Genomic DNA, 144,179 nt, shown 5'->3' on the forward strand with positions numbered 1-144,179 from the left:
CCTAGTGGCTTATGATCCAAGGTCTCTCACTCAGCCTTAGCCCTGGGGGGTTACAGCTTCTGAAACCAGGCAGGGCAGTTCCCAACAGTCAGGATCATATTGCAGGAGATTGTAGGGAGCTGTTTCATGTGGTGTGGAAATGTAGCTCAGCTCCCACGTGGAAAACCAGTGGGAAGCAAGTTGGCACACAGGACCATGCCCACAGAGAGGTTTTCCTGCGGGGAATCAGGCCTGCATTGTACCTAGGCTTCTATAAGACTTGCTTTTGCTAAAATTCCCTCACCCTGAACTGAGGCAGCAAGTGCTTACTGTAACTTCCTAAAGTCTGTGCTAAACCTCCCAAGTATGAAGTGTGACCAGTTCAACCACTTTTCCCCTTTGTCTGAAATACCCTTCTCTTTGAAGTTTTTAGCAACATTCTTTCTTTTATTATCTATAAAAGGTAAATCACCTGCAGCAAACTTGTGCATAGTAAATGAGGATCATCCTCAATGTAATGTACCCAGAAAAGCAATAAAAGTCTGTCCAGGCAGGGGCCAGGGCTATTTCTCTCTAGTGTCCATGCCGTCCCTTTTTCTCCACAGAACGTCTGTTGTCCATGTGTATTTGTTCACTAACAACCACAACACATGGACCCTGCAGGTCAGGATCTTCATCAGAAGATAATGTGGGTTACAGTTATCTTTAGATATCTCTGAAAAACACCATCTGTCACAGATAGAAAAGTCATTGTTTTGAGCAATGTTTCATTTCAAATTATTTTAACCTACTACTAAATGCAGTAAATCATCACCTGTCTTGCAAACAAGGTTATCCTATCTATACTTTCCTAAGGGAAGGGAGGAAATACCTTAGTTGAGGAAAGAACTGCCCTCGGATGGTTAGTCGGGTACTAGTTCAGGTCCAACAGGTACACCACACACCCACATCCCACATAGCACAGAAACAAGGTTTCAATATCCAGGACAAGATAATAAATTAAAACACAGTCTTCAGTGATAATTAATCTAAATGCTTATTTTAGAGTACATTATCCTTTCAGCTCTCCTTTAGTTCAACAGAAATTAATTTATTGAAATCATCTATTTGATATTGTTAAGTGTACAAAAGCTCATAATTCAGAAATGTCTTCCTAAAATTTACAACTGATGCCAAAGGGCAGAAAATATTGTCTCTTCTTCAAGATTAGCTTCAGTAGTATTTGATGATGTGTCCCCTATTATTGAGTGGGTTGATTTTTGGGCTTTTTTTCCCCCAAATGGCGACCAAAATAAATTGCTCAAAATAAGAATTAACTTTGAGTAGGCTGTCTTTTAATCTCCATTAATTCTTCTTTTATTGATTGATTTTAGAGAGAGAGAACATGGGAAAGAGAGAGAAATATCAATTTGTTGTTTCATTATTCACGCATTCATTGATTGTTTCTTGTATGTGCCCTGACTAGAGATCGAACCCACAAGTGGGCCAGGGCTAATCTGCTCTAATTCAGAAATAGGTTCATGCATCTCTTGTTTGCCCTGCCATAGAGAAGATCATTGTAAACATTTCATCATTTTCCCCTAGTGCTCCACAAAAAAGAGCATTATTAAGTAGGCTTGGAAACATCAAAATATTCCTTGATGCTTAAAACTCTCTGGTTCTCTGTATATTTTAGTCTTCTTAAAAAGACAATTTACTTAAGTGGGGTTTAGGAAATTCCAGGTGGTAAATATATAAGTTCTGGCATGTCAGGAGGAGAGAAAAGTGTATAAGAAGGGTGATTTTTTCCCAACAAGAACTTCTTCCTGCCTCACCTTTCGGTACAATGGAGAGCAGGGCTCTCTTCAGCTCACGTTGTGCATGAGCAAAGACTCAGTCCCCTTTCCCAGCTCCTACCCTCAGTGTCAGTCTGGCTAAGTTCATCAGGAGGGACAGTCCTGGTGGCTCCCAAGCTTTCTCAGTGATGAGATTAAAAAGGAAGGTACAGGAGGCAGGCTCACTGGAGGGCACTCTGAATCGATTATGAACAGAGGTCGTGTGTGTTGGTCGATAAATTCTGCAAGTAGGCTCAGGTGGCTCAAGGAAGAAGGTTACTTTCTTTGAGCAACCTTTGACCTCAATTTAAGTGATTTATTTAAAGTTGGAATAATGTAGTTTTAACATGACCTTACTGTAAATTGAACAAGCCAATTGTCAATGCCATAATCACCAGCTATGAAGCACATTTTTTACAGGAAAGAGATGCATTTAGATTTCACAAAATAATTTGATAAAGATCAAGGTGGTAGATATGTGGGAATAAATTTCAGAAACAGATAAATGATTTGTTTTTAAAAGAATAAATGGATTAGTGTTCCAAACACTTTGTTTCATTAATCAAGTTGGCAGCAGCATCAACGAGCTCAATTGTTAGCAGCTGATTATCTGATTAAAATGGAACACTATGCCCAAGTAGGTAGAGAGTGTGGACTCTCTAAATTTTGTAAATTTTATAAAATTTAAAAATACTATCAATGCATTCTTTGCTATGTCATCCTGGGTCACACTAATTTTTTTGTGAGAAAAAGGCTCAAGGATTTACTTCTTCTTTACAGACTATACATCTCTTATTCTCTTGAAACACTTCATCTCTGAAGTTTACTGAACTATAATGGTCAATTTAAAAAACCAAATGACCTTGTTCATGCTGCTAAACATGAACTCCTTAAGTTCATATGGTGTTGTGTTGTCCATGCATTTTATTGTGGCATTTCCAAATATCTCTAGGTAGCTAAAAATGTTCAGGATAAACAGTGAAATCACTGAGTGAAAATTGGAGGCAACATGGCCAAATTTCAGAGGAGAAAGGAGTGTTCTTTTCACTCCACCCACGGGATGTGAAAATGATAGAGTGTCATTGACTAACCATCCAATTCTTTCTCCAAGGACAGGCAGGTAATGTTTCAGGTGGGTGCAGATGGGTATCTAGGACATTCAAGCTCCAAGCCCTGGGTCTCCAACCCCTCTTGGCAATATACTTGCGTGACTCAAGGGTGTGGCAGTCTGGTTTATCTAGTCCCCAATCGCCTGGAGCTCTCGCTCACCTTATCTGTAATGCATATAACAAAGTGACTTCCCCAGCAACACTTCTGCCATCTCTTTCTCATGAAATAGTTTGTAAGAAATTCTCCTGCTGACACCTTACTCAGCATGGCACTGTATCCTGTGTAGATTAATATCAAGTTTGTCCCAAGATTATTCATCTGGCAAATTCAACTATCTAAAAACAGAGCCAAGAGTAAATAGTAAGATAAAAAGTCATCTGAGCCACTGAAGGAAACTTACAGAAGAATAAGTGCACAAAAACTCATGCATTTTACTAATAGGAGAATCTCTCTGGCCGTAACTCAAGGCTTACTTACTCCTATTTTTGATCAATTCTCACATGCTAATTAACCTTCTTTTTTAATTCAACCAACAACTATACAGAGGGAAGAAAGAAGACTGATAGAAGCAGGCCTGCTGGCAATAATAAAAAATAAACCTGAAAACTGCTGTGGATGCAGGAGTGAGAACTTTGAAACATACATAGAATAAAAGATGCAGCATTCTACATTAGAGTCGGGAGCAAGCGGGCTGAGGCATCTTGGCCTCTGGCTAGGCCACCACTGGTGTTCATTACAGTGAAACTGAGTCCCCAAGAATAAGGCTAAATTATATTTTGAATCCACCAAACAAAACCTCAGAGTATGTATTGGCCATTATATTAGTTTTCCAATAAAAATAGCTGAAATAAAGGATTTCATTCATTCTTTTATTAATAGACATGGAGTGTTTACCATATGCCAAGCTCTACTCCTATTCCCTGTTTTTTGTTTTTAATTTCAAGTAACTGAGGCCTGGAAGGTAAGCTATTTACTGATTCCGAATAACAGTCTCAGAGTTATTCCTAGATTAGACCTGGCCATAAAGATGGTGTGTAACCGACCAGTGTCCTGCCCTCTGCAGGTTTGCTGCAGCCCCAGATTACTCTCATGAAGTATCTGACTGAAGGGGATGATGAGTCACCGCCCTGTAAAGCCTGTTGCCTCATTAACCAGGAGAAATATGGTGGCAATAATAGACAGTAGAACCTGGGGATGTGTTTCTCTCTGTTCTTAATACAAGGAGTAATACCATCTCTTGTTTAAGTTCAGGGCCCTGTGAATCATATAGCTTATCACCATTCCTATCCTGCCTTGGTACCAGAAAGTTCAAAGCTAAGATTGTGTGATCCACTTCTCATAAGTTAGGGCATAAATAGATCACTAAACACTAAGATGCTGAGAGATTAGTTACCATGTGTTTTCCTCTCCCATCATGTGAACCCACGCTGCACCCACGCCATCACATGATCTCACAGATCTCGAGAGAGTGAGCTGGTATAGGGGGCTTTCCTCTCTCAAGGGCAGTGTTCTTCATGTGTATCTTTTAATCTACATAAAGTCTTTTTGGAAAACAAGAAAATATATAGCAATCCATAAATAATTAATAAAATTAACTAGAAAATTCACTTCTATGTATATCCTTAGTCCCTAGTAGGGTCAAATATACCAGACATAGACATAGATACAACTATAGATTAAGGTACATAAAGATAGGTATAGGTGTAAACATAGAGATATGAACTAAAATTCAAGTGATTTTTAGAGTGGTTATTGGATTCTTGAAGACATTAAGTCACTCTGTGATGCAAGGGCAGGAAATCACTGCAGCGGCTTCAAGCTTCCAGGTGACTTCCTTCCTCCTGCCTTCTGATGATGGGTCCCACGTCCTGATGGAGCAGTCTGAGGTGCCTACACATGTTGGGGCAGCAGTGATCATACAGCCTTCACCCTGTGTCACCTAATAAGAATTAACTACCATTTGGTGAATGGTCTTAGTTGTCCATTTTATTTGGTTAATAGCACAGTCAGCTGCATGAGAATAAATAATCCAAAGCTCCAAAAATCCTAAGAACTCAGGAATGGCTTTTCCACAACTGTTTCAATGAAGCATGCTGTGAATAATTTCTTGAAGTATTGAAAATCATGGGATTTCTGGCTTAACTGGCTGAATAAACTTAAATGAGTCCTATACTTGCAAAGCATGGCACTCCTCTCTTCCTGGTCTGATATTACACCCCTGAGTTTGGCTCCGAACAATTCAGAAGGTGGAGGAGGCATTATCAGCTCAGACAATACTAATCCCACTACCAGGCACAAATGGCAAAGGAAATACCTTTTAACCCCTTATTCGTTTTTAAATAAGCCCCAAAATGAGAACAGAAATAAAACAAAAAATCAGATTCTGATGATTCCAAAATAAATCTGTATTCCCTAAAACCCATGAAAATCAGACATGAGTAGGGGAATGGTCATCAGAGTGAAGAAACATGCAATGCAGGTAATGGTGAAGGGAGATATGGTGGGAAGCAAGTCAGTCTGCCCTGTGGTACTTTTGAAAGGCTCAGAAATGGGAGAATCTGGTGCCAAGAAAGGTCTGGGAAATCCTGGCAAGTGAACACAGGAAATTGTATGTGAAGCAGTAAGACCCCACATCTCCACTCAAAAACCAGGCCAAAGGGAAAACTGAAAGATACTAATGTTGGGTGAGACCAATAACAACAAAAAAAGACAACTGAACACTCTACTACTCTACAGTGAAGCTGTCTACTCAGTCAGTAAGACCCACTATGCACAGAGAGAGAAAGAAAGAGATAGCAAATGGGGACAATTCAGGAAGGATATCCTCAGATGTACATCCACCGTCAAGGAATTGGATTCCATTTTTTTAAATTGTAAGAACAAATAAGCAGCTCTGGGCAATTTTTAAAAAGCAGGATTAAAGACATCACTTGGAAAATTGGAAAATAAGTCTAGGAAATGTCCAAGAAAGTACATCAGAAAAACAATGTGACAGACAATGAAAAAGAAAAGTTTTGATGTGTTTTGAGCATCCATCCTGTATGTAAATATTGACCCTTAGGAAGTCCAGAAAACTTGAAATGAAAACAAACAAAAAACCCCCACCCATTTGGAAAAAAAGAGATTTTAAGAATGCCAAACAAATGAAACAATGAGACAATGAATTCCTTTGGGGGTAGGGTAGGAAGATTGTACAAGAGAAGTCAGTGTGCTCTACTTGGTCCAATGAAGAGAAATGCTTGAATATACTAGCGGAAATATATAAATTTAACTGTCTTGTGATCATACCATACTGGAAAAAAGAGGTGGAGGAAGGATGTAAGAGAGCACAGATCATCTGCTATTATAAAAATTTAATAAAAAATGCTTACAATTGGTGAATTAAGAGAAAGTAATAAATATATGGATGTGTAGAAGGAAATAACACAGGAACAGAAGCTAAATGTTAAAAAAAAAAAAAGCTAAATGTTTAAAGTGGGTGCTTTCCGGAGTAGGATTTGGGCATGAGAGGGTCTTGGGAACTGTGTGTGGACTTTTTTCCCCTAAACCTTTTGGTAATTAAAAAAAATTTCAACCAGGAGCAAGATTACTGTCAAAAATTAAAAATATGATTCAAACATCTGCACAAACCTCTGAGCTCACAAAAATAACTAAAATGGTTTTTGGTCACTTATAGCATATAGATATGATGGAGAACTCAAGAGTTTAAAATTTGAGCTTCAGTTATAGTAAAAGGCTTAGTGGTTAATGCATGTAGAAAGCTGCTGTTCTAGGAACTATAATGCATGACCTGACCTGACCTGACTCCAGGAGGACTGCAAGAAATCAAGATAGTATCTGAGCTATTGTACTCTATGAGAGAACATCTGGATGCACATAAAGAATAGATAGTCAGAAGATAAAGGAATGCTAGGAAGATCACCAGACTGCAACTTTTATCTGATTAACCTCTTCCTCTGAGTTCCAAACCCTCTCCCTACCCCTTCTCCTCCTTACAAAAGGTTAGCATGAGATGAGATGTTAAGGTTAGTTTTTAGGGTACATAACCCACCATTTTCTCAGATCACCAGCCATCTGAATAAAGCACCAACAAAGATTCACTCCTTGTCTCCACTTACTGGTTCTGGTAGTGACAGGGAACACAAATGCTTACATTTCCAGTTTCAAATAGTCTGATAAAACAGCCTAGGGGATTTCTGGGGTGTCAGTGAAATTTAAAGTAACACATGTCAAAATCTAGATTTGGCTACAAGTGCGTTAGTAAAACTCTTCCACCAACTTTTATGTTTTCAGGTTGTTAAAAGGTCTACTTCTCTGAAACACAGCACAAAACTTTTAAATGCTGAAGTAAATGCTTCAGGACAATGCTTTTCAAAGTGTTTTTCTCAAACACTTTGAGAAAAGTGGCTCCTGGGTGGCTCCTGACTCTGTTTGGCAATTAAAACATTCTTAAAGCTTACAACTATTTGCATATAGTTAATAAATTTGAAATCTAAGAGTAATGATAATTTTTGCTAAAATCTAATTATGGAGACTTCTGGTCAAGATGGTGGCATAGGCAGACACGACTCACCTCGTTGCACAACCACATCAGAATTGCAACTCGAATATAGAACAACCATCACTCAGAACTGTCAGAAATTGAGTTAAGTGAAAGTCTGGCAACTACAAAGTTAAAGAAACCACATCCATCCAGACTGGTAGGAGGGGTGTATATGCAAAATGGGATGGTCCCTCACCCATGTGAGGAGGATTGAAATTTGGGAGGGATATCTCATGAGCAAGGAATCTCAGCCCCACACCAGGGCCCCCAGCCCAAGTTTCCAGTGCTAGAAAGATAAGTCCCCACAAGTTCTAGCTGCAAAAAAGCAGGGACTGGGTCAGTGGAAGAAACTTCTGGAGCCCCAAGCAATTCCTCTTAAAGAACCCAAACATAGACTCACCTACTCAGACTCGCTCCCTCTGAGCTCCAGTACTGGGGTAGCAGCTTGAGAGGCACCAGTGGCATAAAGGGAAGAACTGAAGTGTCTGGCATTAAGGAGAGCAGAAGCTATTGTCCCTTTTCTAAAGCCTCCTTCCACAGAGCTGGTAAGCTGGTGCCATATCTGAGACTACATCAACATGGCTAAAACTGTTTGACCTGTCTTGCAGATCCTCAGAGACTCTGCCCCACCCAACTTATGGACCCACTCAAGATGGCTGGTCTTGGCTCATGCTTTACAACTTCCTAAATCCTCTCAAACAAGGAACAGCTGGCCTCAGTGAGCCACAGACTAGGCCCCAGCAGCAGCCAGCCTAGAGTTATAGCTTGGCTTCGCCTAAGAATCTCTAAGCCCAGCACAAGTAGCAGCCATCTCAGATTGCTTTATACCCCAGGCAGTGTGTCCCCAGGGAAAACACAGATGAGGGCTGACCTTGGCCTGTACCACCTGGGAAACCCCAGGGCCAGCTTACCCAGTGAACAGCTACAGACCATGTCGGACCACCACCACCCTGCCCTCGCACAGCTGATCCTCTATAGATATCAGAGGTTAGTGGTAAGTGCTCACAGTCAATCCTTGCAGCTGACTGGCCTGAGTAAACCCCTTCCATTGATCTGCCAGCAGCAACCAAGTCTCAACTACAAGAGGAGAGTGTACTCAGTCCACACAAAGGGTGAACCTTGAGTACCCAGCTTGGGTGACAGGGGAGGCTATGCCACTGGAACCTATAGGACACCTACTACATTAGGGCATACTACCAAGACATGGAGTCAAAGCAGCCCTATCTAATACATAGAAACAAACAGGGAGACTGCCAAAATGATAGACAATGAAATATGATCCAAATGAAAGAACAGATTAAAACTCAAAAAAAAGAGCTAAATGAAATGGAGATAAACATCTATCAGATGCAGAATTCAAAACACTGTTTATAAGGATGCTCAAGGAACTTAGTGAGGACCTCAATAGTATAAAAATGATTCAGTCAGAAATGAAGGATACACTAATTGAGATAAAAAACAATTTATAGGGAAACAATAGTAGAGTGGTGAAGCTGGGAATCCAATCAATGATTTGGAACATAAAGAAGCAAAAAAACAAAAACAAAAACAAAAACAAACCCCAACGAATCAGAACAACAAGAAGAAAAAATAATCCAAAAAAATGAGAATAGTATAAACAGCCTCTGCGACTACTTCAAGAGATCCAACATTAGTATCATAGGGCTGCCAGAAGGAGGAGAGAAAGAGCAAGAAATAGGAAATCCATTTGAAAATATAATGAAAGAAAACTTCCCTTATTTGGTGAAGGAAATAGATATGCAAGTCCAGGAAGCACAGAGAGTCCCAAACAAGATGGATGCAAAGAGGCTCAGTCCAAGATACATCATAATTAAAATTCCAAAGTTTAAAATAAAGAGTGAATATTAAAAACAGCAAGAAAAAAGAAGTTAGTTACCTACAAGGCCATTTCCATAAGACTGTCATATGATTTCTCAAAAGAAACTTTGCAGGCTAGAAGGCATTGGCAAGAAATATTCAAAGTCATGACAAGCAGGAAACTATAGCCAAGAATGCTCTACCCAGCAAAGCTATCATTTAGATCAAAGGGCAGGTAAGGAGCTCCCCAGACAAGAACAAACTAAAGGAGTTTATCATCACAAAACCATTATTATATGAAATGTTAAAGGGACTTAAGAAAAAGAAGATCAAAACTATGAATAAAATAGCAAAAAATATATATCTGTCAACAATTGAGTCTTAAAAAGAAACTAAGCCAACAAGAACAGAGACGGAATCATGGATACAAAGAGTATTTTGATGGTTGCCAAATAGGAGGTGTTTTAGGGAATGGGTGAAGCGGTGAGGTGTTTAAGATGTACAAATATGTAGTTACACAATAATACAGTATAGAAAATGGAGGAGACAAAGAACTTTTATGTATGACCTATGGAAATGAACAATGGTGGGAGGATTGCCTGAGGGAATGGGGGATGCTGAGTGGAGGGAGGCCAAGAGGGAAAATCAAGACATCTGTAATAGCATAATGAATAAAATATAATTTTCTAAAAAATCTCATTATGTTCTAAATATTTCTAAGCTTTTAGAAATTTTTGGACTCTATTGATCAGAAACTCTTGCTTAACATTAAACTCACCTCAAGCATTACCTCTTTGCTCATAGTGTTTTCATTAGTTAATATTACCATTTAATTTGGTATTTTCATTTTTCATTGTTAACATTCTAATAAAAAATCCATAGCTTATGAGTTCATTAAAGATTAAAAGAAGTGATGAAAATAATAATGGAAATATTGTGACTCAGAATAAAAGAGGAAATATAAATAGGGAGCAGGACTCCAATATGAACATAGAATGTGAATCTGCGAAAGCTGGAGCAAGGAAATCTAAACCTGCAATGATTTTGCACATACAGCCAATAAAGACAAGTGTGATTAAGTACAATGATGGAAATAAGATAAATGAACTTTATTGGAAAATTGATCCCCTGCCACAAGTCCCAGAGTATCATCTGTTAAAAGACTCATGGGTTTTATGGCAGCATAGAACCTTACACGATTTCATGCATTGTGACTGTTCTTATAAAAATCAATCAACTTTATAAAATTATGCAAAATAATGCTATTTGCTTACTTTTTCCTGCAAGCAGATAAATAACTACAGACTGATATTTATTCATATGTATATATTTGCTACCCTTTATAGATGTGAAATCTTTAAAACATAAAAGGTCAATGATATACAATATATGGGAGAAGAAGGTATCCAAATTGGAAAGGAGGAAGTAAAGCTGTCATTATTTGCAGATAACTTGATAGTGTACATAAAAAACCTTATGGACTCCACTAAAAAATTACTTAACCTAATAGGAGAATTTGGTAAAGCAGTGGGATACAAAGTCAGTATTCAGAAATCAAAGGCATTTTTGTACAGCAACAATGAAATATCAGAAAAAAAAATCAGGAAAAAAATCCCATTTGCTATAGCAACAAGAAAAATAAAGTACTTAGGAATAAACCTAACCAAGGAGGTAAAAGACCTGTACTCAGAAAACTACAGAACTCCCAAGAAAGAAATTAAGGAAGACACAAATAAATAAAAGCATATACCATGTTCATGGATTGGAAAAATTAACATCATCAAAATGTCCATACTACCCAAAGCAATTTATAAATTCAATGCAATCCCTATTAAAATAACAATGACATATTTCATAGATATAGAACAAACATTTCAAAAATTTATATGGAATCATAACCCCAAATAGCTGTAGAAATTTTGAGAAAGAAGAACAAAGTAGGAGGGATCACCATACCTGACACCAAACTATATTACAAGGCCACTGTAATCAAAACAGTCTGGTACTGGCATAAGAACAGACACATAGATCAATAGAACAGAACACAGAGTCCAGAAATAAACCCAAGACTCTATGATCAATTAATATGTGACAGAGGGGCAGAAGCATAAAATGGAGTAAAAATAGCCTCTTCAACAAGTGGTGTTGGGAGATCTGGACAGCCACATTTAAAAAAATGAAACTCAACCACCAACTTACACCATATACAAAAATAAATTCAAAATGAACAAAAGACTTAAACATAAGTCGTGATTCCATAAAAGTTCTGGAGAACATAGGCAGGGAAATCTCAGATATTCCATGCAGTAATATTTTCACCAATATGTCCCCTAGAGCAGGGGAGCATAAAAGAAAGAATAAACAAATGGAACTTCATCAAAATAAAAAGTCCAGCTTCTGCACTGCTAAAGAAATTTATTCATCAAAATTAAAAGGGAACCAACCACATGGGAAAATATATTTGCCAATAATATGTTGGACAAAGGTTTGATATCCAAAATATATAAAGAACTCACACGACTCCACTCTAGGAAGACAAACAACCCAACGGTAAAATGGGCAAAGGATCTGAACACACACCTCTCCGAGGAGGACAAACAGAGGGCCCAGAGACATATTGAAAGATGCGCAGCATCACTAGCCATCAGAGAGATGCAAATTAAAAACACAGTGAGATACCACTTCACACCACTGATTATGGCCATTATTAAGAAATCAACAAACAAGTGTTGGAGAGGTTGTGGAGAAAAGGGAAACCTACTGCACTGTTGGTGGGAATGCAGACTGGTGCAGCCACTGTGGAAAACAGTATGGAATTTCCTCAGAAAACTAAAAATTCAACTGTCTTTTGACGTGGCAATTCCACTGCTGGTACTATATCCTAAGAACACTGTAACCCCAATCAATAAGAACCCATGCATGCCAATGTTCATAGCAACACAATTAATTTACAATAGCCAAGTGCTGGAAGCAACCTAAGTGTCCATTAGTAAATGAGTGGATCAAACAACTGTGGTACATTTACAAAATGGAATACTATGCAGCAGAAAGAAAGAAGGAGCTCCTACCCTTTGTGACAGCATGGAAGGGCCTGGAGAACATGATGCTAAGTGATAACCTGGAGAGGATGTATGGAAAGGTGGTGGCTGGGGCATCAAGTGGTCCCACATTTGTGTGTGGATAACCAGGCGGAACAACTGGGGAGAGAGATAGGCCATGCAACCCAGGGTTCCATGGCAGGAAATAAAGCCTCAAAACCTCTGGAGGTAAAAACCTGTGGGGTTGTGGGACAGGAGAAACTCCCAGCCTCACAGAAGAATTTGTTAGAGAGACCCACAGGGTCCTAAAAGGTATACAAGTGCACACACCTGGGATTCAGAACCAGAAGGGTCCAATTTGCTTGTGGGTAGCAGGGGAAGTGACTAAAAGCTGGGTGAGAGATGAGCAAGTGGCATTATTCCCTCTCTGACCTCTCCCCAAAAGACAGCACTACAACACAATGATGTGGATCGCCCCGCCCTGGTGAATACCTAAGGCTCCACTCCTTACGACATAACAGCTGCGCCAGACATAAAATATGGCCCTAATGAAAGAACAGATCAAAGCTCCAAAAATAGAACTAAGTGTGAAGAGATAGCCAACCTATCAGATGCAGAGTTCAAAACACTGGTAATCAGGATGCTCACAGAAATGGCTGAGTATGGTCACATAATAGAGGAAAAAGTGAAGCTATGAAAAGTGACATAAAGGAAAATGTACAGGGAACCAACAGTGAAAGGAAGGAAACTGGGACTCAAATCAATAGTTTGGACCAGAAGAAAGAAATACACATTCAGCCAGAACAGAATGAGAAAAAAAGAATTCAAAAAAGTGAGGGGAGGCTTAAGAACCTCTGGGACAACTTTCATTGTTTCAACACTCAAATCATAGGGTTGCCAGAAGAGGAGGAAGAGCAATAAATGAAAAATTTATTTGAAAACATAATGGAGAACTTCCCCAGTCTGGCAAAGGAAATAGACTTCTAGGAAGTCCAGGAAGCACAGAGAGTCCCAAAGAAGTTGGATCCAGGGAAGCATACACTAAGGCACATCATAATTACATTAGCCAAGATTAAATAAAGATAAGGAGAGAATTTTAAAAGCAGCAAGAGAAAAAAAGACAGTTACCTACAAAGAAGTTCCCATAAGACTATCAGTTGATTTCTCAAAAGAAGCATTACAGGCAAGAAAGGGATGGACAGAAATTTTCAGTCATCCAAAGCAAGGACCTATAACCTAGATTACTCTATCCAGCCAAGCTATCATTTAGGGCAGATAAAGTGCTTCTCAGATAAGGTCATGTTAAAGGAATTCATTATCACCAAGTCCTTATTATTTATGAAGTGTTAAAGGCACTTAACTAAGAAGAAGATGATGATCAAAACTATGAACAGACCTGGCTGGCGTAGCTCAGTGGATTGAGCGCGGGCTGGGAACCAAAGTGTCCCAGGTTTGATCCCCAGCCAGGGTACATTCCTGGGTTGCAGGCCATAACCCCCAGCAACCACACATTGATGTTTCTGTTTCTCTCTCTCTCTCTCTCCCTCCTTAAAAATAAATAAATATTAAAAAAAACTATAAACAGTAAAATGACAACAAACTCACAACTATCAACAACCAACCCCTCCAAAAAAACCAAAACAAAACAAAACCCAAAACAAACAAACAAAAAAAACCCAAACTAAGCGAACAAGTAGAACAGGAACAGAATCACAGAAATGGAGATCACATGGAGGGTTGTCAGAGGGTTGGGGGAATGAGGTGAATGGGGGAAAAGGTACAGGGAGTAAGAAGCATAAATGGTAGGTACAAAATAGACAGGGGGAGGTAAAGAATAGTATGGGAAATGGAGAAGCCAAAGAACTTAAATGTATGATCCAGGGACATGAACTAAGTTGGGGGGGGGGGATGTGGGTGGGAGGGTGGGTGCAGGGCAGAGAGAAAAAAAGGGGGGAAAATGAGACAACTCTAATAGCATAATCAATAAAATACACTTTTAAAGTCTTTGTAGAACATGTCAAAAAGTAATGGCCTTTCTGTATTTTATTTAATGGATAGATTTATACTGCCCTCTGGTGGTTATAATGATTGAAACATATCCCATGCAGATTTTGACATGTGGCATCTTGGAAACACAGGAATTCCTATTTCTTTTTGTCACACCGAATAAAAAGCAACATGTTATAGAGATGACTACATCTCACATATTTTCACGAGTTTTATGAAATAATTTTGAAAATTAGGATTTTACAATGGTCCAAAAAATCAGCTTGATCAACTTTTAATAATTATTATTTGGCATTGACCAAGCAAAAAGCTTTTGTTTTTCAGAGACATCTAGACAGTACTAAAGAATCGAGAAAAATAACTGGAAGTTTTGTCAGTGGAATGCAAAGTCGGCCTGTAGCTGTTGTCAGAGCAACGGTGAAGGCGTCCCTTTGTATGTCTCACCATAGTGTCCTCTCTCCTTGCCCATCTCTGCCCACAGCGAGGCCATGCCCTGATGATGTCCATAACTAGGTGATGCAGACACCAGCCTGCAGTGTCTGCATCATTATGGATGAAATGAGACATTCACATGGATTACTGAGTCCAGTGGAGGAAAAGGGACAGCGCGGCTTTTCTCTCAAGGGAAGCAAAAGCCTTGGCCCTTGCCATGACAGGTCTTTACTGGGTTTCTCAGCACATTACATGATGGTCCTCATTTACTATGCACAGGTTCACTTTAGGTGGTTATCTTTTACAGAAAACAAAGGAGCCAACGCTGCTAATCACATCACAGAAGAGGGATATTTGCAAAAGGCAAAAGTGGTTGAACCGGTTACATTCATCCTTGGAAGGTTTAGCATGAATTTTAGGAAGTTACTTTGCAGTAATTGTCCTCGATTCAGGGCAAAGGAGTTTTTTTATCAAAAGCAAGACTCAAAGTGGCTTAGGCACACTGCAGGCCTGATTCCCCACGGGAGAACCTATCCGTGGCCATGGGTCCTATGCATCTCCGAGTGGGAGCTGAGTCCATGCCATGCAGAATGGTCTCCTACAACTAGGATGTTTATTATGTGGAAAGCATAACATAGTAGAAAGAGCAAAGGATAATGCAATTTGAAAGAACTATATCTGAATCTTATTCCTACCCATCACTAGCTGTGATCCTGGGAGAATTAACTTCTTGTGTTTAGTTTTGACAACAGTAAAATGGTGAAAATAATGGCCTCACAGGCACCATGTAAAACTGTAAAAACACATAGGCAAGGTGCTCAGTAATAGCAATCATCTGTGATTCTATTTTCTAGAGTTGAAAGCTAAGCAGGTTTGTTCACTCAGAGGATACAGAAGATAGTCACGGAACCACTTGTTGGGGTATCTTGCTCATTTTTATTTATTTAATCACAACAATGCCATCACATGTATCTTCCAAAATGTTTTTTCCATTCTCTGAAATATTTCCCTTTTTCATCTTTTTAAAACTTACCCTCTCTTCTCCCACAATCATGTGAGCCAATGACTTAAAATCTATGTGTGTGTGTATGTATATGCTATGTGCATATACACGTTATATATAATATATTCTCTACGTACAATGTTTCTCTGGAAAACCCTAATTCAATCACAAAGAACAAGCTTGGCCATAGAAGTCTATCCTGTGATGAGAGCAGGTTTAATGGAGAAGATAAGGGCAGTGGCTCAGATTTATTCTGCAGATGATTACCAGAGAACCTCCTTTCATGTAGCTGTTCACCATCAGTATGTATTCCTTGGAAAACTATTTTATTAAGGTCCTCTCCCACTTTTTTTTTGGTCAGATTTTTGTTGTTTTTGAGTTCATTTATTTTGGATATTCACCCCTTATTGAAGAATCACTTGTAAATATCTTCTCCCATTTAGTTGGTTGCCTTTTTAATTTTGTTGGTTTTCTTTTGCTGTGGAGAAGCTTTTTAGTTTGATGTAGTCCCATTCAATTATTTTCCATTTGGGATCAAGTTTACAAAAAAAAAATCCTCTGAGATCAAGGACTGTAAGTTCAGGGCCTATGGTTCCATTTATGTATTTTATTGTTTCAGGTCTTATATTCGTCTTTAAGCCTTTTAGTGTTAAATTTTGTATATGGTGTTGGACAGCAGTATAGTTTTACTCTTTGCAGAGACCCTCAAACTTACTTATAGCCAGCTGTGTATGCTGGAGTAGAGATTTGCCAACAAGTTTAAACCTTTGCTTTTATCTATTACTATTTATTATGTCATCAATTCAAATAAATACAATTAATATTATTAACTACATTAAATTAAAATACCAATCTCTTATTTTTCTATTAATATTGACATTTTATAGTTTCAGTGGCTAGAATTAGAATAGTAAAAATATTGTGCTGGCCAGTAAATCTATAAAGACACATTTTTCATTTTCATCAATAACTTTATTATTTGGATATTTTGAATATGCTGGCGATCTCCTGCATTGGTTACATTGATTGTTCTCAGTTAATATCTCCATTTGATCGCTATCAACTTCAACTGGTCTACCTGTGGAGCATCATCCAGTGAGAATCTCCAGCCTGAAACTCTACAAACCACTTTTGACACTTTTGATCATTCACTGCATTAAAACAGGTTGCTAAAAACTAAACAGTTTGAGGTGACAACCAGATGAAAATGTCCAATGAGCCTCTAAAAACAGCACTCTGGAGTTTTTGGAGTCTTTATTTTTTTTAATCTTTAGTGTTCAAGTACAGCTGTCTGCATTTACCGCCCACTTCTCTCCCCCTACCCCAGCCATCCCCACCTCCTGATAGCACCCTTCCCTTGGTTTTGTCCATGTGTTTATAGTAGTTCCTGAAAACCCTTCCCCCTTCCCCTCCGTTACCCCATCCTACCTCCCCTCTGGTTACTGTCAGATTGTTCTTAATTTCAGTGTTTCTGGTTATATTTTGCTTGCTTGTTTGTTTTGTTGATTAGGTTCCACTTAAGGGTGAGACCATATGGTGTTTGTCTCTCACTGCCTGGCTTATTTCACTTAGCACAGTGCTCTCCAGATCCATCCAAAGGGTATGAGCTCCTTCCTTCTTTCTGCTGTATAGAATTCCATTGTGGAAGTGTACCATAGTTTTTTCATCCATTCATTTACTAACGGGCACTTAGGTTACTTTCAGCACTTGGCTGTTGTAAATTGTGCTGCTATGAACATTGGGGTGCATAGGTTCTTTTGGATTGGTGTTTCAGGGCTCTTAGGATATAATCCCAGCAGTGGAATTGCCAGGTCTTGACAATGGAACCACCTCCTGAAACATAAAGCCTAAAGCTGCGAAAGTCAATGGGATTACAAAGGGAGACTATGTGAAAAGAAAAAGAACTTGATGCATTTTTTAAGGATTTCAAACAGAGAAAGAGGTCTAATATAAAGCAGGTAAAACATCCACTATGTGGCAGACACTACTGTTTGCCTTTCAGTGGCATTTTTCCTCTTCCGCTCCTGCTTTCTAAGTCCCAGTTTAGCCCACTGTGCATCACTTCACTCAGGAAACGGTGAGCTACTACTGCAGCTCTAGGGCAAACCCTCATTGACCTACCCCAGTCACTGTGCCATAAACTGGTTCAGCCACAGGCACATACACATGCATATATACAAATACACAATTCTAGCCAATGAATTATGGGGGGAAATAATACCGTGGAGGCTTTTGGGAAAGGTATCTTTGCTGCTAGAGAAACACACATGAAAAGACAAGCTCCCAGCCTTCTGCTGTTGTTCTTCACACTGCAGCAGCCACCCTGCAGTGATGAAGGGAAACTTGTTCACAGATGGCAGAGGTGGAAGCAGAAGGAATCAAGTTCTTGATTATGTCATTGAATTGTTGATTAACTACCTTAGAGACAAAGTACTTCAGGACTATGGGAGATAAGTTCTCTGAGGTGTTTAAATCAGTTGAGTAAGTTTTTCTGTTACTGTACTTGCAACCAGAAGTGCAAATCAATGCATAAAACACCATCAGGGGCTTAATGTGAAGGAGAGCGAGAATCAACAGTGCCAAATTTCCTGATAATTCAAGAAAAAGTCATTGGTCTAAAACCAAACTAAAAGTGGAAAAAAAAAAAGCTTTAATTTTGTTTAGCATGCACATGCTATATTTGATGCACGCAGCTTAAAAGAGTATTTAATCATACTGGTATAAGTGAGAAATATTGTATTGCAATATTAGTCAGGGTTAAATCATAGAACAACTAAGAGATAAATAGATGACGGATGGATGGACGGACGGATGGATGGATGGATGGATGTACGGACAGACAGATGACAGGCAAAGTAAAGGGTTTTGACCATATTGATTGTGGAAGTTGGTTAAATAGTCTCTGAAAAACTTCACATCTGCTACGAAAGCATGAAGTCCATGTGGTGGACAGTTGGGAAAGGAAAATGGATGTTATGTGAGGGAGAGCCAGAACAATCCCAAACTCACAAGAACAGACTGACAAATGTGTACATTCTTGTTACCTCTCACCTCAACGTAATGAGTGTCCTAGAGGATCTGGGACCCTTCGTCATGCCCAGGTGTCAGAGATGCTGACTCCAGGGGAAACAGGGATAGCGTGGGCTGGGCCACTGCCTCACACCAGAAGGTGAGCCAGGAAATGAGCGACAAGATGGATATTGCACAAATGGCTGCTTTTTCACTTCTGCCCTCCGAATCCCCCACAGATGTCTCCCCTGTGGCTCACCCTAACTGGCAACATAGTAGAAAATGAATTCTGCAGAATGTAATACAGCCTAGCCAAGTTGACACATTACAAAGTCACCATAGCTTTCATGTCTCTTATGAAAGAAATTAAGTCTCTATTATATATACTACTTTTTTGTAATCTAATAGGCCTTGGAGAGAACAAATATATGCATCCTTACAAAGCCTTTTAATAACATGTTTTGTAAAATACATGCACCTGCTCAGACATCCTACTATTTCAATCAGAAGTTATAAATATGAGAACTTATAAATAAGATGTTGTAAGAGTACAATGCACTGCACTGTACCCTGACATTGATGAAGACATAGACAGTGAGAAATGCACATTCTGAAAGCAGTTGCTTTTACAGGCTTATACTTCTTGTTATGATGATAAGAGACTTCTACCAAAAGGTCATCCTCTAGTCTCAATTTTGCCCAAATTTACTGAGGATTATTGTTCCCACCCAAACGATTTATGCTCATAATTGAGAGACATGAAGAAAATTATGTGAAAAGAATTAACATTTGAAAAACCTATTTTGCCAAATGTCTTCCTATGTTATAACTGAATCAAAGACTCACCAGGAAAAAAAATCACAGATACACTCAAAGCTATATATATAATAAAGCCAAAATTAAGGAACATGTGCTTACTACTGACTTCACCAAAAATTAACCTCTATCCACTTGGGCAGGTCAATTTAATTCTTTATGCCTCTATTTTCTTATCTACTAAGTGAAATAAATGAAGCAAATTCTAAGGTTAATTTCTGACCCTGATTCTATATAATAAAACCCCTAAATGTATCCATGTATTTAGCTCCAAAATACTTAAGGAATATAGAATAAACCAATTTAAAATGTAAAAATACTTCTAATTGCTTTGATGCTGGCAATAAACACACTGTAAACATCATTACAACAGAGACATTAGCTATTTTATACTGATTTGCATAAACCAAAAACTTAAATCCAGAGAAATTCTGCATCAAATATATCACACATTTTTCCTTATACATTTTTAATTTGTGCAAATTAGAAGTCTTAAGGCCCAAATAGACAGTGTACAAAGAAAAAAAAACATTCACCTAAATATACATAAATGTTCATATCAGCTTTGAGAACAGCAAAGAGGGTAGATTTGCCCTACTGCATAGTAACACTCTTATGATATAGTAATAAAGGGGTCAGACTAGTGGACAACTGAAACCAAATAGCACAAATTTAGATGCAAATACATAAGCATACACAGGAATTTGATACACGTCAAGGCTATATTCCTACCTAAAACAGTAAACAAAATAGCTTCCAAATGAATCAACAACTTAAATGTAAAATCTAAAATTGTAAAAAAAAAATGAATAGAAGATAATGTGATTAAGGTGCAGATAAAGGACTTACCCGAAATCCAAAAGTACAAAACCATAAGGCAAGGAAAAGAATCAATGTGTCATTAAGAATTTTAGTTCACCCGGCTGGTGTAGCTCAGTGGATTGAGCGCAGGCTGGGAGCCAAAGCGTCCCAGGTTCGATTCCCAGCCAGGGTTCATGCCTGGGTTGCAGGCCATGACCCCCAGCAACCGCACATTGATGTTTCTCTCTCTCTCCCTCCCTCCCTTCCCTCTCTAAAAATAAATAAATAAAATCTTAAAAAAAAAGGAATTTTTGTTCAATAAAAGATACCATAAAAGAGTTAATTATAGATAATAAATAGGAAGGGTATACTTATATTTAAAACCAAGGTAATAATTTTCCAGCATCCCAAAGAAACAATTAATAATCTACAAGAAAAAGGGAAAAGCAATAGAAAAATGGACAAACTATATGAATAGGCAGTTCACAGAAAACCAACTCAGACGAATAGGAGATACATGAAGAGATGCCTGAACTCATCACTGATACAGAGAAGTGCAAATAAAAATGAGAATTTTAAAAATAACATATGCAAAGATGCTCAATATTATGTCATTAGGGAATTGCAAGTTAAAATAACAGTGAGATACCACTGCGCACCTGCTAGAATAACCAAAATTCAAACACTGACACCGCCAAACGCTGGAGAGGATACAGAGCAACAGAAACTCTCGTTCATTGTTGGTGGGAGTGGTGCAGCTACTTTGGGAGATAGTTTGAGTTTCTTACAAAACTGTACATACTATTACCATACAATCTCTTTACCCCAATGAGTTGAAAACTTATGAAAACAAAAACCTGCACATTAATTTTGTATAAATGTTTCATTCATAACTGCCCAAACGTGGAAGCAACAAGGATGTCCTTTGTTTGGTACATGAAGAGGCAAGTAAACTGTTACATTTGATCAATGGGTTATTCTTCAGAGCTAAAAAGAAACTGGCTATCAAGTCATGAAAAGATATGGAGAAAACATAAATGCATAAAACTAAGTGAATGAAGGCTACATATTGTATGATTTCAATTGTATGACACTTTGGAAACAGCAAAACTATGGAGACACTAAAAGGATTAGTGGTTTCCAGGGGCTGGGAATTGAGAGAGGAATGAATAGGCAGAGCATAGAGATATTTTAGGGCAATGAAACTATTCTGTATGATATTATAAAGGTGGATATGTGTCATTATACATTTGTCTAAGCCCATAACATACATAATGCCAAGAGTGAACTCTAATGTAAGCTATGTACTTGGAGTGATAATGATGGGTCAATGTAGGTTCATTGATTATAATAAATGTAGCATTCTGGGGAGGAATTCTGGTAGTTTGGGAGGCTGTGGATATGTAGAGGTAGGAAGGATATCAGAAATATCTGAACCTTCTACTCAGTTTTGATTGAAACTAACAGTGCAATGCCTACACAAACTCTTTTAGAAAATAGAGGTAAGGGATGTACTTCTCAACTTATTTTATAAAGTCAGTACTATCGTTATAGTTAAACAGAAAAAGAAGTTGCAAATAAAACAACAAAACTACAGGCTAATATTACCATGAACATAGATGCAAAATCCCAAAATCTTAGCAGACAGAATCCTTAACAGTATGTGTAGAGGGTAATACACCTTGATAAAATAGAGTTTATCCAAGGAAACCAAGGTTGGTTTAGAATTTTAAAATCAATGTAATTCATATTAATTATAAACACAACATATTTCAAAAGATTTTTTACGATAAAATTCCTCCACAAGAACAGAAGGTAAATTACTAAGCGTGATAAGTCATTTATGAAAAAGTCTGTCCCGCCCTGGCTGGCACAGCTCAGTGGATTGAGTGCGGTCTGGGAACCAAAGTGTCCCAGGTTCGATTCCCAGCCAGGGTACATTCCTGGGTTGCAGGCCATAACCCCCAGCAACTGCACATTGATGTTTCTCTCTCTCTCTCTCTCTCTCCCTCCCTCCCTTCCCTCTCTAAAAATAAATAAAATCTTAAAAAAAAAAAGTCTGTCCCTAAGATCACACTTAACAGAGAAAGATGCTTTCACCCTGAGATAATTTTAAGACAAGAATGTCCAGTCACCTCCTCCTTCATATCAATATTGTGCTGATAATCCTACCTAATGAAGGCAGGAACAAAAAGTATATAGATTAAAAAGAAGGAATTTAAGCTGTTTTTATTTGCAAACATGATCATGTATACAGAAAAACTTAGAGAAATTAACCCCTGAAATCTATAATCGAGTTTAGCATGTTTGCAGGGTGCAAGGTCTACTCACAAAAAACAATAGTATATACACTAGGTTAAAATACATTAATAGACATAAACTATAATAGCATCTAAAGATATTAATTTTAACAAAATACATGGAAGGCCAACTCACTAAAAAGTTTGAAAATATTAAATACATAATTGGAGAGACAAACCATATTCATGGGTGAGAAGATTAAATACTTTTAAGATGCCAATCTGTCTCCAAATTTATCTACAGATACAAGACAATTTCAATATAAATCCTAAAAAGATTTTTTGGGGTAGAAATTTATAAGTGGACTCTAAATACACAAAGGAATACAAAGGACCTAGAGTAGGCAAAACATTTTGGAAAATATACAAAGTTGGAGCACTTTCACTATCTGACTTCAAACATTACTATAAAGCTATATAGTAATCAACACCTTTTTATTTTGGCATAAAGATAGATGTATAAAATGACATCTATCAGAAATAGATGCAAACCTGATCAACTGATATTTTATAGAGGGGTCAGATAATTCAATGAGGATATCACTCTTCTCAATAAAGTATGCTGGAGACACCAGATATCCAGAGGAAATAAACCCCAACTCACCTTATACCATAAGAAAAATTAACTTAAAACGAAACAAGGAGCTAAACATGAGCTAAAACTGTAATTCTAGGGAAAAAAAAAAAGGAAAATCTCCCATTAACTCCTCCCCCCTCCACTCTGGTTACTGTCAGTTTGCTCTTTATTTCAATGTTTCTGGTTATATTTTGCTTGCTTGTTTGTTTTGTTGATTAGGTTACACTTATAGGTGAGATAGTAAATGACACATGGACAAAGCCAAAGCGGGTAGGTTCTAGGGTGGGAGATGGGGATGGGTGGGGCAAAAATGGAGACAACTGTACTTGAACAACAATAAAAAAATAAAACATAAAATAAAAAATATATAAAAGACAAAACTATTTTATTGTTTATGCTAAAAATAAAATAGGATAATCTTTGTGACCGTACGGCAGATGAAGTTTTCTCAGATGGGGTACAAAATGTATGAAATATTAAGGGGAGAAAATAGAAAATGGACTGCATAAAAATTTAACTTCTCTTTGAAAGTTACTGTTGAAAAATATAAGCCATAGATTTGGATAAAATATTTATACACATTTGACAGAGGACTGGCATTTAGAACATATCAATGGAGGATAACAATAACGGAGGAAGCTGTGAATGTGTGGAGGCCAAGGGTTCATGGCAATCTCTGCAGCTTCTGAACCATTTTGTTGTAAAACTAAAACTGCTATAAAAAATAAATTCCATTAAGAAATACAACAGAAAAATAACACTTCCAAATCCATAACAACAAACAATCCAGTTACAAAATGGGCAAAAGATTTGATAGCTACTTCACATAATACATATAAATGGCCAAGTTTATATTAATAAAGTAAATCCATAATTAAACTGCAAATAATAGATGAAATGGAAAATAAAACCATAATGTGACTGCATTACGCAACAATATAATAAAATTGCACTGGCAAGGATGCAAAACAACTGGAACTTTCATATATTTTAAAGTGGTATGGCTATTTTGTACAAGAGTTTGGCAATTTCTTTAAAACTTCAGTAGGTACTTACCATATGACTGCAATTATTTTCCAAGGCATTTACCCAAGAAATAAAAACATATGCACAAAGAACTTGTAAAGGAAAGTTCACAGAGGTTTTATTCATATTAACTAAAAACTGGAAACCCAATGAGCAGCATATCCATACAGTGAAATAGCACACAGCAACAAAAAAAAGAATGAATGACATGAACTAATCTCAAAACACGATCTTGATCAAAATAAGTCAGACAAAAAAGTGCATATTGTATGGTTTTATTAATTTACTTATTAAACTCTAATTAGACAAGTTTAATCTATAGTAATTTAAAGCAGATCAGTAAGTGGTTTCCTGGGAAGGGGCACAATGAAAACTTCTGGGATGTTGGAAACATTCTATACTATAATTATGTTGGTATATGAATTTCTCAAATCTCACCAAACTCTACACCAACAGTGCAATTTATTATATGTATATTACACCTTATTAAAGTCGACTAAAAAAAACCCACCCATTTGAGAGTTTCCCTCTGAAGATGTAATTAACTGTAAGAGAACATCCCTCCTACCCTAACAAGAAAAAAGATGGTTAATCTAAATAATCATAATTTTTCTTGAAACTATTTAGAGAGCAAGAGGTCATGGGGCAACCAAGTGAGCTTAATTTTGAAAAATGACAAAACTCTCCAAGAGAAGCTGATATACATGAACTAAATTCCATTATTTGACATAGTATGACAGGAAGAGAGAGTGCATAAAGCAGGTAAGAATAAATCAGTTAAATTTTAATGAATTCCTAAAGCTGAGTCTGGGCTGGTGCTGTAGTTTGCAAATGCAGTGAGAACACCAGGTGCTACAAGAAATTTTACATTTTCAAGGGAAACATTTAATAATGTCCATTAGTCCAACACAACTTGACTACCAGCCTGAGATAGTTCAGTTTCATCATTAGATCCCACCATAGTCCAAACTGTCTTTTGATGGTTTCTTTGATTGAAAGAGAGAAAATCAATGTGGAACAGGTAATGAGGGTGACAGTCTCCAATCAGATTCTTTGATTTAAGAAGTTGTACAACAGGCGTGTGTATCCCATGAATAAGTACTCATGCTTATTTAAAGAATAAAAAGCAAATATGATTTTCCTTTTAGTTCTTAGAAAGCTAATACTAAAAGGGAACTCCATTGATAAGATAAAAGGTCATCTACAAGAAAACCTACAGCTAATAACCAACCCAGTGGTGAAAGGCTGAATTCTTACCTCCCCTGACCAAAGACGGGAACAAAGTCAAGACGCCCACTCTTATCAACACACTAGAGGTCACAGAAGGTACATTACAAGCAAGAAGACAAGGCGTAAAGGTTGTGAAGATATAAATAAAGCTTTTTTTTCTTAGAAGATATAATAATCTATGTAAAAAACCCCTCAAAGAATCTGGAACAAGCTATTAGTACTCTGAGTATGGCAAAGTCAAAAGAATAAAAATTAAATCTAAGTATCAGTGAACACTTAATAATTGAAATTAAAGTCATTTATAACATCAGAAAATATGAACTACTAAGGGGTAAATTTGACAGTAAATGTGCAAGATTTCTACATTGAAAAAACACAACACACTGATGAGAGAAATTAAAGACCTAAATAATGGAGATATATACTGTATACATAAGTCAGAAGTCTCAATATTGTTAAATTGTCAATATTCTCCAAAAAGGTTATAAATTCAATATAATTTCAATCAAAATCCCAGCAAACTTTTAGAAGAAATTGACAAGTTAGTCCTAAAATATATGAGGAAATGCAAAGGAATTTAGAAGACCCAAACAATTTGGGAAAAAAACAAAATTTAGCCCTGGCCAGTGTGGTTCACTTGATTGGAGCATTTATCTGATAGATGACACGTATCAACAATTCTATTTTATAAAACTGGAAAAAATTTGAACAGATACTTTACCAAAGATATAAGAATGGCAAATAAACATATTAAAAATGTTGAATATTGTTAGTAGGAAAATGCAAATCAAGTTAATAATACACACCTATGCTCATATGGATACAGAGTAATAAGAACTTCCATCTGTAGTGTCTGGGAATGTAAAATGGTATATTTACTTTGAAAAATAGTTTGGTAGTCTTTATAAAGTAAAACATACACTTTATCATACAACCCAGCAATCCTACTCCAAAGTATGCCAAAGAAAAATTTCAATGTCTACCCAGAGACCTGCACATAAATGTTTATAGCATCCTTATTCATAATAGCTCAAAGACAAAAAACTCAGTCGTTGAATGGAAAAACAAATTGTAGTAATTCAATACAAATACTACTCAGAAATAAAAAGAAGTGAACTACTGATAAACGCAAAAACATAGATGAATTTTAAAAACATTACACTAAGTAAAAAGCAGACTCAAAATCCTAAATTCTACATGATTCCATTCATATGACACTGCGAAAAAAGTAAAACAATAGGGTCAGATCAGTAGTTGCCCGGGCCTAGGCTGGAAATGTTTTACATCTTAAATAGGTTCAATATTTGCACCACAGAATGTAAAATTCATCATGCTGTATATCTAAAGATGAATTCACCGTATGTAAACATAACCTAAATTTCTTAAATGAGAAAAAATTACCAAGTACCAGTGAAAGGGGATTTTTTTGCTGTTTCATTTAAAAACATTGGACGCAACATATTTCTCGTGCATTGTAATGTCTTTATAAGTTGGGTTCTTTACTTACAACTAGAAAAAGATTGTGTATCATACTATTTAAAAATATATTCTCTTCCAAAGGATAAAAAAATAAAAGAACAAAAATGTTTCATATTTCCTATTATATAACATGCCTCTGAATTTTCAGACTCATCATAATTCCTAAGTAACCATAAATTACAGAAATCAATTTTTCATTTGTATGTAAATATAATGTATTACCTATAACAGTGGAATTGATCTATTATTCAAGTTTCAAATAAACATTAACATCTCTCAAGTCATATTATTTGGGGCCTTTCTCTGCCAATTTTAATTCCTAGAGATGAGACTTAGATGTTTCAACATTGCTCAAGTACCTCAGGTGATTCTTATTAGTCAAGTTTAAAAACTGGAAGACAGTAAACAAATTCTAGTAACAGATACTGGTAAGGCATACAAAAGTTTTCAGTACTACTAACAAAATCAGATATCAATGGCAAGAAAAAAAATCCAGTAATTAGACATAGCATTTCTGGGAAAGATACCAAAATAATGAAAAAATACAGTTGGTATGAGGCCCTCAAGTTTTAGGTGCTAGGGATACAGAAAGTGAACAAAAAAAAAGTTCTGCCCTAATGGAATTTACATTCTAGTGAGAATGCACTCAGTGACAAATGGAAAAATAATAATAAAGATGTACTGATAAGTGTGCTAGAAGAAAAAACAAAGAATATAAAATAACAGGGGTGTGAATATTTCTAACCATTTCTGGTTTGGTGCTGTCCTATTTAAATCAATTTTTACTCAAATAAACTCTTAAAGTTAGTATGCCTCAGCTTATCTTTTAACAGTTCTGGTGTCAGAAGAGGAAACCAAAGGTGACGACCTCCCACCATCACCTCATGAGCAATTAGCAACCAAGCAAATGTACCTCCTGCTGGGTCACCTTGAGCTCGCTGTCTTTGGAAGTGGTTGGCAGGTATGTCCCTCTCAAATCCAATGCTCTAGCTTTGCGCTTTTGCATTATGAGCTTTCAGACTTCATCTGAGCATTTCTTTTTCCCCCACAGGATCTGGAAACTGGCTGGGGTCAGACTGGGTCCAACTTAAGCTGAACTGCATCTTATGTGCAGCCCCCGTTGAAAAAAAAATCTGTTTTAAAGCTAAACAAGTAGGTTAATTCTGTCCAAGATAATCTTTAATTACAGTGGCCATGGTAGGAGCCTTTTAACTTAGGTCTGTTAAGTAAGTAGGCCATTAAAATGAGGTGACTCCAATGCCATGGCTGCCTACATAAGCGAACCAAAATTTGAGCCTGTAAATGCTTCAAGATTACACCTATGAACTAAGGACAAGCAGTCACAACAGCCACCTAGGCTTTAAGCTATTGGCAATCCATTTCCTTGCTTTGCTTCAGCTTTTCTCTATAGAAGTTCCTCCCGGAACTCCTGTTAGTGGAGCATGCCTCATCACTCTGATTTAGTGTTACCTAATTCAAATCGACTTTTGCCCACATAAATTAAACAAACAAAAAAAAGGGACAAAGTACTAATTTGGAGACCTGAGAAGGTATGAGCTGGAAGCATTCTTACAGAAGGAACGAAATGTAAAGATCCAGGAGCATTCTTTGGTGTATTCTAAGAGCAATGGGAGTAGCATGAAAGAGAACAGAAATTGCAAGGAGGGAAGTGCCATAGATGAGAGAGCGCTGAAACGTGAATACATTCATTTATCAAAGATTATGGGACACTGAAAAAAATTTTAAAGATCATTGGTGGGGAAGGGTTGAGTCTGGTTTTACATGTTTTAGGATTAGACACCTATTAGATATCTAAATGGAGATGAATTCAGGGGACTGGTTGAAAACACTCCACAGGCACGGAAAGAGAAAAAACTACTAAAACTGTTGAGACAGAAGAAAGCAATTAAAAGTCAGATGATAGCTATACCACAGAACTTCCAGAAATTAAAAATAGGTTAAGAGGCAAAATCTGTACAAGAAAGTAAAACCACACCTAGACTCACATAGAACTACTACAGAACACCAAAGTGAAGATTTGAAGAGGGGGAAAAAAAGAAGAGCAATGAAAGTTCAGTTCCACAGCTCATTCTACACATGTGAAACCTAATAGCAGTAGCCTAAAACAATGAAATTACAATGCAAATCACATTTCTGTCAGATAAAACATGTATATCAACAATGCAACCAATATCCTTAGCTTTTAATAGAATCATTATGAGCTGGGTTTTTTTTTTGTTTCTGAGATGCTTACACCTCTTTAATATACAGTGGGACATGGAATTAAAACAATCTCATTCATTTGGGAGTTTGAACAGCCAATCCTGTTTCAAATAAAGGTTTGGGTGTTTGTTTCTTTTTTAAACTAAAGGACAAGGTGATGGTCTTTTAGGACAGAAAGTATGCTACAAGAAGCCTCACAGGACAATTTATATAGATACTTGGGAAAGTCTGGAAAGTTATTTTTTTAATCCTACTATACCAAGTGATTATTCTTTCATTCTCTAACATAGCTATTTCGTATCCCTGCATCTTTATATAGAATCCAAAGATTTTTCTGTAATAAAATCAAGCTAATTAGATTCTAAAAAAATCACATAAAGCACTCCACAAAGCCACTATAATCATTGTCTAAAAACATAATTCCAATTGAGTTTTAAGTATTTAAAATATGATGCCTTAAGAATTTTAACATAATTTTGACATTTTCTCTCAAGATGTTTTTGTTGTTGTATTACTGCCTAGTTAGCCTCCATTTAAGCATTCAATAGCTTTGTTTGTATTTTTTAATTGAGTCTTGAATTTAAGTAACCTGTTTGATACAGGCATCTATATTAATATGCTTAAATGTATCAATTCAGAAATACTTTAAATTATATTTTGCATTATTTGCTAATTAACTACTCAAAGTTTTAACAATTAAGCCACACTGCCAGCTCATTTGTTTCAGATGAAATATAAAAAAAATCACATAAAAAATTAGTTGCCTTTCCCTCTCCTCCACAAAACTGTCAGTTATAAAGCTACAATATTTATGGACCAAAAGATCATTTCCTAGTCAGAAACAGTCATGGTGCAAAGAATAGTTATGTCATTTAACCCTAGTACACATTCTTGATAAATCTTAAGAAAATGAAATGTATAAATCAGCATACAATCTACACAGTATTTTCATTAACTACAAAAAAATTACAAAAGGAAAATTATATGTAACCTACTATATTGTACACAGCTGTAAAAGTTCTAATTTTACTAAGTCACTCACTCTGAAATTAATGAACAAAGCATTCACACTCCAATTTTCCACAGCTTTACACTCTGAATATTATTTTCTAATATAACCTGAGCAAAAATATTTTCTTTATAAGCAAACAGGCCACTGCTTTTAGTAAGAATCATTTATTGTATATTATGAAAGTGATGGGTTAATTGGTACAGTACTGTGCATAATCTCTCATCCTTGAAAAATTAAACACAAGTGGATAAAAATGCAAAGCAGTATGAGCATGTCAAAGACAAAATTTAGGCATACTTTATAATGTTCCCTGTTATATCTATGTACTAATGTTCTTCTCCATTGTGTTTTAATAAATTTATGGCTTATTCTTTTTCAATGTAATTGCTGACTTCTTACAAGTTATGAACATATTTTCCATCAATTAATGTTACATACAGTTTTAGATTTCATTCAACTCCACTAATAGTTGACTGAAATACTCAACTTAATGTAGAATTGTTAAGAAAGTTAGAGTCCATTTCACTGTCTCAAAAAATTTAATACTGTTCTTTTATGAAATCTGCACAATAGGATATAATGCAAATGTCTTAGCTACAAAGTGATAAATTAAAAATGCCAACCCTGATTTGTTTTAATAAAAAGCATTATATTTATTTTTATTCAGTGCTATCTTATGGAATAAAATCATTTATAGTAAATGTAGTAAAAAGTAAAAAGGTTAAAAAATGTGTACTGGCACTAAATTGTTTTATCACTTTTATATTTAATTATAAATAAGATATTTAAAAATGGAATTATTCCTCATGTTATCTGATATACCAAGAAAAAACTGATCATTATTCTTCAGAGTAACTATATAAAAAAGAAATCATTGCTAGAAAAAAAAAAAAGAAAGCCCTGTTTTGTATCCATAGTGTAAATTTTAGACCCAAATGAATAAAAAAATATTAAAAAATACATCTATGAACAAACTTCTATAGTTTGTTCCCACAGCTAAATCAATAGGGACACATTTAAAAATATTATTAGAATATAGCAATATATTTGTCAAAGTTAAGATTCAAATTTGTTACATCACAGCACACATCCAAGAATGAACGTATGCTACATGAGTCCCAAATTCCCACTGAATATAACAAAATAAAAATCTGCGAATAAATATAAGGCATTCTAAAATATCAGCAGAAAACCAAAGAGTCTAACAAAAATTTCAATGATCTAAACTTTACTCTATAGATTCATATAGTCTTCAAAATAGATTTAGTTGTAGTGCTACACATTAATTATATTCAACTGCTTATCAAAATATTCTTTTTTTCTGGTAGCTAAATGTTACTACTTAAAAAAAAAGTTAAGTGCTTGAGGGAATAAAAATGCAGCAGAAAATTACAGGAGCCCACATATCCTTTTTCTTAAATTTAATTTGTCATATATAAGGTTTTTATATACAATCAGTGTGCATTGTAACAGTTTATATTAAAAGTCAATCAAGTTTACCTAAAATGTTACCTGGCTGCATAGCACATTTGACATTATTGCCCACATGAAAAGGGAAAACAAATGGATTTACAATAACTTTTGGCCGTTTTGGATTCTGAAAGTGTTCATACACCTACCCTTTTAAACCAAATGCATCTGAAAATAATGTTTCCAGAGCATGCAGTTTAAATCTTACATTATTATCTCAGTATGTTCTTACTACAAATACAATATTGACCAAAAAACAAAAAGAAAAAAAATAACATGTATTTAATAAAATAGTCAATATAAAATGAGGACTAATGGAATTAAGTGGCCCCTTTCCCCATTTTTTACATTCTAAACAATGATTCCATCAAGACAAATCATTAAAAAGTGTTATTACACTGATTTTTTTTAAACAATAAGAAGGCCTGAGTTGGTAGGGAAAGGAACAGTCAAAAAAAGCCTGAGAAAGGGAAGGAAGGAAAGCTCATTTAATCTATTTACAATAATTTACAGTCAATTCTTTTTGTGTATGTAAAAAGGCATAATAATAGATCACAAACAGGAAGTTCCTGGCTATTTTACAGATATAAGTACAGAATTTAAATATTCAAGCTTGTGATGAAAAGCGGCAAGGTGGTCGCAGTGTACAATGTAAACAAGTAGCTTTGGAAAGTGAACAAAATCCTTGAGTGTTTTTTCTTTATTAAGAAAAGAACTCTCTTTCATTCCTTCCTGAAACATGATCACAGGTCAGAGTAAAGTTCATATACAAACATAATTTAAATGGAGGTCAGTCTAAAATCACTGACTTAAAAACAGTTTTATCCAGCCTATATGGAAGGGCAGTGTTGAGGTCCCTGTAATAGTAAACATTTTCAATTTCTTTAAAAAAGAAAAAAAAAGTACTACAATTATTTGTAGCACAGTGCAGCATAATCCTTAAATATAAAAATATTTTCTCTTCTGTTGGGATAATAGACCTTGCATCCTGGAAAGAAGTAACAATACTGCTACTGATAGAAGATCTGTTTATATCTTTCAAGTCATGTAAGGCAATTACTGTGTTGGTTTATGATATATGGCTAAAAGAAAAGTCCAGAAAGACAACACATCAGTTTTTGTTATGTTTTCCGATTACTCCAGGTATGCTCAGGTGTACTTTTGTGTTCAATTGAGTGTTCAAATGGAGATCTGGAGCCATAAGGAGACCTCTGATCTAGTGGTGATCTAGGCCCACTACTGGAAGGTCTGTGGTCCATTTGCCAATCTGAGTGATACCTATAATCCCTGGAAGATTTATGATGTGTATATTCAGAACTTGACCGATGATCTGAATGAGAGCGATGATCTGAATGAGAACGATGATCTGAATGAGATCTATCTTTTAAACTTCCTTCCAAATTTGACCTGTGATCTCTACTCCTGTGATCATCCAGTTTTCTGTGTTTCTCTCTATCACTGTAATATCTAACAAAAGAGAAAATAAGAATTTTAAATTAATAATGCAAATTAAATGTCTCCAAATAAATCTTATTAAAAATAAAACAAAAATACTTTAAAGCATACTTTTAATTGTATACAAGATCAGTGTTTCATTATAGAACTTTATAAGTAAGCTTAAAAATCACTGGAAATACCTCTGCATGTCTTTGATTCATAAAACAGCAGTGAACTATATAGACACCTCAGATAGCATCTAATTCTACATGCTCATTTTATATTGGTTGCTACTTTTTATGTTATGCATCATTTGTATTAATGCATCTTAATTATCTGGAAGCTGGAATTAAGATAACTTACAACTATCTAGAACAGACTTGAAATCAGAGCCTTGTTATGAGTCTCTAGCAGGACAAACTAGCTTTCTAAAAGGCAGTCTAGGATGCAGCAGTTTGCTAAAAAATAATTACAGCAGTTTAAGGAAAAGTCATCTTTAAAATGTTTCTCTTTTTCAAATAAAGTACATTGAAATATCTACTACTACAAATATGTTTTTTTCTTTTTATTTTGTGCCCTTCTCTAATTTTAAGAGCAATGCCATATTTGATGTATTTATAGTATGACAGTGCTTCTCACAGAGAAAAAATTGCAGTGAGTGCAATTAAAATACAAAGAAAATATTTCAATTTCTTTATTTCTCATCTTCAGTTTTATTCAGTTGTATTTTGCTTGTGGTGATAATCATTAACTAGTGAAAATATTCCTTTATCAATAAATGAATAAATAGTGTTATACTGTATTAGATTCAGGTTGTTTACTGTTTAAAAGCTTAAAAAACAAAACCCCAAACAATAAACAAATAAAACATCCTGATTTCAGGACCATCCCAGATGCTGTGATTAAATTTAACTGCAATAAGATGTTTTCAGATAAATTTCCACCCCACCCCCGTTTTTTTAATAGAATGGAATAAAGAATTTCCTCCATCAAATTTCATCCATATTCCATCAAGCTTTTATTTTATCCTATTTTATTTTGAAGAGTTTTTGAGTTAATCTTCTCCAAAATTAACAATGAATCCCATGGCATAGTTATAGAACTCCCTACACTTTCATCTCTTACTGTACTTTGATCTTAAATTTATAATTTAAAAAACAGTTCTTAATATTAATAAAAATGTACTAGAATTCATATTTTTCTTATTTATAAATAAACCTTATTGTCACACAAGGCTTGCTTGATTACTTTAAGTTTGAAGAGGCCAATACGGTCAAACATAGTAAATAAAATAAAAAAGAGAAAGACATGAATAAACAAAATTTAAAAACTGTCAAATTTACCTGCTGTCTTGCTTATAGTGATCCCAGTCACGATGATCTTTGCCATTACTGAAAGAGGAATAGGGTCTTTTCCTGGAGTCACTCTTTTTGTAAGAATCTCCCTGATGTCGGTCTTTATGATGATCATGATACTGAGATAAGTGTCTATCAGAAGAATAACTGTCCCTGCTGCTATCATCATGATTTGTATTCTCTTTTAATCTTTCCACCTCTGTTAGATTAAAAAAAAAAATCCAGCTTTTATGACTTCCAAAAAAATACATGGTAAAAAAAAAAGTAACTTTGCAGCTAGATTACAAGAACTCCTGTTTTAACTGCATCTAAAGAAAATCATTTCCTAAATATAGGTAGTTAAAGCATTTAGAAATAGTCTATTAAAGTAGTACCAAGACTTACAAAAGGGTTACTTTATTCTGAAATGTGAAAAATCACAACTGAAATATATGAGGTGTATTTCCTTCTCAGACAATTTCTGTCTAGTTTTTGTGATTCTTATACAGAAAAATACATTATTGCATTCTAAATTCATTTTTTAATTTATCATTTTAACAATTTATCATTTCAACAATTATTTTGTAATTTTTAGAAATCGGTAACAGGTGATTTATGGAAAGGTTAATAATAAGAAAAAAATTATTATTTAAGATAATAGACTCATTATGCGGGTATTATCTAAAACAAACACCCAAAAGGAAAACAATTTTTAAATTTACGTTCCAAAACAATAATAAGATTGACTTACCTGGATTTCTAATCATTTGAGCATTCAAGTTGCTGTTCTGGTCATTATTTTGCTAAAATAAATGCAAATATGTAAGAATCTTGTAAACGGCGTCAAAACCATTACAAAACAGGAAAAAAAAAGCCCTAAAAAAAAATCTCAAGGCTGAAAGAAGTCCTTATATAAGATATTAGAACGTATAAATGCATTTGCAGATATCTTTTTTAAAACCTAAAGTATTTGTCTTATGACTTATTAAAATAATTTTAGATTTAACAGAAAAGCTGCAAAATAGTACCAAAGACTTACCATATGCCTTTCTTCCAGTTTCTCCTAGTGTTAGTATATAACTATGGTGTAATGATCAAAACTGGTAAGTAGTTAACATTGGCACAACACTCTTAACTGAACAATACATTTCATTCAGATTTCACATTTTCCCACTAAGATTATTTTTCTGCTCTGGGATTCAATCTGGAACTCCATTTAACACTTAGTTTTCATAACTAACTTCCTTCAATGTGGGGCAGCTCCTGAGTTTTTTCTTGTCTTCCATTACCTCAACATTGCTGAGAGTACTAGACAGTTTTTGTATAGAATACCTCTCAACTGTTTTTCTGACATTTTCTTGTGATTTTCTTGAGATTATGCAACCCACACAACTGATGTACCTTTTCTTAGGATATTCTATCAGGTGGCTCAGGATGTCGATATTACACCGGTCATATTAACCAGTGTAATACTGATTGCTTATTTACAGTGGTGTAGGGGAGGTTCCTTTTCTAAGTTATGGTTTTTCTTTGTAATTAATAAACGTCTTAGAGTAGATAACTTTTAGACTGTTAATATCTTGTTTCTTATTCAGTAATTCTTTTACATTTATTCATTCAATTCTTTTCTAAGGAAAAATGTCTGTTTTAGTAACATAAATAAGAAAAAAAATGATGTGTTAATTTACCTGAGACTCCTGCCGTTTTTTAATAGCATGCTTATATAACTTATGCAATTTTCTTGCATCAAATTCAGTAAACTTAGATACGAAAATCCACAGGTTTCTAGACGAAGAAAAGGCAAATTAGTATGGTGGGAAATATCTGCTTTTTCGTAATTCCCTCTACAGAAGCAAAAATATACACATACTTTACCCTCTATAGAATAAAGTCTAAGAAGATTATTTCTAGTGTTTTTTAAAAAAACTTCATATATGGGTATAACTCTAAATGATACTAAACATTAGGTTTTACTTCTTTTCCAAGTCCCTTCATTTTTATACTTTTTTGAGTGAAAAGTAGTAATCAACCCTAATTTGAAACCAGATATGTAAATTTACACATCAGGAAGGGACTCATAATATGATTCAGATTAGTTATAAAAGGAACAAGTTACATTAGTAGTCTGAATAAATATAACATTAGTAATATAAGCTTGTGAAAAAAAGGGTCCTAAATAATACATTAAGAAACAACTGTTATTTTATAATTTTGATGTAATGGTCCTGAGAATAACATGAACAGACACTATGAACCATGGACATCATGGTATCCTTAGGCCTCTCTTCCCACCCCAAGGTAAGAATTAGTAACTGATCATAGTACTCTATCATGATAAACTCAGGTACAGCCTATGAGTGTTTCTCAACACAGCTTCATCAGTGAGATGCCACTCAGGTGCCACTCATAATCAGTGACACCTGAGTTGAAGTCTATCTGTTACTACTGAAGTAGTAATGATTTCACATATTCACAACTTTTTCTTAAATGTTTTTCAGTAGGTATTTTAAAATATGATTTTGAATCTTGCTTATATAAATAGGGTAGAGAAATTACTAATTAACCAAATGATGGAGTTTGGCATATTACCCAATATAAACATTTTTAATGAGTCCATCAATTTTAAGAAATTAAAAAAGAAAAATCCTCTTTGTATGAATAATGGCTATCCAGAAAAAGCCATCCTTCAATGACACTGATGGAAGGAACAAGGTCTGAGAAAGCAAAAACCCTTATCTGGAAAATTACATTCTATTTTATGGGAAGAGATTACATAAAAGCACTTACTTTGGAGACTTCTAAATAGCTGACACAGATTTCAAATATCAAGCACCTACTGCTTATGACTACAAAGCACACATTAAGTTATAAGTTAAAGCCTGGAATGAGATACTATTGATAATAGGTGCTTTATACAGTTTTTATATTTTCAAAGCTCTTTTCTATTTTTTAATCCACAAAAAACCTTTAGGTAGGCATAGTAAATATGGCACCCATTTTTAAAAATGAACAAGCAAATGAAGTAATGAGGCTAAATGACTTACCTAAATTCATATAGCTAAGTAAAGCTAGAACACAGGGCTTCTAATTCACTTTCCACTAAGATAAGTAATTCCCATCCTTTTGATTTTGACATCAACATGTAGGAATGGCTGCTGGCTAGTAAATTACTAAAAAATTGCTAGGTGTCAGTAAATTTTAGAATGTGTAAGCCTGTGAGTTATGTATTAACCACAAAATTATCCCAGCACATGTGCATATAGAGGTGAGTAATTATTCTAGAAGAATTCGTGTCAGTGTTCTTATGTCAGTTGTGGCTTTTTCAGTGTGTTCTCTGTTTCATTAATTATATAAATTATCATTAGTATAATAAACTTATTTTATGAAGGTTTACTTCAATGTAGCATATACTGATACTTATCCTTCATCAATATTTTTGTCTCTAATTTTATAAAAACAAGACTAAAATTGCATTGCAAATTAAAGAGCAGTCATCCATATGCTCATATTTAATGGACACATATATGCATAATACTCTCACAATTTCCTTCTATAGTAATACTTCATAGTCTGTGAAGTTGGGGTACTGATATAAATGACAGTACATTAAGGCATAGAATCTAATAATATCAGGCTTTTTAAAACTAACGGAACACTTTAACAATACATATGCAGAGATTATTTTCTTAATTTTTTTCAATATCATAAAAGTTTTCAAACATACATCAAAGATAAAAGAATTGTACAATGGTCACCCACATACCTACCACCTAGATTTTAGTATTAACATTTTAATGTTAGCTTCATGACGTATCATTTCATACATTCACCCCTCTGTCAATCCATTTGATTTTTGTTTGCATTTCAAAGAAAAATTCAGGTATTAGTATTTTTCCCTCTAAGTACTTTAGTGTATGTATCATTAGTTGATACCTGTTTACTTTCTTTTAAAGACAAAATATACATAAAATAAAATGTATAATTTTTAAGTTTACACTTGCTGAGTTTTCCTAATTAATACACTATCTAGTCCCAAAACATACCAAGAAAGTTCTGTTTTGCTTTTTCACAGTCTAGTAAGTTCTTTACTAATGGAGAGTTTTAAAAGACAATGGATAATAAATGGACCAAAAAACTGAGAAGCACTCTCTAGACTCCATTACCCCATATAATTCATTATCAATGAAGTCAGGGTAAATAAAAACTAAGGGGGGAAAAACAAAAAGACAAGTTGCCCAGCTGGATAAAAAGAGGGATCAAACCTTTGGAGGTAAAGGCGAACATGAAGAAATAAATCTCCCGGGTACTCATCTCTTTTATTTTAGAGGTTTTCTCTCCCCACTCCCCTTCTAATAAACTAAATCCAAAATAGCATTATATTTGTTATCAGTCACAATATAATTTCACCAAGATGTTTATTTCTTATCTTTCTACCTAAGTAAAATAGATTTTCTTTGTATAACTTTGAAAATATAAACTCTTAAGTTCTAAAAAAGTGGTAAATAGTATACAATGAAATAGTTCCAGATAGAAACCAAGCTCTTTAAAACTAAAAATATGAAAGACACTTAATATAATCCTTAAATTAACTAAATTTAGCTTTACAAATAATTCACTGCATTGCCTTTATTTTCCTAATTTTATCAAAGATAAGCGGCAATCAAGACATGTTTGGGAGCCACTGACAGAGAAAATTTCACTTTGGATTCTGAATATAAAAAGATTCTCATCAAAGCCTAATGCATACAAGGTCTGTCCAGAAGGTATCCAGCCATGTAATATGAAAAATAAAGACATTTATTGAAGATACAAGATACAAGAAACATAGTACACAGGACAAGGACACCTCAGCCTCCTTTAAAGTAGGCACCTTGGGACCTCACACAGTTCTCCCAATCATCATCAGCTGCTGTGTCATGTTTTTCTGAATCTCACCGATGGTCTGAAATCTCTTCCCTTTCAAAGATGATTTTACTTTTGGAAAATGCCAGAAATCACAGGGCACCAAATCTGAGCTGCAGAGGGGCTGAGATTTGATGTTTTGCCAAAAAACTGCACAACAGTGACGCACGAGCAGGTGCATTGTCATAATAAAGCTGCCAATCACCAGCTGCCCATAGCTGCAGCCCTCTGAATCATCAAAATAGTTTTTGTGGGAGACTTCCGGCAAGATGGACGCACCGTACCTCCACACACAACCAAGACTGGAACAACAACAACAATTTAGAGGCAGAATAACACCCAGAGCTGACAGAAAATTTATCTGAATGGAAGTCGAACAGCCAAGAAGTTGAAATAGACCTGTTTATCTAGACCGGTAGGAGGGGCAGAGACAAACAGCTGGGTGTGGGTTGCAGAGCGGTGCAGAGAACAGGGAGAACTGGGCGCATGAGGCAACTGGGGGCACATAAGGCAACTGGGAGCGCATAAGGCATCTGAGGCGCGCAAGATTGCAGCAGTCGGACCCTGAGTACGCAAGCAGCAGCTGGCAGACCCAGTGAGGTGGTGATTGTGGAGCAGGGCAAGATGTGCAACCAAGGAACCCAGGAAAAGGACTGAGGTCCCACAGAGAACGGAGCTACTGCCATTGTTCACTCTCGACCCCGCCCTCACATACAACACCACAATCTAGCGACTGGGGTGCCCAGCCCTGGTGAACACCTAAGGCCCCGCCCCTCACAGTAGCAGGAGAAAACAGATCAAAAAAAAAAAAAAAAAAAAAAAAAAGAGAGAGAGGGAGAGGGAGAGGGAGAGGGAGGGAGGGCTCCAACAGAAAAACCAACCAGTGCCCCAGAACTTATCCTTTTGAGCGACCAAGAGATAGCTAACCTATCAGATGCACAGTTCAAAACACTGGTGATCAGGCAGCTCACAGAATTGGTTGATTTTGGTCACAAATTAGATGAACAAATGCAGGTTACCATAAAAGAAATGAGGGAAAATGCACAGGGAACCAATAGTGATGGGAAGGAAACTGGGACTCAAAACAGTAGAGTGGACCAGAAGGATGAAACAACAAAACAGGAAAGAATGGAGAAGTAAGAATTCAAAAAAACGAGAAGCTTGGGAACCTCCAGGACATCTTTAAACGTTCCAACATCCGAATTATAAGGGTGCCAGAAGGGGAAGAGGTAGAGCAACAGATTGAAAACGTATTTGAACAAATAATAAAGGAGAACTTCCCCATTCTGGCAAAGGAAATAGACTTCCAGGAAGTCTGGGAGGCTCAGAGAGTCCCAGAGGAGTTGGACCCAGGAAGAAACACACCAAGGCACATCATAATTACATTAGCCAAGGTAAGAATGAAGGAGAGAATTCTAGAAGCAGCAAGAGATAGGGGGACAGTGACCTGCAGGGGAGTTTCCATCAGACTGTCAGCTGATTTTTCGAAACAGACCTTGCAGGCAAGAAGGGGATGGAAAGAAGTACTCCAAGTCATGAAAGACAAGGACCTATATCCCAGACTACTCTATCCAGGAAAGCTTTCATTTGGAATGGAAGGGTGGATGGAGTGCTTCTCAGATAAGGTCGGGTTAGGGGAGTTCATCATCACCAAGCCCTTATTTTGTGAAGTGTTGAAGGGACTTATCTAAGAAAAGAAGATTAAAAAAATAACATGTATAGTAAAAGGACAGCAAACTCACAATTATTAACAACTACATCTAAAGCAAAACCAAAAGAAACTAAGCAAACAATTAGAACAGGAACACAACCACAGAAATGGAGATCGCATGGAGGGTTAGCAACGGGGGAGTGGGAGGAGGAGAGAGGGGGAAAAGGTGCAGAGAATAAGTAGCATAGATTGTAGGTAGGAAATAGACAGGGGGAGGGTAAGAATAGTATGAGAAATATAGAAGCTGAAGAACTTGTAAGTATGACACATGGACATGAACTAAAGTTGGGGGGAAGTGGGTGGGAGAGGGTGTGCAGGGTGGAGGGGAGTGAAGGGGGAAAATGGGACAACTGTAATAGCATAATCAATAAAATATATATTTAAAAAATAGTTTTTGTGGAGGAATGTTCAAGCTTAACATAAAATTTGATGCAGATCTGTTGCTCTTCACTCAGTCATTCTGAATGTGACAGCCACACAGTATACATGTTCATTCAATAGCACATACCACTTCCAATGATTAGTACAGTGAAGGCATTATTGTTCATACATGCACATTAGTCTACTCTCCTTGTCTGCCAGGTTACATAGATGTCACGCAAACCATTCTCATTATAATAACAATGGCTGGACTTTTTCTTTCTGGACAGACCTCATATAACTAAACTTTACTGTATTCTTGTTCTCTGGCTTTAAGCTTTCAGAAACATCAAATGACTTGAAAGGACTTGAAAAGGATGAAATAACTGTTTTATGGTATTTAAGGAAAGTGTTAAAATCTCCAGTCAGTATATATATTCCAACCAAAAATAAAAAACTAAGCCAAAATATATGAATGTAGTACTTTAGGATTATTCTCCCCCATTCCTCATAATATATCTTATCATTATCATTTAGTAAGTAGAAAATATGTAGTGCCTTAAAATTTATAAAGGGCTTCAAATACAGATGTCATTTCACAGATGATAATACCAGGGAGCTCAGAGATACTGGTAACTGTTCAAGGCCACAAAGCCCAAAATTAGCCAAGATGAGGACTGAGCGCATCTTCTGAGGCCGATTCTTAGTTTCTTTAGACATAATAGCATAGTTTCACTTGCTTTCAAAAGCCTAGTGACCATGATCAACTTCCTGTCTCCTCTCTCTAAAAGGAGTCCTAGTTGAATTTAAGGAGAAAGGAAACAAGTGCAGAATTTTTTTAAAACTTTAGATTAATCATAATCACTCCTCTAGAAATGTTATTATAGTTTTTTGTTTTGATGTATAGCTGCACTGCATATAGCAAAGAAATCAGTAGACTAATAAACTGATATCAGGGACTGGTTTGTGTTCATTTATTTTTTTCCCAAACTTGTGTAATAGTTTGGTTTAATACTCATCTGGATCTGGTCATCACTAAGTGATTTGTATAGTATTATAGCAGTTTAGTTACAATTTTAATATCAACTGTGTTGCTACTGCTTCTACAATAAAGGGGAAAATAAAATTGTGCATTTTACATTGAGGATATTAATTTTTACAAGGCTTCATACTCATACTTCAAAGATGAATTGCTAAATATATATAACAATAAATGTGTTTGTTTGGCACACTAATCTCTAAAGATATTACTAGGAATAATTCAGTGAATTGATGATTTAAAGAAATAAAACAATATGAATTTTAATGAAACAGTTTTCATTATCTCTTATTTAAAGGCAGAGATACCAACTGTGATTATTATGATGCATAATTAAGTAATCGCTCATAAATAAAAAAGCTTTAAAGAAAAAAATAATAAAAACAATCCTCTATCTTCAAGTTACCTCTCTAAACATAACTGTTATTAAGTTTCAAAAGTAGAAAAATAAACTGAAATATATGAGACAAGTAGATGGCTACATAACCACAAATTGAACAGTTCCTAAAAAGTACATTACTTACTTTCTCCACTGTTTGATTTGTTCAGGATTTGTATACTCTTTCAGACATTCCGTGATATGGTCTCCAATTTTTATTAAACACTGTCTAGTATGCTCTAGTTGTTCTCTTTCTGAAAGGCCTTTCTCAGGCCTATCAAGTTGTTTCAAAGCTGCTTTGACAGGCCTCATTCTTTCTTTACACTGTAAAAGAGAAAAATAACATAAATACATGTATCAAAAATATAAACTCAACAAAGATCTTTCAATGATCTTTACATGAGTAAATATAGCATTGTTTGATGTTAAAATAAACATTAAATCTCACCTCACAGGTCTTAAATACCCTCTCAGATTCTCTTTGGAAAGTAGGGCTTTCATTAAAATTTAAAATCAGTCTTTGTGTTAAGTAAACACTTTGGATTTCACTTACCTTCTATAAAAATGGTACTTCTTATAGTGTAACACATCATTCTAAGCAGTCTTAAACACAAAATGTTAAAATATAATAAAATACATCAGAATATAACTTAATGTTCTATTAACAGAATAAAATATAAAAAATAAGGAGCTTTATAAAATAAACTGGCAAAGCTTAATAAAAATAGCTACAAGTATAAATTGTCTGTCTTCTAAACCTTTGGGACCAAACAAAGTAGCTAATGATGAATTTTGTTACTTCCATATTTTGATGACCATTGAGTTGGGGGTGGTTGACAAAAACCCACCTTTTCCTTGGCCTACATATCACTGGCATGCTGACAAAGGGACAATATACTAAAAACTGTATGATTCGGCTAAACTCTAATTTCTGTAATAAAAACCTATACCAAAACCAAAAAATATTACTAAGAAAAGAAGTTACAGATGTTTTATTTATATATATAAATGTAAAACAATATAATAATTATATCCACTAGTAGCAAGTTGGGTTATTTAAGGAATGTAAGGATGAATTAACTACAGACAACATATTTAGTTGATCCAACACCATTCATTTTAAAAAAGAAAGCCTCACATCGCTGCTGTTCAGGGCCATTCTTAGAAAAATTCAATGTGCATATATGTGTTAATTTGTTTCTGAGTGCTTTATTGCTTTATCGATCTATTTGTTTAAATCATGTTGGAAGTTTTCCATCTTTTCTCAAGAATAATTTAAATAACACTGGAATTTTATATTTCTTAGTTAAAATTAGAACTCAGCAAGACCTGATGCCTTTTTTAAAAAAGAAAATCTTTAATATCCTTTCTAATTTTTAGCATTATTCATACCTGTTCTATACATTTCTTGTTTCTTGCTCAATGTTTGTAGTTTATAATCTACTAAAAATTATTTATTTGATATATGTAAGTTCAGTGCACACTATGTTATAGGCATTGTTCTAGACTCAGAAGAACAATAAAAGAAGGAAATAATCAGGATCAGAGCAGAAATAAATGACACAGAAACTAAAAAAAAAAAAACAATTCAGAAGATCAATGAATGCAGGAGCTGCTTTTGTGGAAAAAAAATAAAATAAACAAAACTGACAAACCTTTAACCAGACTCATTAAGGAAAATAAAAAAAAAAGAGGACCCAAATAAATGAAATCAGAAATGAAAGGGGACCTGGCTGGTGTAGCTCAGTGGATTGAGCGCAGGCTGTGAACCAAGGCATCGCAGGTTCAATTCCCAGCCAGGGCACATCCCTGGGTTGCAGGCCACGCCCCCCCAGCAAACGCACATTGATGTCTCCGTCTCTCTCTCTCTCTCTCTCCCTCCCTCCCTCCCTCCCTCCGTCCCTCCCTCCCTTCCCTTTCTGAAAGTAAATAAATAAAATCTTAAAAAAAAAAAAGAAATGAAAGGGGAGAAGTAACAATGGATACCATAAAAATACAAAGTATTGTTAAGAAATTACTATGAACAACTATATGCCAAGAAATTGGACAACCTGGGCGAAATGGATAAATTTCTAGAAACATACCATCTTCCTTCCAAAACTGAATCAGGAAGAAGCAAAAAACTTGAATAAACCAATAACAACTAGTATAATTGAAGCAGTAATCAAAAAAATCCCAGTACACAAAAGCCCTGGAGCAGATGGCTTCATAGGCCAATTTTACCAATTATTCAAAGAAGAACTAACACCTATCCTTCTCAAACTATTCCAAAAAATTCAAGAAGAGAGAATATTCCAAACTCTTTTTACGAGGCCACTACTATCCTAATTCTAAACCTAGGTTAAAACACAACAAAGACAGGAAATTACAGGCCAGTATCTCTGATGAACACAGATGCTAAAATCCTCAACAAAATATTAGCAAATCAGATCCAGCAATACATCAAAAAGGTCATATACCATGATCATGTGGGATTTATTCCAGGGGTGCAAGAATATCTGCAAATCAATAAACGTGATAGATCACATAAACAAAATGAAAGACAAAAATCACATAATTGTCTTAATAGATGCACAAAAGCATTTGATAAAATCCAGCATCCATTTATGATAAAAACACTCAGCAAAGTGCGAATAGAGGGAGCATACCTCAACATAATAAAGTCCACATACAAGAAACCTATTGTCAACATCATACTCAATAGACAAAAACTAAAAGCATTTCCCTTAAGATCAGGAATAAGACAGGGGTGTCCACTGTTCACTATTTTTATTCAACATAGTACTGGAAGTCCTAGCCACAGTGATCAGACAAGAACAAATAAAAGGCATCCAAACTGCAAAAGGGGAAATAAAGCTATTATCATTCATAGATGGCATGCTATTATACACAGAAAACCCTATAGGCTCCACCAAAAATCTACTATATCTAACAAATGATTTTGACAAAGTAGCAGGATAAAAAGTCAGTATTTATAAATCAATGGCATTTTTATATTTCAAAAATGAACTGTCAGAAAGAGAAACTAAGAAAATAATCCCATTTACTACTGCAACAACAACAAAAACAACAACAACTAAATGTAACCAAAGAGGTGAAAGACCTGAACTCAGAAAACTAAAGGACACTGAGGTAAGAAATTGAGGAAGATACAAATAAGTGGAAGTGAATACAAATAGTGTTCATGGACTAGAAGAATTACTGTATTTGGCCATGTAAAATGTGCAATCACATTTTTGAGAGGATTATACATGGGATTATTATACCCATCGTATGTAATCATTACACCCATGTATAATGAGCATCCTTATTTTTCACTCAAAGATTTAGGCAAAAAAGTGTGTATTATACATGGCAAAATACAGTAACATCATTAAAATGCCCATGCTGCCCAAAGCAAACCACAGCTGCAATGCAATTCCTATTAAGATACCAACAGCGTATTTTACAGATCTAGAACAAATATTCCAAAAATTTATGTGGAACAAAAAAATGACACAGAATAGCCTCAGCAATCTTGGGAAAGAAGAACAAAGTTGGAGGGATCACAATATCTGATATCAAACTATACTAACAAGGCCACTGTAATCAAAACAGCCTGGTACTGGCATAATATCAGACACACAGACCAATGGAACAGAAAACAGAAACAGAGAGCCCAGAAATAAACCCATGTCTTTATTGCCAAGTAATATTTGATAAAGAAGGCAAGGACACACAATGGAGTAAAGGTAAGTCTCTTTAATAAATGGTGTTGGGAGAACTGGACTGGCACATGCAAAAAAATGAAACTAGACCACCAACTAATACCATATACCAGAATAAACTCAAAATGGATGAAAGACTTAAATATAACTCATGATATCATAAAAATCCTAGAGGAAAACACAGGCAGTATAATTCTGGATATCTCATGTAGCAATATTTTACCCATATATCTCCCAGGGCAGGGGAAATAAAGGAAAAAATAAACAAACGGGACTATATCAAATTAACAAACTTCTGCACAACTAAAGAAACCACCATTAAAATGAAAAGGGAACTGACTGTATGGGAGAACATATTTGCTTACAATTTATCCGACAAGGCTTTAATATCAAAAATGCATAAAGAACTTATATGAGTCAACACCAGGAAGACAAATAACCCAGTTAAAAAATGGGCAAAGGAACTGAATAGAAACTTCTCCAAGGAGGACATAAAGACAGCCCATAGACATATGAAAAAATGCTCAACATCACTAGCCATCAGAGATGCAAATTAAAACCACAACGAGATATCAACTCACATCTGTCAGAATGGCCATCATTAATAAATCAACAAACAACAGGTGCTGGTGAGGTTGTGGAGAAAAGTACACTACTGGTGGGAATGCAGACTGGTGCAGGCACTGTGGAAGATGTTATAGAATTTCCTCAAAAAACTAAAAATGGTACTGCCTTTTGACCCAGCGATTCCACTGCTAGGAATACACCCTAAGAATCCTGAAACACCAATTCAAAAGAAATGAGGCACCCCCATGGTCGTAGCAGTGCTATTTACATAGCCAAGATTTGGAAACAGCCTAATTGCCCATCACTACACGAGTCTATACAAAAACTGGTACATCTATACAGTGGAATACTACACAGCAGAGGGGAGGGAAAGAAGGAATTCCTACTTTTTGTAATACCATGGATGGAACTGGAGGCTAATATGCTAAGTGAAATAAACCATTCAGTAAAAGACAATATCATATAATCTCATTTATAAGAGGAATCTAATAACCAAAATAAACTAATGGCAAGAGAACTAGAGGCACAGAATCAGGCAACAGACTGACAACTAGCAGTAAGAATGTTGGGAGGAGGTGGGGATGATTGAAGGTGAAGGTAGATTAGTCAAAGAACACATATGAAGGGACTATGGACAAGGACAATGGTGAAAGGACTGATTATGAAGTGGGGGGCACTTTGGGTTGAGGGGCCAAAGGGGGGAAATGTGGGACAACTATAATAGCATAAACAATAAAAAAAAATTTTAAAGAGCAGTAAATAAAAGAGACCCTGCCTTTAAGGAACCTGCACTCTAGTAGAAAAGCACCAATAAATAAATAAGACATAATGTGTTAGATGATGATAACTATAATAAATATATGACTATATATTTAACATAATATATATTAATAACTACAATATACGAAATACATAGTAACCACAAATCAAAAATCTAGAGGAGATATACAAGACATAAAGAGAAAGGAATCCAACCACAACACTACAGAAAGTCATCAACATACAAGAAAAATCAGCAAGAGAGTAAGAAGGGAACAGAGAACTACAAAAACAATCCAAAACAATAAAATGACAGTAACTATACCTATCAATAATTACTTTAAATATAAATGAATTAAATGCTCCAATCAAAAGATGGATAAAGATGTGTTGCATATATGCAATGGAATATTACTAAACCATAAAAAAGAATGAAATTTACCACTTGAAACAACATGGATGGACCTAAGGGATGTTAAGCTAGGTGAAATAGGTTGGACAGAGAAGGACAAATGCCACATGATTTAATTTACATGTGAAATCTAAAAAACAAAATACACCAACAAGATAAACACAAATTCACTGATACAGAGAACAAACTGACGGTTGCCAGGTGGGAGTGGGGCTAGTGGACTTACTGAGAGGATCACAGTTGTTAAGTTATATAAATACTTAATCACTATGCTGTACTACGCTGTATACCTGAAACTAATATAATGTTGAATGTAAACGGTAATTTAAAAATAAAAGTTTAAAATGAATTAATAAACCCACTGGAAAAAGACAAGATACAGTCTCCCTTAGTTTGATGAAAAGCACTGTTATACAGGTTCAGAAACTGAAAGTTTGAAATTCTACAAATTCTACAGAGGGAGGAAAAAAGTTCACTCTAAGTAGTCCCTAAATGCTTCTCCTTCAAGTTTTTAATTTATTAAGAAGTTTTTCCAAATTGATTCTAAACTTAAGATACCTTTCAAATATACTGCTTTTATCAACCTGAATTGCAGTACCAGCAAATTCAAATAAATTTCTAAATTAAGAGCTCCAAAAAATAAAATTGCAATTTAAATGTTAGAATTATTGCAAATAACCAGAAAGCCTACTACTACTTACAATGCTGAACGTTTTCTGATCCAGCTCTTCTGATTCTTCAGATATGGGAACTGGTTCACCACTTGCAGTGATATGAACTAGACCATCTGACACTGAAGACTTCTTGGACTTTTCCTTGCTATCAGACTTAGATTCGCTCAACTGAAGAAAAATTGAAAATAAAACAAAAACAAAAACAAAAACAAAAACCCAACAATAACAAAGGCAAAATGATCAACACTTCCAGAAAACAATTTCTCTATTATGGTCTATAGTTGTTTATTCACATTTAATTATTCTTATCTATTTTATTTTTTCTGATTTTATTTGGAGAAATCAAAAATAAAGCTACTCTGTTATGTTACCCTACAGGTATTTTAAAAAGAATTTAAACCTATTTTTCTCTTCTACAAGATACCCACATGTTTTTAACTCAGTTACTAACACTAATTTGGGCTGACAGGGAATTTGTTCTCCTAAAATGTAAACAAGCTGAGTGCTTAACTTTCTAAAGTTTCCATTATGATTTGCATACCTTTTCTTCCTTTATGTCTTTTTCTTTCTGCATAGCTTCTATAGCTTCTTTTATTTTGTTTTCTCTTTTTTCTTTAAAATCTTTTTCTTTTATATCTTTCTTATCCTCTTTTTCTTTTATCTCCCTTTTAAGTTCTCTTTTATTTTCCTTTTCTTTTGCTTCCCTCTTTTCTTCCGGTTCCTTCTTTATACAAACATCTGGCTCAGGTTTTTCTTCACTGTCTCTTTCTGTTTTAATTTTTTTATTTGGATGTTTCACAGAAGTGATCTCATCCTGGAAAGTGCAAGTATGGCCAATGTATTACTAACCAAATCTTTAGAAAAATTATTTTTTTTGCATGACTATCAACTGCATGTATGTGGATTCTGAAATAACCAGAATCCCATTAATAATGATACATGCAATGTCTTCTTAAAACAACTAATGTAAGCCAGTCCCATTCAAAATTCAAAATAAAATTAAAGGAGACAGAACCTCATTCAAATGGCAAATGTTTGAAAAGGAAGGACCTTTGCCCTCTCTCTCTAGTTTAGTATATTATAATACAATATAATATTGTATTAGATGAGTAGAATACTGTTCTATAAATGAGACTACATAGTAAACTATTAAAAAAAAAGAAAAGAAAAAGAAAAAGAAAAAACCCTCAGAACCAAAAGTAAAATTTCAGGCTTTAGGTCAAATTTCAAATGTAAAATATATCAAAACACGCCATGTTGTTTTTTATATAATAGGTTGCTTTTCTAAAACACATTCTTACCTTATCATCTTCATCTGACTTTTCTGAGGGCAGGGGAGAAGAATCGCTCTTTATTTCCTCTTTCACTTTTATAGACTTCATTGCTTTATTCTTCTTGGCTCTAGCTTTTCTCCTCTTTGAACCTCCCTAAAAATAATTATTTTTATTCTAATCAACTCCATAAATTCCATTTATAAAAAAACTTCTTAAATTTTGAATCAAAAAAGCCTACAGAACACATATTTTTACCCAATCCTTGTATACCAAGCTCGGAGAGTCAATGAAAGTCATACAACTTAACAAAAAGGAATTAAGAGAAAAGTAGAACTAGAGAGAGATAGGAGGGTTTTTCACTCTCCTAAGTTATTATCCTCATCTAAAATTAATGCTACCAGAGACAGCATTAGAAATAATTTTCAATGGTACATGGGTAGTTATGACATTGTGGTCATAGGTAACTTGTAAAGATTGCTGTAGTTTCCAATCACCTCTCTTTTAGTGTCTTTTTCCTACTTTTGGAGCCTCCTCATACATAAATTCAGTGATCTTTAATGATGTTCCTTAAGCTTTCCAATGTCTCCAAATAACACAGTAATGGAGGCCTAACCTCTCAAAAAGCACTCTATTCTAAACAAGTTGCACTACTTCCTCTCCAAATACTAGCAACCACCCCCCGGCAAAACCTAAAGTATATGTTTTTGGTGTGCCACAGAATTTTAGTAGTTTATGTGTGCCATGAGATGAAAAAGATTGAAAATTGCTGGTCTAGGGTAATCAGTAAACTAGACTTATCTTACTGAAAAGTAAACTGCTCTTAAGTATCTGAATTTTAACTTACTGCACCAGAAAGTCTCTGAGCTTCTTTTCTTGCAAGATCTTTACTAAGTAATTTGATGAGGTAGTCTGCACGTGTCTGCAACTGTTTTGCTTGTGGTTTTTTATCAGGATCATCAGGAAGAATCTAAAAGGCAATTTTTTTCAGGTTGTTTTTAATTAATAACATGAAAAATTTAAAAGCTAAAAACTGTTCATTCATTTTTTAAAAAATATATAATTCACTGACAAATCATAAATTCTTTAAATTTATTGACTTAAAATGTGAAGTACATTTTTAAAAATTATCTAGGTCAGAAGATTTGGTTTCCCTGGAAAGAATCCTAAATAAATACATAAGAAAAAAAAAAAAAACCCCTCTATCTGAAATAAGAACACACAGTGTAAAGTTAGAAATTTCTTTCAATGTCCAATAGTATATTTAGCATCCAGTGTTATTATTAAACATTATGGTATTCTTACAAAAGTATATTTGCTATAAAGTATATAAAACTTCCGAGAATATAAAATATTATCTATCTAGAAGATAATCTACAACAGGCATTGTGGGAAAAATTTTACAGTGGGAATCTAAACTATTCAGTGTTGCTTTATAGTATCAAATGACAAAAATACTAGTATCTGAAGGTTCCCATTTGTTTGTGAAGTAAAAACATAAAATGGTAACTTAAATGATAAGAATAAGGTGATGCCTCTGTGTTTTCCATTCTAGGCAATGATTTTCACTAAAATAGTAACATCAAATCACCAAAAATCCTAAACATGGTTTGCTATTAAAAAATTATAAAATATTTCAGAATCCTTTTATTGCCCTTGAATCAATTCAGTTAATAATGGAATGATTTACTTTTAATCTAAAGAAAAACAAACCTATGTCTTAGTAACAAAAATATAATTTCAGAGGTAAAGCAAAATCTCAGAGATCATTTTTATTCAATCCCTTCATGAAAACAGGTTCTAAAGAAGCCAAGATCACACAACTAGCTAGAACCTTGGTTTCTTGACTCAGTTAATTTTAAAAGCAAAATTAAATTCAACATTAATGAGCAACAGAATCAATAAATATTTAAGTACCTTGTGCGTTAGACTGAGGTCAGGATCCATTTTAATCATTTCCCAGCTCCCATATCCGTATTCGTATATACCAATTAACAAATTGGAATCATCTTCTTTGCCCCAGTCTATATCAAAATGAGCTGCCTTTGTATGGCATGGGATAGTGTACCTAGCATTAAAGTTAATAACCAATGTCAAGTTTACAATTGCCTTATTAAAAAATAACTTTGAAAAACATAGTAAGTCATTTGAACTTAATTTTATGTTTAAAAACATTTGAGTCAAAGTAGCCAATGACATAAGAAACATTTTTAAACTGTAATCATACCCAAATTACTAAATAACGATAAATATTTTAACAATGGAAACCATCAACTCACTGCTTTCTTTCTTCTGGATCTGAAGGAATGGATTTGTGCAATGGTATTAATTCTTCTTCATGGGAGATGACTAGCTTGGCATTCACCTGCACTCCTGATATTCGGAATGTTGGACCCTTTACTTTTCCAAGTCTACCACCTTAATTTTTTTTAAAAAAGTAAAAAAAGTAAAATATATATAATTCTACAAAATAAAAAGGCAACATGTTATCAGTTATATAAATAAGTATTACTTATTTACCTATATTAGTATGATTTACATTATTGGGGGATTTGCCAGCAAACCTTAACTTTCACAACAAGATTTTTTAGTACATATTAGTGATTAAAATATAGCAGATGTGGATTCATAAAAAGTATTTTATGTATTTAAGTGTTTTATCAATTGCAGAAGATACATCGGTCTATTAATATGGCCAGCATTTAAATAAGATTTCTAGTATGATTTTATTTCAGTATATCTGATTACTAAATCTAAATATTTTTATTTAGTGGTTCTGGCCAGTGTGGCTCAGTTGGCTGGAGCAGCAACCCGTAAACTGAAAGGCTGCGGAGGATATATGCCTAGGTTGTAGGTTTGGTCCCCAGTTAGGGTGCATGCAGAAGGCAATCAACTAATGTTTTTCTCTCACATCAATGGTTCTCTCCCTCTCTCTCTCCCTTCCTTCTCCTCTCACTAAAATCAACGAACATGTCCTCAGGTGAGGATAAAAAAATAAAAATAAATTAAATAAATATTTTTATTTAGTGGATGAATTAAAAAATAAACATGATGAAGTAACTATGCCACAAACCAATATTACATGTGCATTCTTACAATATCTTTTCCCAGTCATGTATGCTAAAAATATAGTACAACTAACAGTAATCCCTAACATTACTTTCCAGTTTGAATTAAACCAGGCAGGCAGATTCTGTTGCCTTCAATAATACAATTCTATCCCCCATTTCCCATTACCCAGCAATGGCTTTGCTTTGTTTTGTAAAGCATCTTTTAAGACTAATGAATAGGTAACAAGATATAGTACCTGCGTAACTCTGTAAAAGCATATTTTAAAACTGCCCTTTACTGCTCTTTAAATCACTCTCATTTTAACATTACCTGTCCGTTCTGTTCCTGAAGAATTATCCTTTAAAGCTTTAATGCAACCATTATGTACCAATTCTCCTAGTCGTCTGAGGTCTGTTTCTGACTTATCAACTAGTTCAGCATCTCGAGCAATTGCATCTAATCTGTAATAAAATAATACAATTTTCAGGTTAATATGCAGACTAAGTTTCACTCCATCTCAAGTGTACAAATCACACTATTACATTCCCTGTCAATTCTAGTTCATAAAATTGGCATAAGATATATAAAAATCAGGAAGATCTGATGAGGAAACAATTCATCTACACATTCAAGAATAACAATAAAGTTAATCAGTTCATTACAGAGCAAATTGGTATACTCCAAGTTTGAAGAATTAATAATTAACATATAATACTTCTATATTATGAAGATTGATAAATAATACTTCTATAAGAGCTTTTCATCACTGATGAGATCTTAAATTCAAAAGGATGTGGTTAAGTGTTATAATTATAAATGAAAAAGGTATTATAAAAGTTCTATATTTTATTACTATGAACTGAATAGACAATATGCATAATTATTAATGTTTAAAATGTTTTTTGCATCAAAAAATAATTATGCAAGTCTTTCATTGTATTGTATACAAGGCATCTAAAAATAAAACAGAAAATACCTTTATTTTAAGAGGGAGTTTTGGAGAGAAAAAATAGTTTAACCAATTTGAGTTTTTGTACTCTACATCCAGACAGTGGGTTTGCCACAACAAAGGACAAAGAATATCCAAATTACCAACAAATAAACCTGTCCTGACAACTTGGATTTTAATAGTTTGTTTAAAAAGAAGCTGTATTTAGGGAAACTTAAGGAAACTTCCCCAGTAAGGGAAAATAAAACTGTCTTTAACATAGGTAGGTTATCAACTCAGTTTTTCTAAGTATAAATCCATTAGTTTATAAGTTTATGATAAAAAGTAAGTAAAGCATTTGAAAAATACCTTAGATTTATAAAAATGCGAAGTATTTTATAGAAAGCTTCATTGGCAGATAAAATTTTAGAGACTAGAAAGAATTAAGGATGGTACAAAAACATTTTTCAAAACTATACTTGAATTTTGGTTGATACAGATGAACTTTGTAAATGCCTATTAAAAGCAAATTTAACAAAGTACCTAAACTGAGTATTAATATAAACAAATAAAGCTGACAAGCACATAAAACACACTGTAATTCTATAAGAATAACAGATGCATTTACCTTTCCAGAGGACCACCAAATTTCTTGTAACTCTTGATAAACCTAACAGAAAATAATTGTTTGATTTAAATGCAGGCTTCACTACCCATTATATACATGTACAAATATATAAAAATAAGAAAAAAACTTGTTAGCATCCAAATTAATTCAAGGTATTGTTACTACCAAAAATGAATAAACTATGCTAGAAACCAAAGTGTTGAAACATTAACATATACCAAATAAAACAAGAAATATTTTAACACCCAGGATGATGTTTAGAAACCAATATAAATAAAACAATAGAAGCTAAATTTTATTTTAGAAATTACTTTATTATTTTCACAAGACAAAAAAAAAGGTTTAAGGCTACCACAGGAAGTGTCTCCAGAATTATCAATCATATTATACTTCCTAATATTCCAAGTGTTGATAAAATTTAACTAAAAATAGTTTAAATTCAGATGTGATACTAAACCAACAATGGAAAATAAAGTTTACTTAAGAACAAAGCTATCCAAGTGGTTGATGGATGAGAGAAAATATCCAGGAAAAGTAGAAGTTGAAATGCCTCTTCAACTAAAGACAGAGAGTCCAGCAAATCAGGTGGTCATAAAATAACCCTAATAAAATCTAACAACATATTTAATTTTCTGGTAGAAAAAATGAGGAAGAACTTTATTGGTCAGGTCTATGATGTAAAAGAAAAGAGTTACAATGGCTTAAAAGAAACAACATACTCTCAAAATACAATAATGAACAACCTTTTTACAAATTTTATAAGCAAAATTATTACATAAACAAAAGTAAATGGTTATTCTGTTTTCCATAAATACATCTGTATATAGAAATAAATATATTTTGAAAGAAAACAGCAATTTATTTTATATAGTCAATCTTACCTCAATTCCTACTTGGACATATCAGAAATACCCTTAACATGGTTACTTTCAAAAAAACAAATTACTTTGTAATTTAAAAACTAGAAAAATATGGAACTAAATTATTTCCATATTACCATATATTGCCATAAAAATAGTAATGTTGGGAGTCATATAAGTGCAGTGAGAATTTTTATTAAATAAGTCTAATGTACTGAAGTATACATTCATTACCAAAAAGGCCACTATTCTGAGCCACATTAACAAAACCAAAAAAAATTTAGCAGTCTAAACAGACTAATAATAAATAAATAAATAATATGCAAGGATTAGATGCCAAACACTTTTTCCTCATAGTTATAATGAATACCCAAAAGCAGAACCCACCCAACCCCTAAATAATTATCATATATTAGTCTTCTCTAACACTTTATGTTTGAAAACTATGAGTTTTCTATTTTAGCTTCACCATCTAATAAAAACAAGACAAAATAAAATGGCGTTATATCATCTTACCGCCGAATTTCTGCATCACTAAATCCTTTAATATTCTCTCGAGGGATAGTCCGTGGTCTTCCACGTTTCTTTGGCCTTTTCCTTTCTGAGACTGAATCACTATCAGATCCAGAGTATCTCCTACTTCTACTGCGCCTCCCTTCACTTCCATTGAAACTAACCTGAAATTCAAAATTAAAAATGTGTTCAAGCTTAAAGTAAAGAAGGTCTCTATTATGAGCAAAGAAAATTATTAAAAAACCAAGAGAATTAACAAATCCAAATATTTTTTATGTCAAAAATACTCTATAAATAAAACTAAAGAACCAATAAAACAGGAAAATATAGCATGTTAACAGTAATTAACCTTAATAAGCAAAGCGTTATTATAAATCAGCAGGAAAACATTCACTGCCCTTTTGTAAAAGTACGAGAAAGCTTAATCAAATAATACAAGCATAAAATTATACAAGCCCCACTGGTACATTTTTTAAAAATGAGAATTTAACAAAGAAATGCAATTCTATTATTAATCCATCAACTTGACCAACACCAACTAAGCAATAATAGCTAATACTAGTAATGTCACAGAAAAATGAAAAGTAACACACTTCTGGTGGGTATTTAAACTGGGACTGAGGGAAATTTAGCAATATTATATCAAAAGCCTTGAAAATGATCATTATACTGACCCAATAACAACACGCCCAGGCATTTTCCCTGAATCAGAACTGTGAAGTTACACTGGCCAATGAAGTTATTTATAATCACAGAATTAAAAAAAGAAATGAAAACAATGTAAATGTTTATCAAAGAGAGTAGACAAATAATATATACAATGGAAAGCTAAGAAGTCATTTAAAATTGTGTTATAGAACAATTAACATTCATTATATACTGTCAAAGGAAATAAAGCAACTTCTGAATTAATACTTCATTTAAATTTGGCAAATTATATGTATTAAAAAATTGGAATTATGTAAAAATATTACTAGTGGTCATCTCTGGGTAGACAGATTATGTGCCATTTTTCTCCCTGTTCTCCTAAGTATCCATTCACTGGTATTCTAATTAGGTTGATCAGATATTTAAAAGAAAAAAATGCCAGTTGAAACCACATAAAAGCCTAGTAAAAACTACTAAAGATCCATTAGTTGTTTAAAAAATATACCAAATCCTATTTTCTGTAAGTCATTAGAACTTTTCCAAAATCTCAGTACATATTCTGAATACCTTTAATATGCTGAACACTTATTGAAAGTTTTAAGAATGCGCATTTAGTCCTTATTTGTTTTAACCTCCTTTCATTCTTTCACAAGATCTAATATAATGCTATGCTTCCCATCTACTGTAAAAGGAAATCACTACAGGACTTGAAGAAATAAACTCAAACAAGAAACTGCGTACACAGGCACTTTCAGGCCAAACACATTATTTGGCTCCATTTCTGAGTGGGATATAGAAAGTTGGTAGGTTGCACCTACCCAGACAACAAAATCATAATCTACAAAATCTAATTTAAAAATCATAGCTTCCTTAAACACATCAAAACAGCAAGGCAATCTAGGTAGTCTCAAATATAAGGAAATACGGCAGCTTGTAAGAATAGATGAGACTCAAACACTGCCACTTGTGAAGAGCATGAATGGTAGACAACAAGTACCATAAAAGCAGGCAATAGGAAGTTAGGTAAAATTCAATAAAGGCAGCCCTGGCTGGCGTAGCTCAGTGGATAGAACGCGGGCTGCGAACCAAAGTGTCGCAGGTTCGATTCCCAGTTAGGGCACATGCCTGGGTTGTAGGCCATGACCCCCAGCAACCGCACATTGATGTTTCTCTCTCTCTATCTCCCTCCCTTCCCTCTCTAAAAATAAATAAATAAATAAATCTTAAAAAAAAAAAAAAATCAATAAAGGCTGCACGTGGGCTACCATGATAGCACAGAATCCCTGGGAACCAAAGATAAGGGCAGAACCTGCACTCAACCTGAAGTGCTTCTCCACAAACCTCCACCTGGTGCTCATGAGAAATATTGGAAGCAATGAGGGAACTCAGAGAAAACTTTACTTTGTGGTGCAGCCCTGAACTAAGGGGACAGACACCTTTAAGAAGATAGGCAGGAAACCTTGACAGATCCATTTCACCTACTAGACTGAAGGCACAAGAGAAGACCTAATATAGCTATAGGAAAACAAAACACTCTACCCTTGGGAGAAGAATAGCAGGACAAGGTCTAGAGTAAGGCAAGTCCCTATTACCTCAGACTCAAAAATTAAAGAGGCACTAAAAACTCAGTAATCAAGACAACTAATATTATAATGCTATGTTCTAAAAAACAAAAGTTAATGCAAAAAAAAAAATCCAGTTTTTTTTTTCCTTTTTGCAGCAGGATCCAAAATAACTTGGCATGACACTGTTACCATCATTGTAAATATCTGGTATTTTGTTCGTTTCTACCATAAAATAAATATCAAATTTTTTAAAAATTGAAATCACACAAGGTATGCTCTCTATGACAGAAGTAAGCTAGAAATTAATAGCAAAGATACCTGGAGAAATCTCCCAAATACTTGGAAATTAAACAACATACTTCTGAGGGGAAAAATCCTACAGGTTAAAGAGGATACCATAAGGGAAATAAAAAAGTATTTTGAATGAACAAAAATAAAAACACAACAGATATCAAAATCTGGTGATTCAGAAATGCAGGACTTGGAAACTTGTAGCATGAAATGCTAATATTAGAAAAGGAAGACCTTGATTCAGTGATCTAAGCTTGTAGCTTAAGACACAAAAAAGAGCAAATTAAAGCCAAAAAGAAGATAAAAAAGAGCAGATATCAATACACACAGTGAGGAAACTTGGGGTGGTGAACACACAATACAACATACAGATGATGTGTTATAGAACTCCATACCTAAAACATATAACTTTATTAACTTGTATTACACCAAAAAGTAAAAAGTTTACAGAAAAAATAAAAAGGGAATCAATAAATATGCTATAGACACTAAAAGGATAACAAGGGGATACTATAACTTCATGTCCATAAACTTAACAAGTTAGATAAAATAGACCAATCTCTTGAAAGAAATAAACTACCAAGTTCACTCAAGAAATGAGATACTCTGAATAGTTCATTTTTATAAAAGAAATGGAAGTTATAGTTAAAAATTCTTCTAACAAAGAAAACTCCAGGCCTAGATGGTTTCCCTGGCAAATACTGGCAAACATTTAATGAAGAAATAATACTGATTCTACACAATTCTTTCCGAAAAAGAAGAGAAAGGAATACTCTTCAACTCAATTATGAGGCAAACATTAGCAAACCAGGTGAAGACATTACAAGAAAACTATCAAACAAAAAAGACATCAGTCCAGACACACATAACCTTACATTATAAAAATATCTTTTAAATTAAAAAGTCACCTGTTTAGCACAGTTTCTCATTCTTGGAAGCATATAAATTTCTTCGAGTTCTTTTTGTCTTTCTTCCTCTTCTAATCGTCTCCTTTGATCTTCTGGAATGATTTCTTCCCAGTTTTTTGAATTTCTTTCAGGTTCTAACTCAATGTCATCCTCATCCATGTTTGAAAAGTTGGCAACCTGATGAATTCCAGAATAGTAACAGAATAAGGATAAAAAAAACCCAAACCCTTAAATTTTATTTTTCTTTTTTTAGGGGGGAGGAAATGGCATACCAGAATAAAACAATAAAACTTGAAGTCCCTCAGGATAATGAGTATGACTACAGATTAAACCAAGTAGGAGTGCTGAATGCTAAAATATCTAAGTTCACTTCTTTTCTTTTTTAGGTCCAAGTACATCAAATCAAATGACTTCTAAGAATTCTCTTTTAGGAGTGATTCTCTTTTGTCATGCTATTAAATTATTACAAAAGAACTAGAGAAAGTTAACAGAACAACAAAGTAATTTATAGTAGCAACATACTAAATCGTCTTCTGCAGGAATTATCCCACTGGTCCATTAATTACCAGCTGATATAGAACAATCCAATAATCTTATTTTTATAATAAAAATAGTACCTAAAGAGCTACTGACAAGCTACAGGAGTCCTGAGGCCCTAGATTTATTTAGTTTCCATAAGCCCTAGTTTTTCACTTCTAAAAAAAGAGATAATAATAGCACACTAACTTTTTTGAAGATTAAATAATATATTTAAGGAACTAGGCAGTCTAGTATACAGGAAGCACTAATTTAAGCTAATTGCCAGTATCAATACATTAAAAATTATAGATAACTGGATGAAGACAAAAAAATGATGCTTATCCATCATAAGGAATGGGGCTCAAAACAGTGTTTACTCTCATATGTGTTATTTAAAGCCAGCTGTGTGCGAGTATCGAACTACTGGTAATAAAATTAAATCAATATTGCATAAATGTATACTCTAGTTAACTTGCTTTTTCCAAATTTTCAATTAGTCAAATTAAGAAAAGCTGACAGTGTAACTTCATATAAAGAAAGAGTTAATTAGCCCTGGCTGGTGTGGCTCAATGGGTTGAGCACAACTGCTCCGCAAAGTGAAGGGTCACTGGTTCAACTCCAGTAGGGCACATACCTGGGTTGCAGGCCTGGTCCCCAACAGGGGCACATACAGGAGGCAACCGACTGATGTTTCTCTCCCTTTTTTTCTCCCTCCCCTCCCCTCTCTCTAAAATAAATAAATAAAATCTTAAAAAAAAAACAAAAGTTAATTAGACCATATCCAGAGTCAGTGCAAGTTTCAGAAACATTCATCTCTCACCACAATTACTGAAATAATGTTCAAACATATCTCTCTTTTTAATTCTTTCTCCAATACAGTACATCTTCTACATTGTAGTGGAGTAATCTATTAAAATTACAAAAGTTTTTATTCACTGCTGTGTCCCTGCACAAGTGATCAATAAATTATTGAACGAACAAATGACAGATTGAATTGATCCTTACAAACCTCGGCCCATGGAAAGCAGCTGAGAATCCAAAGAAACCTGCTTCTCTATACTAAATAATTAGCATACAACTTAACTCTATGAGGTCAGTTTACTTAACATTATTGCTTTATGACTCATGGCAACCTTTTAGCCCTCACCAAATCTGGGGTATTTTTAAGTATGAATAGGAGCTTACTGCTAACTTTGACTGATTTACTTGAGTTTTCTTAGTTGTGATAATGCTTAGATTAATCTAACATCAAAACTGCTCCAGTAAAAATCAGATAAAAGACATCAATCAAAAAAATCTAAGTAAGGGATCACAGTCATTCTTTTACCCAAATATTTGAGGGCACACTACTTGCTGAGTACTGTTCTAGGTGCTAACTTAAGTAAGTAATATCCTTCCCCACTCCATTAAAAGTTAACTATTCATAAATGATTTGATCCCTTTTAAATCAGTTTGCTACTGGTTTGTCAGAATAAGGAAAAATAATTTTATATATCACAGCAAATTTTAAGATAAAAACATTAATAAAAACAGCCCCTCTCAATTTACATTATATTATAAAGGAAAATTTTAAAGAAAATTTACCTTGAACTGAGAAAGCAATTCATCTCCTACAGTTAAAGGGCCTGGTTCATTTTCATGAGTTTCAGCCCTCTTCAAGATTTCATCTATATCCATTTCCTATAATTAGAAAGAAATCTTTAAATATATTTTAATATATTTTAAAGGAAGTGTACTTTATACTTAAATATAATTTAAATAGATGACACATTTTGAGGCAAGGTTTTTGATTTTTCTGTTGTTATTTTCTTGCTTTGTTTTGTTTTTTCACCTGGGGTTCTTGTTCTTCTCCTTCTGGTTCCTTAAAAAGTTCCTCAGCACCAAATTTTAAAATGGCAGATAACTCTTCTTTATTGAAAGGAGTAGAACTATAATCAAGAAAAACAATACCCACAGTTAAAAATTTAACATTTACATAGGACTTTTATTAATTATTGACATAGTCACCTTATACCAGTTATGAGACAGGTAGGTAAAGCATTAGCAGTGTACTTATTTTAAAAAGAAAAGAATGTGAGGCCTAAATGTTAAAGGGGTTTCACCCAAGATTACAAAACTAAAGTGGTAAAACTAGGTACTAAATTTAAGTCTTTGACTACAAATTAGTCCAGTGCTTTAAAAAATAAAAAATTACTGCTACACGAAATACAGTAGTTCAATGTTCTGCTTACAGTATGTAACATTTCCAAAAAATCAGTGAAGGATTCTAAACTGGTATTTTTTAAAGTAACTACCTTGAGGGGGCAGAACCTGTGTGTAGTACTGTCTTCCCGGTTGTGTCCATTCTTTGAATCACAAGATGATCTAAAACCATCTTCTTTTTGGCCCTTTCAAGAATATCCTCTTCCACTGATCCCTTTGTAACTAGACGATAAATATTTACCTGTAAAGATATGCATGATGAAACAAACTGAAATAAAGGATTTGTTTTGTAAACCTGAAGTGCCCAAATATTGGAATATATACCGAAGCTCATCCCACATAAAGTTTTCAACTGGTTAAAAGCAAAATGAAAGTTATCTATATCTATCTATCTATCTATCTATCTCAATGTGTTCAAAGCTAAGCTCCTTCAATTCAGAGATTTTTCTGAGGGTGTATGTCCTACCTTCTTACATCTTGATTAGGTTTTATTTGCTTTTGCTTTCTTTACATTAAGAATGCTAGTAATTTTTAAATTATTTTTTAACTATGAAAAAAAGAAAAAAAATGGTAAACTTATGACTACCTTAAACCAGTTTTCTCAATCCTGATATTTCATTATTCCACATAATCCAAAATTCTATAAACCGATCTCCAAGTTATGATAAGGTCATGTCACAGAACAAAGCTTTCCAAAATAGACAAAAACTGAAGTGCAGTAATTTTGTCCCATTTCTCACAGTCAATGGTTCTGTAACAAACATTACTGCCATACAGAGACATTTTGAAAATTCACGGGAATATTGTTAATGTTCACAATAATTAAGTGGACTTACCAGTACTTACAGTATAGAAACCAGAGATACTAGATATTCTGCATTATACTTGACTTTTTGGCATAGTTGTGATCTTATTCGGATACTCTTCTCAGAGGTCTACCATGTAACTTCCTATAGTATCCTTCTTATAGGCTCTATTTTCTATCACCTACTAGGAAACGTGGTGGCCAAGGTCTTTAAATGGTATAAATGGAATGTAAGTCTATCTCTGTGTTGAGCATTTCAATATAGAAATACCTGTTTGGTGCATTGAATCATTATTCCACATCTCATCAATAACAGGAATATTTTGACTCTTCATATATATATTAGGCCCAGCTCACCTGTGAGAATATTGTATTTTCTCACTTTCTCCTCTTTTAAGTCTATAATTTGCCTTGGCATATTGTCATTCCCACTTCAAGTACCACTCTGTATAAAGAGTAAGTCTGTTATTATCTAATCTGATACTAGTTTTTATCCTCTTATGCACCAGTATACCCCTGCTTTTTCCTTCTTTTGTAGTTCTTCAGAAGAATGAATTCTACTCTTATTTTCTTACCTCTAAACTTATTCTTTATACCCTAGTATAGTCATATACATTGAAATACCTGCAACTTGAAAAGAAGTCTTTTTCTCTTTTTAACCTAAATAACTATTAGGGCATCAGAATGACTTTTCAAATTACATGTATCCATTTCAAGATAGAAAAGAGGGCACTAAAAACTGTTATAAAAAGGGGTCATTTGCATTTTGTCTAATGAAGTTGAGTACTACTACTTTAAACAAGCTTTCATTTAGGGGTATGCAATATTATACCAGAATATAAAAATATTATAGGAAGAAGCATGACATATTCCTAGAAAGGCAGCTTTATGCTAATTACCTGAATAAAAACATTTTTAACTTTAAATCGAGGATATTTTTTAGTAAAAAATATGAATGTTTAATAATAAGGTATTAAAATGTGCTAAGCCTTTTTGTGATATTTATTTGTTCATATCCACCTGCTTTGGTGAAATTTGTGAAATACTATATAGATGGAGGTAAGTGAATTAAAATACAAGGACCAAGGTATCAAAACAGCGACAGACAGTTTTTCTCAAGGCCTGTTACAACTGCCAAACTGTTGTACAAAAACTGTAAAATTAGAATGGCTTTTTTACATAGAAAATGTTATAGGCACAGGTATAAAATACAGGCTAACAAAGAGGTAGCAATGTACTAAGCAAAGTCTCTTTCAATCTTCTGAGTTAAAGTAGTTAAAATAAAACAGTTAAATACAATAAAGACATTTTAAAGTTTTAAACTGAATGAAAAACATCATACCCCATAACTGTAAACAGAATACATTACCAAAAGAGAGTGCATGATTCTATGCAGGCATAGTTATCTCAGTTCTGTCAGACTTCCCAGGAGATTTTGGTAAGTTTGAGTTCCTCATATAGCAATGACTGTGTTCCAAAGATCTTACCAAGTGGATAAATTAAGATCACAGGGATCATTAAAAGATTCTAAAAAAGTTAAATAAGGGGAATAAAAAATACCTGTTTCTTTTGCCCGATTCGATGAGCTCTAGCCTGTGCCTGAAGATCATTTTGTGGATTCCAATCAGAATCAAATATAACAACAGTGTCAGCGGAAGCTAAATTAATTCCTAGACCTCCAGCTCTTGTAGAAAGCAAAAAGCAGAAATCCTATAAGGAATTATAAATAAGCATGATTTTAAAGTCTCAAAATTATAACTGTAAATAATCAAAATGAGATTTTAAAATTGACTTTTGAATTTAAAATATTTAACCAATAAAACCAAAAGGTAGTTTTAAAAAATACTAAAAAAATATATACACCTCTATAAAATCAAACAAGACCACTCCAAAATACAGCTCTATACATGGGAATAATAAACATAAAATACAAAAAAATTTCTAATGAAAGTGGGCTAATTTACTTTGAAGCAAATGAACTAACTGCCTTATGCTGAAATAGTATTGACTAAAATAATGACTAAAACAATTTACAATTTTAAAAGCATTCATACCTCTGATCCTTCCGCATTAAAATGATCTAGAGCTTGTTTCCTCAATTCCCCTTTTATTGATCCATCTAATCTCTAGAATAAAACACATTAAAATATCACATATAAAAACTTTAAAAAGGAATTAAAATAAATTATAAAATTAAGTATGTATAGAAATGCACAATTGCTTTTACTAAGACTGTCAGAGTAGAAGGTACTTTTTAGGCAGTAAAACAATGACCAGGTATTCTGTCTCTAGAGTTGGTGCTCTTAACTACTACAACTGCTTTCTGGCTGTCATTCTGCTGGAGACTCAATGTAAGAAATACATTTTAAAAAGGCAAATTATTGAGCTCCATCCCAGACTGATGAAACTCTGAGGGAAAAAACCCTCCAGTTAAAATTTGAGAATCACTGATTTGGAGGTTTTAAACAAATAGCCTGCATTTATGTTCATAGGTGCCTTGGGCAAATGATTTGACTTTTTTCCTTGTTAGTTTCCTCCTCAATAAATTGACATAACAATAGCACTTACTTCATAGAAGACAGAAGATTCAGTGAAGAGAATGTAGTAAAAAACTTAGCACAGTGCCTGATATAGTGAGTGCTTACTAACAGCAAATCAACACACGTCCAAAATAAAAATAAAATTTCAAATAGTATTCTTTCTTTTTTACTAAAAATTACAATTAGAAGAAACTGAAAAAAAAAATAGTGGTATATCATCCCTGGTCAGGTGGCTCAGGTGGTTGAAATGTCATCCGCATACCAAAAGGTTGAGCGGGTTTGATTCCCAGTTGGAGCACATACAGGAGGCTACTGATCAGTGTGTCTCTCTCACATCTATGTCTCTCTCACTCTCCCCACCCCCTTTATTCTCTCTCTAAAATCAATAAAACATACCTTGGTGATGATTAAAAAATGCACTAAAAATTAAAATAAAAGTGCTCTATCATTTTTTGAAGCATGACCTAAACAACAATATGGTTAAAAATGATTCTCTCTGGAAAGTGTTCTAGAAACGAAAAGGTATTAGGGACATAGAATAGTTGTTTACAAGCACTACTGTACTATATTTTTATTTGACCATGTATGTTTAATGATTTGTTTAAAAATAAACTAAGAGAGCTGTGGTAGGGATAGGGAAACAGAAGGTGATAGAGCTAAAGGGTACAGTTTGTTTCTGAGATGCTAAAAATGTTCTATAATGGACTGTGGTGATAGGTACATATATCTGTGAATACGTATATATTAAAAATCAATGAATTGTACAGTTTAAATGAATGAATTGTATGGAATAGAAATTTTATCTCAATAAAGCTATTTAAAAAATCAATGGCACTCTTTCTACTTTTACCCTTAAATGACTACATATTTCTCAATCATGTCCATATCGCCAACCATCTGTGTTTCATAGCACTTACCAGAATAGTAATGTGATATTTGTAATTACCTGCTGTAAACTCCAACAGAGCAGGGATTAAGTATGCTGAGTTTGATCATTCTAATTCTACTTCTACTTTACTGCCTGAATTAAATACACACACTGTATTTTGCCATGTATAATGCACACCAATGTTTTTAGCCCAACCATACAGGGAAAAAAATAATCTTTCATTTTAATTTTTAAATTCAATTATTTATTTACTTATTTATCTGTTTATTTATTTATTATTTAGATACTTGGGATTTTTTTACTATAAAGAATTTTAGCATTTATTTTTGAACCTATTATGGTATAAGAAATTTTATACAACAAATAATTACAAAACACAAGAAAAGATACAAGGTATCTTTTTCAGGCTCTACCCATCTATAATACACATCCTTATTTTTCCCCTCAAAAATTTGGGTAAAAAAAGTACTCATTACACATAGCAAATATGGATTTACTCATTATACATTGTAAATACATAGTAATTCACTAGCTGCATATACTGGATTAAAATTATTAGATACAAAGTACTGGAACTAACACCTGACTCTAACACTAAACACTCATTCATATTTACTTTATGTTGAATGAATTTCAAAGTAAATATTGTATAGACAAAATATAAACCCATTTTGGTCTCTGGTACCCTCTCTAAAGTCATCTAGTTTTATTCAGCAAGCTATGCTTTAGAAAAACTCGGCACGTAAATCTTCAAAATCTGCAACAGTCCCAAAATCTGGTAACATTCACAAGGACTGCTTTTTTCCTTCCTCAGACTAAAGTCTAATGCATAAAGCTGCTTCTTCAGATTTGAGCATAGAAGAGAAATACAGAATTAAAAGAAAATAAAAATTAAAAATTGCTTTGCTGCTAAATGTACGGTCAAGAAGAAAAAGGGAGTAATGACAAATAGAATTTTTAAACATTTTCTTAAAAATAGTCTACACAAAAATCTACTTCATTTAGAAAAGATTTTCAAAGGTTTATAGAACATGCTGAGGAATTATGTGAAATTTAAATCAACAAAAATGACAAAATGAAATGCTTACTTGAAAGGGGAATTGACGATATTTCAAATATTCTGCAAGTATATCTAACATCCGCACCATTTGAGAAAAAATAAGAACTCTATTGCCTCTTTCTCTTAGGCGAATTAACAGCTTGTCAAGAAGAATCAATTTTCCGCTACTACGGATTAAGTGCTAAGGAAACAATAAATTACAAATGTTATAATTATTAAAAGAACCAATCAAATGAAACAAATGCCCCACTTAACACTTTAGTTAAACAGAGATTTAAAATTTTCATAATGTAAAAAGTTTTTTTTTTTCAGTTTACTAATTTTTCTAGGACTTTTATCATTTTGTTCTATGCTTTAAGCTGAAATTTTCCTTGTCTTTTAGCACCTAGGTTTTTGTTGTAGTTTCAGGAGGGGAAAAAAAAAGACATGGTCTTACTCTATTTGGTATTTATTATACTATTTCTCCAAAAATCTAAGCTGAGTCCTAGTCAGGTGGCTCAGCTGACTGGATCATCGTCCCGTGCACCAAAAGGTTGCTGTTCGATCCTGGGTCGGGACGTGTACAGGAGGCAACCAATAAATGTTCCTCTCTTGTACTGATGTTTCTTTCTCTCTGTCAAATCAATAAAAAAACATATCCTTTTAAAAGAGTAAAAAAATGTATTCTAATTTATACATAGGGAACTTCATGATCCTAGCACTTCAAAGCACTACTGTGGCTGGATGGCAACTGCACTTTGCTCACACTTCTGATTTTTCTTCCAGAAGTGAGAGGAAGGGTGAGATCTCAAGTCAAGATAGCTTTCTTAAGACTGTGTACAATATAAAAAGAGCTGAAAATTGTACATAGTCTTTCATGTAATCTACCAGTATATGTTTTGTAGACTGTTCAACGACTGGGTTTCTTCTTCCTGCAACTTATGAAATACAAAACTGGTGTTTTATACCTGTACATTGTTTTAAAATCTATTAAAATTGTCATCTGACCTTTTTCCCATTAATTTACATCATAAAATTTTTAAATCTTGAAAAAAAAAAGCTTTCTTAAGACTACTATTTGCCATTTTACAAATTCAGCATAATTGCTATTAGTGAATATTTTCACAATAAAAAATACAAGATTTCTGCTAGATAAATTACAACAGCCCATATTTAGAAAGATTCCTTTTTAGAAAAATAATCAAAATAAATGAATAAGTTTTAATTTTAAAGGATTCTGATAAGAACTAAATGGTAAAAATTACCATTACTTAGATATACCATTAATTAAAGAGAACTTCTAACCAATATATTAAAGTCATTTTCAGTTATATCTAAAACAAACATTTCTAGAATTTTGTTTTACCCAAATTTAAAATTCTTACTTGTAAGGCCTCCTGTTTATTATAGAATTCATTATTGTCTGGTGGTTTAATGAGGTAGCAGTGATTACAACATTTCTTTAGCTCCATCATAATGTTCAAAAAGCCTGAGGTACTGCCCTTGGAACCTTTGCTGAGGGCTTTATAATTCCTGGTTAATATCCATCTGTTTAAAAAAATTATGAAAATAGTGCTTAGCAGAGAACAATTACCAGGATAAACTCTAAAACCATACACACGCACACACACACAAAATCAAGCACCAAAGCAAAATTGTACCACTATGAAGTTTACAATGTTGTATTACAGACCAAATATTGTTTACAAGACTGACAAACCTAGTTCGTAAAATTAATGGTAACTTGTTATCGGAACATAATTAATGGTAAAGGCTTAATGTAACATAGTGAGTAGAGTGTATTAATCCTTTTCCCAAAAATTTACTTTAAAAACGGTCAACTGTATTATCTATCTTAACTTTCTTATAAGTTTTACTCTATCAGGAAGCTAATACACAGACCTAAAGGAATCCTCGTGAAGATACCTGGTTTAGCCACACTAATTTCTCTTAAACCACAATTACACAATACATACACAAGTTATAGAAAAATTATGGGTGATTATCTAATGACTCTAAATTATATAACACATTTCTTCTTGCCATGATCCACTTTGTTTTCTACCATCTTTTACTTTTTTCCTTTTTACAGCATTAGTCTACCACATAATTTAAAATACTTATGAGGCGAGACCCAAAAAAACCTAAATTATCGTGTAGAGGGCCTACGATACAGGCTTTCTTCATCAGGTGAGTGTTCTAGGATCCTATCTGTATTGGTGGTGTACCAGCTGGCGTTGTTGTGAGAGGCTGCTTTTGGCTTCAGTGAATTTTTCCTGAAGACTCAATGAGTTTGCCCATTTCAGGAAGAGAGCACACCTCCCAATGTTGTGCTGAGTGTTCAGCAGTTTTTGACCAAAAATGGCAATGACCCCCATGCCCTATATTCCTTATTCACCCAATGTTGCACTGAGCAACTTGTTTTTGTTTCTCCAGATGAAAAAAGTGCTCAAAGGGAAATGCTTTGTAGGTTGAAAAGACAAAATAAGGGACTTCCAGCCATGATGGAGGTATAGGTAGACACACTGTGCCTCCTTGCCCAAGCAAAATAAGGACAATTTACAAACAAAATAACAACCAGAACTGACAGAAAATTGAACTGTATGGAAGTCCGACAACCAAGGAGTTAAGACACATTCACCCAGACTGGAGGTAGGAGGGGCAGAGTCAGGTGGCTGGGCAGAGAGGGGTCGAGACAAAAAAAGTGGTGGCACTGGGTGCACAAGGCAGCAGCTAACAAATCCCAGGCACACAAGACGGCAACGGGCAGACCCAGCGAGGCGGCAACTGTGAAGTGGAACACAGCATGCAAGGCAGCTGCCTGGCGGGGGCTGTCCCACATCGGAGCTCGCACAGATAAACCAGGAGAAACTGGGGAGCAAGACAGACCTCGCAACCCAGGGTCCCAACTTGGGGAAATAAAGCCTTAAAACACCAATTGAAAACAGCTGTGGGGGTTGAGGGGCTGGAAGAGACTCCCAGCATCACAGGAGAGTTCGATGGAGAGACCCATAGGGTCCTAGAATGTGCACAAGCCCACCCACATGGGAATCAGCACCAGAAAGGCCCAGTTTGCTGGGGGGAAGCGGCAGAAGGGACTGAAATCCAGCAGAGAGCGGAACAAGCGTCCCTCTTGGGACTGTTCCCTCTTGGACCCCTGCCCTACATATAGCATCACAACCCAGCAACTGGGTTGCCCCATCCTGGTGAACTTACCTAAGGCTCCACCCCTCATATGTAACAGGTGCGACAAGAGAAAGAAAAAAAAATGACACAACGGAAGAACAGATCAAAGCTCCAGATCAAATACAACTAAGCAACAAAGAAATAGCCAACCTATCAGATGCACAGTTCAAAGCACTGGTGATCAGGATACTCACAGAATTGGTTGAATTTGGTCTCAAATTAGATGAAAAAATGAAGGCTATGCTAAGTGAAATGAATGAAAATGCACAGGGAACCAATAGTGATAGGAAGAAAACTGGGACTCAAATCAATGGAGTGGACCAGAAGGAAGAAAGAAACAACCAAACAGAAAGCAATGAAGAAATGAGAATTCAAAAAAATGAGAAGGGGCTTAGGAACCTCCAGGACATCTTTAAACATTCCAACATCTGAATTACAGGGGTACCAAAAGGGGAAGAGGAAGAGCAACAAGTGGAAAAGTTATTTGAACAAATAATAAAGGAGAACTTCCCCAATCTGGCAAAGGAAACAGACTTCCAAAAAGTCCAGGAAGCTCAGAGAGTCCCAAAGAAGTTGGACCCAAGGAGGAACACACCAAGGCATATCATAATTACATTACCCAAGATTAAAATTAAGGAAAGGACGCTAGAAGCAGCATGAGAAAAGGGGACAGTTACCTATAAAGGAGTTCTCATCAGACTGTCAGCTGATTTCTCAAAAGAGACCTCACAGGCAAGAACGGGCTGGAAAGAAGTATTCCAAGTCATGAAAGGCAAGGACCTACATCCAAGATTGCTCTGTCAGGCAAAGCTTTCATTTAGAATGAAAGGGCAGATAAAGTGCTTCTCAGATAAAGTCAAGTTAAAGGAGTTCATCATCACCAAGCCCTTATTATATGAAATGTTAAAGGGACTTATCTAAGAAAAAGAAGATAAAAAAATGTGTATAGTAAAATGACAGCAAACTCACAATTATTAACAACCACACATAAAACAAAAAGAAACTAAGAAAACAACTAGAACAGGAACAGAACCACAGAAGTGGAGATCACATGGAGGGTTAGCAACAGGGGAGTGGGAGGAGGGGAGAGGGAGAAAAGGTACAGAGAATAAGTAGCATAGATGGTAGGTAGAAAATAGACAGGGGGAGGGCAAGAAAAGTATGGGAAATGTAGAAACTAAAGAACTTATGACACATGGACATGAACTAAAGGGGGGGAATGTGGGTGGGAGAGGGTATGCAGGGTGGAGGGGAATGAAGGGGGGTAATGAGACAACTGTAATAGCATCTATATATAGATAAATATTTATATATATAAATATATATCAAATATATATAAAAGGCAAAATTAAAAATGGCAGAAGCACTAAAAGGGCCTGAAAATCGATGAGTTCAAAAACTGTTTTGAGCAGTGAAAAAACATCTTGCTAGGTGCATTCCATCAAATGGAATGTACTATAAAGATGAATGATGTTTAAGCATGTAAGAATAAACACACAGTTTTTTAATAAATGAATTCTGGGGATTTTTTGGGTCCCTCCTCATATCTCTGATTTACTTCAAAATGATAGCAGGTGGAGGAAGTGGAGGTAGCTATAGATTTAAAAAGACTGGCTATAAGTTGAAAAAAACTGAGTGATGAGACTTTATTATATAACCTGTTTATGTTTGAAATTTTCATTAATAAACAAAAAAGTCATGTGATAAATTTATTTTTTAAATGTATAGTGCTTATAGATTTTACTATGAAATATGTTTCTGAGAATTCAAATTTATGTAGCAATACATTTTATACAATTAAATGTTTAAATAACTGTTAGGAGGAAGTTTTTGTTTTTTTTTTGGTTCATTAGTATATAGATCTGACATGCATAGTATATAGATCTGACATGCATAATTGATACAAAAGGATTAATATTAATATAAAAAACAGGCCTAAAATTATTTTCTAACTTTCTCTTTCAGGCCTCTCCTCTACCTGCCAATTATATAATTATTATAATTACATAATAATGCCTTAGTACCATGGAAATCCTCACACTCAAAAGGAACCCTGTATAAAATGACAGTATGAAACAGAGAAAAGCAACTGACAATGTATTAGAATGTGAATTATTTAGTCTTACATCATCCATGATAGGTGATGCCATTAGACATGCCGTTAAATTTCTCTCTGCCCCAATATGCCACCAAATAAACCTATTCTAAAATTCAAAAACTGTTACCCTATTGGGTGGATAGGGACACCTCAATGTGACAAGTACAAGGAGGTTCTTTAGAATTAAACGTTCAGATCATGTGCTTAGTTTACATCTTACTTGTAATACTGTTTCTGTAGAGCACTCATTTCCATTCTTAAAATCTGCTCAACCTTGGCAGGAAGCGATTTTTCCACATCTTTTTTAACTCTGCGTAACAGAAACGGCTCAAGTTCCTTGTGGAGGCTTGCATAACCATATTCTCTACCTTTGCCATGTTCTTCTTCAAAATCTTCCCAGGAAGAAAACCTTACAAATTTAAGAAAATGGAAGAATCACTAAAAAAGTCAAATTGCATTATGAGATTTTTCAGGGTATTCATATGTAAACAAAAAATAGATTTTTAGGAAAAAATCAGCTAAACCTAGTCACTTTTAATAACTATATAAATATAAAACATAAGGAGTTGTTTATAAAAATTATGATTCTGCCTGAGTTAAATAAAGAAGTATTTTCAAATATGGGAGTAATTATCACTAAAATACTTCTCCAATGATATGAACTTAAAAGTTCTGAAACTGCAGAAAGAGTGTGTATGGGACTAAAACAAGTTATTTATATACATCAAGTCTAATTTTCCTCATTTAGATAGTGGGATTAACAAGTAATCAGTTTTGAGGTTTTTAAGAAAGCTATGCTTTGAACATGGGCAAAACCAATTTTTATTATAAATGGGCTCAAGCTTATTTATTTGCAAAATAAAAAGATTAAAACAGCACTACAAATATAAGCTAATAATCTGTGGTCCAATGTTTTAGGACAATAAAACCTCTTCCTGACTTTATTACAGTACACGAATTATTTCCTGCTAAACTTAGCATAAAAACATTAAAATTCTATATCCCAATTTATCTTACTTTTCGGGCATAATGAAATGAAGCAAAGACCAGAGCTCTTTGAGGGAGTTTTGTAGAGGAGTTCCAGTGATAAGGAGACGGTGATTGGACTTAAAGTCTATTAAAGTTTTATACAGAAGAGAGTCATCATTCTTTAATCGATGTGCTTCATCTACACCTATAAATGCCCAATTTAGACCTCCAAGGAATGCCTTAAAATGAACAGAAGAACATAGTTAATATTTTGAAAGAAAAACTGAATTCAAACTCACACTTCCCATTTGAACTGAATTCAAATTATTAAAATGAAGCAAACTAAGAACAATCAATTTTCAAATAAAAATTATATCATTTCAAGATTAAATGGAATCCTCAAATCAAGTATGTCAACATGCAAAATAAAGTTCCTTCCATGACCGCTTCAGCTATGAGAAAACAAAGCATAATATTGCAAAATTTTTTATTATTTAGAAATTGAAAATAAAGGATGAAAAACAATAATATCACTTAAAAACTGTAGAAGAGACATGGCCAGGTGACTCAGCTTGTTGGAGCATCATCCCATACACCAAAAGGTTGCAATCCCCAGTAGGGGCACATATGGGAGGCAGCTGATCTATGTCTCTCTGTCTGTCTCTCCTGTTCCCTCTCTGAAATCAGTAAGACATATCCACATATCCTCAGGTGAGGATAAAAAAAAAAACAACACAGAACTCTATTTAAACAAATAATAAAATAAAAATTTTATAAGAGATTTTTAACTGAAGTTCAGTAAAAGCTTCTATTATTATCAATTTAGAGAAAATATAAATTTGGAATAGTGTCTCACTCCAAGTATAAATATAATTCACTGTATGGTTTCTATGAATTACAGATTTCTCATATATAAACACGAGTCCTGGACTTAAAATAGAGACAGGCCTGATTCTGCTGCCTAATAGTTGTATGGCCTTATGTAAATTCACTAACCTTTTTGAAACTTGATTTTCCTTTCTAACAAAGTAGAGGTAGTAATATCTTGTGAAGTAAATAAAAATTACTTAAAAATATTAACTATAAAAGAATAAGACAATAGCTATAAAAGCATTTAGCACAGTGCTACACACAATGATAGTTCAATCCTATTAACTAGCTACCTTTCTCCTTTTAAATAGACACTACCCCAAACCAGTTTCAGGAGAGTTAGGAGTTGGCAAACTTTTAGGTAAAGAGCCAGATGGTAAATATTTTAGGCTTTGGGGACAAATGTATGATCTCCATTGTATATTCTTTGGTTTGTTTTTATAACCTTTTAAAATGTAAATATCATTCTCAGTTCAAGGGTCATAAAAAAAAAAAATAAGCCAAACTTGACCCACAGGCTATGTAGTTTGCTGACCCTTGATTTAAGGTTTCTCATCCTATCCACAACACATTGTAAAGGAAACACCAATATCCACCAAACACAAACACAGGTAATACGCACCTTATCCTTCAATAAAATTTCATAAGTTGTTAACAGTATATTAAATTTTAACCGTTTGGTCTGGGGATGCATCCATTCATGAGTTCTTATCTATCAAAAAATTTTAAAGATAATTTTAAGACACACATTTTAAAAAGCATACTTTTACCTGAATATGGTAAATGTAAAGTATACTTTTACTTTGAATATCCACTCAAAACATACATAAAATTATGTATATATTTTACATAATAAAAGTTTAAATTATTCTTATACAGTCCAACACGCTATGTTGACAATGTAAATACCACAGTTATCAAAATCTATAAAATAAAGCAGACATGTCTTTAATACTATACACTTCTCACTGAAAGAAGTTAACAAAATACTACTGATTAACTTATTTAATAACATTTATGGATGAAATATGATATCTGAGGTTTTCATCACAATAATTAGGAGGAAAATACAACCTAGAGATACAGATGAAACAAAATTAGCAGTGAGTTCAAATTGTGAAGCTGGACACAGGAACATGCGGGTTTACTATACTCTTGTGTCTGCTTTCGTGTACATTTGGAACTTTCCAGAAGAATGAAAACAATCTATAAAGTAACACTAAAGCAAAAATTAATTTTTAATTACAGCCAATAAAAAAATGCATGGAGCACTTACTTTTTGGCAAGTTCTATATTAGAAATTAAAACTATAAATACGGGTAAAATACTTGTCTTCAAAGAAAAGTATGCCTAGATTTCTAAATTTGTGGAGAAAACACTTACCATGTTTCTGCTGTTAATGTCACCTAAATAAACCACAGCATTCATTTGAGAAGCCCAGGTCTGAATTTCCCTTTGCCACGAAGTTAGAGTGGAAAGTGGTACTACTAACAGAAAAGGCCCATATAATTGATGTTCATGAAACAAGTAGTTCAGAAATGAGATCGTCTGTATTGTTTTTCCAAGGCCCATTTCATCAGCAAGTATGCAACTATTTCCTCTACAACGTTAAAAACAAAGATCATGTATGCAACAAAGATTAAAATTTACAGAAAAATGTTTTTACATAACCCGTTACATGTTTATACAAATAGTTAAATAAAACTAATCTGATACCTGTTACATACAATATACCACTTTTATCAGTTATATAATAAATGTAAGAACTCAATAGTTTAAGAGAAGTAGAGGGAATTTACCATTTAGGTCACAGAAATTTAAAAAACTGACAATATTTTTTAATTAATCAATTATGTAGCCAAGTACTCAATCCATTAGCAAATGATGGAGTTCAAATATGCTAAGGAAAGAGTAAATAGAAAGACAATATAGCAGGAAAAACTGTAGCTGTGGTAAAGTTTTGAAAAAAATTGCACCCAAGTTACCTTATGTTGCCAATAATCAAGCAGGACATAGGAGACAAGGGGAAAAATGGAAGGCGAAATGAGTATCAGAAATAATTGGGATTAAAAGAAATAGTCCAGGACTAGTGTGGGATAGGAATGTGTATATATTCTCAGTTTAAGTTCAATAACAACTTATTTAAGTACTCTGACAAATGAACAGCTTAAACTCAAAACTGCACTGTTTTTTCTTCTTAGTATGTAATACTTATTGTTTATATACAAGAAAATTCAAAGACCTGCATATAAATACTAAAAGGTTTTATCTTTTATGTTGGTGGAAATCTTTTCCAACTCCTGCAATTGTAAAATGCTTACCCTCCCAAATTAAATAATGATTCAAAATATACTTACTTGCACCAAGAGTGAGCAAGCCAATTTAAACCATTCAGTTGATAATCTCTTAATTCTAAACCCTCATGTCCTCCAATATAGGATGGCTGCTTTTTCAGGGCTACAAATCTTGGCCTTTGTTTTAATACCTTTAGTAGAAATAAGTGTTCATATTATTAAATGTAAGAAATTATATCAAAGGATGAAAAGTCTTCAAATTTGAAATAACATCTCAAATCATCAAGCTCAGGAATTCCATGAGTCAAAATATATCTCAGGATTCAGTCAAAAAAAGACTGTTTTTTGTTACTTTAACAATAATATAAAGTGATATATTTTGTCATCCTTTGGAATAAAAAAATTAAAGAGATAATTAAATTCTTGCTGAAATATTTGGGTCTCGTTTATTTCATAAACAAAAGCTATGTCACTCATTCACTTTAACCATTGCTCTAACCCTGACCTAGAAATAAACCACAAAATTGGCCTACCCTTCCATTTGATTTCTGATTTCTAAATTACCATAAATTTAATTCAATCATGTAATAAGAAAACAAATTCGAGCCCTGGTCAGTCTGGTTCAGTCAATTGGGAGTCATCCTACAAACTGAAAGGTTGCAGGTTCAATTCCCAGTTAGAGCACATGCCTGGGTTGCGGGTTTGGTCCCCAGTTGGGGCACATGCTAGAGGGAGCTGATTGATGCTTCTCTCTCACATCGATGTTTCTCTCCCTCTCTTCCTCCCTCCCTTCTCCTCTCTCTAGAATCAATAAAAGAAAAAAGGTGCTTAAAAAAAAAAAAAAAAACAAATTCTAGTGGTACTAGACCCCAAAATTATCATTAAAAATAACCTGTAATACACAAGCTCTTTTATTAGGATACCTTTTTATAGGTACATGTTTCTTTTCCTTTCCTACCTTCAAAGAATGTATTTGCTACCTTCTAAACTAATCACATACATCTACTTTCCAAGGGATTGTCTCTAGTTGGCCCCTCTAGCTTACCACAACTATCACCACCAATTTATCACCTTTTGGGAACAGGTTTACTTACCAAAGCTAAAATACAGTGCCACATCTAAGATCACACAGGAATTATAGGAACACCATTTCCTGTAAGATCTACCAACCAAGCAGTTCTCTTCCTTAGCCTATCTGAAACCAGGATCCAGCTTTCCTGGGCTTGTAATATTTATGATGCATAAATACATTATGTCAACAGTAATTAAAAATGTCAAACAATACTCACTTTGCAATCTTTAAAAGGAGTGGTTTTTGATTGATTCCTGCTAAAATACTCATCTATACGTGCTTGAAACTTTTTGGAAATGAGAGCACCATCCTCCCAGCTGCACTCTGAGTATGGAAGGCCCTGCCATTTACAATAATAGTCAGGATAACCAGCTGCTGACTTTTGATTGGAATGAGCTGTGAGATAAATCAGATATTTACATTAAATCTTATCCAATGAATAATTCTTGGTAAAAACTACAAGTAAAAATTAGTCATCCGCTTTATAATACTCTAATATATAATAAAAGCAATCTACTGTGTTTAATGTATAAGCAATAAATTTAAGTTTTCAGATGTTTAATTAGAATCACTTATTACTAACCAATTATTCGCTCCACTATTTGATACTGTTTATGTAGGTCATCTGTAAGTTCTTGCTGGCAATTATAATATTCCACATCTTCTGGCGAAGCATTTTTCAACCTGAAAAATTGTTAAATCCAGGAACAGACTTCAGAATTTCTCCTAAATAATCCCCGTCCTTCCAAAAACTATTAGTAGCATGAAATCTCCCACTCTGCCACTTATCTCATGAGCCAGGTTAAACAATAAAGAAACTGAAAGAGAAATAAAATATGATTAATTTTTAATTTAAAAAATTTAGTACTTCCAGCCAAGATGGAGGTGCAGGTAAATATGCTCTGCTTCCTCACACAAGCAAGAGGAGGACAACAAAAAAGTTAAAAGCAAAAAAAATAACCAGAACTCACAGAAAATCAAACTGTATGGAAGTCTGACAACCATGGAGTTAAAGAAGAAATGTTCACTCAGACCAGTAGGAAGGGTGGAGACGGGCAGCTGGGGTGGAGAGGACCCATGGGCAAGGCGGCGGCTAGCAGAACCTTGGACTGGACAGTCCCACATCAGCATGCAGATAAACCGGGAGGAAAAACTGGGGAGTGTGACAGACCGAGAAACCCAGGGTTCCAGTCTGGAAAACTAAAGCCTCAAAACCTAACTGAAAAAAACCAGTGGGGGTTGAGGCAGTGGGAGAAACTCCTAGCATCATAGGAGAGTTCATTGGAGATCTAGGATCCCATGGGATCCTAGGATATACACAAACCCATCAGCACCAGAGGGGCCCAATTTGCTTATGGGTAGAGGAGAAACTAGTGACTGAAAGCCAGCCACAAGCTGAGCAAGAGGCTGGCTGTTCCTTCTCTGATCCCTCTCCTGCATACAGCACCACAAGGAAGTGAAATAAGTTACCCCGCCCTGGTGAATACCCAAGACTCCATCCATTACAACGTTAACAGGTGCTCCAAGGCAAAGAAATATAGCCCAAATGAAAGAACAGATCAAAACTCCAGAAAAAGAACTAAGAGATGAGAAGACAGACAACCTACCAGGTGCAGAGTTCAAAACACTGGTAATCAGGATGCTCACAGAAATGGTTGAGTACAGACACAAAATAGAAGAAGTAGTGAAGGCTATGCAAAGTGAAATAAAGAAAAATATAGAGGGAACCAACAGGGAAGGAATCCGGGACTCAAATCAATGACTTGGAGCTGAAGGAAGAAGTAAACATCCAATCGCAACAAAATGAAAGAACGAGAATTCAAAAAAATGAGGAGGGGCTTAGGAACCTCTGGGACAAGTTTCAATGTTCCAACATCCGATCATAGGGGTACCAGGAGAAGAGGAAGAGCAAGAAATTGAAAAGTTATTTGAACAAATAGTGAAGGAAAACTTCCCCAATCTGGTGAAGGAAACAGAATTCCTTCTCAGAGAGTCCCAAAGAAAACTGGACCCAAGGAGGAACACACCAACACACACCATAATTACATTATCCAAGATTAAAGATATCAGGAGAGTATCTTAGAAGCAGCAAGAGAAAAGGAAACAGTTACCTACAAAGGAGTTCCCTTAAGACTATCAGCTGATTTCTCAAAATAGACCTTACAGGCAAGAATGGGCTGGAAAAAAGTATTCCAAGTCACAAAAGGCCAGGACCTACATCCAAGATTACTCTATCCAGTAAAGCTTTCAAGAATGGAAGGGCAGATAAAATGCTTCCCAGATAAGGTCAAGTTAAAGGAGCTCACCATCACCAAGCCCTTATTATATGAAATGCTAAAGGGACTTATCTAAGAAATAGAAGAAGATCAACAATACGAACAGTAAAATGACAACAAACTCCCAACTATCAACAACTGAACCTAAAAAACAAAACAAAAAAAAAAACTAAGCAAACAACTAGAACAGGAGCAGAATCACAGAAATGGAGATCACATGGAGAGTTATCGACGGTGAGGAGGAAGGGGATGAATGGGTGAAAAGGTACAGGAAATAAGCATAAATGGTGGGTACAAAATAAACAGGGTAAGAGTAGTACTGGAAACAGAGAAGACAACTCATGTACAACCCATGCACATGAACTAAGTGGGGCAGGAATGCTGGTGAGAGGTAGGGTAGAGGGAGGAGCGGGATAAAAGGGAGAAAAAAACGGGACAATTGTAATAGCATAATCAATAAAACATACTTTAATGATATATGAGACATTCTAGGTGACTGTTATCAAGGATTTAGGTATGGGTATTCCTAGGAACTTTTAGCTTGAGATGCAATACAAATAAGTCCATAAGTAAGTTATTTCAGGTTTTCATTTTACTCTTGACAATGTATTCCTTATTAATAAAAACCTTAGTAATAATGTTTGATCTATAAAAATATTAAGTATAATATCAAACATATTTACCATCTTTTTGTTTCCTGATCTTTTTTCTTATAATTATCCAATTTTTTCATTCCTCTAACATTCTGCTGCTTAAGGGTTTCTTCTGTCTCCCAAGTATTGTGAATATGGGACCATCCTTTCCATTTAATTAAATACTGGATTTCTCCTGGTTCTTTGTTTTTTTCAAATCCTGCATTTGGGTCACCATCTGCTTCAACTGCATAGATGGTTGTAGTAGCACCAGTAGCTGAAAAAGAAAGCACATACACTCCCTGTAATTCTGTTATGGGAACATTACCATTCAACTAACAAATTGAAGAATACGAATAGAAAAATATATGTCCTCTTAAGTAAGTAAAGTATCAGGGCACAGAAATTTATGTTAAGTTATAATACACATATATAATAAAAATTAAAAATTATAGAACAGAAAAAGTATCTAGTTTAATCCTCTCAGTTTTAAAATTAGAATAACCATGTTCAAAATACAGTAGCACATCGAAAAGCATACAGCAATTTACAATAACTGTTGAATTATTAGAAACAAATATAATTTAAAATTTTTAAACACCGCATATCTCAAATTACTATGTCAAATTTATCTGTACCCCCATGTTCACTGCAGCATTATTCTCAACAGCCAAGACATGGAAAAAACCTAAGTGTCCATTAACAGATGAACAGATAAAGAAGTCTGATACATACACATACACACACACACACACACACACACACACACGAATATTATTCAGCCATTAAAAAAAAAGGAAATCCTGCCACTGTTACAACATGGATAGCATTTGAGGGCCTTATGCTGAGTGAAACAGATCAGACAAAAGGGACAAATATTGTATGATCTTCTATATAAAATTTTAAAAAAACTTATGGAAAAATAAATTAAATTTATAAATACCAGAAGCAGAGGGAATACGATGGATGAGGTGAAAAGGTTCAAAATTGATAAATAAGTACTAGAGATGTAATATACAACATGATGACTCTAGTTAACACTGTTGAATGGTGTATTTGCAAGTTATTACAGAGTAGATTCTAAAAGTCCTCATGACAAGATAATTTTTTTTTTGGTTACTATATCTATGAGATAATTGATATTACCTAAACTTCTTGTGGTAATCATTTTGCAACACGTCCCCTTAAACTCATGCAATGCTGTATGTCAACTATACCTCAATAATACAGAAAGGGGAAAAATGCATGTCAAGGCAACTAAAAATAACCAACATATTTGCGATAAAACGAAAATACATTTTGAGGAAAAAACAAAGCACTTGTGAAATTGAAAGTATGAATCTAAATAATTATTATTTAGGCATAGTAACAGAAAAACTAAGTACACAGGTTAAAAACTTTCTAATTATCTGTAATATACGAACTAAGGTCAAATGGATATTTGTTGAGAAAAAAGTATTCAAGCTAAGCAAAGTATACTTCACAGCAAATAAGTATAGCAGAAGAAAATCTACCCTCTTGGCTTTCAAATTGAAAATCTTTAAGAAGTACTTTATTTAATCTATTATTATTATTATTACTACTACAGGTTTTTAATTCTTTTTTAGAGAGAGGGGAAGGGAGGGAGAAAGAAAGGGAGAGAAACATCCATCAGTTGCTTCTGGCATGCCCCCAACCAGGAACCTGGCCCAAAACCCACGTGTGTGCCCTGACTGGGAATTGAACCAGTGACCTTTAGGTTCACAGCTGGTGGTCAACCCACTGAGCAACACCAGCCACAGCTAATCTAGTACATTATTATTGAAACCATGAAACAATAAATGTTTTCCTAAAAGGCAAAAGATTTATATGATCTGAAGAGAAACCAGAGTATACAATAAATTTTTTTTTTAAATACCTCCTTTTCTCCCAATCCGACAATCCATAAACCGTTCAATTGTTTCAAATTCCTCTTCCTCGGGTTGAGGAACATCCTCTCCACAGACTTCAAGTAGGTCGTCAGAATCTGTTTTCATTTCTTCATCTTCCTTATAGCTCACATTGACAGTTGCTTGACGACGAGAACTTCTTTTATCATTATCATAGTCTTCATCATAATCCTCCTCAGATGAATCAATCTGTCTCTTTTTTTGTCCAAGAATCTTCTTTCCATTTTTTGACTTAGATCTAGGGTAGACCAGGGGGAGAGAGGTGTTTTTTACATAAACATTGGCATAAAACCATCAATGAGAAACTGTATACAAAAAGAATGAATACCTCCTATAGCCAACAGTTTTCAGCATAAACCAAGAACATACTATACTTACCTATTTTGAGGTTTTCTACTTTTAACTTTGTTTTTTGGCTCATAATCAGATTCTGTTTCATCACAACTGCTTTTATCTCTTTCTTCTTCAGATTCAGAATCTGAACCACTCTGAGACGGAGATCCTGATCCAGACATTTGCCAATCCTCACTATATATAAAACATATAACTTGTGATTATTTATACTTACATCATATAGTAAATTTTATCTCTAATAAAATGCAATTAAAAATTGCCTTCTACTTAACAATAAAATATTGTTGCTTTCATGCATACTAAAAACATTTAAATGTCTGTAAAAAAGAAAAAATGCTAGAAATATGTGACACAGATTTCTCCCTATAACTCCAGAGTTTTCTTAATCATTTAGTTTATACCAGAGTGAATGGAAAATATGTAAATGTTATTTTGACTATCATTATGGAGAAAACATAGTATGATCATTTAAAGAGCACAACTGTATGATAATTATACTTGCCCTCTCAAAACAAAACATAAAAAAGATTCAAATCTCTTTCAATTTTCTGGAGATAGTAATTTTAAAAACATACTTCAAAACTGATTTTTTAAAAAGTACATGTTCATGAAGAAATTAAAACAGATTAAAAAGTATTTTTAAAAAATCAATCCATCTAAACATTCAATTATCTTTATTATTATTTTTAGTCTATTTCATTTCAATCAACATGTACAGACAAAATATTGGATGCATATAACATTCTGCCATAATACAGACTCCACATGAAAGATACACAGTAAGTTCTTATACATATGCACTATGTTCTGTCTTGTAGTCACTGATTCTACACCGTTGCTCTGCATCTCTTGCATCAATGACTATGTTAACAATTACATAAACAAGTATGTATGATAAAATCTGGTTTGTGTCAAAAACACAACAGGGAAACAAGTTCTTTTTTATCTTGAAATCTTTTCAGAGTTTACACATGAAGATTAGCAAGAGACAGAATATATGAAAAATTCCCCATTTTATATTTTTATAATATTAATTATGACTTTTATATCCAAGAAAGTCTATTTATCATCCCCATTACTTGCTTTTTAAAATATTCTTTGCTTGCACCCAAGATGAGTTTAGAAATTACTAATTCAGGGGAAAAGTTGCATTAACTGATGAGATACAGTAGTTGAAAACGCACTTAGTAAACCGGAAGACAGATCTGAGAAAATTAGATTATAGCATAGCAATAAAGGGACAGAAAACATGATACAACAGGATTCCTGGAGGACGGGATAGATGATCCAACTGATATGTACAACATATACAATCCAAGACAAATATAACATTTATATCTATTAATAGTACCAGACTTACAAAAAATGTCCAGATATATAATGACTAAATTTTCAGAAACTTAAAAAAAGATACAAGTCTTCATATTAAAGATGCATAAGATCAAGTGCATAAAGTGGAATAACAAACTCAAAGCTAGATGCACCAAAGTGAAAGCATGAAATATCAAAGAAAACTGAAAAATAAGAGACAATAGAAAAATGTTTTGGAAAAAATGAAAGAAAAAACTCAGACAATCTAGGTATCTCAACTGAGAATCTGAGGTACTCTTAACATTTTCTAGGTCAAGTTCTTTAGGACATTAGTGTTGAGTTCCTAAATGAGTTCTATAGAGTAAGTAAATTTCATGTGCAGATGAATAGTGTAATTTATTATATAAATACACTTTTGACAACAATTTCTAAAAGAAAGAAATACAGAATCATAAGGATTTTCCTAATATGAGAGTAAGTAATCAGTTGAATAAAATGACATACTCTTTATGCTTTTTCCTTTTGACCTCACTCGTGTCATCAGAATCTTCACTGCTAGAAGAATCCTGTAGAAAAAATACATAAACAAAGTTAATGTTATTAATGATTGCAATTTAACCATCACATACATTTTTGCTGGTCATTTTTTTTGCTGAACTATTTAAAGTTCACCTTGCTAATAACAGTAACTGTAAACCTCTTTTTCCCCATGTTGTTGTTCTTTATACTGTTAGTGCATAAGTGATTAGTAACATTTTTACTCGAATTTATAATATAACCACTGAAATTAGGTATATATCACAATGTCAGCATTTTGTACAAAACTTGAAAACCTATCATCTCTGTTACATACAAAGGAGCCCCCAAAAAACTGTAGGCTGATTTCTCAACAGAGTCTTGAAACCCAAAAGAGAAGAAACTGAAGAAGTTCATCACCACCACACCTGTATTACAAGAAATGTTAAAGGAACTTCTTTAAGAAAAAAAAAAGATAAAAAGTTTAAATAAAATGGTAATCACTAAATATCTATCAATAGCTGCTTTAAATGGAAATGGATGGATTGCTCCAATCAAAAGACATAGGACAGCTATACAGAGACAAAAATAAGATCCTTACATATGCTGCCTACCAGAGACCCACTTCAGGTCAAAAGACACTCACACAGACTGAATGTAAACAGATGGAAAATGATATTCCATGCAAATGGAAAAAAAAAAAAGCTGGGGTAGCAGTACTTGTAACAAACAAAGCAGACTTTAAAAATAAAGGCTATCAAAAGAGACAAAAAAGAACATTTCATATACAATAGCCAAGGTATGGAACCAACCTAAGTATCCATCAATAAACAATTGGATAAAGAAGATGAGGGATATATGAAAAACAGAATATTAACCATAAAAAAGAATGAAATCTTACCATTTGCAACAACATGGATGGACCTAGAGAGTATTATGCTAAATAAATCAGACAGAGAAAGACAAATATATAATTCCACTTACTATGTGGAACCTAAAAAAATACCAAAATAAATGAATAATAAAAACAGAAATAAACTCATACATACAAAGAACAAACTGACAGTTGTCAGATGGGAGCAAGGTTAGAGGGCTGGGAGAAAAAGGTGAAGGAATTAAGAAGTACCAAGTAGCAATTACAAAATAGTCATGAGGTTGAAAAATACAGCAAAGGGAATATAGTCAGTAATATAATAACAATGCATGGTGCCAGGTGGGTACTAAACTTTTCGGGGGGACCACTTTGTAAGTATATAAATGTCTAACCATTATGCTGTACAACTGATGCTAATATAATATTGAAAGTCAAGTGTAATTGGAAAAAAAAATCAATTAAGTTTGAAAATCATTATTATTGCCTAGTATGGCCTCAAAAAAATCATACTCTCAGAATTTTACTATTTTTCTTTCCTATTAGGCAGGTTTTGAAACAGTTCTTAAAACACACATGCATATGTGCTCACATCTACACAGGAACTATACTGTTCATAGCTGCTGCCTATTCTTTTAAAAATGTTGAGAATTCTGTTAATATTCTATACAAATAAGACTTAAAGAGTATATTATTTCTTCATTCATGTATGTGTACACACATATACATATGTCTTTGTGTAGTGCATTTTTCTAGAATTCACATTTAGGTTATTTCCAGTTTGCTTTGATGAGCAAATGCACATAAATTTCCATTAATTTAGATTAATCCCTAAAAGTACAATTATTAGATAAAATATGTCTGTGTTTCAAGATTTTGATATACATAATCAAATTTATCTTGTATCCTTTCAAACACATGTTTCTAATAATTTCGTAAGTATCTACTTACTTCAATGATTGGGCATCATACCTACTTTTGAAATAGTAGCTTTCATAATGACAACTCACCTCTTCTGATCCACTATTAGATGAAGCTTGATGTGTTGTGCTGCTGCTGTTGCTGCTGCTTCTTGAGCATTGCCAGATCTCTGAACAGCCAGAATACTAGGGTCTAGATTTCCAAAACTGTAATAGAAATGTGAACGAGTGAAGGATAAAGTTTTGCAAAAACTGAAAAGAGGTTTTTTATTGAAAAGCAGCATCAACATTTTGACTGCCTCCAAATAATAAAGACAATCTTCCTTAGATTTATATGTAATATTAGTGAAATATAATTAAAATGTTGAGCTTTACTTATATATAAAAATTTATGCAAGCTTCATAGACAATATTAATCAACATATTCTTTGGTGTTACAAATATAACTTTCAAAAACAAAGTGATAATTAATGAGACACCAGTGTTACTCAAAGTGGTTTTCCTATTCTTTTTAACTGGTATGAGGTGAACACAAAAGAACTTAATCAGAATGCAAATCAACTACTATACTAAGCAGCTTTTTTTATAGCAATATTTTCTCAATGAAGAAAGTTATGCATTGACTTATATTTCTGGTGCAAGCATCCTATGACTGGTACATTGGTCTAAGCATCTTAAGATTGGTACTCTAAGTAACACTACTTTATGCTATCATGAGGTGTAGACAAGTTTATTAAATCTTGTAGTAGCTTTGACAAACCAAATGTCCCTTAGCCTATTCTACCAAGTAAGTGTCTTCAAGGAAGCAGTCTTCTGCTACTAGCAATAAAGTGTCTCCTTGAAGATCCTGAAAGTAGAGATCAGACACTGTAGGATTAACAAAAATATCTCACAAAGCCTTGACACTGAATATTTATGAAACTCAGTTTTCACCTAAGAAAGAGGTTGAAAAGATCTTGTGTGTGTTTATTTTGTACTTGCTGTTTCATAGTTACAGATTCTGAGCCAATTATCCCACAGATATTTAACCACAACTGAGAATCACTGAAAGTAAATTTTAATGTATAAAATTAATGTTTTCTAAAAATTCTATTAAGAGTGCTGTAAGTCAATGTCATAAATCTACCTTTCATTGGATACTTTATTTATTACCTCAGCTCCATCAACTTTTGGTGGTTTTGCTTGAACTTTGTTCTCTCGGGATGTGTCTGACTCAGACTCTGACTGACTGCCCGATTCAGATCCAGAGTCGGAGTCACTGCTACCTGACTGGCTACTGCTCCCATCACTAGTGCTTCCAGAACTTGAACCAGATCCGGAGCCTGAAGCAGACCCAGAATCATCATCCGACTGGCTGTAATTTAAAAGGAAACACATTTCAAACAAAATTCATTAGGAAATTAATCTTTCTTAAAAAGTCAGCTGAAAACCCCAAATCACTAAACTTTATTTCATATTTCAAGTTTCTATAGCCAAACAAATAGAAAAGGAATTAATGGTAATCTATAGTAGTAACTGACAGGGTTAACAGATTTTGTAGTTTGGGCCAAAAGATAAGCAATCAGATCATAATCGTTTTACAAGATAATGAGCGTATTCTATTAAGTACAGAATCCTGGGCTAAAAACTTGGAAAGTTTAAGTCAAGGAATATCCTTAAAAGGCTAGTTAGCTATAGTAAATACAGACATGTGAAAAAAAGTTAAAAAATGTGTTGAAAATTCTCATAGTAACAGGTAGAAAAGAAACTTGTAATTTCTACTTGTTTTCAAGTTTGTATCTATAGTTTATCATTCCAGGGAAGTGTGATTTATTATAACTAGACTATGATAAAATACAATGTACTAAAAAATAAAACCAGTAATTGCTTCTCTAAGAAAACCATTGACGCTGTCATGACTCCACAGTAATACATCTGAAATAATAGTAAATTCTCACAATCTTGCCTTTCCTAACACACATGTGAAAGCAATTTACAGTTAAATGAGAAACTATCATTTTCCCAATTACTAATTTTCAGTCAGGGGAAGCCTACATATGGTCTGAACTAAACAGTTGATTGTGTAGATTACTATTATTCCCAAGGCTATTTGTTCACATGGTGCTCATATCTGAATTGTTGAAAACCAGGGACTAAAATTTTTGATACACATGGTAGGCAGCTTTTTTATGTGATTTCATCTGGCTTTATGAGAAACAACAGGTAATGCAGTTTTAGCTACAGAAAAACTCATTCTGCAAGTCTTCTGCTGTAGTTTTCAGAAAAACCACCAGATGGAGGTATTACTCTATGAAAACAGACTTCAATATTAAAAGCAATTCCTTTCTAAAAGTCTTTCCTCCTGTTTAAGAGCAAGGAATTAATAGTTTCTACATGGGAACACAGACATAAAAGTTTGCAAGATTTTTTATTCCAAAAGTGAGATATAAACTAAAATGCAAACAAATACGCTTAATGCAAATATATACATATTTTTAAAATCTAGTGGAATATTTTTCTTCATAGAAATAGTAAACAAAAATTTGCTTCCCAAAAAGGACTATGATATAAAAATTATTTTTGCCACAATTTCTACCCACTGGCCATAATGGTTCTGAGGTCCAAAAACAGCACAGTGCCCTTTCATTAAATAAACAAATAACAAAAATTTTTCCATATTGTACTTGGGTCCCTTGAGGGAAATTTCAGCAAGAGTACTACAGAAGGTATTTTTCCTTATACACAATTTCATTTTTCCTTTTAACCTGACAGATAAAGAGATATCTACTTATTCAATAAACTTAACTAAGAACTACCACATTAGGTACTAAAAAGATTGAGATAAGACAGTCCTTACTATCATGTCAACCAATAAATACCATTATGTGCTATATTGAAGATAATGGATCCAGGTTTATGGGGAGCACTGAAGACATAGCCAAGTTTGGTACAGTAATAGTGGAAACATTTAGAAGAAGGCAGAGTTGAACTAATTCTTTAGGAAAGAGTAACTAGGCAGAGGTGTATCACTTTAACTGCTTATAAGCTTCTTGTGGGTCCTGTTTATTTTTTGCAGAGTCTCTACCACAGTAACTTCTACAGGTGACTATTCAACAAATACGTGAAAAGTAGACAGATGAAGGAATAAGTGAACATGGGGGCAATCATGGATCTATCTTCCTAATTACACCTTGATTAGCCATTAATATGGACAACTAGTCAAATTTCTTGTTAGCAGGTATAGTTCTGGCTGGAGATGAAGGCAAAACAGCCTGAACCTAGGCTATTCTAACGGTATAGGTTTATTACAGAATGTCTTTACCTTAGATATTAGAAGTATGAAGTATTTATTTTATTTAGTTCTTAGTAGAAATGAAAAACAGGAATATCAAATATGTAGTCATCGAATGATCTCCAGGATCCAGTTAGAACCCCCTCCAAACAAAACAGTTGTTTATAGTTAGCTTCCTTTGTATAAGGGAAAAACATTCATACATATTTGGTTATACTTAAAAAACAACAACACAAGAATGGTAGCATAAATCAACATTAAGTTAAAAATGACTACCTACAGAAGGAGGGAGGGAAGGGTGTAGAAAGAACATGGACTGATATAAGTCATGAGCTTTTGAATCATGTCAATGTTTTACATAATTCATTTTTTAAATTACTAAAATTGAAAGAAAACTATATACAGGTTGGGGGAGCAAAGATCTATATTCAAACAAAATTTTGCACTAAAAGTTTTCCTAATAAAGTAATTATATTTCAGCCCATGTTGCAAATGCTCTTCTAGAATAAAAGTCTGATCATGGTGTAACTTTCTTTTATAAATCAAAGTGTTTCTGTAACAAAGTTCAAACACCCATGAAGGCATTCAGGAATTGGTCTCAGACAGTTTCCTACTTAAAGCCCTTAGTTCTAGTAGTGGCAAACTACTTATAATTCTCTGAGAGCAAGTTTCTCTTCCCACTTCCTGCTTTTGCAAAATTATTTCTCTCTACCCAGCCGACTACATAATTTCTACCTGAGCCTCACTTCACAGGTACTTCTCCAATAAATATATCCTGACTCCATTCTCAACCCAACATTAAATCAGGTATCCTTTAGCACTCCCTAAATATCCTATCCATACTGCTATCTACACATACTACATGGTGAAACACCATGTAATAATCACTGTAATTTTGTTTTCTTTTGCTTTATTGGTATCCTATACCTTTGATATTCTATCATGTTCTAAAGCACTGGACTTTCACTTGTTGCCCTTTCTATACTGAGCACTAAAGAACTCCCTATGTTTGATGGGTATGTGGATATATACAAAAACAAACAAAAGATATATGAGTTCTGTCCAGAAGGTATCCAGTCCAATAATATGAAAAATAGAGACAATTTATTGAAGATACAACATACAAGAAACATTGTATGTAGGACAATGATTCCTCAGTTCCCTTCAAAGTAGGCACCTTGGGACCTCTCACAGTTCCAATCGCCATCAGCTGGCCTATTTTATTTTCCTGAATTTAACTGGTGGTCTGAAATCTCTTCCCTTTCAAAGGTGATTTTAGTTTTGGGAAAAGCCAGAAGTTGCAGGACGCCAAATCTGGGGTATAAGGGGGCTAAGTCTCCTGGGTGATTTGTCGCCCTGCACTTCTGGCTTTTCCCAAAACTAAATCATCTTTGAATGGGAAAAGGTTTCAGACTGTCAATGAGATTCAGGGAAATACAACAAGGCAGCTGACAGTGATTCCAACATTGGATTTTGCAGTGTATTAGAAGAGATACTGGGAGAACTGTGTGAGATCCCAAGGTACCTACTTGAAGGGAACTGGAGGCATCATTGTCCTATGTACACTGTTTTTTTTGTATCGTGTATCTTCTTCAATAAATGTCTATTTTTCATATTACATGGCTGGATACCGTGTGTGTATGTGTGTGTGTGTGTACAGAAAAAGAGGTGCCTAACTCAGCATGCCATCTTCTTTTCTTTAATAACAGAAATTCCAGTATTATGGTCACTCAGTATAAAAGTGTATAGCACAAACTCCCTGCAACTAAGTGTGGCTATTAGCTTAAGTTCTGACAAATAAGATACAAGCAGAAAAAAGTTGTACTTCCCAGAAGACTGTTCAATGGGGGCTAAGCTAAGAGTACTCCTTTTTTTTTGCTCTTCTGGATTTGCCTTCGGAGTTTGCAACTAACAGGGGAAAAAATTGAAAAAAAGCACTCAAATTTAACGTCTGCACAGGTTCTTACAGAGGCCAATACTTTTCCCCCAATATTCCTGTGGTTATTATAAGCCATTGTTCTTAATGATTTAAGTGACCAGAAAAAAAATTAACATTCTGTTCAATAAAACATATAATCCATTTTTAAATTGTTTTTTAAAGTTAAATTTTCAGGTACTTTATGATGCAGCTATCGTCATGAGTTCCATATAACTAAAATGTTACAATTCTTTATCTATGGATTAGATTAGAGAAATGCTTCTCAAACTCTAACCAACATCAAAATTACCATCCTTCTCCATTTTTTAAATTGAATATGCCTGGGCTCTATTCTATATACCTGTGAAGGCAGCAGCCCTATGGCTGATCTTGAGAGTTTTAATGGCTTACTTTTGTTCTTAGGATAAAATGACTAAAATCTGATCACTGCCTACCTCTCCAATTTCATCTTAAAGCCATTCATCTATCTCTATTCTGCACCCTAGCTTGACTTCCTTTAGCTATTGAGTTTGCCATACGTTCTTACTTCATACCTTGGTGTGAAACAGGTCCCCATATCTGGAAAGCTTGTTAGTCCCCACCCCACCTCGTCCCTCATACTCCTATTCTATTCATCCTTCACTTCTTGAATGGAGCTTTTCCTAGACTTCCGCTCCCAGACTATGTAAGACACCTAGCAGGATGTCTGGCACTTAAATAAAACACCCTTGTGTTCATACTAACAACTGTATCCCTACTTTCTAGCACTTTATTGGACAGACTCAGAAATATACAAGTATAATGTATACAAGTATACATTATTTGTGAATTAATAAATGGTTAGTACTACCTCCTTTCTGCTTTTTTGTTTTATAAACATCATAAGCCTAAGTCCTTCATATAAACGTTCTTGTTCTTCCTGGTTTCTTTGCCTCTCTATTTTTTTTTTTTGTTACTTTTGTTTTTTTCTTTGCCTCTCTATTTTGTTCTTTTGTGTTTTTTTTCCCCTCAAAGTCATCTAATTTTGAATCTTGGGGTAGGGGAAGCAGTGCTGAGAAGCTTCTTTTAAATAATCAAGCTGGAAACACTGGGTCTACTTACCACATGGTCACGACTGTCTATTAGTAAGTAGCACTGGTTCCTTTAAATGAGGTACATGATCTCCAATTCACCTGTTGTCCCCCACCTCCCCTACCCACAAGGTCTTATACCTGGAGAGCTTCATTCAATTATGTTATCTGCTTGGCCCTTATGGCCCTTTCCTTCATTTATACCAGTTAAGACAAAATTTAAAATAGCTCTTCACAGGCTTCAAAATATTTCATACTCTATTCCATTTTATCCTCACAACAACAAAAATGTCTTTGTAGGCATATATGTGGAGTTTTTCTAGACCCTCTGTAGAAGAGGCAACCCTCCCAGGGTCCCAGCTTTAAGGACACATAATTCTGTAATCAAATACTTAATTCCAACCCCAACCCCAATCTCCTGTCATGAGGGCCTATATTCCTCCAAATCCCCTGTGCTATCATGTTTGTTCAATCTTACTGCTCTGACTTTGAGATCTCTTTTGTTCTTGGCATGTGAAAGCTTTCCCTCAAGTTCAGCCATGCACCTACTTTTTTCCCCTTTGCTCTGTTTACTTAGCATTTCAGATGTTTATATGTAGGAAGGAGTCTATATTAGTTCAGCCCAGAATATGGCAGAATAAGCAATCTCTGTTTTCTGTACCCAACTCAACTTTGAGCTAAAAAAAAAAAAACAAAAAAAAACAAACCCACAAAAAACAAAAAAAACACTAAGACCTGTACTGGATACATGAGAATAATGTATTCTCAATATATAAAGATTCTTCTATATTACAAGTATTCTTTGCCTTGTCACAGGAATTGGAAACTAGTCTGCAATAGAACTAAAGGAAGAATGAATAACCTTCTAAGAAAATGGTAGCAATGGGCAGGTGCTTTCCTTACCAGCAGATCGCCAACAGAAAAAAACTGGCCCTGATTAATCTTGGAATAGATAAAAAGTAGTCAAGAAAATGATACTGGGGTGGGTATAAAAGTACTGAAGAGAAATGAAAAGAACATCTCAAACAGTAGTACTAAAAGACTGCATATTTAAACATATGTATATAGACTACCTGTTATATCAATGATTTCTCATTTTAATTCTTTTAAATAATGTATCAATTTACTTACTTTTGTCCCTAGAAAGGTTTTTTTTTCTAGTTTATGCCATTTCCAGAATACTTTCTTATTTTTTTAAACAAGTACATGGATTAAGACTGGGAAGGAGAGGAAGGAATGCTATAGCATAGATTAGTAGAAGGTAAACAGATTTTCCACAGAAATATAATAGAAAACCAGTGCTGTGTGACTGACAAATATACTCGCTAATACATACACAATCAAAAAATTGTATTTACTATTCTAAAGCACAAGAGAATTTATACTATACTAAATTCTCGTTTAATGCCTTCTCCCTTCTCCCCCTTAACTACTAAAGTGTCAATGCCATTAAAAAGGACTTCTTGGGGGAGTTTTGGAAAGATTTAAAACAAATTTTACTGTTGACACTATTACACATATCCCCTATGTCCCCCCTCCTTTTCCCTCTTCCACCAAGCACCCCCCCACTCCTGTCTTCACCACTTTATTGTCTGTATCCATGGGCTTTGCATATATGTTCCTCAGCTAATTTCTTCCAGTCCCCCCAACACACACTCCCTCCCGAGAATACTTTTTAATAAGACACTTGTGGAGAAAATTCAGAGCTCACTTGATGGTGTTCTGAAGTTCAAGCTGGACTTATTTCCTCCTAGCATTCTAGCCCTTTCTTGTCATTGTAATTATATTTATACTGATATAACCATGAGTCTCAGGTTTCTGCCACATGGAAATAATAAACATACTTAAGGATTACTGTAAGATTAAAAGATGTAAAGTATACTGTCTGAAATACAGGCGTTCAACATCAATACCTATTAGAAAACTTTTTTTTAAACATTTTTTTTCATGAGTTCAAGATCAGAATCATTGTATCAAAGTTTGGCTTAAGTGTTTTTTGGACTACCTTAAATATAAATACATAAAAGTTTATGAATAAAACCTACACAGCCCTGGCCAGGTGACCCGGTTGACGCATCACCCCATACACTATAAGGCTGTGGGTTTGATTTCCTGTCAGAGAATATACCTAGGTTGCAGGTTCAATCCCTAGTCAGGGAGCACATGGGAGACAACTGATCAATGTTTCTCTCTCTCTCTCTCTCTTCCTCTCTAAAATCAATAAAAGCATATCCTTGGGTAAGGATTAAAAACAAAAACCCTATAAATATACTAAAATTTCAAAACAAATTTTAGTAAAAAAATTAAGATATGGTAATTACTACCTGGTGCTCTGTGCCAGACATTGGGTTTCCCTTAATTCTTTCATTTTTATACAATAAACACACAACAGAGGCCCACAGAAGGCTAAATGAGGAAAACAAATACCAATACCATAAGTGTACAAATTATGAGTACATATGAAGAACTGAAAGAAAATTCAGAAAAATTAAGTCCCTAAGTTTTAGTATGACAGGATTAATTATTTTGAAATAAGATTCCTTTATGCTTGTACTATATATATGTTGTCTACTTGCCCTTCCCCACTCATCCAGTATCCATCGTTTGCTTTTTATTGATACATAACTGTCCCTTAGGTTTTCAGTGGCATCCATCCATTCAGCTGTAGATTTCCCAGAATCTCTTTTAGCTAGGTATGGCCATGTTAACAGAATGTGGCCAATGAGAGATGGCTGGAAGTGATATGGAATTTCAACGTGATAGCCTTCAAAATGAAGTGGCTCGCCTTAAATCCTCCACATTCCCATATTTTTCCTACTACTGGAGCAAATAGAACCCATATGTTAAAGATACGAAGCTGTCCCACTAGCCAGAGTACCTGGATAACCTCATGTATTACAGCTCACTTCCCTGAAATTGAAAAACTGTATTTGAGCCCAAGTGTTTTGAGATCTCTAATATATCTGGGGAAAATCAGATTTACAGTTGTAGGGAAAATAATACAGCAATCAATGAGCAATAATACAAGAATAAACTGTTTTGCATTCTTACGATTGTAAACCTACTTTTGCCCCACCCTATATATAGAACCTTAATTGATTCTCCAATACACTATGTTCCTATAATAAAAATTTTTGAAAGAACAAGTTTTGTACATATATTATTTGAATTCATTTGCTCATCTCTCCAACTAAACAAGTACTATGCAAGAATTTCTAGTAGGAACAAAATGCAGTGGCAAAAGTAAAACTTCTGAGAATTAATGATATAAAAATGGATCAATTACTGATTGATAAAGTGGAGTTGAGGGATATAGAACAGAAGCAAAGCTTTATGGAAAGAGTGATTTTAGAGCTCGGTATTGGTGGTGTAGCCCACAGTTTTCCCTCTGGAGAACATTCCTCTCAGAAGCAACTGATAAAACTTCCTACTCTTTACTAAAAATATCAAACCCTTTGTTTAACCTTCTCCAGTTTCTCCAGGCACAGGTCACTGTTCCATCCCATGTGCTCATAATATTTTGTTGATGCTATTAATAATTCCCTCATAATATTACAATTATTTTTATATCAGTATCTCTCCTCTTACTACACTCTGAAATTCATTAAATCAGGGCCTTTATTTTTGTTTTTTTATAGACCACAATCCACTTTAACAAAACTAGAAAAATAATATGGAAATTAATAGGCATTAAGTAAATAATTACAATTTAAAAAGTGAATTAGTGGCCAAAGGCAACGGCTTTCAGATTTTTTGGCTATGACTTATATAATGTATATTTTTAGATTATGATGCAGTATACATGGTTGTGTGAATATGCAAACCTAATGAAAGTTTAATGAAACAATACTCCAAAAGAACAGTGTATTTTCTTTCTTTTTAAAATCCTCACCGAAGGACACTTGTTTTTTCATTGCTTTCATAGAGAGGAAGGGAGTGAGAGAAACATAGGTGTGAGAGAGAAACAACCAGTGGTTGCCTCCCCTATATGCTGGGACAATGATCACATGAATCTAGACCTTGGATTGCGCATGTCCAGACTGGGGATCTAATCTGCAATCTCGGTATGTGCACCCTGATAGGAAATCGATCAAACCTATACATAACCTTTGCTTATGGGATGATGCTCCAACCAACTGAACCACACGAGCCAGGGCAAGAAATGTATTTTCTATTCTAGTTTACCTTATTTGTTTCAATTAAAAAATATCTGATCATGATCCTCTAATGTATTACAACTCACTATTTAAAATATATTAGCCTAGACCAATCATTTAGAAAATGAGAAGGGTTCAGTTAGCTAGATGATGACCTAGATCAGACCTAGATCAGATATATTTAAAATTATATTAAAATTTGTTATACACTTTATCGTTAAGTACAAACCATAAAATAACTATAAAGATTATAAAAGATGGAGAAAATCCATAAAGTATCTATCTACCTGTATGGTTCTGAAAACCAGTTAGTGTCACTGCTTTTTAGGGACTGAAAACAAATATAACAGTTTCTTTTAGTATTATAAATTACCATTCTGAGATAAAAATTCTATTACAAAGTAAACTTTCTTAAAGTACAGTATAATTCTATCATCTTAAAGTCTCTAATTAAATGAGACTAAAATTGCTACAAATATATACTAAAAGGGGTAGGTAACATTTAGCATGACTGTTTAAGATTTAGTCATGTTACTTTCAAGTAAAGGCAGTAAATTCAAAAGTTTCTGTAGTAAGTATTCAAAATAAGATGTGAAACAAGGGCTATATGCATATATACTTGAAAGTCACTGATAATAATAGTTCCACAAAATACATTAAATTTGTTACACTATCAATAACAAGATAAATCTCAAATTATATAACTTATAATTACAACACGTAGGTAAACTTGATAATGTTAACTTCTTCTTCATTGGTATTACCTATCACATGGATGTCTAATACATGTACAAATTATGATGTTTCAAAATAATCTTTAAAATAATTGAGTAGGAGGGATAGTAGTAGGTAGACTTTAGAAATTAAACTAGATTGGCCATGAGATGAAATATGCTATGTTAAAGCTAGGTAATATGTACATGAGGGTTCTTTTTACTGTTGTCACGACTTTTGCACATGCCTGAAATTATCTGTAGTCTTAACATGGCACAAATAAAATATGTCTACATTTAAAAATTCAATTTTAAAGAGACTCATTAATTTGCTTTGAAAATATTTATATGCTTTTAAAATTAATGAATACTGTCACAACCCCCGCCCCACAAAATTCCCAGTACTATGTGCTTACTTTCTAACAAAATTATCACAGTCTTGCACATACCCTTGGGAGTGTGCTGCACATAAGAACAACCTCCATGCTGATTAGTGTGGCTTGGTTGGGCGTCATCACTTGCCAGTTTGATACCTGGTCAGGGCATATGCCTGGGTAGCAGGTTTGGTCCTGGCTGGGGCACCATATGAGAGGCAACCAATCAGTTTCTCCTCACATTGATGCTTTTCTTTCTCTCTTTCTCCCTCCTTTTCCCTCTCTCTAAAAATAAGCAAAATCTAAAAACTAAACAAAAACCTCCCTCCATGCCTGGCCAAATGGCTCAGTTGATGGAACCCATACACCAAATTTGCAGGTTCAATCCCTGGTCAGGGCACACACCTAGGTTGAGGGTTTGATCCCAGGTCAGGGCACATATGGGAGGCAACAAATCAATGTTACTCATTAACATTCATGTTTCCCTTTCCTTCTCCCCCCACCAACCACATCCTCCCTCCCCTCTCTCTAAAATCAATAAACATACCCTAGGGTGATTAAAAAAACAAAAAAAAAAAACTCCCACTACTGTGAGTCACATAGCAAAATAAGTTAATCATGTAGTATAGTATGACTGGAATAAGCTACTGAATGCTAGGCCAATCCTTCTGCATAAATAATGCTAAACTGAATAAAGAGAGATCACATGTATTTTTAGTACTCAAGTACAGCTAGTTATAATTCTTCTTTTCTTATAAAATTTCCTTTCCTATCCAACTTTTATTTATAATACAAAATTTAGTCACATAACTGGGAATACTGCAGTAGTTGCATCACATGGCAATCATATATAATCTACCACAAGGACAAAACAAGAATAGCCTTCTTGAGGGAATTTAGACTGTAACTCCACTTCACCAATGGCATCATTCCTTTATGTAAACTCTTCAGAGTGATATTATTGCCTTCTAACATCATTTTTCCTGAGTATAAAAATTACTTTTTGCCTAAGCCTGTCAAAATACCTCACCTTATAAAAGCTTCATTGCCAGGACTTTTAATACACACAATATTTAAGATTACCAGGGTTTAAATGCTCTCTAAAATAATTTTTATAAGACTTCATCCTGATATTGGGCTTGATGCAGAAATTAACCATCTGTCTTATGATCAAACTTCTCTGTCTCCTACATTTGAACTGCTGCAGACTGTATCTCTCTGTACCATATCCACCTGATGCTAAAAATAATTAAGGCTTAGGTCTCTTTCTTGATTATAAATTAGTAACAAGAATCTCAAATTTTAGCATTTCAAGGATAATCTATCACGTAGTACTATAGTTGCTCAGTCATCTAAATCAGCAATTTCTAACCAGTGTGCCCAAGAATTTTTAAAACCTGCAATATCAGACTATTTAGTCAGGGAAACTGACCTCTTTTCCCTTAGGTTGTCAAATTAGAAAATGACAACAGCCAACACAATAGCTGTCCAAGATAATGAGTGAAAATACCTATTTTTTTTTTTTGGTCAGATCAGCAAAACATGTATTTTTTGATGTGCCACAGATTTTTAGTAATTAGTTTATGCGTACCATGAGATGAAAAAGGTTAGAATTACTATCTAAATTAAATAACTATTTGAGGACACAGAATTGTATTTATGAAAACAGCAACTGGCCCTGGCTGGCGTAGCTCAGTGGATTGAGCACGGGCTGGGAACCAAAGTGTCCCAGGTTCGATTCCCAGCCAGGTACATTCCTGCGTTGCAGGCCATAACCCCAGCAACCACACATTGAAGTTTCTCTGTCTCTCTCTCTCTATCTCCCCCCTTCCCTCTCTAAAAAAAAAATAATAAATAATAATCTTAAAAAAAAAAACCCAACTGGAGAGATGTAAATAGCTACTGTGAATGGTTTACATTAAGAAAAGAGCTCCCCACTATTTGTGTGCCTTATGCCTCAACTCTGAGACACTGTTGACAGTGGATCCCAGAAGCCAGTACTGTTTAGCCAACTTTGAATGTCTTCTGTATTTTAATCTCAATAATTTAGATCTCACTTAATCTACGCACACTAAAGAACTTTTGAATGCAGTTTAACATTTATTTAAAGTTGACTTTTTGAGTAGCAGTCACCTCACATATAGTGGCAATACACTCTTAAATATAAACAGTCATGTTCTTAGTTCTTCATAGAAGAACTTGATTCTGGAACACAGATCCTCAAGTCTCTCCCTAAAACCAGTGCTTCTGAGCAGTCCATTCACACGGGTAATACACTCCTGTGGGTATCTCTCAATACATGTAGCATTTATTCAGCTACACTTTCTTTCTTCTTTCCCCCCTGGGAGTAAAATACAAAACTTCAGCATAACACTGAATAAACTCCAGGGAAAAGAACCACAAAGGTAGGATGTCTAACACTTCTCTTTATTAGGGAACCTGTACTTCTTTACTGGGGACTAAGCCTCTGTAAAAACCTTCCTCTTCATCAATCTTCTAAATACATACCACTTGTTCTTCCTTTCTTTACAAACTATTGTTTCTCATCATTTTTTAAGATTACAAAAGTTAAGAGCTCAATAAAAAACTTCCATACATAGCTCATTACATTACTCCAGTAATGAGCCCGATCTGATTTTCTTTCACCTGCATACTATATGGCCCCATAAATTTGAATCCTTTCTTGATTGTATATTAAACCAGCTACTCCATTATCTCCTCTATCTCATAATAATCTTTCTTCAAGTTAATTTATAATTCTAAGTAAGGCAAGATACTGAGTGATTCCAGTGATAGCTTCATATACATGCCAAGAATTTAGTATGCATGCAAATTTCATGGGAATCTTGTTAAAATGAAAACTCTGCTTCAGTAGACCTGGTACACACAGGGGTACTTTTAGGATAAATGGATCTTCTATACAGTACTGGGGTGAAGAATAAATGATTCTATGTATTTGTCAAAACCCAAAAACTATGTTTCACAGAATAAATGCAATACACGCAAGTTAAAAAAAAAAACAATCCATGTGACTGAGGATCCCAGGATGGAAGAATGCAAGTGATTAACATATGAATCTAACTTCCTTATGTATTTATGATACAACCATACTGAAAGGAGAAATAGGGAAGAATGAAGATAACCTGAGTAACTTGGGAAAACAGTTTTTTGACTAGAAACTGTAAGTCTACCTATAACAACAGCAACTGTACACTGTACATAAACATTATATCTAGTTGGTAAATTCTTGCAGTATTGCCTAAAAATCTGAAATTGCTTTACTTGTATACTGAGGTTGAAATGCACAGATGGTGAGAGCCAGCTTTCCTTCCATTGGAGATGGGTGTTATAAAAGGGCAAGAAAGAAAGTTTAGGATGAATCCTGTAGAACAGGATTTTGGAGACATCTGCACAAACTCATGTTTACCTTACACAGATAGATGGACAGATACAGAAACTACAGATCTGTAGATACACATGGTTCAGTGTAGATACCTATTATTACCTAGCTGTCTGCTTTATCTGCTCAAAGGGCCCAGAAGCAGTGATACCTGAATAGCAACAAACATAACCAGCACTCAGATCTTGGTTTCTAATACCCTTTTCTCCAACAAAAGGAATCAGTGTTTTCTGGAGAAATGGTTGATTCTAGGGCAAAAGGATATTAGTAAAAAGACATCAGAAGCCAACTCGAAAAAGAGCTCCCAATGGGCAAGCCTAGAACAATGTGAACAACAAAATAAACAATTTATTGGATTACAACCCAAAGTATAAAATACATATACATAAATCCATGCTTATATAAATAAATGACTGAATAAATGGAGAAGAAATGACTTCTGTACAGAAGAGTTCCACTTAACATATAGATATTCCCTCATAACAGATGTTAATCTCACTCCTACCCCCACCCACTTGAGAGTAGGCTAAACAGAATGACATGCTTCAGAAAAGGAATACAGTATGGAAAAAATCTGGCACATACTAACTTGGCTAAGTAATGAAAGTTAACATCATCAGTATGCCATGTAGATATTACGCTCCCCATACAATGTGACTAGAAGAGCACTTTTCTCTGTGATACTCTTTCTAAAACTGAGAACCCTAGCTTATCCTAGTAGAACATTAGACAAATCCAAATTAGAAGACATACTACATACCTGGACAGTACTTCTCAATACTGATAAGAAGTCAGAGAAGACTTAGAAACTCTCGCAGACCAGAGGACACTGGGGAGAGTTGACAATTAAATACAACATGGTACTCTGGATTAAATCCTGGAACAGTAAAGAGCAAATCAATGGAAAAACCAATGAATCCCATAAAGTCTAGAATTTAGTTAATGGTTTTTTCAAGAAAAATTTTAAATATGACTATAAATTAGGTTTCCCCTCTGGCAAATGGGAATCATCAATACTGCAACATAACAGGAGTTTTGTGAAGGTGAAATCTAAGAAATCCATGTAATGCACAGTGTACTACATGTGTTATGCCTGCCTCAAAGTAAGAACTCAGTAATTACTGGTTGCCATCATTACTGTTTCTTGAGAAAGGATATATACCCCCCTCTTGCAGGCATGGCCTATGATACCATTTTTATGGGGTTCCCAGAAAATAAAAAGCATAATAATAGCATCAATAACAACAATAAAAGAAAATGTGGCAAGGTGCTTAATGACTCCAGGCAAAGAGCTGCACATATATATAAAATTTAATATGAAAAGAAATCACTTGGGAATCCATTGAAAAAGATTCTGATCTGGTTAGTCTGAAGTGGGGCCCAAGGTTGTATATTTTAAACAAGCTCCTAGGTGATACCAATGCTGCTGGTCCAAGGACAACTGGAGCTGCAACTATTATATTTCCATATGTTTTTAAATTATCCATAACAAATCTAAAACAAAATGTTTTCTCCATCTATTTTTTATCTTTTGACCACAAGGAAATACCCTTATTTTTAAATACAGAACTGTACCAGATGTAACCCACCAGTGATCAAGATCTTAATAAGCAACCACTTAGGCAACATTAAAATGAGACAACTACATGTTAATGTTTGTCCATATTATCTCATGCCTATGGAGACAAAATGTCTTTGAGAGTCAAGTCATATACAATTTTCTTATCCATACCAATTAAAAGTCTGAATACTCTACAGACCCAAACTAACCACAATCCTAGGAAATTCTGTGGAATTTTTAATTTAGTAAATTCTGAGCAAGAGTAACCTATTACTTAAGCTCCTGCTTAACTTTGAGTTTTGAAAGCCTAAGAAATGATCTTAGACGATGATCTTAGATTCAGGAGCATACAAAAATATTTGAAGAAATAAAAAATTAACATGAGATGCAGAAAGCACACACTCAACTGAGAAATAGAAATGAACAAAACATGAGATGAAATTTCCTGTGGCTATTAACTTTCCTGCAATTAACATCACAGGAAATTTTAAAAACTAGTTTTCTTAATCAATGATTTCTAGCCATTCTACCTTTGGATTTCACATTTTCCTATCTTCCTCAAAATATTTCTTAGCACAAGTTTTTGAAATTTAAGAATGAACATTTTTTTTTTTTTCTCTGAGGTAACTGCAAAGTAAGCTCAGGAAAACATTTTGATTGGCACTGCACCTTTAAAAATTGTTCAAATTCACTTAGTGAAAGAAACAGATTCTGATGGCAAGAAATCTTTCTAGCATGTGTACACACAAATGCAGCATTTCCAAAACAGGTGTACCATAGTAATATTCAACGTAAACTGTGTATCACAGAGCAAATGTAATACATCCAAGTTTGAAACAGTTAGATGGCGAAAAATGTATCCTGTGTTCAATTTAACTTTGACTTGGTTTTCCTTAAACTTAACATGTCATTTAGACTGTTGGGCTTCTCAAAGCCATTAAAAGTCTTAAGACTGAATTTCTATAAAGGAGATTTTCATTTAGACATTTCCATTGATCCATTTCCTACTAACTGCCTACACTAAATTACTTTAAAAGTTGAGATCTAAAGATTCTCGAAGCCTAAAACATAATTAAAATATTTTATATAAGCCAAGGAAATGTAAGTGCAATATACACACCTCTAAGTAAATATAAAATTTACACACACACATATTAAAAATCATATAAATATATTAAGGTAAGCATTGTTAATACTATAAAATTTGTAATGAAATCAAATGAAAAGAATTCTAAGAATCAGGTCAATGAATCTCAATTACCAGCTATATATTAATTCTAAATGACTAAGAACATTATCACACATCACCAACAGCGCTCTCTCTATAAGAACTTTTAAGAGTAAAATATATAATTACAGTGATTCAAACAAATTCTCAAATTTACATGGACAAACTTACATTATTGAAAATTTAATCTACAGGCAAACAGAGTTTTTTCTGAGTATTAAGCATGTCTATCAATCATTCAAAAATCAGCAAAACGTGACTATATCTATTTCTGGTCTTTACCCATAAACCTACTTCTGAAGTATATCATCATTCAAGTTAACTTAAAAATTAAAAAATGTCTAACTAGGATTAGAAAAACTTGGTTGCAAATAACATATATCCACACAGGTTGAAACTGATGCTTTCAAATCTTCCAATAGTATCTTTAGAAAACTTGAGTTCAATGATATAATAAACTTTGTGCTGAGCTGAAACTGATGTACAGGTGCATCCTGACCCAATTTCTTAGTAAATAACTTTCTAAATTGACAGTTATAGCATGGCCAAAGAGACAATTTCCTGCACGTATTCTTCCTTTCTGTTAATGGTTAGAGAACTTTCTATGTGGAAAAAAATCACAATATTTTTTAGTAGAAAGCTAATTATACCAACCTCAAATGCTAAATGGCCTTTCTTAATTCTAATTCATTTCACAAATTTCCACAAAGGAAAAAGAAAATCTGAAGCAAAATACATTAAAAATTCTAGCAATAAAAAGCAAATTTACAATGTATACACATTTTCCAAACAGAAATATTTCTTCATGTATCACTCTATATTAATATTCATAGTTAGGGTAACTTCTGTTTTTTGCAAGAAAATCCCTGTATCTATAAAGTTCACCTCATTTTGTAAAAACTAGATACGATCTCCCTTCTCTGTACTGCCTTGTTATGAAAGCTTGGGCAATGGTGGAGGCTGTGCTGGGGGGTGGGGGGGGGTAGAACCTGAGGGTTAGTAACAATGACAGCAGAGCAACGGAAAAGGATAGCAAAACAGCAGTAAGGAAGAAAATGAAAGTAGAAGGTCTTCCTTCTGATAAACACCAAGGCAGTTTTAAGAACTAGATCACATTTCTCAGGACATAAAACTTGTATGGGTGAAATAATGACTCAGAATAACTGGGGATATGGTTTGTAGTTATTTAAAATAAGTGTGCATTGTGAAAGATTAACTAAATTGATTTGTGGGGTTTTTTTTTTTTTTTACCTATACTATCAAATTTCACTTACTACCGTGTTTCCTTTTGCTTTAGATATGGCCAGAATATATAAAAAAATTACTCGAACAGATCAGAATATAACAGATCTCTTGCTCACAAGAATCCCATTCTATTTTGTGGGCAGCATGGTTCCTATGCTTCCTCTAGATATTTTACCTATTAACTATCTCACTGCTCACTGAGGAAGACAATGTAGACAATGTGATTTTCCTACTCACTGACTATAGTCAATATACCTGTAGAGACTGAATCAAAGCTGAGATTCAAGTCTTGTAAGTTAGCCTCTCAATTCTGATGATTCTAGTCTAACTGTTGTCTAAAACATTATTATACTTTGTAAATTAAGTGGTAAGATGAAACTTCAAAATCACTCAGTAATGAAATCATTCAGAGAACTAGATAGTACAAAAGATGGTGTCAACTTAGGTTTTGTAACTCCTGAACCTGTACTTGTTCAACTAAACCATGCTACTTTCCATAACTGCTCCTTTTTCACATTTTTATTATACAGTCTGCCTGTAAAAGCTGATAAATTAAAGAATAGCCAGCATGACCAGAAGCTTGGGAAAAATCCAAGCCTCTAACACACACAAACTGCCTCATTGTCTATCCAACATTTTTCTGAAATTCTCCTAACTGCCAAAACTTTCCTGTTTCTTGTCCATCACTACAGTTAATGTTTCAGTTGTGTATTATCCTATGTTACATAAATATGCCAATTATAAAAGCAAATATTGAGTACACATTATATTAGGAAACTGCTTTAAGCCCTTTATGTGTAGCATCTCAATCCTTAACTTTAAATAATATAAATACTGTAATCCCCATTTTATAAGTGCAAAAATCAAGCCTCAAAAGTTAAATAATTTGCCCTTATTCACACAGCTAATAAGTAGAAGTGGGATAAGTAATCAGGCATTCTGATTCCAAGGTCCATATTCCCGATCTCCACATGATAGGTGGATAACTAATGGATTTTATTAGTAATGTGGCAGATAACTCAAACTCTGAGGTCTACAAAAAAATTTAGGACTTCGTACTTCAAAAGATTCTTATATGTTAAAATAGCTTACATAAACTGCATCTTCTTTGCAAAGTCATTGCATAAGAACCTTTAACGTATATGTAATGAAAACTCAAATGTGAAAAACAAAGTGCCGGTGGGGGGCGGCGGATTCCCCTGCTGTAATACTTTTAACAAATGTCCAGATCAGCAATGTCTAAAGTAACTTTCTGCAGTGACAGAAATGTTTTCTGTCTGTACTGTCTGTTTGTGGTAACCACTAGCCAAAGTGACTACTTAGCATTGGAAATGTGTCTAGGTGAATGAGAACTAAACTTTGAATATTTTGGTACATTTTAATTAGTCAATTTAAATAAGCCACACATGGCTAGTGGCTACTATGTATTGGACAGTACAGGTGAGAATACATAAGTCCAGAAAAAAGGTGAGTATAGACCTTCTACTGCTTTCATCTGGAGAGACAATTTTAGTGTCTCCTTTTTTTACTTGCTCTAGCTCTATTAGTCCAAACATTATAAACATCCAAAGAGACAATTTCTATAAATTCTGCTTTGTGTATCTAAAAGGAAAAAAAATGATTAAAATCTATATGAGTAAACAAAGTTTTATATATTAGAAACTTTTTACTTTTCACTATTTGGATAGCTAAGAGAATCTGAATTTGAAAAATTCTGTCACCTATCAGGAAAACTAAAAGAATCACAACATTTTCAATTCTCTTCATAAATACTTGATAGTAAGTGCTTACCTTGATTCTCCACTACTGTTCTAAACTTTCTTCATCCTGTGTCCATTCATTGTAAATATCACAAGTTTTGAAATGAAATATAAATCTTCCCAGTTTGCAAGATGAATATAAATACTGACTCCTCCTTGAATATCAAAATTCAGATAAATTTTCTTCACATTAACAGGTTTCCTGGGACCCTTTTTGATTCACCTAAAATATATATATATATAAAGACATTAAGAAAATTTCCTGAGAAAAAAATAAAAAGTCTACAAAGCACTTAAACAAATCTATCTAAGCCACTAGATCAGAGGGCATAAAGAAGGGGTAGAGGTCTTTACTCAAAACACCTAGGCTTCTATTAACTACATTCCTGACTACTTACTATAATTTAGCATACCACTGCTTCTTTTTGACAGAAGAAATTAAAATATTTGTGGAGTGATAAAACTTTTAGTCTAATTGCAACTGTATAGCAATATATATGTAATAGATAACTAAAGCAAAGTGGTGGCATGTAACATATACATATACCCCAAGAATAGAAAAATGGAGTCTTATTAAATACCTGGTCAAACAAATAAAGGGGGGAAAGGTTACCCTTAATAGAGCAGTAATACCTATCATCAGGAACTTCATATACTTGAGTTTGAGTCAGGGAAAATTCTGAAAATGCTCACATAAAACCAGAATAAAAGTGTATCATATAATCTCAAAATGTATGGGTCAAAAAAAATATGTTCTTTCCCAAGTAAACCGACAGTGAAGTGAAAAAAAATATTTACTCAGTTTGGACTTGCAGAGATTCCATTTTTTTAAAAAAGGTAATAAAATATATACTATGATTGGGGCAAAGAATCATGGCTCAAGACACAGCATTTCTACCTTTCAAGATATCAGCACAACACTGGAGAGTCACCTACAAGCCATCCACGAATAAACAAAGGAGATCTCTGGCAGGGGAGGGAGAGGAAGAAGCGGGGGAAGGAGACGTCAGATCCTTCCCCAGCCAGAAAGTACCGAGACAGCCGACTGAGAGCGGAGCTGTCCTTCGACCTCAGCAAAGACAATTCACTCCTACGATGATTTCCACTCCACAAAAAAAAAAAAAAAAAAAGCGGGGGGGGGGGGTGGATAAACCGTTGCCAACTCAATCTAGATCAAGAAAACTCTGCATCTAGATCAAGATTTTCATTCTCCAAAGACTACAGTCCAGTACACTTTGCAAGAACTGGTTATCCAAAAAGTAACTATACCCTGCAACATTGACTCCTGATGTTAACTATTCATCCTAACTAGTCAAAGAGCTTCACTACTAAAGTGTTAAAAATCTAGGTACTCTAACAAACTGCCTCTTTCCCGCTAAGTCCCTCTTCGTAGGGAAAGTTCACTCCTCGTTTCGTTCCTTCCTTTTCACCTTCCTTTCGCCCCTCAAAATGGCTTTCTCTGTATAATGTAACTTCCTTTTCCCCCCTCATCTTCCTTCTCTGAGTAAGTCCTCTGAGACCCTTTTCACAACCACAAGTTCTAAAGATGCAAGCACATGCACCTCTCTCCAGCCTTTCAAGCGTCTTAACAATGACTCTTCCCTAAATCGTTAAACCTCTACAATTTCTTCGGTGTCCCGTCTTTTAACAGTTGCTTTGATTCCTCTAAGTTTTCGACCCAGTACTCGAAAGGAGAGTGAAAACCCTCCCTCTTCTCTCCACCGCAACTCCGCCGCTATCAGCCTCTCACCCTAACCGAACCACCCCACCCCGCCCCCGCCCGCGGGCCTCGAAAGCCTCCATCCCAGTCCCGGAGTCCCTCTTCCCGCCTCAAACTTCTCGCAGACCCGCCCCGCGCCCTCCCAGGCTCGCTTGGGCCACCGCCCCCTCCCCCTCCCCGCCGCTCCCCACGTGCAGGGAGCCCGGGTAGCTGTGGGACCGACGTACCAACCAAATGCTCAATGCTTGAGCCTCGCGGCTTTCCCCTCGCGGCCCCGACAAGCCCTTGCTGAGGAGGCCCGAGATCAACCGCCAAGCTGCCTGCCCGGCCGGCCCGAAGATGCGCTTCGCGGCGCCGGCCTGCGCTCGCCACAAACACGCCCCCTGCGCGCCGAGCCCGTCCGCCACCGCCGTCCGCTGCTGAGCCACCCTGGCCTTCGCCCGGAGTCCAGCCGTTCGGCCGCCGCCCGGCCACCGCGCCGCCTCCACCCTCCGGCCGGTTCCCGTCTCCCCGCCACATCCTGACCCGCCCGCCGCCTCCTTTCTTACCGGTTAGCGTGCAGGATTCGCGGGGCGGAGAAAGCCGACTCGGATCGGCGGCCTCTCCTGCGCCTGGCCCGAGGTCTCTTCAGCCTAGAGAGTCCTCACGCTTCGGGTGCCTCGGGGTTAGCAGGAGTCCGTGAAGGGGAGGGGGAAGGGGAAGGACGCAGAAGGGAAGGGGAAGCCCCGACCGGCGGCACCAAGCGCGATCCCCTACGGAGCTGATCCAACAATCAATTCATTATTGAAGCACCAACGGAGAGGGCAGCAAGATCGAGAAGTAATCAGCCGTCGTCGTCGTCGCCCCGGCGGCCACGCGCGCGCTCCCGCTCCCGCCGCTTATCGGCTCCCAGCAGCCGCCATGACGCCGAGAGAACGAGCGCAACCGTCTCGGTCGTAGCCGCTTCTACCGCCACAGCCACCGAGGTCGCGGTCGCCTCCGCCTCCCGCGCGACGTAAGCTCCTCGGCTCACTCCCCTTCCCCACTCTGCGCGAGGCTGGCTGGCGGGCGAGCGAGCGGGCGCGAGCACGCCGAACCCCTCCAACTAGAACGCGGGCGGTGGGAGGGGTAGGTTGGTGGAGTTGTTGGGCGTAGGAAGAAAACGATTGGTTCCGAGAACAGGCGACGTGAGAGTGCGCGCACGCGCGCTAATGGGAGCGCGCACGCCCTCTGCGCGGAGGCCGCCGGACTCTGACCAAGGCTCTGGGCCGCCGATTCTTGCTTGGGCACCCTCCCTTAGCGGCTCTGAGTTGAGTTCCGGGAAGTGGGAGCTGCAGGCTCGCTCCGTGCGGGTATGGACAGTATTCAGGACGGTTGCGCAAGGACCACAAGGCTGAGAGACTGAGAAGGGACGGGGACGTAGGGAGGTGGGGAGATGCTGAAGAATAAGATGGGGTACGGGTAGCCGCGGAAAGGGCACACTGGATTAGTTGGAGGGGCCGAGGGAGGTCCTGTCGCCCAGAACTCGCCCGGGTCTGGGTGCCGGCTGGAGGGGGTGGGGAGGGGCCTGCTGCGTCACACCAGGCAGCCTGGGAACTGAACTGTTGGGCAATTGTGGTCACCTACCGCCTCTTACGCACAGGTGACAAGTAACAGAGGCTCCCTCGTGGGCTTAATGCCCCCGCGTGGGCGGGGCAGAAAATAGAGACCTACTTGTTGACATCCTGTGCCGCTTTTTGATTCAATTGTGGGCAGCTCAAGCCTGGTTCAGGAAGAAAACAGAAAAAAAAAACTTTTACAACCTTTCTAGGTTCCTTTCCTGGAGGGCGGGGTGGAGCTGGCAGTGCAGAATCGCAACAAAAAAGCAATTCGAAGGACGTTAGTAACTGTCTCAGTTTAAGGGGCTGCAGTTTAGTTGACAGTTTCTTTCATAACTGAGGCCTCAGACACAGTCCTTTAGAAATGTCAAAGGAAACACTGTCTTTTCACGACATGGTGATGTCCTGCTTCACTCCTTTTGAAAGCGTTTTTTAATTAAAAATCCCTTACACTTCATTATTTTTCTGATCCACATAATCTTGAATCACTCGAAATTTTTGAAACTTTCTAATCTCATTTTTCAGGTATTTGATTTGATGTAAAGGCCCACCTTATAAGTCAGTTGAGTTTGAATGTGGTAACTGCATTCCAAAGTAATTCTTTCAGCATGTGAGAAATAGTCAAGTTTTCTAAAAATTTGGTTCAAAGCTTTGAAAAAAGACCTCAAAACACAAATGTGTGTTATATGCAAGGGTATCTTCACCTTGGGACATAGGGAAAAGCAAACAGGTACACATGGTCTACTAAAAAATGTATGTCTGTGATCAACAAATAATGCAACAAAATGAAAAACTACTATACTTTGCAAAATGATCTGTACTCAGCCTCTTTTTTTTTTTTTCTTTCCTTTTCCCCAAGTTATCAGCTATACTGCTGGGATGTGAGGAATAACTCCATCCTTGAAGTCCCTAAAAGTAGGAACAAACTGCTGATTTTTAGTATTATGTTTTTAAAATGTGATAAAGGTGCCTAATGATAGAGACTTCCTGAACCTCCTGCTGATTTCTTTCTAGGGTTACTAGAGTGGTTAAGTGAAAAATAAAATCCCCAGAAAAGCAATAACCATGGCAGATAAAGAAGTTTATAATCAGAAGTATTAATCAGATAAAGTCTTCAAATAAAACTATGCTCCCTTGTGATCATTGCTGTATGGACATAATCTATATGTTTTCTGAAAGCACACGTCAAACCTTTTTAAACTACTGATTTACCATATCAGTGTGATATGTTACATAAATACATATGTGATATGTTTGGAGGTTTATATATCTGGTAAAATGCTAATATAATTTGAGTCCACAGAATTTTTTTTATTTTTTTATTAAATTTATTGGGGTGACATTGGCATGGAATTTTAGAATGACTGTTGAGAATGTGGAGAAATACAAGGTAAGTGAAAAATTGGAACAGTTTTTTTTTTTCAGTTTGTTATCTGTACAGTTAAATCCTCAATTTCACTTAGTTTGAATAAACTGTCCTTATCTCAACCTATTGGTACTAAAACAATAGGAAAATTCTTGCTAATCTCAACACATGACTTGTAAAAATCCCTGAAAATTAGCATCAATCAGGAGGTCTTTATTACTATCTGATTTTCCACTTGAGAAATTTTATATTCTTTAAAAAAATTACTTTCATAAAACCTAGGACAGCAGTTTGTGGGTCTTTAATTCTGGTACACTCTACTAGGACTAGTTACCAATAAGTAGGCACCCTTAGATGGAGATACGTAATAAAGACCATGATAAGTGTGGTTTTCTGTTAATGTTTGGATACCAAGATAGGATTTTAATTCCATAACTATGTTCTTGTGGCCTAGAGGATTTTGCATATAGAAACTGATAAGTCAATCAGTATTAAAATACCCTAGAGTCTCATCTTACATCATCCCCCAGGTCCTTGCCAAACAGAAGGGCTTCCAAATATGATATTTAAGTTTACAAAGTCACACCCTGGTTGGCGTAGCTCAGCGGATTGAGCGCAGGCTGTGAACCAAAGTGTCGCAGGTTTGATTCCCACTCAGGGCACATGCCTGGGTTGCAGGCCGTGACCCCCAGCAACCGCACATTGATGTTTCTCTCTCTCTCTCTTCCTCCCTTCCCTCTCTAAAAATAAAATCTTTAAAAAAAAAAGTTTACAAAGTCCTCTACAAATAGAAACTACAAAGTTCCAAGTCACCTTATAGTGAAAATTTACTGTACGTTGTTTTCTTAATCATAAAATTTGTAGAAGAGAGAAACTCTTGTTCTTAGTGTTGGCTAGGGGACAAGAGACAGTCATCTCGGAAATTTTTTCATAACTACATATGCCTGACACTTCCATTTCTGCCCTCTTCTAATATGTAGAATTTCTAGGTCCTAGGTATTGTTGGGAAAAATTTCCTAGATTGTTCTGATAACCACCAATAGTTCATCTGCCTTGTTTATAGACACTGTATTTGTGCATTTGTAGTAATGTATGCATGAATCACCATAAGTTAATTAAGAGACACTGTAAAAAATGTAATAGACGTTTAAGCGGATACAAAAAGTGTGCACAAAGAGCACTAAAAAAGCTAACCTCAAAATATCAAATAAGTACATCAGTGCTATTATCATTCCTCCTTTAGATCCCTTATTTATTGTCCATTTTACTTCATCTATGTTGTCTTCAGCTTTTTTCTTAATCTCCACTATTTGGTTTAAGTAGGCCTTATTTTCTCTACATCTTTCTTTCCACTTCACCCTGTAGGCTTCCCTCAGACTTGAAATCTTCTGAAATCAGTCCCCTGCTTTAAATACATATATTTCAATATGCCACATATATTTGCATACATAATATTGTAATTACTTAGTCTTTTCACAGTTTGACTCCAGCATCTCCTCCCATTATTCTCAGCACACTTGACACTTGAACCACACATTTCTTCAGGTCATTGGAAAGATCTCTCTCATTTAAATGTATATAGTCCATCTACCTTATGAATCAGTCTCTTGCAGGTTTGTTTAAATCTTCAAGAACTGTTGAGTGCCATGACATAATTGTAGTGACACTCTATGAAACATGTCAGACAGCTTTCTCAGCTCCCTTTTAGCACATCAAATTGTGTATTCTGTAAATGCACTATATCATTGTAATAAAACATTTGTTTTTATACATCATGAGCTCCTTGACCACAGACTCTGTGTGTCCTCAGTGCACCATATTGACCTTCATTTAATAAATTGTATACTAGGTATTCTGCTGGGGCAGGGGATTATAATAGAGCAAAAACAGGCATTTTCAATAGCTAAAATCTAGTTCAGGAAACAATCACACTACAAAATCCTAACAAAAAAAAAAAAAAAAAAAAGTGGTATGAAGGAGCATGTAGTGCTGTGAGAATTTATAATGTAGAACCCTAGTCAGAAAAGTCTCCCCAGAGGAAGTGACATGATTTGAGAACTGAAGAACTGGTAAGAATTAGACAGGCAAAAGGGAAATGAAGAGATTTGACAAAAATTCTGGAGCCAGAGAAATGATGTCAGCTTACATCCTACTTTGCCTTGAGTCTTCCTTTTTTACTTTAAGAGGTGTCCTTGTTTAAATGATAAATTACTTCATCACCGTATCTGTGGTACTAGTGGAAGAGAGCACTGAAAGAGATGAAGCTGCATAGGGGCTAGGCCATTCAGGCCCAAAAGCCAGGAGAAAGACATAGATTTTTTTCCTTGGAACTAGGGGAAACCTTTGAAGGACTTGGAATTGGGCGATGATGATGGAATTTGCAAATTGAAGAATTTACTCTAGCTATAAATTCCAAGAAAGGTTTAGAGGCACATCAAAGTAGATAAAATATTCTTAAATAAATTAAGAGGCTTAAAGATTAGAAATAACTAAGATTAAGTTAGAATTATGGAAGTGGAAATTGTAGCTAAGGAAGGAAATAATCCACAGGATTTGTTGGATTCAGGTTTAGGACAAGGGAAGCTGTACATATAATGGACTGGTACGGAGCTTAATGATGACACCCACTTGAGTTATATTTAATAAGTTTGGAGATAGGTAGGTGTGGAGACATAAATTTAATCTAGGACTTCACTGAATTTTTGGATTGAACTCGAGCTGAGAAGGGAAACTAGACTGAAAAAAAATACTTAAGTGTGTAGGGAAAAGTTATAAAGTCTTGAGTATCCATACGAGTACATGAAGTAGACTTGGAAGACAGCCTAGAAGTGCACAGTAAAGAACTTTGAATTAATTTTTGGCTAGGTAGAGGAAGATGAGCTGGAGAAAGAGTTGAGATCTTAGAAGGGTGTACAATAGAGGAAAAAGGCATAAATGCTTCAGGGAAGGCATTGTGAGTAGTGACCTATGCTGTTGAGAAGTCACATAAAATAAGGTCTGAGTAATATCCACTGGATTTAGTACAAAGGTGGTCATCGGTTACCTTAACAAAAACTATTCTGCTGGAATAATAGATCCACCAGATTGAAATGGAATGTGATAAAGAAATGAAATCAGTGAGTATAAATTTCTCTTTCATATGGTTTGACTTTGACTTGAGAAAGAATATGAATCTTTTTGTGGAGAGGGGGCAGTGAAAGACAAAGTATTTCCAAAAAATGGGAAATGCCCTTTTGAGAGAAGTTGAATATGTTAGAAGAGAGGAGTTAGCTATAAAAGTTGACTGGAAGGATTAACACATTAATCATTGAAAAATGAAATACATTAATATTTTCAAAGTCTGATTCTGGAAAAAATTTCAATCAGCAACTGAACAGCAGATAACCACTGTTTATAGTTATTGGCTATAGGTAAGGTGATAAACTAATTGATGCAATCGAGCATGTCTGTGAGCCTCCTAATCCCCAAATAATATACAATGCCTCATACTCTACTAATGTTTGAAAAGTCATTGATAAAAATCTGTCATAAAGCATATATTCCTGAGAAGGATGATGTGTTAAAGTAGTCTCAATTGTGCCAAAATTTAGAATTACCTAAGGAGCTTTACAATTAAAATGCTCCTCAGGAGATTCTATTCCATTGCTCTGAGGTGAGACCTTGGCACATTCTTTAAAAGTTTCCCTTTTTAAAAGATGATTCTAATGTGCCATTAGTATTGAAAAACTATGGACATCATCATATTAGCACTGCATTGACATTTAGTTTAGATGAAGTGTGGAGAGGCAAGGACACTTACTTGGAAAATAGTGGTTATTAATGGGGTAGGTACAAGATTTTGTCCCACAGGGAATACTTGACAAGATCTGGATCAATTTTGGTTGTCACCATGGAGAGAGGATATGTGCTGTTGATATGTAGTGGGTAGAGGCCAAGGATACTGCTAAAGATCCTACAATGCACTGGGCAATCCCCTACAACAAAGGATTATCTGGCCCCAAATGACAATAGTGCCATTCTACTATCAAGAATGGCAAGCTGGGTAGTGTTTTTTGGTGAAATCCTAGTGGATGGGGGTTGTGATTTGATAAGGTTGCTAATGAATGAGGATCTGTTCTACCTAACTACTTAGCCTACACTCAGCCTTGCTTAAACCAGCAACAAAATAACCAATTTGCAGAACTAAGAAATGTGACTATTATGAGTAGTCTACATTATTTTTCTTGTTTTAAAGAAAATTGTAGTGCAACTAAAATTAATCGCTGGTGGGTGTGTAACTTGTTTATGGCAACTTTGAAAAATTGATAGTCAGTATCCATTATTGCTGAATTTAGGCCTATCCAATAATTTCAGCAGTTTCTCTCCTCTAAGTGTATGTCTAAGAAATGAATGTAAGCATCTGCTAAATCTTGTTCCGTGTGAATGTTAATGGCAGTTCGATTCATCATGGCTTCAAACTGGAACCAAAAAAGTATATTCATACAATGGAATACTACCCAACAATGAAAAAGAATAAACTGCTACACACTGAGTTAGGGTTTTAGAGAACTTGTTAGCTAAGTATAAAAACTGTGAAGTGCATTGGTTTACTACATGTGGAGTTCTGAAAAGTACATTACAAAAAAAAAATTCTTAACAAAGTTCTCAGATGAAAAGTAGATTGAAACAGATTTGGCAACTTGTGCCAAATTTGGCAAATTCAACATTATAGGAAAACAATTTGCTTTTTGTCTGAGACTACATAACCAGATCAAGAAATTACTCAAGGGGCTGATTGAATTACAACAATTAAAAAAAAAGTTTGCCACCTTGTTTTAAATGACTTTATACATTGAATTCTAGAAAGTGAAATTTTAGGAATAGGAATTGGAATCTTGGGCAGGAGTAAATGGTAATAAAGGAACTTCTATTCCTCAGCAATCTCCAAAGTATTTTCCACTACCTGTCCCCTTCTATGCCTCACAAAAGTGTGATGATCCTTCACATTGTCTATCAATAGCCTCAAGGATTGGAATGCACTGTCTCTAGGAATGTTACTAAATGGCAAACTGCAGGCTGCCATGCCCACTTTTTCTCTTGTTTGCTCTGAGGCTAAGCAGAGAACAATGAGGATGGGTAGAGTCCCAGCTGTTGCTAAGAAACAGAAGTCCAGAAGAATTGACAACTTAAGGAGAAACCTGACTCAATAAGGTCTTTTAGCATTAGCTAAATACAAAAGAAATCTCCCTAAAAGAAAACTGGTAGGCAATCCTACATGTAGAGCAGTTGCATACCATAAAACCCCAAAGTAGACTCAGACCACAGACTGTCTCAACCCCTCAAGCACTTCTCATTACGGAGTACAAAAGAATCTGCATCAGCCAGAAGAGGGTACCCTTGCCCCAAATGAAAAACCTTAGTGTCCCTTGTCAGGAGGGCCCTAGAGGACTGTAAAAGAATCAAAAGTGGGAACAGCCAGAAGTGGGTCAATTAACTCATACCTTGAAAGATTTCCAGGCTTATTATTTACTATCCCACTTCTGTTGGATACAATGTATACTTTAGTTGAACTAGTTAAATTTATATTTAGTCCAGATTGCAGTATTAATTCTAGTATTTTTAGATGTGTTTGTGTGCCTATCAGGGTAGGTACATGAAAAACTGTTAAAGATAGGCAACAACTTTTCTCATTTGGAGTTGACGTTCTGGTTTGGGGGAGGGAGAGAAGAAAGATGAATAAGGAAGTAAGGTTACAAATTGGGATACGTTTTGTAAAGGAAAGAGGATAATGTCAGAGTGTAAAGAGCAGTAAATAAAAAGAGCACTAGGGTGGTCAGAGAAAGCTGCTTTGAACTGCAACTGAAAAAATGAGGCTGAGCCTATTGTAGCAGGAACAATGGGGAGAACAGGAAGGAAAAGAAGTGCAAAGACCCTAAGGTAAGAGAGTTTGTTGCATGTGATGAGATGGAGTAAGTATAGCACCCAAGCACAGTCAGTGAGAAATTGAGTTGATGTTAGATTGAAGAGACAATTAACTCCTGTGATCCAGAGTTGTGTGGGCTATGGAAAGCATTTAGGGTTTAACTCCAAATACAAAAGGATGCCATTTAAAATTTTTACACCAAAGAGTAGCATAATCTGGTTTACTTATCCAGGATTGTTCTATCTGCTCTGTAGGAAAAGGCTAGTAGTAGGAAGGTGAAAGGGACTATCCACTCAGAAAGGTATTCTAATATATAATGGTTGTTAGGGTTATAGAAGTGGTTTTGGAGATGAAGAGAAGATGGAATCAACATAAATTGGGGGTGTAAAAGTAACATTTGTGTTGAAGTCCTCTATACTACACAGTACCTAAATATGTTAATAAATAGCAAGGATATTATTTGGAAATGTGGAGATAAAAATCAAAGAGGTAGAAGTATTGGGAGTGGAGAGAGGAATACTGTATATCACTTGTTAAATAAAAATTGTGCATGTGTATAAGCTTTTCTGAAAAGGTTAGAGAGGTGTGTGGTGGTAGGTGGAGGAAGTCAAGGTTTTTTTTTAAGTAGAAAATACTAATAAGCAGAGAATGAAAATTTGATGATATGTAGTAGACAAATGGTATAATTGAACAACAAAAATATTGAAAAGAGAAAACAGGTGTCGAGTTAGAAGTGCCTACAACAGGAAAAAATGACACTTTCAATTTTACAGTAAAGCAGGATGAGAAGATGAGTACAGATGCAGAGAGGTTTGAATATTTGTTGGACTACAAATGAAGTAAATTCTCTCTGATGGTTTCTGTATTTGCAATGACTTATGGAGTGGTATCATCTACTGGAAATGGTAGAGTGAAGGAGTTTAAGATAACAGAAAAATGACATTTTTACCTCAGAGAACATAAGTCTGAACTTCATAGGGAAGCATGGTAGAATAGCCAGGTTGGCTTGACCGCTCATTTGCGGTCTGTGGTTGTGAATTTTAAGAGAAATCAGTGGCCTAATTACATTGTTAACGTTGCTTGGGTCTCTGCCCAAAGAACCAAATAATTGTGTTCAAGCAGGTTTGGGATTTTGTTGTAATTAAAAAGTAATGTGTGGGGTGCTCAGTGGCCTGACTGGAGGTCTCTGAGAGGCTGAACACTGCCAAAATAAAGTGAGCTGGATGGGTAGGAGGTGATAGACTGAATAGGATATTCAAAATTGGGATTTCACAGGTAGTACCATTATCAGTGCTTAAATAGTTCAGGGTTAGTCCAGGGTGTGAAATGAGGTTGAATCTTTGGAGGTGATGAAGTTAAAGAATTAAGTTTTTTCCAGTTCCATGTATAAGGAGCTTGGAAGTCGCACTCAGTAGTAACAGACTGAAAAAGATCCAGAAGAGAGGAGAGGATGCAGAATAAACCTCTGCCCTCAAGACTGGAGAGAAAGGCATATACAGGGAATCACAGTTTACCTGAGTGGAAACAAGCAGAAACCACTGTGGGAAGCAGTCCAGAGTAAGAAAATCTAAACTGGAAATGATGAGTTGCTGGAGGTTTAGTACAAACTGAGAGTTAAAAAGTCAGAGGACCAAATCAAAGAAGGGGGGGGAGTACAATATTAGATTTACCTCCTGGAGTTCAGCTAGGTTCCCACAGTAAATATCTGACAAAAAAAAAAAAAAATCCCCTGTTTTTCTATCAGGAGGAGGGGAAATGGGACTATTTTGAAATATGTCAGAGCACTCTGTCCTTCCAAACAAGGCCTGCCTTCAGGGAAACCTAGTTAACCAAAGCCTAACCTGCTGGGACATTACCAGACTTTAACTGACCTAGGGGAAAGGAAATAACCAACTCCAGTTTGCTCTAGTCAACCTGTCCTACCTAAGGGGACAGAAAAAACTGAGAAGCACTTGTGACACCCAGAGACACAGGTTCACTAAATGACCAAAACCTAATCATAGGACTAGAATGCTTGCTTCCTTTGACACCTCACTGCCACATCAGAAAAGGCTTATTTACAGCAGTTCCTTTTACCCAGTGTAACATATCTAGCTATCAAGAAAAGAAATTATTAGGCATACCAAAAAAAAAATAGTTTGAAGAGATAGAACAAGCATCAGAACTGAACATGGCTAAAATACTGGAATTATCAGGCCGGAATTTAAAACAACCATGATTAATATACTAAGAGCTCTATTAGATAAAGTAGACAGCCTGTAAGAACAGATGAGTAATGTAAACAGATGGAAATCTGAAGAACCAAAATGAAATGCTAGAGATTAAAAAAAAAAACAACAGAAAAGAATTAAGAGACTTCTATTGGATGGGTCATCTACATATATTTTGAAAGTCATTGACAATAACTATGTATAGTTATTTCTCTTGTAAAGGGAAAATATGATAGTAAACCGGGAACTAATATAGGCAATAAACAAGAGAGTGACTAGAAATGTATGGCTATAGAGGACTGACCAGTGGTCAAACTGATGACATTAGCTTCAAAGGAACTTATGCTCTTGAAGATGAAGAGGATGTAGGCCCCAGATCCTGGCCCAAAGATTCATAATATAGGAGCAAAGAAAGTCTCTGCTTGAAAAGAATATAGTTAAACCATTATCAGTTTAATACCACCTAGACCCAGTTAATGCAAGGAATATAGGTCTTAATATGATCAGGACACATTGTATTCAACTGTTCCGAACATCAGCATATCATGCCATTTGTTTTAGGTGTTTGAGATACTGCAATCGACAACAAAATAGTCCCTGCATTTTTAGAATTTATACTCCTGTGAGGGGAGCCAAAAATAAACCTATTATGTTAACCTATTATATGAGTGCTATGAAGGCAAAAAGAAAAAAATATATGTATATATATGGAGAGAGAGAGGAATAGAGTGTGATGGGGATGGTATTTTAAACAGGGTCACAGAGAGCTTCTTTAATAAGGTAATAGACATGGGAGCCTACAACTGAATAAAGAGAAGAAGAGAGACTTGCTAATATTCGGCAGGGTGTAAGGGCATTTGTGTAGAAGGAAGAACAGGACAAATGGCCTAAGGCCAGAGTATGCTTATGGTTTTGGAACAGCAGGAAAACTAATGGACTTTAGTAGAATGAGTACTTGCTAATATTTATTTCATAGTAGTTTTTGTATTGAAGTAAGAATATTTTAGCTAGAAACTTCTCTACCTCATTTCATATTTTAAATTCTCCATAGATCTTAATTTTAAAACCTGAAATTTGATGTACTTGGAGACTTGGTACAAGTGTTATATGTAGGCATAAATGCTTTATTTTAAAATGACTTTGATTTTATGATTTCTTAATATTATGTATTATTGTGGATCACCTATTTTTTCTCCTCTGACTAGTTAGTAAAACTTTAAATAGAGAAATGTAAGTAAAAGTTACATGAAGCTATTTCATAAATGTCACTAAGAACACTTACAGAAGATATGGTGGGAAAGCCTATATGATTCATCTGAAATCAAAGACAAGACAGGCAAGACAAATAATAGATGTGTTTGAAGGGAAGGGAAAATAAGTTCAAGTACTTTGTCAAAGTTTGATGTCTTAAGGGTCTTCATCATTAAATTAATATATAATTTCAAATGATACAGTAATAAAACTAATTGGACATTTTCAAAACTGTTTAAACAAACTTATGTTTTGGAAGACTTTATTAGTTAATTTATTTTTTAGAAAGAGGGGAAGGGAGGGAGAAAGACAGGGAGAGAAACATGGATCAGTTTCCTCTCATTTGCCCTCAAATGGAAACCTGGCCCACAACCCAGGCTTGTGCCCTCACTGGGAATTGAACTGGGAATCTTTTAGTTTGCAGGCCAGCATTCGGTCCACTGAGACTTGCCAATCAGGGCTAAACAAACTTATTTTTAAAAAACTGTGTAAGACAGAAAGTCGTCTAAGTATAATTACTGGTACTACGTGGAAGAAAGTGGCAGTAGTATCCTGCCTACTTTTCATACTTTCATTACTCTTCTATTACCCCCTTCCCCAAATCCACTCCCAACATAGAAACCAGAGGTATCTTTAAAAACATATAATAAATGGTATTGCTCCACTGTTTAATACCCTTTTATGGAAAAATCCATCCTATTTTCTATAGTCTTCCAAGGGCTTGCATAATCACACTTCAGTCTAACGCTCTAAAGTCTTACCTTCCATTTTGTTACCTTACTCATTGTGTTTCACTTAGCTGCCTTTTTTGTCTGTCCTCAGCCAGCCAATTTCCTTTCCACTTGTAAGCTTTTGCCCTGGTGGTTTCTGGCCCTGGAATGCATCTCTTCAGCTTTCTTATACAGCCAATTTGTCATCCTTCAGGTCTCAGACCAGATGTCACTCCCTCAGAGAGGCCTTCCTCAGTTACTTTTTCTAGTTACAATGTTTATTTTCTTCACAATAATGATTATGATTTATAGTTGCCTCATTTCACTTATGTTACTTGTCTACTATCTTTTCCCCTGCTAGAAAATAAGCTCCCTCCTAAGCAGATATGATAAAAGATTTGGGAAATTTAAGCATATGTTAAAAGTAAATTGTGTGGGATTTTTAAAAATACAATTGTAAATTACAAGTAAAGCATAAAAATTCTACAGAAAGGGAATAAAATGATAGTATCCTATTGCCATCTTTTCCACGGTCATCATGAAGTTAACACTGTTACTGATTTGAATAAATATAGTGATATAATTCTATGAAGTAGTAAGGGTGCAAGTGGTATGTGAGTGCTAAGTGTCCATAGTGGAAGTTGACATTATTGATCCAACATCCCTTCTACCTTTCCTCCATAGTACCCATGTAGTCCAGCTTTAGAGGTCAGCCTGATTAATTTTAATTGATTAGTGTAAACCAATCCCTTTGATACTCTAATAAATTTATGGATGGGCAGGTCTAAGCCAAATTTTTGTTATTCTCTAAGCCGGGTTTCCCCAACACCCTGTTAAGAAGTGGGCCTCACGACTGGAGGTGAGTAGTGGCAAAGCTTCATCTATATTTACAGTTGCTGCCCATAGCTTGCATTACCACCTGAGCTCCACTTCCTGTCAGATCAGCAGCTGCATTAGATTTTGATAAGAGCATGAATGCTACTGTGAACTGCATAGGTGAGGGATCTAGGTTGTGAGCTCCTTATGAGAATCTAATGCCTCATGACCTGAGACAGTCATGCTAGTGGCTGGAGAGTGGCTGCAAATACAGATTATCATTAGCAGAGAGGTTTGACTGCACAGAGACCATAATAAATCAAATGCTTGCAGACATATCAAAACCCTATCAGTGAGTGTCAAGTGACAATTAAGCTGCATCTTGTGGTAGACTTTATAGTGGCAAGTGAGTCGATGTACTTCAATTGTACAGCTGCATCTGGTGGCAGACTTTAAGTCAGAATCTGACACTTATTTTAGTTTGCATGTGGCCCACCTGTTATTTTATTTACCACTTCTGTCTATGCCTCTTTCCCACACTGCACACTTGTCTCAGGCACAGTTCTGGTAAGCCCATATGCTAACCCTGGCCAAAGTGACTAAAAATTCAATGTTGCTGGAGAGCTTCTTTGAAAAAGGGGAAAGAACCAATGACACTAAGACTGCCAACGATTCTAGCAGCAGAAGACTCTAAGACTGCTAACAGAAAGAGAGCTTCATATGAAAGAAGATACCTACTTAAGTCCTACTTAAATTATGGGTTCATTCCAAAAGGTGATTCACATTCTTCAAGCCTGCTTTGTATATGTCGCAACTGGCTACCCAATGAAGCCATGAAAAACTTCAAAACTATTTCACTGCATAGAAACCAAGCACCCTGCATTAAAAGACAAGCCTTTGGAATTTTTCAAAATACAAGAAACATGAACATGAAGAATGGAAACAGTTACTGAAGGCCACCACTTCATCAAATGTGTCTACACTGAGAGCATCATTCTTAGTGGCTAACCACATTGCTAAAGCTAAGAAGCTCTTTACTATTGGTGAAAATATGATCCTGCTTGCTGCTAAGGACATTTGTCATGAACTTTTAGGAGAGGCTGCAGTTCAAAAGGTGTGATGTGTTCCTCTTTCAGCTAGCACCATAACTAGATGAATTACTGAAATGGCAGAAGATATTGAGGCACAATTGTTAGGATTAATGAATCACCGTGGTACACAATCCAGGTTGACAAGTCTACCAGTATTGACAACAAGGCACCAATACTTGTTTTTGTGCGATACATTTTTCAGGAGGATGTGCAAGAGGATATGTCATGTGCACCTTTGTTGACAACCAACACCACAGCAGCACTATTCAAGTCTTTGAATGATTACATATCAGGAGAACTGGTCATTTTGTGTCAGTATATGCACAGACAGAGCAGCTTCCATGACTAGACGACTTTCTGGTTTCACTACTTGGATCAAAGAGGTCGCTTCTGAATGTGAGTCTATTGCTGGCTATCTGAAAAATGTCACCTGAATTTAACAATGTTTTGCAGGATTTGATTAAAATTATTAACCACATTAAAGTACATGACCGTAACTCACATTTCATGCAGCTCTGTGAGGAGATAGACACAGAGCACATGTCTTCTCTAATACACAGAAGTGAGATGGCTCTCTAAAGGTAGATCACTGGCCTAGAGGTTATGAGAGCCACTCCAGAGATATCTTTTAGAAAAACAGTCACCATTGGCAGCACATTTCAGTGACACAGAATCAGTTGCAAAACTTGCTTACTTGGGTAGCAAATATACCTGTTCAAAGAACTCAATCTGTTATCTCAGGGGGAATCACAACTGAGTTCAGGTTGGCAGATAAAGTAGCTGTATTTAAAACCAAACTGGAATTATGGGGGTGATGAGTGAATATTGGGATTTTTGACATGTTTCAAATATTAGCATAGATTTTGAAAGGGATTGAGGCAGGGCCTTCTTTCTCCTAACTGGTGCATGATCACATATCTCACCTTTTAAAAGGGTTTGAGCATTACTGCCCAACACAAAAGACCCCCAAACTGGGAAGGAATGGGTCCGTGACCCATTTGTGAATAAGCCAGGTGAATCAACTTTGTCCATGCTAGAAAGTGGCTTTTGCTATGCCAGCTTTTAATAAGAAAGGTGCAACCTCTGCAGGCTTTGAGTGTTCAGAGGAGTCTCAGGAGCCAGAATCTTTGGGGACTTACAAACAGCTGTCCCCATCCCCTGTGTCAGGGTCCCGAATTTTCCAACAAGTTACCCAGGGTTTTGATTGTTTGGGTTTTTTTGTTGTTGTTTTTATTTTTATCCTCACAAGAGGACATTTTTTTTTCATAGTTTTTAGAGAGAGAAGGGAGAGAGAGAAACACCAATTTGAGAGAGAGGCATCGATTGGTTGCCTCTTCTACATGCCCAGACCAAGACCAGTGCCCAGAATGGGGGTCATTGGCATCTGGACTAGGGATCACACAGGCCTATACCCCAACTGAGGATCAAACCTGCAATGTAGGTATGTTCCCTGACCTGGAATTGAACCTGCAACCTTTCAGTTATGGGATGATGCTCCATACCTGCCAGGGCATGGGCTTCAATTATTTTGAAGCTTCTTGATTATGTTCTGAGTTTGGTGCTCAAATTTTTATTCTGCACCACCCCCCCTGCCCCCCCCCCCCCCCCCCCACACACACACACAGCATAAGTGTTTCTTTGGAAGCTACTAAAGAAGCCATCTGGAATACACAGTGAGTTTTCATATGTTAACTGCTTACAGGTTTTCATTAACCTTCTGTAGGCTGCAATGCAACTTAATAATAGCTTGCATCTATTGTTTATACATATATACAGCTTTTGAGCTGCCTGCATTTTTACCCCAGCCGGGAAATTCCTCTGCATCAGAATACTCTCCCAAATCACAAATGGTGAAAGTTTTAGTAACCAGGTCACCTCAGTCTACCAGGGACTGTCCATGCACTGAATACACCATGCAGTGAGAGGTTTATTGACAGTTCTGGTTAATGAGACCTTTCTGATCTAGTTCCCCAACCCCATCTTACCACCTGCTTTCTCAGACTACTACTATTACCAACTGTGTTACTGTTCTGAGACCTAGAAGATGACATAATATTAGGAGTACAAGAAGTCTTCTGGAAAAAAGATAAAAGAGGAAAGCAAGATTGGGAAGGAAAAGCTTCAGATGTAAAGATCTGATAATAGCTCAGCCAACACAATGTGGAACACTAGCGCAAATACTGACATCAGGGAAATGCTACATTGTGCAGAAATGGCTAGGCCCTTCCATCTCCATGCTCTCAGTCATTGGAAGAGGGCTACCAGGGGAGAGGTCACCTCAACTGGAATGCTATGGTAGAGCTTGAAAAATGCTACAGATGGAGGCAGTTAACTTAATAACACTCATCGCAGCCTAATGGTCAAGTTCTACCTTAAAGGGATGTCTAAGTAGTGTACTTTCTTACTGATCTTGCCTGAGAAGGCTCAGGGCTTGCCAGTATCTAGTAATAGGAAAACTTGATCAGGAAGGTGGGGAGGAAGCCTGAAACATGAGGGGCTGGTTGGAAGCTGCTGAAGAAGCAATTAGAACACTAGATCTCCACAACTCCTTATCACTAGGCAAAGGCCAACTGCAACTGGAGTTTTATAGGAATATAGCCAGTGGTTGCTTTCTTGCTACAACATGGAGTTGAGCAACTAGTATTTTACTACCTGGCCCTATACAGAAAAGTTTGCTGACTCCTGATCTGTGCTCTTAAGGTTATTTACATCTTTGTATTTCTAAGCTACAACTACCATAAAATGGTACTCTGTTGCATATCTCTTCCTAACTCAGCACTCAGAGGAATCACTTTGGTAGCTTGAAATTGGCTATGATGGGAGAATTTTTACCACAGAAATCAGCAAATATTAGAATTTGGGCCTTTTTTTTAAGAGCTGCTGCTTGTTAAAGATTTACCAGCAGCATTTACTACTACATGGTAAGTGTTGTGACCAGAATTGTGTCTACCCAAAATTTATACATTGATGTCTTAACCCCCAGCACCTAAGAATGTGACTGCATTTGGAAATAGAGCCTTCAAAGATAATGAAGTTAAAATGAGGTCATTAGAGTGAGTCCTAATGGAATTGACTGGTGGCATTATAAGAAGAAATTAGGAACAGTAGGATATAGAAGGAAGACCATGTGAAGACTTGGGGGAAGACAGCCATTGGCAACCCAAGGAAAGAGAGAAACTTCAGAAGAAAATCATGCTGACACCTTGATCTTGGGCTTCCAGCATCACAGAACTCTGAGGAACTAAATTTCTTACTGTCTAAGGCACCCAGTCCGTGGTACATTGTTATGGCAGCTCTAGAAAACTAATATAGTAAGTGACCCAAGAAAGTATCAAAGTTCTACAGAAGTAAATTTATTAAAAAGACTTTTATCCCTGCCTGGTGTGGCTCAGTGGATTGAGTGCCAGCCCGCGAACCAAAGGGTCACCAGTTTGATTCCCAGTCTAGGGCACATGCCTGGGTTGCAGGCCAAGTCCCTAGTTGAGGGTGCACAAGAGGCAACCACACATGGATGTTTCTCTCCCTCTCTTTCTCCCTCCCTTCCCCTCTCTAAAAAAGAAATAAATAAAATCTTCTAAGAAATAAAAAGACTTTTAAAGACTTTTGATCTAGTGACTCTTTTTGCCTACCTGCATTTTCATGACACTTAATAAGCCTGTTGGTTATTCCAGGTACCAAGTATGCCTTAATGACCTGTCCCCCAAGGAACATAATTATTCACTATACTACTGGTAGTATTATACTAGTACTCAAATATGCATTTGAGCAGACTATCAGCAAAGCATCTTTATTACTCCTTTAGGCATAATTTGACTTTAAAACTTTAATAAGTACTTTATTTTTTAAATTGAAGTAGTTTAGGGAAGATAATATTGTTTTGCAATCTAGATTAATATTATAGAAACTGGTCAGAAATATGTTTTTCAAATGTAGGTAGACTTGCATTCAGTAATAAATACAATCACCTACCCACATGTATTTTTTTCTGTAGTTTTGGTACCTGAATTTGAGGACAGTAAAAAAAAAAAAAGATTTCTTTTTTGGTTTTTCAAATATGCACAACATATATTTTAAAAGTCTGCTAATATGAAAAAGAAGCAACTCCCAAGATATATACCATTTATTAAGAAACATGTTAAGTGTGTAGGTGATTTTGAGTAGTTTTATAGATAGAATAAACTGTATGTATAGTAAGAGGCATGTACCTCCTGTGGACATTATGAAGCTGTTTAGCAATTCCCAATTTTTTAATGGATTTATTTTTTAGCAGTGATGCTATCTTTAAACAAAACCTCATTTAGAATCTTATGAATTGGGGGACTCCCAGCTAAAATGGAAGCATAGGTAGATACAATTTGCCTCCTTGCACAACCAAAAGAAGAACAACAACAAATTTAAAAACAAAACATAACCAGAACTGACAAAATTGAATGTATGGGAGTCCAACAACCAAGGAGTTAGAAAAGAAACATTCATCCATACCAGTAGGAGGGGTGGAGATGGGCAGCTGGGTGGAGAGGGCTTGTGGCAAGGTGGTGGCTGGAGGAGCAGGCGGTCCCACATTTGTGTGCAGATAAACTGGGAGGAACAACTGGGAAGTGGGACAGACCACACAACCCAGGGTTCCAATGCAGGGAAATAAAGCCTCAAAAGCTCTGGCTGAAAAACCCTGTGGGGGTTGAGGTGGCAGAATAAACTCCCAGCCTTACAGAAGAGTTCATTAGGAAGACCCACAGGGTCCTAGAATGTACAGAAAACCACCCACCCAGGAATCAGCACCAGAAGGGCCCAATTTGCTTGTGGGTAGCCGAGGAAATGAGTGAAAGCCAGCCAAGAGCTGAGCAAGAGGCACTGTTCCCTCTCAGACCCCTCCCCCACAGACAGTACCACAATGCAGCAACATGGGTTGCCCTGCCCTGGTGAATACCTAAGGCTCTGCAGCTTACTATGTAACAGGTGCACCAAGACAATATATATATATATATATATATATATATATATATATATATACACACACACACACACACAAAACAAAGCTCCAGAAAAATGCAAGTAAGTGATAAAGAGATAGCCAACATATCAGATGCAGAGTTCAAAATACTGATAATCAGGATGCTCACAGAAATGGTTGAGTATGGTAAAAAAAATAGAGGATAAAGGGAAGGCTATGAATAGTGAAATAAAAGAAAATATACAAGGAACCAACAGTGAGTGAAAGGAAGGAAACTGGGACTCAAATGAACAGTTTGGAACAGAAGGAGGAAATAAACATTCAAGCAGAACAGAATGAAGAATCAAGAATTGAAAAAATGAGGAGAGGCTTAGGAAGCTCTAGGACAACTTTAAACTGAATCATAGGTTTTTGATATGTTCTATGATTTAGTCCAATATCTGAATCATAGGGGTGCCAGAAGAAGAGGAAGAGCAAGAAATTGAAAACTTATTTGAAAAAATAATGAAGGAGAACTTCCCCAATTTCTCCTTGCTGTGAGCCTTCCTGGCAAAGGAAATAGACTTCCAGGAAGTACAGGAAGCCCAGGGAGTCCCAAACAAGTTAGACCCAAAGAGGAACACACTAAGGCACATCATCATTAAGTTACCCAAGATTAAAGATAAAGAGAGACTTTTAAAAGCAGCAAAAGGAAAGGAGAGAGTTACCTACAAAGGAGTTCCCATAAGACTATCAGTTGATTTCTGAAAAGAAACCTTACAGGCAAGAAGGGGTTGGAAAGAAGTATTCAAAGTCATGAAAGGCAAGGACTTACTTCCAAGATTACTCTATCCAGCAAAGCTATCATTTAGAATGGAAGGGCAGATACAGTGCTTCCGAGATAAGGTCAAGTTAAAGAAGTTCATCATCACCAAGTCCCTATTATATGAAATGTTAAAGGGACTTACCTAAGCAAAAGAAGAAGATCAAAACTATGAACAGTAAAATGACAACAAACTCACAACTATCAACAACTGAACCTAGAAAACAAAAATGAAATAAACAAACAACTAGAACATGAAGAGATTCACAGAAATAGAGATTATATGGAGGGTTATCAGTGGGGAGGGATGAGGGAAGAATGGGGAAAAGGTACAGGGAATAAAAAGCATAATTGGTAGGTACAAAATAGACAGGTGGAGGTAAAGAATAGTATGGGAAATGGAGAAGCCAAAGAACTTAAATGTATGACCCATGTACATGAACTAAGATGGGGGAATGATGGTGGAAGGACAGGTACAGGGCAGAGGGGATTAAAGGGGAGATATCATGGAAAAACTGTAATAGCATAATTAATAAATATATTTTAAAAAATAGAATCTTAAGAAGTGAAGGAAGTAAAAGTAGAGATACCAGAGTTGAAGTTAGGGAGGGATGCAGAGGGTCTTCTACTTAGCCACTCTTCCATCATCCCAGAAGTTTTGTAGGCTCCTCCAAGAATCCTGGGTTGCTGAAGAAATACAGGTAGGAAATTGTCATAGAGGAACAAGCACTGGGCAAGAATCTCAAAACTTTGCTCCCACTTTGTGATCTTAAGCTGGTCATTAACTCTCTCTAGTCTTTGGTTCCCAGTGGAGCTATGAGGCATAAACGATCTCTAAGGCATCTCCTAGTGCTAAAATTCTATGATTTCCCATTCTACCTGGTGACAAACCATTCCACATCTATCCAAAGAATACCAGAGATTTAATCTAAGCTCACGAGCAAGCCAGGCTATGCCAAAAGGGAAATGATTCTTGACTCTGTACTCTGTGACTCTGTACTCTGCATTGTCTCTAACTCTGGAAGCATATGCCATTTCCCACATTAGCTAGATTAATCTCTAGTCAAAAATTGTTCCAACATTGCCCAGTTTATCTGGCATAGGGAAGGAATATTAAAAATTGTTCCAACATTGCCCAGTTTATCTGGCATAGGGAAGGAATATTCATGTTGTAATTTGAATGCTCTGACTTCTGGTACATGAATATCAAATGAAACAGAAACCTGGCACATAGTAGGCATTCATTAAAGAGTTGTTGTCCCTTGTGACTGTGCTAAAAACCACTTGTATACTTTTAAATGGTGAATTTTATGGTATGTGAGTTGTATCTCAATTTTACAAGAAGTTGAATAAATGAAATAGTTATATTTTGAACGTAGAAGTAAGGGAATCCATGTTGCAATTTTAAAATGCTGATTTATGATGCTCAGAACAAAACAACAACCAAAAAATGATAATAAAACAATGAAAATTTAAATCAAATACCTAATAACACCATTGGTTGTCAGGAGACAAAGATATTTAGGATACATCCTTGAACTTGGAGATTTTGGCAAGCATATATATTAACAGAAATTGCTGCATTTTAGAAGCAAATAGTGACTAGATACCTCTATTCCTTTATGACATTTAAAAATGTTTTTATGCTTTGTAAGTATTACACTTACATTTAATGACATCAAATTATGATGCCTAATATGGTGCTTATTATTTCCTTGGGTAAATTTCTTAATGCAGTGATAGCCATGGGCTTTCTCATTTAACCATAAAAATTCTCAATGTCTGAACAAACTTATATTAATGTAGTATTTTAATATATTTTCTCCTTTCTGAGTAAATGCATATTTGTTGGGAAGAGAGGTAGGAATCTTATGTTTAAAAATAAAAGTGCTTTGTATTGGGTTTATTTTTTTATCTTCACTATATATTTAACAGGAGAGGGCAGTCATAGATTACTTTCAAGAATTCCATAGATTGCATACATGTCAGAGGCAAAATCTCACAATTCTGCTTTTAAAGCACTCCCTTCAGTAAGACATGCTGCATGGTACTTAAAATCATTACTGATGAATCATTTATACCTCTGATGTATCCATTACAACATGAAGACTCCTTAGTAATTGTCTAAACCCCTATTTTACAGGTAAGAAAATAAAAGCCTGAAGAGCTTATGTGATGTATCTAAGATAACCTAGCCACTTGATGGCAGAGTATGTTTAATTTTGTTCTTATTACACCCCTCACCCACAAACCATTTCTTTAATATATGTCCATGAAATATAAACTAGTTATGAATTTTGTAGTAGATTCAGAAGAGACCTGGAGAAATTTAGGCTTGAATAATGTCGTTTACCCCTTCAGAATGAATAACAATTACTTATATAAAAGTTATTAACTTACATTATCTGAATTCTTTACAAAGAAGGTGACTCAGAAACATATTTTTTAAAAACAAAATTTTTAGGTTTGGTTTGTACTGTATAATATTAACTTTGGATGATCTATAAAAAATCATTACTTATAGCACATTATCATGACATCTCTGTGTCTGTTAAAATTAGCAAGAACTTTGATAGACTTTGAAACTTTCTGGCTTAAATTGTATTTGTTATTATTTAGATAGTTATAAATAACATGACATAGTACCCATGATAGCACTGCAATATGAGGAAACTGTAAAGCTCAAAAGCATAGGAGAAACATTTTTATTTTTCTTGGGGAAGAGAAGAGCTCTCTCAACCTTGGTTTTCCCATCCAGGCCTATGCTGTCTCTGCCTCTGGCATATGAGTTGGAAAACTGTTCTTACTAGTAGATTCAGCAAGAGCAGCAGGTGCAGTTTACCAACATAATTGTTATATCACCAGAATACTTCTTTCATCACTAATCATTTTTTATAATAAACATACCGACAAACCAAAGAATCACAAAACCACACACACACACACTGCTATGAAGATATAAATGTGAGACTCAAAAATATGAAGATAGATTAAGGGAACTACAAGACAACCTGAAACATAACAACATTTGAAGCATAGGAATGCCAGGAGAAGCAAAGGAGCAAGGGATAGAATCCATGTTTGAAAAAAATAATGACAGAAAATTTCCCTAACCTGGAGAGGGGAAAGGCCATGCAAGTTCAAGGAAGTGCAGAGTCCCTATCGAGATAAATGTGAAGAGGCCTACTCCAAGACACATCATAATTAAAATGCCAAATTTTAAAGACAAAGAATTTTAAAGGCAGCAAGGGAGAAACAGGAAATAGCATACAGGGGAGCTCCCATAAGGCTAGCAGCTGGATTTCTCAACAAACACTACAAGCCAGAGGGAACGGTGAGAAACATTCCAAGTAATGAAAGACAAAGGCCTGCAACCAAGACTACTCTACCCAGCAAGGCTCTCATTTAAAATGGAAGGCAAAATAAGAAGTTTCCCAGACAAAGGAAGGCTGAAAGAATACACCTCCACCAAATCAGCACTGCAAGAAATGCTAAAGGGCCTGCTTTAAGAATAGGAAGAAAAAGAGTGAAAGGAACACAGGTACAAAGGGGAAAAATGAATAAGTACCTATCAATAATAGCCTTAAATGTAAATGGATTAACTGTTCCAATAAAAAGACATAGGGTAGCTGAATGGATAAGAAAACATGACCCACACATATGCTGCCTAAAAGAGACACACCTCAGAAAAAAAGACCTACATGAACTAAAAGTGAAGGGGTGGAAAAAAAATATTCCAAGCAAATGGACAAGAAAAAAAAAGCTGTTGTAGCAATACTTATATTAGAAAAAATAGACTTCGAAACAATGGTCATAAAAAGAGATACAGAAGAACACTTCATAATACTCAAGGGAAAAATCCATCAAGAAGACATAAACATTATAAACATATGTGCACCCAACATAGGAGACCAAAATATTTAAGGAACATGTTGAAGGACTTCAAGAAAGATATAGACAGTAACACACTTAATACTAGGGGTTTTGATATCCCACTGACAAAAATGGATAGATCTTCCAAACAAAATATCAACAACGATATGACAGCATTGAATAATGCCCTAGATCAAATGAACTTAACTGATTATATATATAATCTTTTGTCCCAAAGAAGCAAAATACATATTCTTTTCAAATGCACATGGAACATTTTCAAAGATAGACCACATGATAAGACACAAAACAAGCCTCAACAAATTCAAGAAAATTTAAATTGTAGTAAGCCTTTTCTTGGACCACAAGGGCCTGACACCAACATCAAGGAATATACTCAAAACACTCAAACTCATGGAGATTGAATAGCATGCTATTAAACAATGAGTGGGTCAAGAATGATATCAAAGAAGAAACAGAGTTTCTGGATACAAGTGAAAATGAACTCACAGCAGTCCAAAACTTATGGGACACAGCAAAGGCAGTCCCGAGAGGGAAGTTCATAGTGATACAGGTCTACCTAAAAAAGATAGAAACATTTCAAATAAACAACCTAACCCTATATCCACAAGAACTGGAGGAACAACAATAAAGCCCAGAGTGAGTAGAAAGAAGAAATATTCTAGATCAGAGCAGAATAGAGACTAAAAGAATAATTCAAAGGATCAATAAATCCAAGAGCTTGTTCTTTGAAAAGATAAACAAAATTGACAAGCCTTTAAGCAGATTCATCAAGAAAAAAAGAGAGAGAGGACCCAAGTAAATGAAATCAGAAATGAGAGAGCAGAGATTATAATTAATACAACAGCAATATAAAGGATTTTAAGAAATTACTACAAAGAAACATATGCCAAGAAATTTGAAAATGTGGGTGAAATGGACAAATTTCTAGAAAAGTATCATCTTCCAAAATTGAATGAAGAAGAAGCAGAAAACCTGAAAAGACTGATAACAGATGATGAAATCGAGGCAGTAATCAAAAAACTCCCAGCACACAAAAGCCCTGGACTGGACAGTTTCACAGGAGACTTTTATAAAACATTTAAAGAGCTAACCCCTATCCTTCTCAGACTTTCCCAAAAAATCCAAGAAGAGGGAAGATTCCCAAACTCATTTCATGAAGCCAGCATCATCCTAATCCCAAAACCTGATAAAGACACACAAAAAAAGAAAAGTACAGGCCAATATCACTATTGAATATAGACATCAAAATCATCAACAAAATATTGGCAAACTGCACCCAGCAATACATTGAAAAGATCACACACCATGATCAAGTGGATCATGGGATTCATCCCAGGGATGCAATAGTAGTACAATATTTGCCAATCAATAAGTGTAATACATCACATAAACAAAAGATAAAAACCACATGATCATATCAATAGATGCAGAAAAAGCATTTGATAAGGTATGGCACCCATTTATGATAAAAACACTCAGCAAAGTGGGAGTAGAGGGAGCAAAGCTCAACATAATAAAGGTCATATAAGGGAGACCTACAGCCAATATCTTACTCAATGGGCAAAAACTAAAAGCTTTTCCACTAGGATCAGGAACAAGACAAGGATATCCGCTTTCACCACTTCTATTCCACATAGTATTGGAAGTCCTAGCCACAGTGATCAGACAAGAAAACAAAATAAAAGGCATCCAAATTGGAAAGAAGGAAGCAAAACTGTCATTGTTTGCAGATGACATGATAGTGTACATAGAAAACCCTATAAACTTCACCAAAACACTACTCGATTTAATAATCGAATTTGGCAAAACAGTGAAATATGAAGTCAATATTCAGAAATAAAAGGCATTTTTGTATACCAACAATGAAACATCAGAAGCAGAAATCAGGAAAAAAATCCTATTTCATACAGCAACAACAAAAAAGTAACTAGGAATAAACCTAACCAAGGAGGTAAAAGACCTGTACTCATAAAACTACACAACACTGAAGAAAGAAATAAGGGAAGACACACAAAAATGGAAATATATATCATGTTTATGGATTAGAATAATTAACATCATCAAAATGTCCATACTGTGAAAATATATATTCGAAATATATAAAGAGCTCACACAACTGCACTCTAGGAAGACAAACAACCCAATTAAAAAATGAACAAAGGACCTGAACAGACACTCTCCAAGGAGGCCATATGGAGGGCCCAGAGACATATGAAAGGATGCTCAGCATCACCAGGCATCAGAGAGATGCAACTTAAAACCACAATAAGATACCACTTCACACTGGTCAGAATGGCCATCATAAACAAATCAACAAACAATTGCTGGTGAGGTTGTGCAGAAAAGGTAACCCTAGTGCATTGGTGGGAATGCAAACTGGTACAGCCATTGTGGAAATCAGTATGGAATTTCCTCAAAAAACTAAAAATGGAACTGCCTTTTGACCCAGCAATTCCATTGCTGGGATTATATACTAAGAACCCTGAAACACCAATCCAAAAGAACCTATGCACCCCAATGTTCATAGCAGTGCTGTTTGCAATAGCCAAGTGCTAGAAGCAACCTAAGTGCCTATCAGTAAATGAGTGGATTGAAAAACTGTGGTACATTTACCAATGGAATACTATGGAGCAGAAAGAAAGAAGCAACTCCTACCCTTTGCAACAGCATGGATGAAACTGGAGAGCATTATGCTAAGTGAAATAAGCCAGGCATTGAAAGAAAAATACCATATGATCTCACCTATAAGTGAGAACCTAATCAACAAATCAATCAAGCAAGCAAAATACAACCAGAGATGTTGAAAGAAAGAACAAACTGACAGTAACAAGAGGGGTGAGGGAAGGTGGATAATGGGGAAAGAAGGGGAGGAGTCATCAAGGAACATGTACAAAGGACATATGGACAAAACTGAAGAGGGGTACAATCAAAGGTGGGAGGTGGGGATGGGTTTTGGGGGTGGGTAAATGGAGACAACCGTACTTGAACAACAATGAAAAATAAATAAAATAAAAAAGTATATAAAAGGCGAATCTGCAACCCTTTGAAGACAGGCGTTCATGCTACACCTGCCTACAGTGTTGGCTGCTAACTTCTCATAGCTACATTTTTTCCTGGAAATTGTTTTGACCTAAAAAAGCTACTGCATCAAGTTTATACCTGGCCTATCAATGTGGAGATACAACAACTTGACCTCGTGATAATTCAGAACTCCAAAAAGCTTCGGTGCTATAGTAGGTCAAGAGAAGCCTCTGTTACAACTCCATCTGTATCTAATCCTACTCCTGTCTCTCACAGATCTTGTTCCCAGGAGTAACTACCCCCTCCAGCATGCCTCCAACATGTAGATCTCAGAATCTCAGATTTTGTTTCCCAGGATTTCAACCTGCAACAGTAAACATCTGTATATGTGCAAGTAAGAAAGAGAACAAAAGAAATTTGAATAAGCTGCATCATTTTGGCTATTACATGTGTCAAGGACAAGAAAGCAAGGCCTGGATATCAAATTCATTTTCTTAAATACCACTGGTCCTATTTTATATACATTCCTTTTACTGGATTATCTTTTGCCATTTATCCCTAAATTTTAGACTACCTTTTCTTTCCATCCTTCACTCTCTTTTCTTTGTATAATTCTATTGCATTCTAATTAGTCCTTGAAATTAATTAGCACTTACACAAATGGATTCCTAAATCTTTAAGTCTACTCTTACCTCCTTTCTGAGATCTAGATGAGGATTTCCAAAGACCTTTTTGACCTCTCAACTTGAATTTTCTACAGAGACTTCAAATTCATTGTATTCAAACTAACTCATAAAGGTAATGAGTCTATGGGGTAACAAAACTGTTCCCCCCATCGAGTCTCTGTCTCTTTGTAATACAATCACTATATTCCCAGTTCCCCCAGCTGAATTACCTTAATCATTGTTATTCTTCCTCCATACTAAATTAATAGTTAGTCACCAAGTCTTGAAAATTCTTAACAGAAATATGTCTAAGAAACTACTCAATTGTATTTGCAGAAATAATTCTGGACCCATTTATTACACATATCCAGAGTTCTCATTCCATCTCCTCTACTTCCTAAACTTTGCATTTATATTTAAGTTCTGGCTTTTAAATCTTGAGTCTTGCCATTTTGACTTGTATTTCTGTATTCTGGACCTCTGTAGGTAATGTAGACACCATCACCATTGCCATGCCCAATAGTCTACAGCACAAGCAAGCTTAAAACCCAATGACTATGTGGGAGTAATGAACATTTTGTTGCTAACTGTTGATTCTAGGTGTGGTAGGCAGTTAGACATACATGAGCAGAGCAAGGATGATGGCCAGGTACAGAAGGTCAACAAGGTGGAAAGCCCTGGGTGTCTAGCAATGGGCAAAACTGGGAAAACAAGGAGTTACCCCCAGGGTGACCTTTCCTCTCCCAGCATATTGCTGGTCCTGCAGTTTAGATGCCCTGACCTTTCATATCTCTGGTCATGTGGTTAGTCCCCCCACCCCACTGACCTTTTATATCACTGACTGTGGAGTTCAGACCCTCCCCTGACCTTTCATCCTATGACATGTTGCTAGTCATTTGGGTTAGATGCCCTTAGGGTGGGGGAAGAACAAGGAGGCCAGAGAATAGCCCTTAAGCATTTAAGCCCCCAGGACAATGAGGTTCTGACCCACACCAAATACATCTAGGCTTCAGTTGTGTTTCAGCTCCAGGTCCAGAAAAATAGCAAAACCAGACAAGTGATACCATGGCTGACATCAGGACCAGCTGTATTGACTAATGAACCCCTCTCCTGGTGCTGACCAATCACTAGAGACCACAACTCTGAAAAGACACCTGGAAAGCTGATGGATATTTTATTGGGATCCTCCTGAGACTTCCAGATAAATACCCTCAAGCTGGAGGACCCAGTGTGGCTCTCTATATGGAGCACACCAGTGCCTACCCCACCCCATCCCCTTTCTCCAGGCTCATTTTCCTTGTCTTCCACCTACCCCTAATCTCCAAGGGTTCTTTTGCCTCTGTAACTTGTTTTCTGAGCCCATTTCTTCTATGACTCACTTTTTCTGTGTGGCTTTCTAAATAGTTTTTCTTATATTTGAGTCTTGGTTCTGAATTCTTTTTTAGCCAGAACTCAAGTACTGAGGTTGCTGAACTGAGGTTCAATTGCCCATAATAACTGATGTCATTTTGCTGCCAGCATAGGTGTTACTGAGCTACGTCAGACACACAGTGCAAGTGGGGCTTTTGTGGTGTTTAAAGCAAAGAATTTCTTGAGATCCACACAGGAGGATGTGACTCTGTGGTATGGTTTATTGATGGTGTACAATTAAGGAGCTTCTCCTCCTGACTTCTCAATGTTTTATCTTTGTCCATCTCACCATGGAAAAGTACAATCTTGTACAATCTTGTACTTACTGTACAATCAGTAGGGCCAGGATGAAGACCACTGCCCTGAGTTTATTCTCCAGATTATAGTCCAGTCCAGCATCCAGCTCATTCATCATGTTTTCAGCTGCAGTTCATTTCAAACTCCCTCCTGTAGGAACCAGCCTGTAGAGTTGCACATCCAAGGGCCATGTGGCTGCTAGAGCAACATAGCCATGGAGAACAAGTACACCATGCAAGTGCATGTCACGAGCAAAAGAAAGAGTGCTTCTTTGTTCCCCTGGGATAATATTAGTTTGGGTTTGGGATGAACCAGGTGCTCTTTCAAAAGAACCGATCAACTTCCCAGATTTCTGTGGGCTTTGGAGGGCCCACTGTTACAGAACACAACAAGAGGGGCCTGGGACAATATACTATTATTGAAAGAAGGCCCCGGGTCCGTTATGTCCGCCGCCAGAGGAAAGACGTCTCTCAATGCCAGAGATTTGTGAAAAGGAAAGGAAATGAAATGTTTATTTAATGCTATACAAACTTAAAGTAGGGACCTAATGTCTTCACCAAAATCCCAAGGTCCCTTAAAACACCCACAAACAGACACAGTCCTTCCTTCCTTCCCCCTTTGCCCAGTCCAGAGTACCGTATCTCAGGAAAGGAAATAGAAATCCATGGCTCAGGTAGTCTTCTGGTTCTTCCCAGTTAGAACTCCATCTCGACTGGGAGACCTCCCTGGATTCCCGGCACCCTCGGCTGAGTCGCCGGGATCTCTGCTAAAACCAGGTGGTGGTTCCCCCTTCTAAAGCTGTGGGGGTCCCCACTCTGCCACAGGCACGTGGTTCTCTCTCTCAGGGCTGCAGGAAGGGAGAGTCCCCACTCTGCCAAAACTGCATGGTTCTCTCCTCCAGGGCTGCTGCGTGGTTCTCCCTCTCTCAGGGCTGCAGGAGTCTCCACTCCATCAAGGCCACGTGCTTTCTCCTTCTCTCAGGGCTGCAGGAGTCTCCACGCTGTCAAGTCCACGTGGTTCTCCTTCTCAGGGCTGCGTATGGCTGTCCTCCTCAATGGCCGCCAAATCTGGGTTTAAATCCCCTCGGCCAATCTTCCTCTGCAGCCTCATTTCCGACTCCTCCCACACTCGGCTTCACAAGCCAGAACTCGTGTCCTTCCAGCTTTACTAGGCAACCATCATGAGTTTGGGCAGGCGTGGCCCCGTGTCCTGGAGCCAATCCTCTCTGAGCTCCCACGCAGGCGCTGTAACTCAGGGGACCCACCTCTCAGGTCCCATCTTGGGGTGAGGAAGTTACTTCCATTCCCCTCGTTTAGAGCTGATCACAGCTACTTAACATATCTATGCACCCAGTCAAGGCTTATAGATATGCCAAACGACCACCCACACCACAGTTTAGCTGCAAGGCTGTTGCTGTGCTAAACAGCTCTCAATGGCCCTGCTCCATTTGTCCCTTCCCCCAACCCACACCCTGGGTGGGGGGGGGGGGGATGGAGACATCCCAAAATCTCCTGGACACCTTAAGTTCTGGACCCCATTTCAAATGCCTATTTGGGCCCCCCCCTCTTGGCTGCACCCTGTAACACCACCTCCTAACCAATTCTTCTTGTCCCATGCCACACTGACAGACCTCATTGGTCCAGCACCTCTCTCTGCACCATTTTGACTTCTATTGTCTGTGTGCCTGCCTTCCCCTGCTCCCCTCTAGTAATTTGGTACCAGAGTGGGGAAGGGAGGAGTGTTAATCCTCTTGGCAGTGCACAATGCTGTGGTCCCCTGCAGAGGTAAACTGTAGCTTCCTGGTGAAGCAAACAGGCTTGTTCCTATTTTATTGAGCTCAATGTCTATCTAGTTCCCTTTGCTCTCTTTTCTTTACCAATATCTGGTTAAATATTGGCAATGACATAGAAATATACTTTTTTTTAAAGATAACATGCAAAAATACACTTCAAATCATCAATTTTTTCAACAGATATTTTTGAGTACATGTTGTATGCTAGATGCTATTCTGACTACTAATTATATAGCAGTCAACAAAAATTCTTACCCCCTAGTGGAATAAAGTGCATCTGTTCAAGCCTAGAAATAAGGAAGGGGAATAATGACCACTATACTTATACATAAACACCTGGCTGAATGAGTTTGTTGAAAATAAATTGCTTGTCCTGCAAGTACCAGCATTTCCTTCAAGAGCTGTCCAAGGGATTTCCAAACCATCGCTGCACCATCTCCTCAAATGTCCTGGGGTCAATAAGAAAAACTGCCTTTATTGCTTAAGCAACTGAAAATCCATTTGGAACCCAAGACTCATAATTGGCATATTTAACAGGGTAATAGTTTACAATATTATACTGATACAACCTCGTGCTTCTTTGCAGTCTTCCTCCCCCTGGATTTGAGGCTTATTGCACAAAAGGAGCCAGCGGTTATTGCACAAAAGAAGCTACACCAGACTCAAAAGCTGACTTTCCTGACCTCTCTAAGAAGATAATTGTCTTGCAAAACCTAGAGAGTGAAAAGGTTTCTCAAACTCTTTTTACTTGCACTTAACATATCAAAAGCTAAGCTAGATAGCTAGCCTTTCAAAGTGCCAGTAACCATAATAGGAAATGTGTTATGACCCAGTTCACATGTGTGTGTAATATTCAGTATATATGTTAAAGCTGAAACAAAAGTTTCACATAAAAACCTTACTCATTACTTGCAATGAATTTTGATATACTCTATCCACTACAATTTCATTTATTTTTAATACAGTATTCACAACAGTGAACTGTGATCAAAGTTAAGAAAAGCTAGCTTAAGGTTTTTCAAAAGAGAGGATTCAATGAAACAGAAGAAGAGGAGGTTAAGTCAGCTTCTGGACAGAATAAGAAGTTGAGGGCAGTGCTTAGGGAGAGAATCTGAAAGATCAGAGTGTTAAAATTCTTGATGTTGAGTAGAAATGATAAGGGGGAAAATACCTGTTTTGGAGGATGAAATTATATTAATGCAAGTTACAAAAAGCAGAATGTATCAAGTCACTGAATTAAGGTCATCAAGACGTTGTGAAAATAGATAAGGTTGAGGCAAGTACAGAATGTTTATTTTCTTATAATGATAAGCATAGGGTGAGCTAAAACCACAATTGGAGTTTAACCAAAAGAAGGGTGGCTATGGGGATACACTGTAGAGGCCCCCCTCCTGATGGCCTGGGCAATGGAATTCCTTCTAATGGTAATTATATTTTAATAAGAAAAAAAAGTAGGAAAATGAATTAATTGTTAAAGAGTGGTAGAGCAATCTGGGGTCAGTTAGTGTCACTTTGAGGAAAAGCTAGGGAGCAATAGTAGGGGTGTGGGAGAAGGAATTTGTGCAAGAAAGATGAGAACATAAAAATTATAAACTTGGACTAGGCATAAAAATGTACCTGAGTGCCTTAGGCCTGTTATAATTAACTGACAACATTGTGTTCACTATGGGTGTTTGAGTCTCCACATTGCCTCATGAACATGTCTCATCGTACACCTTTGAGGCAACAAGTAGATTAAGCTGAGGTTTTCCTAGGTTGAATTAAATTTACATTCTTTTCGTCCCTGCTTTTCAAAAGGATAGGAGATCACAAGGAAGGTCAGATAGGTCACAAAAAATGAAAAGACCTCATTATCATTATATAAATTAAGAGTATAGAGAGTAAATTTGTGAACCTATCCATATGATCTTTGCTTAGATTTCACCCTTCAGCAGGCCTATCCTGACTACCCTGTTTATAATTGTGTACTAACTAATCCTTATTTTTCTATTTTGTTTTACTTTTCTATAAGCATTTATCATAAATGAGCAATTGTGTCTGTGTGTGTATGAATGGTATAACAAACTCCCATGTTCTATCTCTAAGCTTCAACAATTATCAATATTTTACCAATCTTATTTAACCTACACTCCCACTACTTTTATTTCTATTATATTTTAATGCAAATATCAGACATTATGCATTTCCTTCCATACTGTTGACTTTACTTGTTCTGTTTAATGGTTGTCTTACCTTCCTAGACAGAATATGAACTGGATGAGGGCAACAATTTCTATCTGCTATATTCAAGAGACATTCCCTGCACCTTAAAAAGTTTCCTGGGACATTAGTGCTCAACAAATATTTTTTGAATGAATGAATATAGAATCTAAAAAGTGACATTTTTAAGTCTGTTACTAATTAAGCATAGATGTATTTGTAACTTCATTTATATAACCTCAGTTTCCCATTGTGGGATTATGTGTGAGTTTCTGGCCATGCCTATGTTTGAAGTATCCAACTTACCCTAACAGAATAATTTGCACATCTGTCTTGGAAAGTATGGAAGCAGAATTTAGGTTCTTGTATCAGCAACTGGCCTGCACTTACAGCTTAGATGAGGAGGACCTCAAGGGAGCACTGACTGGGAAGCTGGCCCAGGCTATGAGTCCCCTATTTGGCCACAGTTGACAATAACTGAGACAATTAGGCAGAAACAGCAAGTGGAGATTATATCTTTTAGTGTCTGGTGTGAGCCAGACACAGCCCCAATCAGGTACTAAACTAGACAGAAATACTTTGCCCCATGATTCAGATGAGGAAATACAAACATGAGCTTAATTATATATCCTCATGCTCATATTACTCTTAGAAATTTCATATGTTACCTCTTCCAACATAATGCCCTGTGCTATAGCACCACCCAGTCATCTACTTCTTGGAATTGGGAAATCCAGGAAAACTTTTCTCATTAACCCCAAACCTCTAACCCTCTGAAAAGCGATCACTACAGATTTCATGAAATATTTGCATCTCTCCAAAGGTCACATCACAGTCTTCATAAATGCAATTACCAAAATGGTAGACTATATTCTCTTTACTG

The 144,179-nt window shown here is 35.6% G+C and overlaps 1 protein-coding gene and 1 long non-coding RNA gene across 3 annotated transcripts; one reads left to right on the top strand and one right to left on the bottom strand.

The window, feature by feature from the left end:
• The first annotated feature begins 22,089 nt into the window (after positions 1 to 22,089).
• On the top strand, positions 22,090 to 22,554 carry LOC118499492. The gene is made up of 2 exons (XR_004901989.1): positions 22,090 to 22,221; positions 22,429 to 22,554. It is a non-coding gene; the product is annotated as an uncharacterized LOC118499492 (long non-coding RNA).
• Positions 22,555 to 30,365: 7,811 nt separating this feature from the next.
• On the bottom strand, positions 30,366 to 110,372 carry CHD1 (chromodomain helicase DNA binding protein 1). Of its 2 annotated transcripts, XM_036020586.1 has the most exons (37): positions 109,888 to 110,372; positions 107,651 to 107,842; positions 88,075 to 88,276; positions 87,013 to 87,129; positions 85,120 to 85,181; positions 83,329 to 83,478; positions 82,920 to 83,188; positions 81,074 to 81,299; positions 78,698 to 78,798; positions 78,332 to 78,510; positions 77,106 to 77,233; positions 76,132 to 76,348; positions 75,371 to 75,460; positions 73,927 to 74,117; positions 73,130 to 73,318; positions 69,011 to 69,173; positions 67,675 to 67,827; positions 65,212 to 65,283; positions 64,718 to 64,867; positions 62,445 to 62,593; positions 61,982 to 62,078; positions 61,735 to 61,830; positions 59,632 to 59,808; positions 56,223 to 56,383; positions 54,847 to 54,888; positions 53,621 to 53,751; positions 52,519 to 52,657; positions 52,157 to 52,307; positions 51,087 to 51,209; positions 50,270 to 50,395; positions 49,510 to 49,782; positions 48,996 to 49,136; positions 42,995 to 43,173; positions 36,147 to 36,243; positions 35,210 to 35,261; positions 34,468 to 34,678; positions 30,366 to 33,154 (listed from the first exon to the last, which is right to left on the bottom strand). In XM_036020586.1, the coding sequence occupies exons 6-37, from the start codon at positions 83,463 to 83,465 to the stop codon at positions 32,809 to 32,811; spliced, it is 4,956 nt and encodes a 1,651-aa protein (XP_035876479.1). In that variant the 5' UTR covers positions 83,466 to 83,478; positions 85,120 to 85,181; positions 87,013 to 87,129; positions 88,075 to 88,276; positions 107,651 to 107,842; positions 109,888 to 110,372; the 3' UTR covers positions 30,366 to 32,808. The 2 variants fall into 2 exon arrangements, with proteins under 2 accessions (XP_035876479.1, XP_028371071.2); XM_028515270.2 differs by lacking the exon at positions 49,510 to 49,782 and having other exon boundaries at positions 31,539 to 33,154.
• Between the last annotated feature and the right edge of the window lie 33,807 nt (positions 110,373 to 144,179).

The sequence above is a fragment of the Phyllostomus discolor genome, chromosome 3, assembly GCF_004126475.2.
Source record: "Phyllostomus discolor isolate MPI-MPIP mPhyDis1 chromosome 3, mPhyDis1.pri.v3, whole genome shotgun sequence".
NCBI lineage: Eukaryota > Metazoa > Chordata > Mammalia > Chiroptera > Phyllostomidae > Phyllostomus > Phyllostomus discolor.

Bases quoted from the DNA above. Each gene is read 5' to 3' on its own strand.
- CHD1 (XM_036020586.1), bottom strand. From the start codon at position 83,465: ATGTCTGGATCAGGATCTCCGTCTCAGAGTGGTTCAGATTCTGAATCT. The intron at 83,189-83,328 runs GTAAGTATAGTA...GGTCTACCCTAG, and splicing joins AGTAGAAAACCTCAAAATAG to ATCTAAGTCAAAAAATGGAA. The intron at 49,783-50,269 runs GTAAGAATGTGT...TGCACTTTCCAG, and splicing joins AGTCAGATGAAGATGATAAG to GATGAGATCACTTCTGTGAA.